Source organism: Ranitomeya imitator, chromosome 2 (genome assembly GCF_032444005.1).
Source record: "Ranitomeya imitator isolate aRanImi1 chromosome 2, aRanImi1.pri, whole genome shotgun sequence".
In the NCBI taxonomy this organism is placed as follows: Eukaryota; Metazoa; Chordata; class Amphibia; order Anura; family Dendrobatidae; genus Ranitomeya; species Ranitomeya imitator.
Genome location: NC_091283.1, coordinates 446,963,115 through 447,107,293, shown reverse-complemented (window position 1 = coordinate 447,107,293; position 144,179 = coordinate 446,963,115). Strand labels below are relative to the sequence as shown.

The following is a 144,179-nucleotide window of genomic DNA, read 5'->3' as shown; positions in this document are numbered from 1 at the left end:
TATATAACCTGTGTGAACAGGGTTCAGAGAGGAAAAAATCCATGTGTGCATACAGGGTAGAACAGCTTTTGTGCAGATAGCCCAAGAGGAGTGGTGGAACTCCCCAGTCTTGTAGACACAAGAGAACAATTATGGAAACAGGAACACATGGGCTACTTGCACAGTGAACAAGTCTGTATGATCATGTTCACACACCACCAAGAAACCTGAAGACACAAAAGAGAATAGTAAAACCAAAAACACTCAGTTTGAAAAAATGTTGCAGTAATCCGCAAGTGCTAGTAAAAGATGTAAAAAACAGGGTATTTGGTTGATACGTTTTTTGCAAAAAATGTATACTAAGCTGCTCTACCAATCTTCACGGTATACCCTTATCAGAGCAGTCCTAACTAATGTATGCAATCCCTATCTGATGTATTTAAAAACCTGATCATCTGTATATAACCTGTGTGAACAGGGTTCAGAGAGGAAAAAATCCATGTGTGCATACAGGGTAGAACAGCTTTTGTGCAGATAGCCCAAGAGGAGTGGTGGAACTCCCCAGTCTTGTAGACACAAGAGAACAATTATGGAAACAGGAACACATGGGCTACTTGCACAGTGAACAAGTCTGTATGATCATGTTCACACACCACCAAGAAACCTGAAGACACAAAAGAGAATAGTAAAACCAAAAACACTCAGTTTGAAAAAATGTTGCAGTAATCCGCAAGTGCTAGTAAAAGATGTAAAAAACAGGGTATTTGGTTGATACGTTTTTTGCAAAAAATGTATACTAAGCTGCTCTACCAATCTTCACGGTATACCCTTATCAGAGCAGTCCTAACTAATGTATGCAATCCCTATCTGATGTATTTAAAAACCTGATCATCTGTATATAACCTGTGTGAACAGGGTTCAGAGAGGAAAAAATCCATGTGTGCATACAGGGTAGAACAGCTTTTGTGCAGATAGCCCAAGAGGAGTGGTGGAACTCCCCAGTCTTGTAGACACAAGAGAACAATTATGGAAACAGGAACACATGGGCTACTTGCACAGTGAACAAGTCTGTATGATCATGTTCACACACCACCAAGAAACCTGAAGACACAAAAGAGAATAGTAAAACCAAAAACACTCAGTTTGAAAAAATGTTGCAGTAATCCGCAAGTGCTAGTAAAAGATGTAAAAAACAGGGTATTTGGTTGATACGTTTTTTGCAAAAAATGTATACTAAGCTGCTCTACCAATCTTCACGGTATACCCTTATCAGAGCAGTCCTAACTAATGTATGCAATCCCTATCTGATGTATTTAAAAACCTGATCATCTGTATATAACCTGTGTGAACAGGGTTCAGAGAGGAAAAAATCCATGTGTGCATACAGGGTAGAACAGCTTTTGTGCAGATAGCCCAAGAGGAGTGGTGGAACTCCCCAGTCTTGTAGACACAAGAGAACAATTATGGAAACAGGAACACATGGGCTACTTGCACAGTGAACAAGTCTGTATGATCATGTTCACACACCACCAAGAAACCTGAAGACACAAAAGAGAATAGTAAAACCAAAAACACTCAGTTTGAAAAAATGTTGCAGTAATCTGCAAGTGCTAGTAAAAGATGTAAAAAACAGGGTATTTGGTTGATACGTTTTTTGCAAAAAATGTATACTAAGCTGCTCTACCAATCTTCACGGTATACCCTTATCAGAGCAGTCCTAACTAATGTATGCAATCCCTATCTGATGTATTTAAAAACCTGATCATCTGTATATAACCTGTGTGAACAGGGTTCAGAGAGGAAAAAATCCATGTGTGCATACAGGGTAGAACAGCTTTTGTGCAGATAGCCCAAGAGGAGTGGTGGAACTCCCCAGTCTTGTAGACACAAGAGAACAATTATGGAAACAGGAACACATGGGCTACTTGCACAGTGAACAAGTCTGTATGATCATGTTCACACACCACCAAGAAACCTGAAGACACAAAAGAGAATAGTAAAACCAAAAACACTCAGTTTGAAAAAATGTTGCAGTAATCCGCAAGTGCTAGTAAAAGATGTAAAAAACAGGGTATTTGGTTGATACGTTTTTTGCTAAAAATGTATACTAAGCTGCTCTACCAATCTTCACGGTATACCCTTATCAGAGCAGTCCTAACTAATGTATGCAATCCCTATCTGATGTATTTAAAAACCTGATCATCTGTATATAACCTGTGTGAACAGGGTTCAGAGAGGAAAAAATCCATGTGTGCATACAGGGTAGAACAGCTTTTGTGCAGATAGCCCAAGAGGAGTGGTGGAACTCCCCAGTCTTGTAGACACAAGAGAACAATTATGGAAACAGGAACACATGGGCTACTTGCACAGTGAACAAGTCTTGTAGCCCATGTGTTCCTGTTTCCATAATTGTTCTCTTGTGTCTACAAGACTGGGGAGTTCCACCACTCCTCTTGGGCTATCTGCACAAAAGCTGTTCTACCCTGTATGCACACATGGATTTTTTCCTCTCTGAACCCTGTTCACACAGGTTATATACAGATGATCAGGTTTTTAAATACATCAGATAGGGATTGCATACATTAGTTAGGACTGCTCTGATAAGGGTATACCGTGAAGATTGGTAGAGCAGCTTAGTATACATTTTTTGCAAAAAACGTATCAACCAAATACCCTGTTTTTTACATCTTTTACTAGCACTTGCGGATTACTGCAACATTTTTTCAAACTGAGTGTTTTTGGTTTTACTATTCTCTTTTGTGTCTTCAGGTTTCTTGGTGGTGTGTGAACATGATCATACAGACTTGTTCACTGTGCAAGTAGCCCATGTGTTCCTGTTTCCATATGTGATGTATATATAGCAGTCTCAATGTCACCTATGTGATGTATATACAGGAGTCACATTGTCTTCTATGTCATGTATGCAGCAGTCTCAATGTCTCCTATTGATGTAATCAGCAGTCTCAGTGTCTTCGATTTCATGTATGCAGCAGTTGCAGTGTCTCCTATGTGATGTATATGCAGCAGTCACAGTGTCTTCTATGTCATGTATGCAGCAATCTCAATGTCTCCTATGTGATTAAATCAGCAGTCTCGGTGTCTTCTATGTGATGTATACAGCATTCTTAGTGTCTCCTTTGTGATGCATACAGCAGTCTCAGTGTCTCCTATGTGATATATACACAGCAGTCTCTGTATCTCCTATGTGATGTATATATAGCAGTTACAATGTCTTCTATTATTATTATTATTATTACTATTATTTATATAACACCATTAATTCCATGGTGCTGTACATGTGAAAAGGGGTTACATACAGGGTTATAGATATCATTAACCGTAAACAAATTTACAGTGACAGACTGGTACAGAGGGGAGAGGACCCTGTCATTGCAGACTTACATTCTTCGGGATAATGTGAAAGAGACAGGAGGTCGGTGTGCTGTAGCACTGGTGGTGGAGAGGCGGCAGCTCAGGTGGTTGGTGAGGCGGCAGCTCGGGTGGTTGGTGAGGTGGCGGCAGCTCGGGTGGTTGGTGAGACGGCAGCTCGGGTGGTTGGTGAGGCGGCAGCTCGGGTGGTTGGTGAGGCGGCAGAAGGGTTATTGCAGGCTGTAGGCTTTCCTGAAGAGATGGGTTTTCAGGTTCCATCTGAAGGATCCAAGGGTGGTGGATAATCGGACGTGTTGAGGCGTGGAATTCCAGAGGATGGGGGATATTTGGGAGAAATCTTGGAGGCGGTTGTGTGAGGAACATATAAGTGTGAGGAGAGTAAGAGGTCTTGGGAGGATCGAAGATTATGTGATGGAAGATAGTGGGAGATTAGTTCAGAGATATAGTGAGGGGACAGGTTGTGGATGGCTTTGTAGATTAGTGTTTGTAGTTTGAACTGGATTCGTTGGGGAATTGGGAGCTAGTGGAGGGATTTGCAGAGGGGTGAAGCAGGGGATTAGCGAGGAGAGAGGTGGATTAGCCGAGCAGCAGAGTTGAAGACAGACTGGAGTGGTGCAAGAGAGTTAGCGGGAAGGCCACATAGGAGGGTGTTGTAGTAATCGAGGCGGGAGATGATGAGGGCATGCACAAGAGTTTTAGTAGATTGTGGGCTGAGGAAGGGATGGATTCTGGCAATATTTTTGAGTTGGAGGCGACAGGAGGTGGCAAGAGTTTGGACGTGCGGTTTGAAGGACAGGGCAGAATCGAGATTTACTTCGAGGCAGCGGATTTCAGGTGTGGGAGAGCGAGTGATGCCATTTACCGTAATAGATCAGGTAGGGGGGATACGTGAGATAGGGGAAAGATGATGAGTTAGGTTTTGTCTAAATTGAGTTTTACGAAGCGAGAGTTAAAGAAGGAGGATTTGTCTGACAGACACTCGGGGATTCTGGACAGAAGAGAGGCGACATCTGAGCCAGAGAGGTAGATCTGAGTGTCATCCGCATATAGGTGGTACTGGAAGCCATGGGACTTTATGAGTTGTCCTAGGCCAAGGGTATAGATGGAAAAAAGTAGAGACCCTAGGACAGAGCCTTGAGGGACTCCAACAGAGAGGGGGCGGGGTGAGGAGGTAGTGTGAGAGTGGGAATTGCTAAATGTGCGGTCGGAAAGGTATGAGGCAATCCAGGACAGGGGAAGGCCTTTGATGCTGAGGGAAGAAAGAATCTGTAGCAGTAGGCAGTGGTCGACTGTGTCGAAAGCAGAGGACAGGTCAAGAAGGAGGAGGATGGAGAACTGTCTGTTAGCTTTGGCTGTGAGTAAGTCATTAGTAATTTTGGTCAGAGCAGTGTCATGTATGCAGCAGTCTCAATGTCTCCTATGTGATGTAATCAGCAGTGTTAGTGTCTTCTATGCCATGTATGCAGCAGTTGCAGTGTCTCCTATGTGATGTATACAGCATTCTCAGTCTCTTTTGTGATGTATACAGCAGTCTCAGTGTCTCATATGTGATTTGTATACAGCAGTCTGTGACTACAATATGATGTATATATGGTAGTCTCAGTCATATTTGATGTGATGTATATACAGCAGTCTATGTGTCTCCTATGTGATGTACATATAGCTGTCTCCTATGTCATGTCTCCTATGTCATGTTTATAAAGCAGTCTCCATGTCTACTATGTGATGTACACAGCAGACCTCTCACTCAATCCCACCTAACATCATACACCTCTCCAAAAAGTAGCAGTTCCAGCAGAGGCGTAGCTAGGGTTTTGGTGACACGTCCTAATACTGGAGGAGAACCTCAGTTGATGACCACGCTGTTACTGAAGATAAACTCTATATAAAGACCAACATAGATATTACCGCCATATGGTCAGTGGTAGATACCAGTCCAACAGAACATATAAGAGATTACTGCACAGTTACAGTTAATGACTTAACGCTGACGATCTTTCTGATGGAATCCTTCACTTTCCCGTCTTTTCCATTTGGCCCAGACCGACATGACAACTTCTTCCAGCCACGACTCGTCTGCAGAGAATACAACAGACACATTTCACTTCTCATATTCCAGGCATCACCAACTATTCCCAACCTGCACAAACTCCTCATCCTGCTGATACCCCAATACTAAGCCGCTGCTGCGGTATGTGTCCCTATTACTGCCCCTGATACCCCAATACTGAGTCGCTGCTGCCGTATGTGTCCCTATTACTACACCTGATACCCCAATACTGAGCCTCTGCTGCTATATGTGTCCCTATTACTTCCCCTGATACCCCAATACTGAGCTGCTTCTGCCATATGTGTCCCTATTACTACACCTGATACCCCAATACTGAGCCTCTGCTGCTATATGTGTCCCTATTACTGCCCCTGATACCCCAATACTGAGCTGCTTCTGCCATATGTGTCCCTATTACTGCACCTGATACCCCAATACTGAGCCACTGCTGCTGTATGTGTCTCTATTACTTCACCTGATACCCCAATACTCAGCTGCTACTGCCGTATGTGTCCCTATTACTCCACCTGATACCCCAATACTGAGCCGCTGCTGCCATATGTGTCCCTATTACTGCCCCTGATACCCCAATACTGAGCAGCTGCTGCCGTATATGTCCCTATTACTGCACCTGATATCCCAATACTGAGCCGCTGCTGCCGTATGTGTCCCTATTACTGCACCTGCTGTGTAAATTCTAAAGCACCCCTTTATAATATAGTAACGCCGGGAGCAAGTGCCCTAGAAAACAGTTCCCATATTTTGCCCACTAGAAAGTAAGATTGCCCTGTGTGCCCCTTTGATAGTCACAGTAACCCGAGTTCCCCTATAACAAGAAGTGCCCACTTTACAATTAATAATGTCCCGAGTCTCCCCCTGTACAGCTCCTCTATACACATACACAGTATGATGCCCCTTCACTGTATAGTACCACCCACACAGTATACTGACCCCTTAGTAGACTCCAAACTGTTTGATGGCTCCAACACTGTATGATGGCCCCTTCACTGTAATCCCCACTCTGTATGATGACCCCAAAGATAACCTCCATATAGTATAATGTGCCAAATAGTCCTCAATATAGTCCAATACAGTACCCCTATAGATAAACCCTGTAGTATTAAGCAGCACCCCTATAGGCAGACTCTGTAGTATAAGGCAGCACCCCCCATAGGCAGAACCTGTAGTATAAGACAGCATCCCCCCATAGGCAGATCCTGTAGTGTATAAGGCAGCATCCCCCCACATAGGCAGATCCTGTAGTATATAAGACGGCACCCCCCCATAGCAAGATCCTGTAGTGTAATAAGACAGCACCCCCCCATAGGCAGATCCTGTAGTGTAAAAAGGCAGCACTCCCCCCATAGGCAGATCCTGCAGTGTATAAGGCAGCACCCCCCATAGGAAGATCCTGCAGTGTAATAAGGCAGCACTCCCCCATAGGCAGATCCTGTAGTGTAATAAGGCAGCACCCCCCATAGGCAGATACTGCAGTGTAATAAGGCAGCACCCCCTCATAGGCAGATCCTGCAGTGTAATAAGGCAGCACTCCCCCCATAGGCAGATCCTGCAGTGTAATAAGGAAGCACCCCACCATAGGCAGATCCTGCAGTGTAATAAGGAAGCACCCCCCCATAGGCAGATCCTGCAGTTTAATAAGGCAGCCCCATAAAAATAAAAAAAATAAATACTCACCTCTCTTCCTCCTTGTTCCAGCAGTGCTCCCTGCTCCTGCTCTTTTCTTGACAGCGGGTGCCCGGCGGTGACGTCATCGCGCCTGCTGTCAGTGTCGGCATCTGCGACGTCAGACGCTGACAGGGGAATGATGGGAGAAGGAGCGCAGCACTCCTTCCCTCACCATGCGATGACGGGCGGGGGGCCCACTGCTGGCACCGGGCCCCCCGCCTGCTCAGGGGCCCCATAGCGGAAGAGCAGGGAGATTGATTCTCCCTGCTCTTCCGCAGAATGTAACTGCATTGGCGCGCTGCACGTGCCGATGCAGTTACAGTACCGTAGCTCCGGGTGGGCCCCCTCAGAGCACCAGGCCCGGGGCGCCCGCCCCTTCTGCCCCCCCAGTAGCTACGCTACTGAGTTCCAGCCATCACATACGGGTGAGTCAATTAAATGTTTGAAAAATTATAGCAGGATAATTTTTAAGTTGATAATTTTGTACAGCCCACCAATGAAGTTATAAGTAGATTGTGAGCCCTCACGGGCAGGTGACTCGTTTTTCTCAAAATTATTGTACTTGAGTTTTTTATATATACACCGTTTCACAAGTAAAGTGCCATGGAATAAATGGCGCTATAAAAATAATAATAAGTATCCAAATTACCCTTTGAAAAACAGGTTCACAGCCCATATACTAAGACAATGTCAATTTATATAATAGAGACTAGACTGTTAGGACTGCCCCTTCAGGCCCTTTAGAAAGAACTTTCCTTATAGATAGCCAAAACTGAGACTCCAGTTATTTCTTGACTATGTCCTAAGCTATTGGTTTTTCTCAGAGCTACATTCTATCATGGATCTAAATGAGCAACTTAAGCTAATTGTAAACGAAATGCAGAGTCGTCTACACGTCACTAATAACATATATGTGTCTGCACCCTTAAAGGGGTTTTCCATTTTTGTAAAAAATCCCTATCCTCTGACTACAGAGCACAATGATTGGCTGCAGCACTGTTGAAGAGGCGGCAGCTCTGCAGACAATAACAGGGAAATAATTTATTATAACTCATAATTTTAAATTAATGGAAAAAAAATTTGCACTGTGAATGTACACCTAAAAAAAGTGATGGTATTACTCAATTCCTATATTTAGTGGCTGACAAGAAAAATCTAAACTCAATATTTGATTTCAGTAATTGTTAAATATATGGGTTCCACTTTTTCAAACTGATCAGTTTTAATAAATCTCTTTCATTGCATAACACAAAATACAATTTCCATAGGACACTGAAGCTTTAAAGGGACACTGTCACCTGAATTTGGAGGGAACAATCTTTAGTCATGGAGGCGGGGTTTTTGGATGTTTGATTCACCCTTTCCTTACCCGCTGGCTGCATGCTGGCTGCAATATTGGATTGAAGTTCATTCTCTGTCCTCCGTAGTACACACCTGCGCAAGACAAGATTGCCTGGTGCAGGCGTGTACTATGGAGGACAGAAAATGAACTTCAATCCAATATTGCAGCCAGCATGCAGCCAGCGGGTAAGGAAAGGGTGAATCAAAAACCCCAAAACCCCGCCTCCATGGCTGAAGATTGTTCCCTCCAAATTCAGGTGACAGTGTCCCTTTAACAGCAAGGTTGTTGGTCGAGGATTAAGCTTTGTCCAAGGGTGTGCCAAGATTAACTCAAATGGGAATTCTCCCTAAGGCTATGTTCACACGTTGCGTTTTTGATGCATTTTTTTCCACAGGCAAAACCTGCTCTCTTGGCAGTAAATAAGCTGCTTATAGAAAAGGAGCTTTTGCTGCGTTTTTGCACTTACCCATTGTTTCCTATGGGTGAAAAACCACAGCAAATACACTGAAAAAAAAAACGGTGAAAGAAGTAACATGCTGAAATTTGCAAAAACGCAGCAGTTTTCCAAATATGTCAGATATGTGGGGGTAAACAACTGTTTGGGTGCACGGCAGCGCTCGGAAGGGAAGGAGCACCGTTAGACTTTTTCAGCGCAGATTTGGCTGGAATTGAGATTGGACGCCATGTCGCGTTTGGAGAGCCCCGATGTGCTTAAACAGAGGAAACCCCCACAAGTGACACCATTTTGGAAACTAGATCCCCAAAGGAACTTATCTAGGTGAGTGGTGAGCATTTTGAACCCACAAGTGCTTCACAGACAATTATAACATAGAGCCGTGAAAATAAAAAATCTAATTTTTTCCACAAAAATGATATTTTCACCCCCTAATTTTTTCCCCCAAAGGTAACAGGAGAAATTAGACCACTAAAATTGCTGTGCAATTTGTCCTGAGTATGCTGATAACCCATATGTGGGGGTAAACCACTGTTTGGGTACATGGCAGGGCTCAGAAGAGAAGGCGCACCGTTTGACTTTTTGAACGCAAAATTGGCTAGAATCAATGGTAGCGCTATGTCACATTTGGAGACCCCCTGACAATTACCAAACTGGGGTCGGTAAAAGCTGACCCCAATCATGTTCTCTGGGGTCTCAGCTACCCCCGGTAGCCGAGACCCCAGAGAAATCCCGACACTGGGGGGGCTATAACCTTAAACCTCAGTGCTGTTAAAAAGCGGCGCTGTGGTTTAAGTACCTTTAACTGCCGCCGTTAAAAGGCGTATCAGCAGTTGTTAAGGGGTTATACAGGGTAACAGTTATTCAGAGAAGCAGTCTATCAGTTTCACTTATCATGATTCGGTCGTCCATTTCTCTCTCAGAGTCCGATGGATGTTTGGCTGCCGGCTGAGGTCGGTGCTGAGTCTTCAGGCTTCCTCGCCTGACAAATGTTCCTACTTCGGGCGGCAGTGGGTGGTCACCGGTTTTGCCCGCTGAGTCCCTAGTCCATTAAACTGCAGAGCCAAAAGTGTGAAGCTCTGCACAAATTTCTACTCTGCGTGTGCTCCCCTGCGCATCCGCCGATAACTGAATGCATGCACCACGAGGTTTCACTTGGCGCTCATCCCTCGGTATCCCTGCTGTTTCCTGGATACCCGCACCATGCTGCTTCACTTGGTGCCCATCTTTCTGTGCGCCCACGGTACTTATGAGTCTTTACTGTGCCCATACTGGATCTGTGATCTGCGGTCGGGAGCCTTTCCCAACAAACTCCCGCTTGGCGTGCTCTGACCTGCACGCTCAGCGGCGCTCCCCGGGTCCTTACTGCACCCGACCCTTAGCACTGCCACATGCTCTATAGCTGTTCGTTGCATGGCGCAGGTCCTCTCTCACTCAGCCCTCCGGCGGGATACCCTCTCTTTTCCTGCGCAAACCTCCTTATACTCCCCTGACTCACCACGCCCCCTTTCTGCAGGTCATGGGTCTCCTCCATCCTCAATTTCCTTCCCCCTGCAACAGGAGGCTTGGCCCCAGCAGTTCCGGACCTGGCACTTCAGCAGCACTTGCAACCTGGTTTACTTCTCTATATGCACACTGAGTTTTTAAGGTATTTTTGGAACGGAAATTAAGCAGAAACTCCCCAAATCATTCTTTAAAAAAAATTCAAAACTCCTCAAAAACTTGTAGATTCCGCTCATTATCCGCTGTAATAATATGTCAAAAAGAGTTTAGGCTCGATTCATCATTTGAAAGTTATCAAACTCACTTTTATTTTATTTTTGTCTTTCAATATTTGCTGACTTTTTTGCTAAAGGGTTTTTTTTTTAAATGGCGCTCTCGGTTCATGAATTTGACGCAAAATCAAAAATGGTATTTTTTTTTTATTTAATTGTTTTTTACAACTTTTCAGCGCCAAACGTTGCAAGTCCTTTAAAAAAAAGTTGGAAAAATTAGTCAAATTGAGAACGCCTTCATAAACTTTATTCCAAGGGAAAACTGGAGTGAGGTACTCCAAAAAAATGTGACATTTGGTAAAAGTTGCATTTCATCTAAGAGATTAGCAAAGTTTTCAGGAAAGATAGATAAAAAAGAAACACAAGTGAAAAAGTGGTTCAAAACATATAGAAAATAAGGTGCAAATAATGAAGTCACTAAAGAGTAGAATGTAAGTCCGCAAGGACAGGGTCCTCTCCCCTCTGTACCAGTCTGTCATTGTAAATTTTTTTACTGTTAACGATCTCTATAACTCTGTTCGTAACCCCTTTCTCATGTAAAACACCATGGAATTAATGGTGATATATAAATAATAATAATAATAATAAAGAGCAAATTACTGCCAAAAAGTGGAAAAACAGCAATGATGAATCAGGTTCTTTGTGTGCGCATAGCCTAACACTATTCTGTCTGCTTACAGCCATCGTTTCCCTTTTCTCACATTTCCTTCAACCAATTCCATTTTGCTAGAATATTATTATTTTTTGTCTTTTCTTCTTCCTCCCTGTTCAGGATGATTTATGCTGCCAGTGGCTCTGCACAGCTGCACTTGTGTCCCAGTCTGGGTCTGGGTGGGGGATAAAAAAGGGATGGTGAGTTCTTACCGTAGCTAATGTTTTACAGACCCCCAATAAACAGCCGTGAGATTTTCAAAACATTTGACAGAAACCCTGTGTGATCTTTTGACCTCATTCGAGCCCCCAGAAAAGCAGGGATGGGCCATGTCTTTCCCTCTTTCATTCATTCATTTGAGGAGGTGACTTTGTGAATGAGGCGTGCAGGATATTGCTGGTCTGCGAAACTAGAAAAAAAGAAAAGAAAAAAAAAACACAGCGTGTTTTCTTCAATATATCCCTACATTGGCAGCTCAGAAATAACCAGAGTTTTCTGTTTAAAAAAGGAGAATGGGAGGAGGTGAGAGGTAGTCTGAAGAAAAATACCATAAAATGGTAAAAAAAATAATTAAAAAAAAAAGATTAAAAAAAAGGAGAATGGGCTAAGTCATATAGGAAATAAGACTGGTGAGTAAGAACGAAGACCGTCATACCATTGAGCAGTATGGGATTCCATGATGTTTATGGTGGTGCTTGTCAGACAGGCAGAAAACCGTTAGAATGGGAGGATTATTATACTAATAAGATATCACTTCTCCATGAGATAGGTGATAATGTCCAGGTTAGTGGGTGTCGGACCCCCACCAATTTCCAGAACAGCAGCACTTTCTCTGTTAGTCCCATAGAGAATGAGGACTGCAGAGTTTGGTTAATCAAAATGCATTTTGTGTTTCATCTTAGATTGTAATGTAGCATCTTTTCACAGGGTTTTTAGTAGTACCATTAATAGCGGCAGACCACATGGTCGCTATTGGGCCTGTGAGTCAGGGGGACCCAGTGCCAGCATCAGAACAGGGGATCCCCCAGCCGGCATCACACTTTCAGTTGAGCATAATGATGGAACAGTAAGCCCTCAGCTCCCTCCTCCGTCATTCTCCTTGTTAGGCTGCCGTCACACTAGCAGTATTTGGTCAGTATTTTACATCAGTATTTGTAATCCAAAAGCAGGAGTGGAACAAATAGAGGAAAAGTATAATAGAAACATATGCACCACTTCTGTATTTATCACCCACTCCTGGTTTTGGCTTACAAATACTGATGTAAAATACTGACCAAATACTGATAGTGTGACGGCAGCCTTAGACTGACGTCTCAGCACAGCGGGTGCATTGACATTACTGCATCACACCAGCTGTGCAGAGCTTCACACCACATTCTGCAGACTGGAACAGTGAGGGGATAGTTGAGTGTTTTCTTTTGTGGGGCGATTATACTACTTATGGGCTGTATGGGGGTCATCATTCTATTTGGAGGGTTCAGTAGGGGCCATTATACAATTGTAGGGCTATGTGGTGATTATTATACTATTTGGAGGGCTATGTCAGGCCATCTTGCTATTTGGAGGGCTATGTGGGGTCATCATACTATTTGGAAGGATTGTGGGGACCATTATACTATTTGGAGGGCTATGTGGGGATTATTATACTATTTGTAGGGTTATGTGGGGGCCAGTTTACTATTTGGAGGGCTATGTGGGGCATCATACTATTTGGAGGGATTGTGGGGACCATTATACTATTTGCATGGCTATGTGGGGACCATTATAATATTTAGGGGGCTATGTGAGGACCATCAAACTATTTGGAAGGCTATGTATTCTGTGTTATGTTCAGAATATCAGTACACTGTAAAGTAACCAAAAAACCAAAACGCAACAAGGATCCTTAAAATATAACTTTTAATATTTAAAGCTAAAAAAGTTTGTTCCAATATATGCAACAAAGGTATTACAAGTTATAACCCATGAAAGTCAGATACAAACTACCTTACCCTGTCTGGTAGCCTATTCTCAACCACTACCTGACAGCGGAGGTTGGCACCCTAAGTTTCTGCGGTAGGCGCCCCCGCTCCTCGACGACTGGCCCTAATAGCCCTAAATAGACCCTATATTCCCTAAAAAAGACGTGCCAAATCTATCCACCCCAGAAAAAATGAAAGAAATATAAAAAATCAAAACACTACACAAATGAAAATAGAAAAAAATAAAAAAAAATAAACATAGCAGAAAAACAGAAAAACATTTTTTTCTTGATCCGTTGAATCAGAGAGTCCCTTAAATAGGGATATTTGGAAATGTCACTGCCAAAGGGGTAGAAATAACACCCATGTCTCTTTAATCCAGAAAGATATCAGCGGGCCACTCCATCCCATATATATACTTCAGGGTGATCATGTGCTTCTGTACATTCAATGATGTTTCCCAAAAAGGGACATATCCAGTATAAATACCCCCCAAAAAATGAAAGAAATATAAAAAATCAAAAAAACTACAAAAATAAAAATAAAAAATGAAAAAAATAAACACAGCAAAAAAACTCAAAATTGTTGTCTGCCAGAGAAAAAAAGTCCCTTAAAGGGAAATAGTCCAAAATCACATCCCAATAAGTACAAATACCAATGTCTCGTTTATCCATAAAATATCAGCGAGCCACTCCATCCCGTATATTTTTACTTGCAAGAAAAAAATAATAATAAGTATAGTCCAGAAAATAAATCCAAAATCAGTCCAATGACTCCCAAATAAATGGATTTCACAAGAGGACAGTGGCCCACCTCATACCAGAGACATCCCAGCAAAAAGAAAAAACAGAGGACCATCAAAACTGGTTGAAAAAGTTGTCCCAAAGACACCCCATAGTTCAATACTGTATCCAACGCTTCTACTCATCTGCGTCCCAGAGGCGTTGTGGGTGGTGATGCGATCATCCAGCTCCGTTAAGACTCCTGCCGGGATGTCCTCCCTATTCTGCCCGACGCGTTTCCCCCCCGTGAAAATCCTGGGGGTTCATCAGGGGACATGGATCAATGCCACAGAGATATCAAGATGCATGAGCAATGTACATACCGTTGCCGTCTTATATCCTCATCTGAATGCTCCACGTGGAGAGCGAACAGGCCCCCTAGCCACGCACCCGGAAGTACGTAGGTGGAGCGCACCAGCTTTGTAAACGCCCAAAAATGACGTTCTAAACACAGCGGTGTATATTGAAAACACATACCGCGCATGCGTGCCCATCCGATGCCCGCCACACGAAAAATCCAGGGCGGCGCGCACACTACATGAATCGCATTTTGGTACTACGCATGCGTACATACTCTCAGCACAGCGCTCATAGAGGTGTGAAACCAGAACGCCTAAGCGCTCCAAACTAGCGATATAAATACTCAAAATAGCGGTGCACTTATCAAAAGACATACCACACCTGCGTCCAAATCCAACGCTCGCCCAGTCCAAATCCAAGGGCGATACGCACACGAGTAACACTATACATACTGCGCATGCGTCAGTTAACGCACCTACAAGAAACGCTGAAAAGGAAGGCAACATACATTGACAACGTTTTTTTAAAACTGGCGAAATATGTAATACACCAATGAATTTTCAGGTACCCAACAAAATGGCATGTACAGAATACTCCAAAAAATTCTAATAAACTGAACAAACAAAAAAGGAACAAACTAATACAAAATATAAACAAGAATAAATATTCCCATTTATTCTAAGGGTACAGATCTACCCAAGCAGGTTAGATACAAATCAAAACCCCTTGATGGTTTTAGATGAAGCTAACGAAGGACATCTGTTCGTTGAGGCCCAAGGGACTCACCGATCTCAGCAGATAGATCCATCTCGTTTCCCGCTGTAATATTCTTCTGTCCCAATCACCCAGTCTCACTGAGGGGGAGATAACCTCAATAACCCTAAAGACCAGGGAAGCGGGATCACCCCCGTGTATTTCATTTACGTGTCGAGCCACCGGGGTATCCCTCTTGTGTCTAATATCCCCCATGTGTTCTCCCACGCGTACACGGAGTTCCCGCTTGGTCTTACCCACATAGTCTTTTGGGCAGGAGCAAGTGCACACATACACCACTCCCATGGTCCTGCAATTTGCAAAATGTCTCATCTGAAAAGATCTACCTGTAGCAGAACTAATAAAAGTCTTAGATGGTAGTACATGCTTACAGGATGAGCAGTGTCCACATCTGAACGTCCCAAGGGACCTATTTTCCAACCAGGTACCAGGTTTCTTTGGAGGTGTGTAATGACTGTGAACAACCATATCCTTTATTGATTTGCCCCTCCTATACGTAACCGAGGGATATGGGGATATGTGCTCGCCAATGTCCGGATCCGATTTTAAAATCTGCCAGTACCTTCTCAGGATTTGGCAAACCTTTGTCGACTGGTCGTCGTAGGTGCCAATAAAGCGTGTAACAGAAACACCGTCCTCTTTTCTTTTTGGAATCAGCAAAGAGGACCGGTTAGCCTTGTATGCAGCATGATATGCAGAGTCAATAACATCCCTCGGGTATCCCCTATCTTCAAACCGTTGTTTTAGGTCCACAGACTTTCTTTCAAAATCGCCCAACCTGGAACAATTTCTCCGCAGTCTACAAAATTGTCCCTTGGGGATACCCCTCTTTAGAGGACATGGATGGTAGCTTTCCCACCTCAGCAAACCATTTGTGGCCGTAGGCTTCCGATAAATAGTAGTGCTGAGGAAGCCATCACTTTGTCTCGAGATGAGGACGTCCAAGAAAGTGATATTGTCCTCTCCAATCTCGTATGTAAATTTAAGGCCCTCAATATTGCTATTGAGGTACCGCATAAATTCAACAAAGGACTCTGTCCCACCTTTCCAGAACACCAGAATGTCATCTATATATCTGCCCCAGAAAATAATCCTGGGGCACCAGACATCGTCCTCATCCCGAAAAACAAAAATGTCCTCCCACCAGCCCAGGAGCAAATTAGCATATGTGGGGGCACAAGGGCTCCCCATTGCTGTGCCCCTGAGCTGGTGGTAGAATTTCCCATTAAAAAGAAAAAAATTATGCTGCAAAACAAAACCCAATAGCTCAATCAAGAACTCATTGTGTGGTCTCAAATGAACCCCCCTACTGCTCAAAAAGAACTTGACAGCCCTCAGGCCATCCTGGTGTCTAATGCTGCTATACAGCGCTTCGACATCAATTGAGGCAATGATCGTATCTGACTCAATTGTAATGCCCTCTAATTTAGTCAGGAGGTCCCCCGTATCCCTGATGTACGAGGGTAGAGCCAACACAAAAGGACGAAGCAGTTTGTCCAAGTAAATGCTACAGTTCTGTGCAAGAGCACCCACACCCGACACAATAGGGCGTCCCCTAAGAGGGGAAATCCCCTTATGCACCTTCGGTAATGCATAAAATGTCGCTATAGTTGGGGACTTAGGCAAAAGGAAATCAAACTCACTTTTGGAAATCAGCCTATGTTGTAATGCTGATGTTAAAATACCTGAGAGTTCCTGTAGAAATTCCTTAGTTGGATCACGTCTAAGAACCTCATAGGAATTAACATCCGAAACTATAGCAGAGCACATATCCACATATCCACAACAGTCCATCACAACGATATTGCCGCCCTTGTCCGAGGGCTTAATCACAATAGAGTGATTGTTCTTCAGACCTTCAAGAGCCCTCCTCTCCACAAGAGACAAATTAGGGTAGGCAGAATCAAGGGAAGGATCAATCTTATTCAACTCCTCGGTTACCAATTTTTGAAAAATTTCAATGCTACCATAGTCACCTGGAGGGGGCATCCTTTTACTAATTGGCTTCAATTCCGAAAAAGGGCCTTCACCCAGCTGTCTAGACCCCTCCTCGGCCACGCCCTCCAAAATCTCCAAATCAGCGAGGTCATCATATGAAATGCCCAACTGTTGGCATTTCAAAGCATCGTTTCTCTGAAAAAAACGTCTCCACTTCAGTTTAGATGGTTTGATGATGCAAGGGAGGCTTTCTCGGATGTTGAAGGCTCAGGGGGTACGGTGGCTACCCCTACTTTGAAAAATTTGTTTTCAGACCTACTTAATGCGTATAAAAACAATATAAGATCCTGGTGGGAGGTACAATCTCTTGAAAACTATATAAAAAACAAGATTATACCTATTGGGTTGAGGATACATCTGGTACCAGCGCCCAGGTGTGCATCCCCCACACTATTAAAAAGGTGGGAGGAGGAATCTATCTCGTCATCTTTAAGGTTCATGCAAATCCTAGTTGATGAGGAGAAGAAGACCTTTGAAAAAACGGCTACGTTATTGAAGGAATTGATTGAAAAAACTCTTAAGTTTAAAACTGACCCTGATTTTGTGACTAGAGAGGAATCCTTAAAGAGTTCAGTGGATAGGTTCCATCTTGAGATCAAGGATAGAAAACACAAACGTTTTCTAAAAGATAGTGCTGAGTTTAAAGAAAAACGGGCTTATCCTGCTTTGCAAGTAACATCGACAACTAATACTGAAATATCATCCTCAGACATTGAATCCTCTGACGTGGATTCGGGTCGGAGATGGCAGACCCGCAGTATAGAACGGGGTTACCCCTCTGCTTCTTCCTCATCCTCTTTTTTAGAGGATCGAGGGACTCTCCCCTATTATTTGAGAAACCGGACTCCTCTAAGTTAACCAAAATAGAGACTACTGTGGATAAATACCACATCATGAACCTCTCCTCGTATACCTTGTCACCTATGGAAAATAGGGTTTTGTCACTAGGTCTTAGTTTTGTTCCGACTACGAGATTTGACCCTTTCAATTGGATTAAGGATCTGAATTTGTTTACCAGGAAACTGAAGTGGAGACGTTTTTTTCAGAGAAACGATGCTTTGAAATGCCAACAGTTGGGCATTTCATATGATGACCTCGCTGATTTGGAGATTTTGGAGGGCTTGGCCGAGGAGGGGTCTAGACAGCTGGGTGAAGGCCCTTTTTCGGAATTGAAGCCAATTAGTAAAAGGATGCCCCCTCCAGGTGACTATGGTAGCATTGAAATTTTTCAAAAATTGGTAACCGAGGAGTTGAATAAGATTGATCCTTCCCTTGATTCTGCCTACCCTAATTTGTCTCTTGTGGAGAGGAGGGCTCTTGAAGGTCTGAAGAACAATCACTCTATTGTGATTAAGCCCTCGGACAAGGGCGGCAATATCGTTGTGATGGACTGTTGTGGATATGTGGATATGTGCTCTGCTATAGTTTCGGATGTTAATTCCTATGAGGTTCTTAGACGTGATCCAACTAAGGAATTTCTACAGGAACTCTCAGGTATTTTAACATCAGCATTACAACATAGGCTGATTTCCAAAAGTGAGTTTGATTTCCTTTTGCCTAAGTCCCCAACTATAGCGACATTTTATGCATTACCGAAGGTGCATAAGGGGATTTCCCCTCTTAGGGGACGCCCTATTGTGTCGGGTGTGGGTGCTCTTGCACAGAACTGTAGCATTTACTTGGACAAACTGCTTCGTCCTTTTGTGTTGGCTCTACCCTCGTACATCAGGGATACGGGGGACCTCCTGACTAAATTAGAGGGCATTACAATTGAGTCAGATACGATCATTGCCTCAATTGATGTCGAAGCGCTGTATAGCAGCATTAGACACCAGGATGGCCTGAGGGCTGTCAAGTTCTTTTTGAGCAGTAGGGGGGTTCATTTGAGACCACACAATGAGTTCTTGATTGAGCTATTGGGTTTTGTTTTGCAGCATAATTTTTTTCTTTTTAATGGGAAATTCTACCACCAGCTCAGGGGCACAGCAATGGGGAGCCCTTGTGCCCCCACATATGCTAATTTGCTCCTGGGCTGGTGGGAGGACATTTTTGTTTTTCGGGATGAGGACGATGTCTGGTGCCCCAGGATTATTTTCTGGGGCAGATATATAGATGACATTCTGGTGTTCTGGAAAGGTGGGACAGAGTCCTTTGTTGAATTTATGCGGTACCTCAATAGCAATATTGAGGGCCTTAAATTTACATACGAGATTGGAGAGGACAATATCACTTTCTTGGACGTCCTCATCTCGAGACAAAGTGATGGCTTCCTCAGCACTACTATTTATCGGAAGCCTACGGCCACAAATGGTTTGCTGAGGTGGGAAAGCTACCATCCATGTCCTCTAAAAAGGGGTATCCCCAAGGGACAATTTTGTAGACTGCGGAGAAATTGTTCCAGGTTGGGCGATTTTGAAAGAAAGTCTGTGGACCTAAAACAACGGTTTGAAGATAGGGGATACCCGAGGGATGTTATTGACTCTGCATATCATGCTGCATACAAGGCTAACCGGTCCTCTTTGCTGATTCCAAAAAGAAAAGAGGACGGTGTTTCTGTTACACGCTTTATTGGCACCTACGACGACCAGTCGACAAAGGTTTGCCAAATCCTGAGAAGGTACTGGCAGATTTTAAAATCGGATCCGGACATTGGCGAGCACATATCCCCATATCCCTCGGTTACGTATAGGAGGGGCAAATCAATAAAGGATATGGTTGTTCACAGTCATTACACACCTCCAAAGAAACCTGGTACCTGGTTGGAAAATAGGTCCCTTGGGACGTTCAGATGTGGACACTGCTCATCCTGTAAGCATGTACTACCATCTAAGACTTTTATTAGTTCTGCTACAGGTAGATCTTTTCAGATGAGACATTTTGCAAATTGCAGGACCATGGGAGTGGTGTATGTGTGCACTTGCTCCTGCCCAAAAGACTATGTGGGTAAGACCAAGCGGGAACTCCGTGTACGCGTGGGAGAACACATGGGGGATATTAGACACAAGAGGGATACCCCGGTGGCTCGACACGTAAATGAAATACACGGGGGTGATCCCGCTTCCCTGGTCTTTAGGGTTATTGAGGTTATCTCCCCCTCAGTGAGACTGGGTGATTGGGACAGAAGAATATTACAGCGGGAAACGAGATGGATCTATCTGCTGAGATCGGTGAGTCCCTTGGGCCTCAACGAACAGATGTCCTTCGTTAGCTTCATCTAAAACCATCAAGGGGTTATGATTTGTATCTAACCTGCTTGGGTAGATCTGTACCCTTAGAATAAATGGGAATATTTATTCTTGTTTATATTTTGTATTAGTTTGTTCTTTTTTTGTTTCTTCAGTTTATTAGAATTTTTTGGAGTATTCTGTACATGCCGTTTTGTTGGGTACCTGAAAATTCATTGGTGTATTACATATTTCGCCAGTTTTAAAAAAACGTTGTCAATGTATGTTGCCTTCCTTTTCAGCGTTTCTTGTAGGTGCGTTAACTGACGCATGCGCAGTATGTATAGTGTTACTCGTGTGCGCATCGCCCTTGGATTTGGACTGGGCGAGCGTCGGATTTGGACGCAGGTGTGGTATGTCTTTTGATAAGTGCACCGCTATTTTGAGTATTTATATCGCTAGTTTGGAGCGCTTAGGCGTTCTGGTTTCGCACCTCTATGAGCGCTGTGCTGAGAGTATGTACGCATGCGTAGTACCAAAATGCGATTCATGTAGTGTGCGCGCCGCCCTGGATTTTTCGTGTGGCGGGCATCGGATGGGCACACATGCGCGGTATGTGTTTTCAATATACACCGCTGTGTTTAGAACGTCATTTTTGGGCGTTTACAAAGCTGGTGCGCTCCACCTACGTACTTCCGGGTGCGTGGCTAGGGGGCCTGGCCGCTCTCCACGTGGAGCATTCAGATGAGGATATAAGACGGCAACGGTATGTACATTGCTCATGCATCTTGATATCTCTGTGGCATTGATCCATGTCCCCTGATGAACCCCCAGGATTTTCACGGGGGGGAAACGCGTCGGGCAGAATAGGGATGACCTCCCGGCAGAAGTCTTAACGGAGCTGGATGATCGCATCACCACCCACAACGCCTCTGGGACGCAGATGAGTAGAAGCGTTGGATACAGTATTGAACTATGGGGTGTCTTTGGGACAACTTTTTCAACCAGTTTTGATGGTCCTCTGTTTTTTCTTTTTGCTGGGATGTCTCTGGTATGAGGTGGGCCACTGTCCTCTTGTGAAATCCATTTATTTGGGAGTCATTGGACTGATTTTGGATTTATTTTCTGGACTATACTTATTATTATTTTTTTCTTGCAAGTAAAAATATACGGGATGGAGTGGCTCGCTGATATTTTATGGATAAACGAGACATTGGTATTTGTACTTATTGGGATGTGATTTTGGACTATTTCCCTTTAAGGGACTTTTTTTCTCTGGCAGACAACAATTTTGTGTTTTTTTGCTGTGTTTATTTTTTTCATTTTTTATTTTTATTTTTGTAGTTTTTTTGATTTTTTATATTTCTTTCATTTTTGGGGGGGTATTTATACTGGATATGTCCCTTTTTGGGAAACATCATTGAATGTACAGAAGCACATGATCACCCTGAAGTATATATATGGGATGGAGTGGCCCGCTGATATCTTTCTGGATTAAAGAGACATGGGTGTTATTTCTACCCCTTTGGCAGTGACATTTCCAAATATCCCTATTTAAGGGACTCTCTGATTCGGCGGATCAAGAAAAAAAATTTTTTTCTGTTTTTCTGCTATGTTTATTTATTTTTTTTTTTTTCTATTTTCATTTGTGTAGTGTTTTGATTTTTTATATTTCCTTCATTTTTTCTGGGGTGGATAGATTTGGCACGTCTTTTTTAGGGAATATAGGGTCTATTTAGGGCTATTAGGGCCAGTCGTCGAGGAGCGGGGCGCCTACCGCAGAAACTTAGGGTGCCAACCTCCGCTGTCAGGTAGTGGTTGAGAATAGGCTACCAGACAGGGTAAGGTAGTTTGTATCTGACTTTCATGGGTTATAACTTGTAATACCTTTGTTGCATATATTGGAACAAACTTTTTTAGCTTTAAATATTAAAAGTTATATTTTAAGGATCCTTGTTGCGTTTTGGTTTTTTGGTTGTTCTCTAGGATCCTGATACTATTTGCTTTGAGTGGTTCTTTTGTTACACTGTAAAGTAGCAAGATCTGTTTTACTGAATTTACTTGTTTTAATTTTTCAACTTCAAAACTAATCTATTTAGGCTGTAATACTCTTATCCCTTCAGTCCATAAGACTATTTGCACATGGCATCTTTTTAGGCAGATTCCGCACAAAATCCATGTGAAAAAGCACAGCCATAAATTATTGAGCATAGCACACAGCAATGTCAAAAAGACATTGCAGTGTACATGTTTGGTTTTATGTCACTTGGTCGCTGCCCTGGAGTCTCAATGACACAGTGCATGCATACCCTTAGAGGAAAAGCAGTTCCATATGTGGGTGGAAACTTATTGTAATATTGTGCATTCACATGCCTGAAAAACAAAAGAAAAATCAAACACCTCAATGAAGAGTGGGCTGGAGTAAGAGGCATAAAATTCATTTAGAGATGTGTTCTTGGTAAGGAATTTAGTTAATCTTTTAACTGCCTTCAGAGCTTCTTTTAAATGAAAGGGGGAGTTACCTGTGCGTGTCATGTAATGACTGACAGCCTGCTTTCTTGATCTCACGGCAGAGTTGAGGGTGATCACAGCTAACACAGTACAGCAGAGTTGAACATTGTCTTTTTACAAACATGTCTACAGCTGTCCTATCATAGTGCTTCGGCCTCTATATCACAAGGACAACGAGAAGAGCACCCCAGTAGAAGATGTGTTTGTAATAAGGTAAAGTTCAATTCTGCTTTACTGTGTTAGTTATAATCAGACCCAGCTCTGCCAGCTCTATGACAGGAGAGCTACAACTGCAGATGTGTTTGTAATGAGCCAAATCTTAGCTCTACTGAACTGTATTAGTTATAATTGGACACAGCTCTGCCGTGAGATCAGTAGATCTGACAGTCACTACATGTCTCACACTAATAATGACCCCTTTCATTTAAAATAAGTTCTATAGGCAGATTCTTGGTTAGATCTATGTCCGACTCACAGATCTTAACAGCTCATTTACATATTAAGAAAAACCTGGATTTCTCTGGAATAAGAAATATGGTTGCAGGTATCAATGTATCAATCTCCTTAGAGAGGGAAAAGTATCCACTCCTTATTTAGTTACAGAAAGATGCATCAAAAACTGCATGAAAGTTGATGACAGTCTAAAGAAGGCCGTTTATTGTATGTAGCAATGTTCAGGCTATATGATGTATAACTATTGTATGTCTAGTTACCTTATTAGCATTAATTTATTTTATTTATGTTTTATCTTTTATAATTTATATAGTTCCAACATATTCAGCAGCACTGAGCAGAGATGTCCACATTACAGGCTAGCGCTGTAGGAAGCCAATTAACCGATTAGGATGTTTTTGGAGTGTAGGAGGAAACTGGATAACCCAGAGCAAACTCACACAAGCATAGGGAAAACATATGAAACCCCATACAGATGTTTCTGTGACCAGAATAGAATTTAAGAGCCCTGATTTACAAGACAACTGTGCCAACTATTCAGCCGCTGTGAGCTACCAAAGAACTGGGTACCAAATAATGATATCAGAACCAAGGTCTTTAGACATTAGTGCACTAATAGCCATTGACAAATTATTTTCCATGCAAAGTCAAATTGGGCATTCAATTTTTTTATATGACTTTTCAGAATATCGGGTGCTACAAAATATCAGACTTGGGTAAATGCTTTATATAAACAGCAGTATAAATGCAAAATGATTCACAGTTGATGAATTGGGCTGATTTATAGAAAATTGACACAGACTATTTTTTACGATAGAACTAAATTAGAAAATAACAAGTACATATGTTCCATAATTACGTATGGTGCCAGTGTCATGAATCATTTGGGGATTTGTGGCAGCTCTGGGTCTGCTTGAATTTAAATGTCGTTTTTTCTTTAGTCCAGCAAGAGTTGATGTCAGACTCTTGCTGGCAGCTTTTTTTAGGCAGGTCAGCTGATGTTGGATTGTAACCTACCTTTAAATAGTCACATGACCAGCAGCTGATAGTTGGTTATAGAGTTACTACTATGCAGACCAGCTAGGTGTGTGGAGCTTTCCTGTGACGGTGGTATTGCCGCTGCTGCAGTCCTGTTTACCTGTTGTCATTTTCTATGCAGATGGGGGCTGGAACAAAGCGCAGCTGGGAGGAGGCCCCCCATGACTGCTTTGAGCCGGGCGGGCTTTTTAAATGATGCTCCGGCTGGGGATAGGAGAATGGAAAGGGGGGAGGGGTTTAGAAGGGGGAGGTAGTAGGGAAAGTGCGGGAAAACCGCCATTCCCTACCTTAATCCAGAAGAAGGAAGAAGCGCAGGATGGCGTCGGCGGCGGAGTCCATGCTGGCCCAGCTCCAAGAGATGGCCAGATCCAGAAGAGGGGGTTGGCTTGAGGCCCAGCTGGCCTCCATCATTGGTGCCGCAGGAGGATCCGGGCAGAGCTCACGGGGCAGGAGGACCAGGCCCCCAGAGAGACTATCTCCGGATCTCCCGGCGCGTGGCAGGCGCAGGCTCCGGAGCCCCTCCAGGGACCCTGCGGGCGGTGAGTCCAGCGGCGCTGCCTCCCCCGGCCGCTCCCGCTCCGGCAGGAATCCAGGCACCCAGCCTGCACGCGCCGGGCGTCAGACTCAGGACACCGCCGCTGCTGCCGGGAGCGCCGGACCGGAAGTGCGGCCTGCGCGATCCAGGCAGAGCGCAGCCGCAGCTTCCTCCGCTCCTGGCAGGTCCCCAGCTAGCAGCGGGAGTGCAGCCGCCGCTCCACCAGCTCCATCCGGTGTCCCGGCGTCCAGGGGCAGAGCGGCTGCCGCTTCCCCTGCCCCCACCAGATCCACAGCGCCCAGGGGGCACGCGGCGGCAGGAAGAGGGAGAACAACGCTGCCAGGAAGAGCAGCCCAGCCAGGCAGAGCGACACAGCCAGGAGGAGCAGCAAGAGGAGCAGCAAGTCCAGGAGGAGCAGCACGGCCAGGACGAGCAGCGGCAGCAACAACCAGGAATCCGGCCCCTTTACCTGCGGCAGGCACCCACAGCCCATCACCTTCCAGGGTGCCTGCTGGGATGAACACAAGGAGTACACAGGCGGCGGACGGTCAGCGGTCAGGAGATCTTCTACGTCCCGCCTGTACGGAACGGCGCAGCGGAGGGAGAGATGCAGGCAGCAGTGTCGAGCTGCCTGCTATGGAGCGAAGATCGTTACACGACCAGGCGGGCTCGCCCGGGTTGGAACGCGGAGACCGATCGCGGTCGCCCAGGAGATCTCCGGAACATAGAGCAGCGTTTACCCGTTACCCATCGGACGGTGAGGTGGCGGGGGATACTGACGGCGGACGGAGGAGTGGATTGGTACGGCAGCTACAGTACGCTCGGGTCCCCCCTGGTGACGAGGAGGCCAGGGGCGCGGGCCTGGGGCAGAGAGGGCTAGCAGCGCAGCAGTTCCAGCACGCTCGGGTCCCCCCTGGTGACGAGGAGGCCAGGGGCGCGGGCCCAGGGCATCGACGCGGTGAGGAGGTGTCGGAGTCCAGCGGTGATCGTCAAGGGAGGTCGGAGCGACAGGGATCCGGAGGTCCGGCTGGTGGGGACACAGCACCCGCGCAGCGTTGTGAGTATGAGTCTACGTCTGGTTTGTCGCCCGCAGGGGCCGGGTTGCAGGAAGCTAGGGGAGGTCGGGTGGCGGTGTGTGAGGAACGGCAGAGGAGTGGGCCGATTGTGGCAGAGGTGCCAGGTATGCAGGATTTATTGCAGGGTATGTCGCAAATTTTGCGTAGATTGGAGGGGGGGTCGGCAACTGGGGTTGCCGCATCGCCGGTGGAGGCGTGGTTGGCTGGGCGAGGGGTGGTACCCCCGTCGGGAAGTGGGTTGGTAAGCCCTAGTCGGGTATTGGAGGTGGCATCGGCAGGTGTATCAGTTTCGGTTCAGACAGAGAAGGAGAAAGGCGATACGGTCAAATTAGATGACAGAGCGAAAGGGGAAGTTTATGTGTGCTTTGAAGGGCCGTTGGGAGCGCATTTAAAAAAGGAGGTGAAGGAGAAGATTTGGAGAGACGAGTATGTGGAAATTTTTTCCTTGCTCCCGTTGGAGAAGTTTAACTTGGATAAAGGGAAAAAAGACGATAGCAAAAAGGAGGAGGAAGAAAAGCGGAGGTGGCGGTTAATCCCGCAGACATTTGTGAATTGGTTACAGGCATTCGCAATATTGGCGAGCGTAGTGGGGGAGAAGGCGCCCGAGAATTGCTCGGGTTTGTTTTGCTATCTAGACTCGATTGGGGAGGCGCATTGTACATACGGCGGTCAGACGTGGCTGCGGTATGATGAGCAGTTTAGGCAGAGAAAAGCGGTGAGGCCGGAAATTAGGTGGGACCAGAAGGATATAGGCCTTTGGCTGAAGGTTATGGCCCCAGCTAGACATGGGCAGTCCTTTCATGGGTCCGGGGGTGGTGGCAGCCAGCAGGCGGGACACGGAAGCAGTAGTCAGGGTGCACAGGGAGCAAAGGAAAAATCTGGAACCTGCTGGCAGTTTAATGACGGGCAGTGTAAATACGGTAACACCTGTAAATTTAAGCATGTGTGTTCGCACTGTAACGGAAGTTCACACGGGGCTTCAAAGTGTTTCAGGAAGGGAAAAGGAAAGCCAGTTGTGGGTGCCGGTCAAGGGGGAGAGCCCGGTGAGGCTTCACGAGATGGCCCCCTATCTAAATAGGTACCCTGATCAGGTGAAGGCAGGTATTATTTTTAATGGTTTTGCAGATGGTTTTAGGATTCCTCCCCCGAGTCACGAGGTTCCTTTTTCAATTAAGAATTTGCGGTCGGCAATGTTGCATGCCGAAGTCGTTGATGTTAAACTCAAGAAAGAAGTGGAGTTGGGAAGGATGTCTGGGCCGTTTTTGAACCCGCCGATGGAGGGTATGGTGGTTTCCCCCTTGGGGGTGGTGCCTAAGAAAGAGCCGAATAATTTTCGGTTGATTCAACACTTGTCGTATCCAAAGGGTCGGTCGGTAAATGATGGTATCGCCCAAGAGCTGTGTTCTGTTGAATATACATCATTCGATGCAGCGGTGCAGTGGGTGAGAAGGCATGGCCCGGGGGTGCTGTTGGCAAAGACGGATATTGAATCGGCCTTCCGTTTGCTTCCGGTGCATCCGGACAGTGTTCCGTTATTAGGTTGTTTTTGGAATGGTGGTTACTATTTGGACAGATGTTTGCCAATGGGCTGCGCCATTTCTTGTTCGTTGTTTGAGACATTTAGTACGTTTCTGGAGTGGGTGATTAGGGACGTGGCGGGAGTTCAGTCGGTTATCCATTATTTGGATGATTTTTTGTTTATTGGGCCGCCTGATTCCGCAGTGTGTCGTAATACGTTAACGTCTATGTTTTGGGTCGCAGAGCTTTTTGGAGTTCCATTAGCGGCGGATAAGACAGAAGGTCCCAGCACGGCGTTGAGTTTTTTGGGAATTTTAATTGACTCCGAAAAAATGGAGTGTCGGTTGCCGGAGGATAAGTTGGCCATGCTGCAGCAGGAGGTTGAAAGAGCTAGAAGAAAGCGGAAGTTGACTTTGAAAGAGTTGCAGTCTCTTTTGGGTAGATTGAATTTTGCATGTCGGATCATACCCATGGGCAGGATATTTTGTCGCAGGTTGTCGGTTGCGACGGCAGGCGTGAAGGAGCCGCACCATTTTATTCGCCTGAGCAAAGAACACAAAGATGACTTGCTAGTGTGGCAACGTTTCCTGTGCAATTACAACGGGCGGTCATTGATTCAGCAGGAGGTCTTGACAAACTTTGATTGCGAGATATTCACGGATGCAGCCGGTTCGGCTGGTTACGGGGCCTATTGTGGTGGTCGTTGGTGTGCTGGACGGTGGCCAAACCAGTGGAGAGACTTGGGCCTTACAAAAAACCTGGTCCTGTTGGAATTGTTTCCTATTGTGGTAGCGGTTTCCATTTGGGGTGAAATGTTTGCTAACAGAAGGATTCGTTTTCATTGCGATAACATGAGCGTTGTGTCGGTAATTAACAGTTTGTCGGCCTCATCTCCCCCGGTGATTAAGTTGGTGAGGGAGTTGGTTTTTCGGTGCTTGGAGCTGAACGCTTGTATTTCGGCGGTGCATGTGCCAGGTGTGCAGAACTCAATAGCAGATGCATTGTCTCGTTTCCAGTGGGACCGTTTTCGGGAATTGGCGCCGGACGCGGAGATCTCGGGAGAGGAATGCCCTTTGCATCTCTGGAACGTGATTATGGACGAGCGGGCCGGTTGATTCAGGAGTCTGTTACGAGCCAAACATGGGCATCATATGAAGCATCTTGGCGGGTATGGCAAAGTTGGGTGTCGGTGTGGGGCCAGTTGGTGTCTGAAGAAGACAGGATGTTGGCAGTATTATTCTTGATCGGGAAGGCGGCTGAAGAAGGTTGGTCAGTTTCGAAGGTTAATAAATTTGTTGCTGGATTGGCTTTTGCTTTTAAGTTGCAGGGGTTGGTGGACGCGACAAAACATTTTTTGGTCAGACAGGCACTTAGGGGTTTTAGGAGAGGTAATCAGACGATTGACCGCCGCCGCCCCATTTCGTTTAGCCTTTTAGAACGGTTGGGTGGAGTCTTGGAGATTATTTGTGGTTCGGGTTTTGAGTTGGCGTTGTTCCGCCTTGCCTTTTCATTAGCATTTTTTGGGGCCATGCGCGTTGGGGAACTGGTGTCTGCGTCCAAAGTTAGAGCTGGGGGTTTGTTGGCGGAGGATGTGGAAGTTTGGACGGGGGGTATCGTTTTTTGGATTCGGCGTTCAAAGACTGACCAAATTGGGAGAGGGAGACGTGTCGTGCTGGGGAGGGTTAACGGGTCTCTGATGTGTCCTAGAGGTTGTCTGGAAGCATACTGGCAGTTATGGTCAGGCAGATCTGGCCCTTTGTTGTGTCACGCAGAGGGGTCATTTTTGTCAGGCATTCAGTTCATTGCAGTGTTAAGAAGGGGCTTGCAGGAGTTGGGCCTTTCTCCGGATATGTTTGGGTCGCATTCATTTCGTATCGGGGCGGCATCAGAAGCTGATAGTTTGGGTTTGGGCGCGGAAGATATTTGTAGAATTGGCAGGTGGACTTCCAATCGTTACTTAAGTTACGTCCGTCATTAATTCAGTGGTGTGATTATGATTTTGTATTTGACCCCAGTGTTTTTTCTTCATGCATCTTGTTGCAGGTATGTCCCCTTACTTAGCCTGGATCTTCGGACATTCGTTCGTTCATTGGGGGGCGCTGCGGGCCGAGGTCAGGCCGGACGGTAGGCAACTGGGCTTTAGTAGGCGTCAAGCTGCCATTCGGTGGTTGGGATATAGGGGGATGGTGTGGGGCAGGGCCCTTCCTGAATTTTCTAAGGCGGTTCGGTTAGATAGACAACCTGACATTTTAATTGTGCATTTGGGGGGTAATGACTTGGGTGTGCGGCCTGTTAGGGAATTGATTAGGGACGATTTGTTGAGGTTGCAGGTATCATTTCCTGGGGTGTTGATTGTGTGGTCAGATATTGTGCCTAGAAAACGGTGGAGGGGGGCTAGATCTTTGAAGGGTATTAATAGGGCTAGGGTCAAGTTGAACAGGGCAATAGCGGGTTTTGTTTCTAGGAACGGGGGGATTAGTGTTAGACATTTTGAATTGGAGTCAGGGCTTGGTAACTACTGGTTGGAAGACGGAGTCCACTTAAACGCGATTGGGATTGATTTGTGGACTTTAGCATTGCAAGAAGGAGTTGAACGGGCGTTGGTGGCGTTGGGGCACTCACGAGCCTGAGGTGGTCAGGGCTGTTCGTGTGTGGTGGGGGTTCTTGGAGTTGACGCTGATTGGTTGGGGGAAGGAATTGGAGCATAATTACAGGCAATTTAAAATGTGGTGGGGTTGGATCTGGCATTTTGGTATGGGCTCTGGACGGGGTTTTACCCTGGGAGCTGTTGGTGGTTTTTTCTCTTCCCGGAACGGGATGTACGGTGCCCTCGAGCTGGTTTTCACGGCTGAGGGTAATATGGTGGTCGATCTTATCTTGTGGGTTTTGCCAGATCTTTTTAGCTCCAAGAACCCTCCCCTCGAATTTATACTGTTGTATTTATGTTATGTTAATTTTGTTAATAAAAGTTGGCCGCTGTGGCCAAAATATCCAAAAGAATAATTGGTTATGTTTTATTTAACGAAAGGTTGGGTCGGTGGGCAGTTTTTGGTGGTTAGGTTACATACGTAGGAAAAGACCGTACTCGGCATACGCGGTCATGCTGAATCAGAGCTGAGTTGTATTCTTTCTGTCAGTCCCTTGCTTGTCTCTTTCCTTGTGTTATATTACTTGCAGTGGCAAGGCAGCGTACCTGCCGGGGTTAGCAGAGATGACAGCCTTGGACTAGGCACATGACAGCTGCGAGGTGGGAAGACCCACATAGGGCATTAGGGGGAGCTTAGGTACAGACAGAGGTTGGTGTCAGGATGTGTTCCATCCCTTGCTCCCTACAGTTGGGGCCTTCCTCTCCCTTTATCTTCCCGTTGTACCTATATGTTGTGCCATATGCCGGACATATCCGTGTGTGGACGTGACAGCTAGGCTTTGCATGGTCTCCTCATAAATGGCTGTCGGGTGATGCCAAACATAAACGTTATTTATTTTGCAACATTTTTGTTTCTCGAAAAATTGCACTTGCTCAAAAATAGTGATGAGCGAACGTGCTCAGATAAGGTGTTATGGGAGCATGCTCGGGTGCTAACATATTTTTCGAGGACGGCGAAGACACTCTGTAGGCACACAAACATGCTCGGATAACCGCTTACCCAAGCATATTCGCTCATCACTACTCAAAAAACAAGATTATGTAATATTTCGCTGCCTTTTTTTGTAGTTAGTGAGATTTGATAGATGTGGTCCCGTCTGGTCAGTACACGGCCATTGTGACTGAGGCCAGGGCAAAATTTTATCTTTCCATTGAACGCTCAAATTCCTTCATCAGAAGCGGAATGTTATTTGGCAGCACAATGACTGACACACCTCTATATAACAAAATTAGAAAACACCCCTTCCTGGAGCATGGCCCTTCAGGGAAGGTGAGGTGCTTATATACCAAATCTTTTCTCATAGTTAGGAGTCTTCTTCTCGCTGGACAGCGTCCACATTGAGGCTTCTGCTGCTGCTGGCAATGTGGCTTCTTCAATCTGTGCCAGCTCTTGTTTGCTCTCCTCAGTTAGTGCCCCCCTTGGACCAGCCCATGGATTTATTTTCTCTTCATGCCTGGGACAGGAAGGTGTCTGACAGTCTCAGGAAGGAAACACACAGATCACTGACCCCAGTGAGACCCTCTCTGAGGGGCCGTTCTGGCTGTTCTCCAGAATTCCTCTCACCTGGGACTCTCACAGCTGCAGCTCCCCGCTCCCTGCAAGGGATCGTTGTTTTTTAGGTTTTTTTATTTCTGTTTTTACATATTCTTATTTTAGCTGCTATGTTCCCAGCTCCCCTCCCAGATATTACAGCTGCTTGTAAATATTGGTACCCAGAACGACAGACCCATCGGCAAATATTAAATCTTGGGCTTTTTTCTTGGCAGAAATGTTGTCCTTATAGAAAGTTTCCAGCTTTAGTAAAAATGCCCACGCTTCATAACAGTTAAATTCTCACTTGTAAGGTGTTTTAGTTATCACAGATTATGAGACATCTAACTGACAAATATTATGACTTACATTTCAGTTCCCAGCTTTTCGAAACTCCTGAAAAGCGAATCCATTCAGTTTAGCGGTGTCACATCCTTTGCTCCCACTTAAACATATGCGACATCCAGGTGTGTAACTACGGTGGTGGTGACAGTGCGTGTAACACCTACTATAAGGTATTCCAGCTGCACACATGTATCACCTAACCCTGGGATACGTGATAAATATTAGGATCTGTTCACACCACGTTTTGAAGAACGTTAATTTCTCTATCTGGGTCTTCTCCTGAATCCATAATAACCTGTCCCAAAATGCCCCTGATGGAGCCATTAATTTTGGGCTTCCTTTATTCACGTAGACTACGTTCTTGTGCACGTCTGAAAAGACTACCAACTCCGGAAAGGTTACACCACTGCAAACTGAGCCCAAACTTTCATACTTTATACTCCATTTACCTTATTTAGGGCTCATTCTCACATGCGAGAAACTCGGATGAGTCTCGCACGTCAATACCCGGCACTCAGGAGTGGAGTGTGCGGCCGCATACCAAGGCATGCGCTGAACGCTCCGCTCCTGAGTGCCGGCGGCAGTGCCGGGTATTGATGTGCGAGACTCATCCGAGTTTCTTGCATGTGAGTATGAGCCCTTAACACAACAGCCTCTTCAGGGATATTTCTGAATCCCATTTATTTGGGATTCACATGGAAGCTCCAGAGGAGAACATAAAAGCACTGCTAACGTATTGTGAACAGACCCATGGTTTGTGATCACGGGGGTCATATGTTCTAATGCATCAGCACCACAAGGAGATATTGTATATGAATGGAGTATCAGTTAAACATAGATGCTGTCAGTGTATTCAAACCCTGTGGTATTGCCGGGCCTAGTAATCTGTGAGGACAACATCTGCAAGGAGTTTGTATGTTCTCTTCGTGTTTCCTTGGGTTTCTTACCACATTCCAAAGACTCTGGTAGGGAGCTTAGATTGTGAGCCCCAATGGGGAAAGCAATTAAAATGTCTGTAGAGCGCTGCAGAGAGGCATTCATGAGGGAATGTGAAGATGTTCCAAAAGCTGTTTTTCAACACAGCAATGCCAGACCACTTGTTAATTGTGGCACTGTGAGCAGCCTGTGTGGCCTAAACATGATACCGTGTCCAGAAGTGTCTCTGGACTTTTCTCTCATCAAGAACATCTGGGACTTCATTGTCGGCAATTGCACAGGGAGCTGCCAGCAGCGGATCTTGATGATTTGCCCAAGTGCATTCAGCGCAGCAGAACGTTCCTTCGAGGACCATGAATAACCTTATTGATAGCAACCAAGGCTGTAACTGTAGTGGGGGAGGGGGCATTCTTCATGTAGTGATCATACTTGATACTGAATAAATCAATATGTTTAGAAAATTGTATCATGGTAATTGTTGTTTGGTAAGGCTACGTTCACACTAGCGTTGTGCGCCGCTGCGTCGGCGATGCAACGCACAACGCACGCAAAAACGCGGCAAAACGCACGCAAAAATGCTGCGTTTTACGACGCATGCGTCGTTTTTTGCCGAAAATCGGACGCAAGAAAAATGCAACTTGTTGCGTTTTCTTGGTCCGACGCTTGCGGCAAAAAAGACGCATGCGTCGCACAACGCAACAAACAAAAACGCATGCGTCCCCCATGTTAAATATAGGGGCGCATGACGCGTGCGTCGCCGCTGCGTCGCCCGACGCTAACCCGACGCACACTAGCATAACGCTAGTGTGAACGTTACCTTAAACTTTTGCACCATTTGACTTCTGTACCTTGCATGTAGAACAATACCTAGCGAGCTGCAGAATGCTGCTTACAGCAGCAGTGACTTATCTTCTGCAGAAACAAATTATTTTCTACCATGTACATTAAATAGTCTGCCTATCTTGAAATTTGGGATGTATCACCCAACTTATCCTAGGTGTAAGAGTGGAACAACTATGTGAATTCTATATGAATGCGAGAGAATAACCTTCCATATGCATTTGTATAAAATGGTAGGCATACGTAGGTCGAGTAGGGCACATAGACCTAATTTATTATTGCATTTGTGCCTTTTTTGTCTAGTTTTTGTTGAATTTTCCAGTTGCCTCTAATCAATAAGTCTGCAGAGACTTTGTGTGACTGCAGACATATGAATCCCCCCAGCACATGCACTGTGCGCTGCAGGGATTAGAGGGTATGTATGTGTAATAGATACTGCCCACCAGTGGATGTGGCATTGCTTCAATACACTTTTATGGAGTGAGGCCACGCCCTCTAGTCAGATACACCCACTGGTCGACCACTTCACTAGATGGGTGTGGCTTCGGCTCAATACAAGCGTATGGAGTGCGGCCCCGCCCACTGGCCAGGAATATGTATAACTCATACATACCCTCCTTTAAGTCTCAAATTTTTATTTTTTTTCCAAAATGTCCTCTGGTTTATATCTTGGAGTAATTTTATGTTCTGTACAGCTGAAATTTTTGCTCAAACTTCGCGACATTTTAGTAGAGCACGCAACTTTTTGCTCTAAAAAGGTGCAAGAAAAAGTAGCTTATAAAAATGTAGAACATTTTCAATGCACAGTTTTGAAGAATTTGTCACACAAAATGTCAATGAATACCACAAGACAAAAATAAAAGCGACTGAAAAAATTGCAAATGCTGAATTTGGCCCTTAGATTTAACACATTTATGTTCCATTTTAGCAGTGAACCCCTATGAGAAAACAGAAAGATAATTTATTTTGGTAAATTCTGAGTTCATTCGCTGCATCTGATCACGTATCATTCCGTGTCCATCTGTATTCTCCAGAAATGCCCCCCTTTTTGTATTTCCCTGTTTTGCGCATTCTCTCTCCTCCCACACTTATTATACCCCCCTGAAATTCTCGATAGAAACAGGGCGTGAGGCTATTAGCAGAGGGTGAACACCAGGTTAATTCCAGTCTGCAGCTTCCCTCTACAAACAATGAGACAATCACAGACCGGGAGTGTGCGTAATTCTGCGCTCTCGCAGGGGAAGCACTGCGCTCTTAGGCCTAGCTGCAAGGAGTAGGAGGCTGGAATGTGCTCAGCAGTCAGGGTGAGTCACATCTTCCAGAGCTGTGCGGGACGGTCCCCAGAGAACCAGGCAAACCCTCAACATGGAGGTCAGCAAAGCCAGAGCAGTCCTGAGAAGGATGAGTAACACCAGGCTATCAGCACGACTACTGGACACATGCGATTTACCGAAATTCATACTTCTAACCAACTATTCATCATCAGGTGTTGCGAAGGACAAATAGAAACCTTAAAAATTGTCCAAAAGTGGCTGAAGAACAGACAGAACCATGTCAGCACTTGTACCCCTCAACTAAATTTCTCACCAATGAATTTTGTTGGTTTGGTTGGGACACTTAACCGATTTGTTTTAAGATTTGTCCTGACCACTTATTGTAACCGTGTTTTTATGTTGTAGAAATAAAATTTTCAAAAGGAATTGCTTCACCAAAAACATTGATAATGTGCAGTTGAAATAAAAAATTGTTAACCTCCATCAAAAATGTGTTTTTTTACTAAATTTTACAAACTTTTCAATTTTTTTTAAAACAACCAATCGTACAAGAATTGTTGAAATAGTTCAACACAACTAATTTGCAAAATGTAATGAAAAATTGAATGTGAGAGCTCTGTTTCTAGCTATATCTCTAGGAACATTTATACACATTGAGGTAGAAAGCAAGGCCCTGACTGCAACCCAAAGGGTCTAAAAGGGAGAGACCCATGACTGGGATGTATGCCAGAGAACTCAGATGGTAGTTAATTCTAAGATGGCGTTTTTTAAGTGATCTAGGGGGCAGGGATTAGTTTAAGTGAGGGGAAGAGTCACACATTAGGGGTGTAGTTTAGGGGACATGGCCATACCTGATTGGTCACTGTACTCCGGGTATATAGGGTTCTGTGAGCGGTCCTAGGTCAGTTCTTTGGCAGATCAGCGCCCCACCCTTCCTCCCTTAGCCCTTAGATATATTTGTTTCAACAGTTTGTTCATTTAAATAAGGTGCTTAATTAAGTATGGGACAGTGCAAGAAGTGCCAGGGTCATGTCATGGCAGCTGACTGGATCGAGTCTTTAGAAAGCTAAGTTGTGATATGGTAAAAGGTAGGGAGAGACTCTGTTTTGGGAGAGTCATCTCCCTCCTTTTGCAAATGGGAAGGAATACTCAGGGTCCATACTGGGTGGGGGTCTCAGAGGGAAATTGGACAGGGCACCATTCATCAGAAGGGCCCCCGAATCGGCACGTTGCGGTTGGGGCAAAGAGGATTAGTTGATTGTGACAGGTTTTTTCTATGTGATTGCTTCCAAAAACCCTTTCCTATTATTTAGGTTAATTAATATGTTAATTTATATGTTATTGCAAATATTAATGTTATTTAATAAATGCTGCTGTGGCGGAGGTGGAGGTTATTGGGGTAGTTTAGTTTGGCGGGCAAATGTCAGTCATTTTGCAGTCAAGAATGAGCTGTCACTAACTGTCACCAGATTCCAGAAGGGGGGCTGTAATGGGCGCAGCTGGATGAAAGCCCCCACATGACTGCGTTGCCAAGAAGGGAGTTTTAGAGTTTTGAATAAAAAAAAGGGATCTTATAGGTGATTGGTGGAAATTTTTGAATAAGGGGTGGACCTAGTGGGGAAAGGAGGCAGGGGCTGGAGAAGTGCGGGAAGGATCACTTGTGAGGTGAATCATCAGGAGAGAAGAAGTGTGCAGCTACTCACCATGGCCTCCATAGACAGCCTCGTGGAGCAGCTGCGCAGGGAATCCAGGTCCAGGAGCGATGGATGGCTGGAAGAGCAGCTCACCAGGCTGCTGGGCGACTGCGGGAGCCGGGGCAGCAGGACCAGGAGAACCCGGCCCCCAGAAAGATTGTCCCCCGACATGTCACCGCGCGGCAGGCGCAGGCCGCGGAGCCCCTCCGGGGACCCTGCGGGGGCTGCGGGACGCGGCGCGACCATCCTGCCCGTCCCCCCCTCCGGCAGGAATCCACCCGGCGGCTCTGCCGGCGCGAGGCGGCGACGTGGAGCGGCGACCAGCCAGGCACGGCCCGATGCCAGGGCCGCAGCGGAAGCCAGGGCCGCAACGGAAGTGCGGCCTAGTCCGGGAGCGAGCGGCGGTGCGGCGCCCTCTAGCGGTGCCAGAAGCAGCCGGAGCACAGCGCGGGCAGCGGCGGCAGAGTCAGGAGGAGAAGGGAGCACAGCGACGTCAGCGGTGAGGGCCGCACAGGTAGTGCGGCCTAGTCCGGGATCGAGGGGAAGTGCGGCGCCCCCCAGCGGCGCCAGGAACAGCAGACTTACAGCACAGTTAGCGGCGGCGACAACAGGAGGAGCCAGGAGTCCAGCGACGGCAGCAGTGAGGGGGAGCTATGGAGCAGCGGTGACAGCGGCGGGCTCACCTCCCCTAGGTGGGCCTGGCAGCGGCACGAGACGACAGAGTAGGGCGACGGGCAGGCTGGCATCGGTGGTTCAGCTGGGCCCGGGACGCGTTGGTCGTGGGGCAGGTGCCGGTCGGGCAAGTAGGCCAGGAGGCCGAGGTGGATTGCAAACAGCCGTCAGGTCAAGATCCGCCAGGAGGTCCAGCGACAGGAGTGTATCGCCAGTCTCGGTCCCCCCTGGTGACGTGGAGGCCAGGGGCGCGGGCCTGGGGCAATTCAGCGGCAGCGACGACCCCGGATCTGAGAGCGAACATCCAGAAGATGGCGAACAGCGGGATTCCGGAGACACGGCTGGTGGGGACACAGCACCTGCGCAGCCTCGTGAGTACATGTCTATTCCTATTTCGGTGCCGGGTACGGTGGGGTTAGTGGAGGGGGTAGGGGACGCTGGTTCTGGGCTTCCTGGCGTTAGAGAGCTTTTGGCAGGTATGTCGCATATTTTGAGGCGATTGGACGCGGGGCCAGCAAGTAATATGGGAGGGTCACCTGCTGGGGCTTGGTTGGTGGATCCTGTTAGTACAGCCGGGGGAGGGGGCTCCGGTGAATTAGTGAGGTCTGGGGCGGCCGCGTCGGCCCAGGCAGCTGGGGTGTCAGTGTCGGTTCAAACGGAGACGGGTAAGAAGGATGAGATAAAGTTGGATGATCGGGCAAAAGGGGAGGTCTTTGTGTGCTTTGAGGGTCCCCTCGGTGCCCATTTAAAGAAGGAGGTGAAGGAGAAGATCTGGAAGGATGAATTTGTCGAGATTTTCTCCCTCCTCCCTTTGGAAAAATTTAATCTGGACAAAGGGAAAAAAGATGATAGCAAAAAGGAAGAGGAGGAAAAAAGGCGTTGGCGCCTGATTCCGCAAACGTTTGTTAATTGGCAACAGGCTTTTGCTATCTTGGCCAGTGTGATAGGAGAAAAATTCCCGGAAAATTGCTCGGGTCTTTTCTGTTACTTTGATTCTATTGGTGAGGCACATCGTACGTATGGGGGCCAGGCTTGGCAGCGTTACGATGAACAATTCAGGCAGCGGAAGGCGGTTAGGCCTGAGATAAAATGGGAGCATAAGGACATTGGATTGTGGCTGAAGGTGATGGCCCCTGTGAGGTACGGGCAGTCCTTTCAAGGGGGCGCGGGGAGTAGTAGTCAGCAATCAGGACAAGGGGGAGGAGGAGGACAGGGGTATCAAGGGGCGAAGGAAAAAACGGGAACGTGCTGGCAGTTCAACGACGGCCAGTGCAAGTATGGCAATACCTGCAGGTTTAAGCACGTGTGTTCCCATTGTAGCGGAGCTTCACACGGGGCTTCAAAATGTTTCAGAAAAGCAAGGGGCAAGCCAGCAGGGGGTAGCGGTCATGGGGGTGACGCCGGTGAGGCTTCAAAAGATGGCCCCTTATCTAAGTAGATATCCGGACCGGTTGAAGGCGGTGGTGATTAGGGACGGTTTTGCTGAAGGTTTTAGGATTCCTCACCCGAATCATACGGTCCCCTTTTCTACAAAAAATCTGAGGTCAGCAAGTTTACATGCGGATGTTGTTTCGAGTAAGTTAGCAAAAGAGGTGGAGTTAGGAAGAATGGCGGGCCCGTTTAGTTCGCTGCCTATGGAAGGGGTGATCGTTTCTCCATTGGGGGTGGTGCCCAAGAAGGAGCCAAATAAGTTTCGTTTAATCCAGCACCTATCGTACCCAAAAGGTTGTTCTGTTAACGATGGCATTGCGGAGGAATTATGCTCGGTTGTATACACGTCGTTCGATGCGGCAGTGCAATGGGTTCGTATGTACGGAGCGGGGGCCTTGATGGCGAAGACAGACATCGAGTCTGCCTTTCGGCTTCTGCCGGTACATCCGGAGAGCATTCCGTTACTAGGTTGTTTTTGGAATGGAGAATTTTATTTAGACAGGTGTTTGCCGATGGGCTGTTCCATTTCTTGCTCGTTGTTTGAAACTTTCAGTACTTTTTTGGAATGGGTTGTTAGAGACGTTTCTGATGTTGCTTCGGTCATTCATTATTTGGATGACTTCATGTTTGTGGGCCCCCCGGACTCTGCGGTTTGCGGTAATTTATTGGCCACCATGGAATGGGTGTCCGGGCATTTCGGGGTCCCTTTGGCGCAGGAGAAAACAGAGGGTCCCTGTACGGTCTTAAGTTTTCTCGGGATTCTTATCGATTCTAGAAAGATGGAATGCAGGTTGCCCGACGACAAATTGTTGTTGCTGAAGCAGGAGGTGTCCAGAATCGGAAAATTGAGGAAAGTGACGTTGAAGGAGTTACAGTCGTTGCTAGGGCGCTTAAATTTTGCGTGCCGGATCATGCCTATGGGCCGGATTTTTTGCCGAAGGTTGTCCAGAGCTACGGCGGGAGTCCGTGCAGCTCATCATTTCATACGTTTGAGCCGGGAGCACAAGGACGATCTGTTGGTTTGGCAGCGTTTCTTGGAAAATTATAATGGCAGATCATTGATTCAGCAGGAGGATTTGAACGCCTTTGATTGTGAAATTTATACGGACGCAGCAGGGGGAGCCGGTTATGGCGCCTACTGTGCAGGCAAATGGAGTGTCGGAGTGTGGCCGGAAGAATGGCGGCAAAACGGGCTAACCAAAAATTTGGCATTGTTGGAGTTGTTCCCAATTGTAGTGGCAGCGTTTATTTGGGGCGAGAATTTTAAGGATCGTCGGGTACGATTCCATTGTGATAACTTGAGTGTCGTGTCAGTTATCAACAGTTTATCTTCCTCTTCTCCCCCCGTGATTAGGTTGGTTAGGGAATTGGTGTTGAGGTGTTTGGAATTGAATTCGTGGATTTCGGCGGTGCATGTACCAGGTGTCCAAAACAATATAGCTGATGCTTTATCTCGTTTTCAGTGGGACCGATTCCGGGAACTGGCGCCAGATTCGGAACCTACAGGAGCGGGATGTCCTTCGCATCTGTGGCAGATTGTTGCGGAAGGGGAGGTCGCTTGATACAGGCCTCACTGTCGAGCAGGACATGGTCGGATTATGCAGCGGCGTGGGAGATGTGGGAAGGTTGGTTGGTCCAATGCGGCCCAGTGGAATCCGACGGCGATAAGATTATGGCTCTGCTGGCTTTGATGGGTAAGGCGGCCGAATGGGGATGGTCCGTTTCGAGGTTAAACAAAGTTGTTGCGGGTCTGGCCTTTGGTTTTCGGTTGCAAGGTTCAGCTGATCTGACAAAAGATTTTTTGATAAGGCAGGCTTTGAAGGGTTTTCGGAAGGGCAATGTGTCTTTTGATAAGCGTAGGCCGATTTCTTTTGGTATGCTGGAACGGCTTGGGGAGGCTTTGGGCGGTATTTGTAGTTCGCAGTTTGAGGTTGTATTGTTTAGGTTAGCCTTCTCTTTAGCGTTCTTTGGCGCTTTGCGCCTGGGGGAGCTGGTGTCCCCAAATAAAAATAAGGTGGGTGGTCTGTTAGCGGAAGATGTTGACTTTTGGGCAGGAGGTATTGTATTTTGGATCAGGCGTTCTAAGACTGATCAGCTTGGTAGGGGTAGGCGAGTGGTGCTGGGGAGAGTTGACGGTAGCGGGATGTGCCCGCAGCACTGTTTGGAATCTTATTGGCGTCTGTCGGCACTGAGGGCAGGCCCTTTGTTACGACATCAGAACGGGGAATTTTTGTCGCGCTACCAATTTACGGCGCTGTTGAAGAGGGGTTTGGGATCGTTGGGTGTTGACCCGAAGAATTTCGGGTCGCATTCATTTCGAATTGGTGCTGCGTCCGAGGCGGATCGTCTGGGCCTAGGCGTTGATGTTATCAAAAGAATAGGCAGATGGAGTTCGGATCGATATCTGTCTTATATTAGGAATTAGGTCTGTGGGGGAGAGAGCCTTGTTATGGTGTTAATCATTGTTGTGTTTTTTCAGGTCGAACCTCCCTCCTGGCATGGATTATCGGACATTCATTTGTTCATTGGGGTGCGCTTCGTGCGGATGTCAGGCGAAATGGTAGGCAATTAGGCTTTGTAAGGGATTCGGTGGTTATTAGATGGTTGGGATTTCGGGGTATGTTATGGCGGAGTTTGTTGCCGGCAGTTGCCAACGCCGCTAGATTGGATCGACCCCCGGACATTTTGGTGGTTCACCTTGGAGGAAATGATTTGGGAGTTAGGCCAGTGAGGGAGTTGATCAGAGACATTCGTTTTGATTTTTTACGGTTGTGGGTATCTTTCCCGGGTGTTGTGACGGTGTGGTCGGACATTGTACCAAGGCGGAAGTGGCGTGATGTACGGTCCCATAGAGGGATCAATAGAGCCCGGGTGAAGCTGAATAGGGCGGTGGCAGGATTTGTGTCTCGGAACGGGGGTATTGCCGTTAGACATTTGGAGCTGGAGGATGGGATTGGCAATTATTGGAGGGATGATGGAGTGCATCTTAATGATGTTGGTATGGATTTATGGGCACTCGGGCTACAGGAAGGAGTCGAGAGAGCTTTGGTGGCGGTGGGGCACTCACGAGCCTGAGGTGGTCAGGGCTGTTCGTGTGTGGCGGGGGGTGGGGTTCTTGGAGGTGGTGATGACGTTTTTACGGGGTTGATCTGGCTTTTGTTTACGGGCTCTGGACGGGGAATTTACCTCGGGAGCTTTGGGGTTTTGGTTTGCCCGAAATGGGTTACATGGTGCCCTTGAGCTGGTGGTCACGGCTGAGGGTAAAGAAGTGTTTGGTTTTAAAGTTGGTGGTGGCTTTATGCCTATTTTTGAGCCAGATTTCTTACCCCCAAGAACCCTCCCCTCCAGGTTTTTACATATGGTATATATGTTGTTATTTATGTTATTGTTTGTTTAATAAAATGGCCGCTGTGGCCAAAATTATCCAAAGAAATTTACGTGTTGGTGTTTAATTTAAATTTACAGGAGAAGGGGAGAATGGCCCCCTGGGGATGGGGTGGGGGTCAGGAAGATTGAGTACGGGAAAGACCCTGTTTTGGCGATACGCGGTCAAGAAGGGGGGCTGTAATGGGCGCAGCTGGATGAAAGCCCCCACATGACTGCGTTGCCAAGAAGGGAGTTTTAGAGTTTTGAATAAAAAAAAGGGATCTTATAGGTGATTGGTGGAAATTTTTGAATAAGGGGTGGACCTAGTGGGGAAAGGAGGCAGGGGCTGGAGAAGTGCGGGAAGGATCACTTGTGAGGTGAATCATCAGGAGAGAAGCCCACCCTCCCTCCCTTTATTGTGGATTAGTTTAAGTGAACAGTTTGATGGAGGGGTAGCCGGGGAGTTGGGTTTTTTCTCATCTCGGTTTTTTAATCAGTTATTGCCAGAGGGGAGTTTTCGTTATCATTGTCACAGTGGCAGTTTTGGCGGGGGGTGGGGTTCTTGGAGGTGGTGATGACGTTTTTACGGGGTTGATCTGGCTTTTGTTTACGGGCTCTGGACGGGGAATTTACCTCGGGAGCTTTGGGGTTTTGGTTTGCCCGAAATGGGTTACATGGTGCCCTTGAGCTGGTGGTCACGGCTGAGGGTAAAGAAGTGTTTGGTTTTAAAGTTGGTGGTGGCTTTATGCCTATTTTTGAGCCAGATTTCTTACCCCCAAGAACCCTCCCCTCCAGGTTTTTACATATGGTATATATGTTGTTATTTATGTTATTGTTTGTTTAATAAAATGGCCGCTGTGGCCAAAATTATCCAAAGAAATTTACGTGTTGGTGTTTAATTTAAATTTACAGGAGAAGGGGAGAATGGCCCCCTGGGGATGGGGTGGGGGTCAGGAAGATTGAGTACGGGAAAGACCCTGTTTTGGCGATACGCGGTCATGAGGAGGTACAGTAGGTGGTCAAAAACCCTCAAGTGACCTGCATCACTATTTGGTAGCAACATTGTACTAAAGTTTTAGTTTGTGCCATAAGGCTCATACTAAATGCCGAAGGGCTCCATGCCAAAACTCCAAGACGTCACCTCTACTTACCCAAAAGTACAAGAAATGTAATTTCAGATATACTGAAAATCATAAAGATAAGCCATGGACATTTTGGTTTTTTATTCTATGGAGAAATAAGAAAAAACTGGTACTATAGAGCAACAGTATATCTTTGGGAGGAAGAATAAAGCATAAGTACAAATTAATACCCTGCATAAAGTGAAGCATCGTTGCGGCTTGGTGATGCCTACAGTGAACCATTGTGGTGGGTCGATGAAGCATCCGGGGCAGTTTTGCTTCCTCAGGCAGTAGAAACCTGCAACATTTGGAGGGCAATATGGATTCAATAAAGTATCAGGAAATCCTAGGAGAAAATATCATGCCTTCCGTGAGGAAGCTGAAGGTTGTGTGTCATTAGACCTTCCAAAAGAACCATCATCCCAAGCATAGGTCCTGGACATTTCTGGAGTGCCTTCATAGTCAGCTGACTTGAACCTCATAAAAAATCTTTGGTGGGATTTGAATTCGGGTGCTGCATGCAAGAATATTGGTAAATTGGAGACCACTACCCATGAGGAATGGGCTGAGATTCCCCAGGGATGCTACCAGAAGCTGGCATCTGGCTATGCATTACAAATAAAGTTGTACTCTGTAGTGCTAGAGCATGTAAATATGAAATATGAATAGCATGACTGCTCTAGATAACAAGAAAAAATTTAGATAGTTACACATAATTTGGCCCACTTTATTTGTTTGTTATGTTTAGAGATGGCTACTCTTAATTCACACCTGTGCTCACCAATTTTCTGATTTGGAAGAAGTGTCAGCCAGTTTTTTGTTATTTGTATATCATCTCTCTTACCGAGCACTCCGCCCTTCAGCCTGTGGCCATTTTAATTGCAGCAGGATCCTAACTACCCATAAATTCAGGTTTTAACCTAAGAGAGGATTCACATTAGACAGGTTCCCAGCAAACTGGAGATCGCATTGTCGTTGGCTGCTAGGCATGCTAGGCCAAATTATGTGCTAATCATCTCCATTTTTTCTTATTATCTAGAGCAGCCATACTATTCATATTTCATATATTTCACATTTACATACTATAGCACTACAGAGTGCAATGTTATTTGTTTGTTATGTATAGAGATGGCTACTCTTAGTTTGCACCTGTTCACACCAGTTTTCTGTTTTGGAAGTGCCAGTCAGTTTTTTGTTATTTGGCTATGCATCACATAACAACATCCAAGGGGGGCTTTACTAAAGCAGAGTCGGTTTCAGACAAAGTGGGGCCTCAAATTCTGCAGTGAAATAAGGCACGTGACTAATACCTGGCGATCATGCATCCCACCAGGTATGTGTAGATGTGACATCATTAGCTCATATCACCTCCCAATGCAACGACGAATGATGCCGGACAAGTACTTGAAGTTTAAATCAAAAGATTCACTTAAAGAAGGTGACAAATTACAGATCTGTGGGGGTCCGACCACTGGGACCCACACTGACAAGCAGAACATGGAACGTTTATCCCTATTAGAATATGCAGTGTGAATATGCGACGTGTACTCCATTCATCTATCAGTTTTCCGACCTATGCTCTCAGCTTTATCTGGAAGCCTCATAAACAATGAATTAATAAGTGTTCAGGGGTTCTCCGTTCATATGAGTAGCGCGGGTTTCAGAACTTGGACACCCACCGATCAGTAACTTATCGACTATCCTGTGGTTTTCACTGCACTACTCCTTGAACCTCCTAATACCATGAGTGTTTCAGACCTTAGCACCTCAAAGACACTCGTAGTTTGGGCCTTAAGGGCATAGTAATTGTTTTCATGTTTCTATTACTATGTTTCAACCAGTCGACATAGCCATATGACGGATGTTTTCCCTAGAATGATTTGTAATTTAATAGAAGCATTTTGGTTTACATGTTGGTTGAAAAACTTTTAGTATTTTTTTACAGAGTGGAATGGAAGAAAAACAGCAATTCTGCTGTTTATTGGGTATGGCTTCAAAAGTTATGATGTCATTGTGATCACCAGCGGTCAGGTGACTGGAACAAGCGCGTCATCAGAAAAATATACAATAATGAACAGTGCAAATAACTTGCTGCAGCCAATCATAGGCCCCAGTGGTCCTGTGGCTGGGGAGCATGGTAATATCATCATTTCTGGTGCCAGCGCACATCAAAGACATCCAGGTATTTGCGTGACAGCAGGTATTTTTTATTTTTTTGCATCATTTTATGTTTGTCCTTTTTTTTCTTTTTATTAATTTCTCTTTATTACATTAGCGATTAGTAAGCTGCCTAGTGTGCTGTTTACTGTGTGTGTCTGGCGTTGAGGTGCTGAAATAATCTCACCAGTGACCAGTCCTGGTTTCCGGCTAAGGCCAGATGCAGGTGCTTCTCACTAAATTAGAATATCATCAAAAAGTGAATTTATTTCATTTCTTTGACACAAAAAGTGAAACTCATATATTATATAGAGTCACTACAAGCAGAGTGATTTATTTCAAGTGTTTATTTCTGTTAATGTTGATGATTATGGCTTACAGCCAATGAAACCCAAAAATTATTATCTCAGTAAATTAGAATACTTTAGAACACCAGCTTGAAAAATTATTTTAAAATCCGAAATGTTGGCCTACTGAAATGTATGTTCAGTAAATGCACTCAATACTTGGTCGGGGCTCCTTTTGCATCAATTACTGCATAAATGTGGCATGGCATGGAGGCGATCAGTCTGTGGCATTGCTGAGGTGTTATGGAAGCCCCGGTTGCTTTGATAGCAGCCTTCATCTCGTCGGCATTGTTGGGTCTGGTGTCTCTCATCTTCCTTGTGGTTGGACTAGGGCTCATGTGCCCTGTGCTCAGGGCAATGATAATTTCCTAGGGATAAAGCCTTCAATTTAAGTAAACAACAGCACACAGCCTAATACCGTAAATGACACAGTGTCTCGGCTGTTACCTCATGCTGCCCGCAGATTACATAGCAAAAACCTGCTGACAGATTCCCTTTAATGACTCAGGAGAATCTGACTCCAGCATCTCTGCTCATCAAGCCCAGGCCAAAAACTATAGCAAGAGATCTGAAGGCATTTAGCTCTGATGTCTCTGTGGTTAGGAATAATTTGGAATTGGCCAGACTGCTTTATGGCCCCAAAATTCTTGATGGGATATTTTTTTTTAATCATGGCTTCCAGGTTGAAATATACAAATCCAATTGCAAGAAGCAGAGAAAAACACATAAAAATATGTGGAGAGAGAAAGAAAAAGCTTCTGAAGGAGGTGAGGATTTATGAATGGACTGGGCACGTGGAGGAACTTTTGGTGGGTGCCCTGTACATACACTGTGACCCCATAATTATCTATTGATCGCAGCTGGAGGGGACATACCCGGACCATCATGTCAGAGTCTATATATAGGAGCTTAGGATATGGCCAAAATTATGACAATAGAGGGGAAGAGGACGGGTGTCCCAAGTGTCCCTTCCACCTCGCAAGAACCTGCAGCTTTCCTAAACCCAGAGCTCAGTATGACACAATAGTAGGAAAGCCAAAGGAGGGTCAGTGACCTGTGTATGTGAGATTAATCACACAGTGCATCTGATTACATTACGTCTCTATCCGCATTCTCTCCATATACGCTGCATTCACTCATTGCGACTTATGCAGAAACCCATCCTCATCGAAAACTTGTTATAGTTCCTATGATTTCCACCTATCAATCATAATAATCTGATTATCTATTATACCAAATTATATCAACCAGGCTTAAAAGGTTTAAAAGGTATGTATGCCTCCATGAACATATACTGTATATTGTATATACAGTATATAGAGATTATTAAACCTATAGATCCTATAGTAAATTAACCATATTCGGATCAAGAAGTGTCTCTCAACAACAAAATATAAAACAGATAAATGTATTAAATATCACGGAAATAACACATTACAAATAAAACAGATTGGTGCCTCAAGCCAAGAAAACAGAAGCCTGCTAAAAAGGGGGAAACAAAAATACCTGAATGGTTAATTCTGTCTGCTATATCATATTGGAATCACTTGCTAATATGTCAGATAAGGTAAAATAATATATACCATACCTTATCTGAAATATTAGCAAGTGATTCCAATATGATATACTGTCACAGACAGGATTAACCATTCAGGTATTTTTAGCAGGCTTCTGTTTGCTTGACTTGAGGCACCAATCTTTTTTATATGTAATGTGTTATTTCTGTGATATTTAATAAATTTATCTGTTTTATATATTCTTCTTGAGAGACACTTCTTGATCCGAATATGGTTAATTTACTATAGGATCTATACTGGTTATGGAGTGTTGCCTAACCTTTTATAGGATTAATGGGCATGGGTAGTATGCTTATTAAGTATATAGACATTATATACAAAAGGACTTTACATTAGTGTGAAGAAACCAAATTATATCTTAATTAGCAAGATGACTATGTTAAGCAAACCAAGAAGAATTGACTCTTTTTTCACCTGATGAAGACGGTCGTAGCCGTCGAAACACACTGTGGAATAAAGGAATAATCCCCTGCGATATTTCTCAGGGCTCCTTTGACTGCGTTCCTTAGTACCTGCAAGTTTCTTCCCTCTCAGAGGGCTCACGGCTGAAGCTGCTACGGACTTACCTCTAATTTAATCTATCCAATCCCTCTGGCCTCATCTTCAGCGCTCCCCAGAGACCGAAAATTTGTTCTTTTCCAATTTAAGTACAATATGACACAAAAAACAGTCTCAGAATCAGTGGGATCCACAGAATTAGTAAGTAATAAAAATGCCTTAGAACATCCTCTCTCTCATTTATCTGGCATTTGGCAAATAATAATAATTATGGTAAACCTAATTGACCTAAAATGGGAACGGTTTAACCTGATTTCATGTCAGATATTGAGAAAAACATGCATATGTGTCTTTTTATATAGTGTATGTAAATGTCTGGTTTCAACTGTACATCACAAAGGAAACACCAAGACTTCCGTATATAAATCACATAGGAGATACTGAGTCTGCTATTTGTATATCACATAGAATACACTGGGACTGCTGTATACATCGCATAGGAGACACTGAGAGTACATTATATTCATCATATAGGAGAAATAGAGATTGCTGTATACATTACATACAAAACATTGAGACTGCTGAAAACATCAGATAGGAGGCAACAAGACTCCTGTATACATCACATAGGAGACATCAAGATTGCTGTATACATCATTAAGGATACACTGAGAGTGCTGTATACATCTCATAGAAGATATTGAGACTTCTACATACATCGCATGGAAGAAATCAAGACTGTTGTATACATCACATAGGAGACATTGAGACTGTTGTATACATAACATAGGAGACAGAGACAATTCTATACATGACATAGGAGATAACGAGACTGCTGAATATACATCACATAGTAGACACTGAGACTGCAGTATATATATCCCATAAGGCACACTAAAACTGCTGTGTGTACATCACGTATGAGACAGTGTGACTGCTGTATACATCACTTGAGCCAGAGCGCAGAGTACACCACCAAAAAACAACGTCCTGACCATGGCACTGGCCAGTGTCAGACTTTGTAAAGCATATGTATGCCATGTCGATATTCAGTAGTAAACGCTGCATTCGTGCACTCCACAGAAAAATCAAAGCAAGCTGGAGGTACCCTACACCTTATCTAGGGAATGGACTGTTTTGTCTTAGTTCTCAAGTCAGAATTATTGGCTCATTTATTGTGACAGATGAAAGAAGGAAATCCATGTAGGCTGTTGAAAATGTCTTACTTTAGTCTTATACCGTTAAAAAACATGATGCAGGCGTTGCAAACCATCCCATAAAACAGGCTCCACCGCAGTCATATCTCGGGCCCTTAATCGTAGCATAAGGTACCTGTCTGTATATTAATATCTTGGAACAGAAAACAGAATAGCTTCAGCAATTATACATAATTGATGAATGCACATTAAATCTGAGCAGTGTCAGAGTAAGATATTCTGCATTGTACAAACACGGAAAGAATGTCATCTCTACTAAATAGCAGAACCTTGTGAGCCTGTGTGTAAAACATGAAAAGGGACGCCGATAATTTATCATAGCTCCATAATGTACATGGCACAATAACACTCTGACCTTGCCACAATCCCAATGTCACCATTTATAGCTGAGCAGAGGAAGAGTCCTGAACCTTCTACTGGAGAACAACACTGCCCTCTACTGGTAACTGCAGAATATTGTGGAGCATTCGCAATCCTATATAAGTAATGTACTTGATATAAAACAGGTTAATCATTTGGATTTATTAGGCAAGGGCATAGTTTATTTAGATGGCAGAGCGTCCCTCTCATAATTAGGTCACAGTCTGTGCTCGAATTGCAATACCTGGCCTGACCTGAACTACCTCATAGGCATATACGAGACAGCTTACAGTAGATCAGGAGATCCGCCAGTCGGGCAGGGTATTGTGATTTAACAACAGACCATATATCATGGATGTATGATCCTTACTCGAGATTCATTGTCTGTATTTGTTAGCACCAGGGCCCCCCAAAACAGGTATGATTTTAAGTCCCCAAAATATTAAACAATCCATTTAAACCTTCCATCCTTTTTAAGGGGAAGACCACAAGCAAGCCAAGATTCCTTTCCTACTGTGAAATAAACTAAAACTTGTCTATTGTTGGAAAGAGAACTGAAAATGACCTGGATAGTGGGAGTCAGAGTAAAAGTCACACTAAGGCCTCATTCAGATGTCCATGATTGTGCTCAGAAAAAAAAGTTAAATAAAATATCTTGGTATCTGCAAAATATGTAGATCAGGAGAGCAAACTGCTGGCCATTAAATGTCTCACACTGGTAATGCCATCTTTTATCTACTACAATCTCTGGAGGCAGATTCTCAGGGTAATTTATGTCCCTCCCGTAAAGGGGTTATCCGGTCCAAATTGGTGCACTGTGGGGATTCACCAGTTTCTGACCCAGTACAGAGGGTATGTATGAGTTATACATACTCCAGGCCAGTGGGCGCGGTCTCGCTCCATACACTCGTATTGAGCTGACACCCAACTAATGGTGTGGGCGACTAGAGGGCGCAGCATCACTTCATACAAGTGTATGGAAGCGAGGCTGCACCTACTGGCTGGGAGTATGTATAACGCATACATACCCTCCGGTCAGGCCAGTGGGCGCGGTCTCGCTCCATACACTCGTATTGAGCTGACACCCAACTAATGGTGTGGGCAACTAGAGGGCGCAGCATCGCTTCATACAAGTGTATGGAAGCGAGGCTGCACCTACTGGCTGGGAGTATGTATAACGCATACATACCCTCCGGTACTGGGTCAGAAACCTGCAAATCCCCACAGAGCACAATGTTTGCCGTGGGGATTCATAGGTCTGTAGTCACACAGAGTGACTGCAGGCTTATCAATTTGGACCTGACAAAATTGATCTTATTAAAATAAAACTGGTATCCCCTGATGTGCGTGTGACTGATCCTAGAACCAAGGACGTGGATACAGCGGAGGTCTTAGGCCTACAAGTGAGTGCAAAGCAAACTTCACAGCACAACACATATGAACTGGGACACTGTTTGTTTGTAAAGCGCCAGGGTGTAGCGAGGCATTAGCTCGCCCACTGCTGCCGCCCTGGGTACATTACAAGTTGGTGAAATTGACAGGATAAAATTATACATTGTGAAAATATGAAGGATGCGGGGAAGATTTCAGTAGAAACTAAGATGGCGACTGTTGGGGGACCCAAGGAGGCGTTCAAATGCGCAAAAACTAGAGGAAGCTCCGCCCATCGTGGGCATCTTAGGAGCAAAAAAGGTGCGAAAGCCCACCCGTTCCTAAAGAATTAACCCCACCCAGGGAAGGGCAGAGTCCTGGAAGTGACTGAGGAGAGTGGGCTGGCTCCATTGTGGGGGAGAACAAGTGAGAAGAAGCCGTCAGGATGGAGCAATAACTGATTCAAATACAGTGTGATGTATCACCCTCTGCAGTGGGCCCAGATGGGTCAAGTGGAAACCTAGGCTGGCAAAGACAGACGAGAAGATGCGGCCAGAATATTTAAGGACAGGAGAGACCCCAGTGGCAGTTGAACTTCTGGAAGAGGGCCTCAAGGCAAGGATCCCGCCATAACTTCCGAAAGTGGAGCTTGAGGACTAGGCAGAGGTGGAAGTGCCTTAGTAGTCATGACCTAGCAGCAGTGGAGAGAAGCTGAAGGTGAACATCGTGGTTCAGCCTACCACAGCCCCCTACTCCAAAGCCCCTGCCCGTTATGTTTGAGAAGGTCCTGACATCCACCCCCAAAGACGTGAGCTGGATAGCGGGGGTGGTTGACGAGAAGAAGAAACAGTGGGAGAAATGAGTGCGAGCTGAACTGGGACATCCCGGGGAAGGAGCAGTTGCTGGCCGGATGCCCCACTGTTATGACCTGGTGGTTAAGAGGCCACACTGAAATGACCTGGTGGCTAAAACGCAACATGGAACGAGCTCTGAGAAGGTGGTATCTCTACTGACCGCAGTCCCTAATCCTAACAACACAACTAGAAATAGCCGTGGGATGTTCCTGACACTCCCTAGACACCTCGTCACAGCCTCAGATATAACTACCCCTAAAGAAGGAAATAGAAAGCTATCTTGCCTCAGAGAAACCCCCAAAAGGAAAGACAGCCCCCCACAAATATTGACTGTGAAAGGAGAGGGAAATGAGGAACACAGAAATTAAATTAGATTTCAGCAAAGGGAGGCCAAAACTAAACTAGATAGACAGAGAGCAAAGGATACTGTGCGGTCAGTATTAAAAACTACAAAATCCATGCAGAGTTTACAAAAATGAACTCCACACCGACTCACGGTGTGGAGGGGCAAATCTGCTTTCCCAGAGCTTCCAGCTAGCCTGAATAAGACATAGTGACAAGCTGGACAAAAGAGACAAAAAGCAAATCAATAGAGTCCAAGCAAATGGACAAACAAAACTAGCAAAACTTATCTTTTGCAGACAAGGACTGGCCATATGAGAAATCCAAGGGAAGAATCAAATCCAACCAAGAACATTGACAGCAGGCATGGACTAGAGCCCAGAGCAGGTTTAAATAACAAACCCAGGCAAGGCGATTAGTGAAGGCAGCTGCCACAGCTACCTAACGGAGCAGCAGTTCCACTTGAAACCACCAGAGGGAGCCCAAGGGCAGAACCCGCAAAAATACCATTAGCAACCACAGGAGGGAGCTCCAGATCGGAACTCACAACACCCCACGGCCTCATCCAATTTTTTAATCCCACCAGGGGATATGGCTTCATCCATAAATCTGTAACTGGGGACAGAATGTACATCAATGCGAGTTCCATACTTTTTCTATGACAATGGGACTAGGTGACATAACTTAAAGACGATGAATATAACGGATGATACGCGGTGGCGGTCACCCTGGTCTCTCCTGTGGAGGACCAGGGGGCGGCAGAAGTTCAGGAGGCTGTACAATCGCAGACAGCAGCCGTCCCTCAAGTGAGGGCCACCACTCCCAGGCCACCGAGCCCTGTTTCTGATCAGGCAGTTGTGGTGCTTCAAGCGAGGGCCACCACACCCAAGCCCTGTGCCTCAAGAACTGAATGGTCTAGTGCCATTGACTCTTCCTCGGGCAGTGCCTGGGAATCCAGCCATGGTGAAGCCTGAGGCTCCACCTTCTTTGCTTATCATGGCCTGTGATAGGCCACTTACGTTGAAAAAACAAGGGCCCAGGAAACTTGGATCTGAAAATGGCTGTAGGAGAAAGTTAAAATGGTGGCCAGTGGTTAAAACGTTGCCGTAAGTGCTTGCTGCACATCAAACTGGACTGTTCTGCATCCCTGAGGCCAGGAGACCCTAAGTGTGCTGGAGACTGTCAATGCTGGCCAGAATTGGCCTTACATTTTGTGTTTTTCCCTCATCCTTGTTATTTTGAACACATTTGTGCACTCCTGCTGGATTGCTGGACTGTGAACTCTTAAGGGGTCAGAAACCCTTGTGGTTCTATGGACTGTGGGCAACTGCCCCATGGACTCTGTCCCATTGTTCTCCTGGACTCTGCCCCACACTATCTATGAACGTTCCCCCCTGGGGCTATGAGCCTGACGCGGGGGTAGCACTGCACTTCTTAAAGGGACCATTGTTCAGAAAAGGGTGTAAGAGATGGATGACCCGATGATCGAGTTGGGTCAGGACTCTATGGACTGTGATCCTGGACTGTCTGAGATGTTGCAATGTTGACCAAAGGACCTTTACTTGCAAGAATGTGGACACTCTATGTCGGGGTCCCCGGAGCAGTGGAACCGGGGTCATGTGGACCCATGGTAAAATGGATGACCCGATATACCAGGAATTGTTGGGCTATCATTATGTGAGTGAAAGGGTCAGTGTATTAAAGAACTTGAACTCTATGTTCCAGAGTGCCAACCGAGTGGGACCAAGGTCAAAATTGACCTACAAAAAGTCACTTTTAGTCCCTGGATGGAGGGAGCGTTATATTTTATGTGGATTTAAAGTGAAAGGATATTTTACATGTTTAGGTGTAAATTGTTGTCTTACAGGTACTGTAATGGTCAAGAATTACCGTATTTAAAGAGGGTAGTATGCAAGGGTATGACAGAGATTGTCATAAAACTGCCCTGAAGGCAACAATTTGTGTAGTGTGAATATTGACTTGCGGTTTTATTGTGTTTTTATTGTTTAATGTGAAATGTGTAAAGTGTAATGTGATCAATGTAAAGTATTATAATTCCTCATGCTGCTGTGTGTAACGCCTTGTACTGCAAGGCAAAGCCTAAGGTAATTCTGGTAAACTCAACTCAGGGGTATGGAAAGTATAGAATATAGGCTAGTACTCAGGTAGTGATAGATAGGAACATTAGAATAGTTAGGCAGTGGCATGCCTTATTAGTGTACAGTGATAGGAATACTGTACGATACAGTTAAATATCTGAGACCAGACCAGCATTGGACGGGCTAGGTCAAATAAAAATGGGAATCACTTCCTGGTTTAGTTAGACGTAGTGTGAGGTTTGTGTCAAGTTAAAGTTCAAGCTGCAGTGGGCTCGAGACACACGGAGTACATATCGTTCTGGCAGCATGAGTTTGCACCAAATTTCCAGCAGACCTTCCTGTAATGTCTGGAACGAACTAGCCACTGAGAAGTGTGTCTTAATCCCTTCCATACAAAGAAAGACGAACAGGGAAATGTGAGAGGGCGATGTAACGGATCTCGGGAGTGCTGTGGAGCCAGACGGGAAATCCCTTGGGCTGACACGAGGATCAAGCTTAGGAATAGTCCGTGCTGAATGTAAGCAAAGGCTTGAAATGTAGTGTGTGGATGAAACTGGAGCTGGAGGGAGCTGTGCCCAATACTGATGTACTTGAACTGACCAATAAAATTGATCTTGTTAAAGGGAACCTGTCACCCTGAAAATCGCGGGTGAGGTAAGCCCACCGGCATCAGGGGCTTATCTACAGCACTCTGTAATGCTGTAGATAAGCCCCCGATGTTACCTGAAAGAGGAGAAAAAGACGTTAGATTATACTCACCCAGGGGCGGTCCCGCTGCTGGTCCGGTCGGATGGGTGTCTCTGGTCCGCTGCGGTGCCTCCCATCTTCATTCTATGACGTCATCTTCTGATCTTCAGCCACGGGTCCGGCGCAGGCGTACTTTGTCTGCCCTGTTGAGGGCAGAACAAAGTACTGCAGTGCGCAGGCGCCGGAAAGGTCAGAGAGGGTTTGTGCACACGATCAGCAAACGCTGCGGGTTTGACGCTGTGTACTTATAGAGTGTCAAACCTGCAGCGGACAGATGTTACAGCATAGTGGATGGGATTTCAATGAATCCCATGTCCACTATGCGTTCACAGATGCCCGTGGCTCACCGGCGGAGATGGACATGCGGTGTGTCTCTTGAGATGGCACCATGTCAACTTTTCTTGCGGAGACGCTAGTCTCTGCAAGAGAAATTTCACCCATAGAATGTATTGAACATGTGATTCTGCACGGTTCCGTGACCACGTGCGGTTTCACCTGCGTTCAATAGACAGCAGCCCTTTGGACACAGCGAACATGTGCTGCGTCCAAAGCGCTGCTAGTTCCGGATCGTGTGCACCCTGCCTAAGTCTTCTCCGGTCCTGTGTTGTGCAGGGGAAGGGGCTGTGTGACTGGTTCGGAAAAGGGGACTATTGTGTTTGCCACTGTTATGAAGGCAATTTCTGGATCCTGGTAATCTATCGACAAACAAGCAAAATGCTTGTTCGTCAGGTGAAAGGATTCGAAATTGGACTTGTACTGCAGAGAACAATAGTATTCTATGTGCACAGAGCAAATTTATTAACAATAAATATGGAAAGGTGGCAATGCCAGTGAAATGAAGCTCTTACTAACTCATGCAATGTTTCAGCTCCAATTAGCTTTTCTCAAACATGGTACTAACAGTCCTTCTGTGAGCATGGAAGTGCAGTTGGCCAGTCTACACAGGCCATTAAACAACCACAGATCGGCTTGCATGTAGCCAATTGGTGGGATGTAGTGGCCGCAGTTGGCCTGCCTAAATACACCCAGAAGTATGGTCATATAACCGTTTTTCTGGTGATCATGTCGTTGGTGGGACCAATGAAGGTAGTGAAGGGGCTGCTGCCTCCATTATATATGGGAAAATCAAGAAGGCAGAAGCAATGTATTTATTTATTTTACCAACCTATATAGCCATTAATTTCCACAGCGTTTTACAGACATCAGCATCACTGACCCTATTAAGGCTCACAATCAAAATTCCCTATCAGTAGTATGTCTTTGTAGTGTGGAAAGTACGGCAAGAACACACAAACTCCTTGCAGATCTAATACTACTTTTACCCCATTTGGGGGTTGCCTCGTTGTCATGGCATGTCATCCATGGCTACACAATCTCCTGTATAAACATTATTCATCAGCACTATAGAATAAAAGCTCTTTAGTGACCACCGTAAAGAGACTTATTAGTTGTCATTAAAGAAAACCTTTTACCAGTTTGCACTTGTTAAACTGACAATTTTATGGAATAGTGGCTGCAGAGCGGAGTTATGTATCATTAACAAACTGTTCCTGATCTCATTTCAAAGCGATCAGTGTGTGGGGGAGTGAGAGCTAACCGCATTGTGAGATGAGTGTAACGCTAATGCCGGCATCTCTGCGTGTTTCCCCTTCCCCCTCCATGCAGGGACGTCGACATACTCACTGCCTCGTCTGCTCAGCTGTGTCTCCTTAAAAGGGCAGTGTGGGCACTTTTTAAATGTCCTCAGCCAATAGCTGGGAGGGAGGCATCTAGTATTTAAAGCGCACTGTACAACGTCCTTCTTAGTGTTTGTAGTCAGGTTCCCGAACCGATCCCTCAACCTATTGTGTTACTACCTGAACCTGTTGTAGTTCCTGCTTAGTCTGAACCGAACCTGTGAACCATGTTGTCTAAACCTGAACCTGTTCCCATTGCCTGAAGCCACTCTGGTGGTACTTGAGCCTGACAATGATCCTGCAGTCCCTGAACCTTGAAGCGGCGGTACCTGAGCATGAAGCCGCTCTGGCAGTACCTGAGCCTGACACCGCTCCCGCGGTACCAGAACCCTGACACCGCCACTGCGGTGCCTGAATCCTGAAGCTGCTACTGCGGTACCTGAGTCTGAAGTCGCTCCAACGGTACTGGAGTCTGACACCATTCCTGCAGTACCTGAACACTGAAGCCGCTCCGGCGGTACCTGAGCCTGAAGCCACTCTGGCGGTACTTGAGCTTGATACCGTTCCTGCGGTGCCTGAACCCTGACACCATTCCTGCGGTACCTGAGCCGATTCGGCTTTACCTGAGCCTGAAGCCACACCGCACGCTCCTAAATATCAGATATGTACTGGCAAACTGATAACTTGATTGCAGAGATTTTCACCTTGATAGCAGAAACTAAGATGTGAAAAACACTGACAACAGTTGTGAAAAAATGGCAATCTGAAAATTTGATTGTATCGTAAATTGCTGTGGAAAACACCTAGATGAGCTGTACTGAGCCTAGAAATAAACCCTGATTAGATGGAAAGTCAGGAGTGGCAGATGAGATAATTAGACACCTGACTGGAACTGAATCAAGTACAAGGTTACATAAACTCCTGACAAACATGTTGTGTCTGAAAACTATAAAATTGTAATGGGGTAAGATGAGAAAGGATGGGAATGTGCAATAATTATTAAGATATTACTTGTATCATATTAATATTGTCTGTTTACTAAAATTGGATAAAAAGCCTGACTAGTGGTACTGTAGGGAGAGGAGTCAATTTATTACAGTTAAAATCAGTGGGGCACACTAATGTGAATGGTTATAATAAACCTTAGTATCTGAGAACTGTACTTTCTAAATATTCAGGCACACAGGTGTCTGAAAGTAGACTAGTACACAGGCAGCTGGCCAAAGAAAGAGAGCAAAGCCTGGCACTGGAGCTGAGACAGGTAAAACTTTAGCAGTGATACACATGGGGTTTTATTGTAGCGCTGCACCATGGGATGCTTCTCTCCCCCTGTGATTGCACCTTTCATTTTGGTACCAATATTTTGCCATGCTTTAGCTTAGTTCTCACAAGTAATCTTGAAATTTTCACTCTTAGTCTGGTTCAGATTTCCATTTTTTTCTCTACTCATTTCTGTGTTTCTTTCGTACAGATTATGGTATGTGTATTTCTATGCATTTACCACTTTTATCTTTCTAGTGCATTTGGAATAACTTGACGCTGTTCAGCATTTTTTTCATCCTATCATTTTCCCTTTGAGGAGACATTTCCATGATATATCATTTGCAGCTGATAGATATTATGTTATTATAGGTCAGCACCATTTTTTAGCACCGGTATTTCTGTGAGTTGTTGTTTGTTATTTTGTATGAGCTGTTTTCTTTATGTGATCTAAGCTATGGTAGTACTGTAGTGGTACTATGCAAAGTGGGACCCTGGACAAAAGTTTAAACTGAGGCCCCAAAATGCTCACATATTGCTCCATCACACAGAAGCATTTTGGTTGCATTTACATGCGCTGAGTTCAGACCACTAAACGAGTGTGATCAACAACATTGAAGTCGTTCGATGCTTAGTTCCTGGCCTCTTTACACTGGCTGAGGAACAATGATGGGGACAGAACCATCACTAATAGATCAATCTGTCCCCATACAGTATCAAGTTATTAGCAGCATATCTGCAGTTTTCACCGGTGATGTGCTGCTGAGAACAATGATTTTTGTTCCAGCATAAACAATACAATCACTCGATGAATAGGCAGCATTTTGCTTGTTTAGTATAATATACCCCATAGTCCTCCACATAGCATAATGCACCCCATAGTACAATGCACCCCACAGTCATCCATATAGTATAATGTGCACCACAGTCCTCCATACTGTATAATGCACACCCCATAGTCCTCCGTATAATATAATGTGCCCCATAGTCCTCCATATAGTATATTACACCCCCCATAGTCCTCCATATAGTATAATACACTCCCCATAGTCCTCCATATAGCATAATGCACTCCTCATAGTCATCCATACATTAAAATATACTTACTCCTCAGTCCTGCATATAGTATAATACACTCCTCAGTCTTCCATATATTATAATACACTCGTCATAGTCTTCCATATAGTATAATGAGCTCCCATAGTCCTCCATGTAGTACACTCCCCATAGTATAATGCACCCCATAGTTCTTCATATAGTATAATGCATTCCCCATAGTCCTTGATACAGTTTAATGCAAGTCTCATACAGTATATATAGTAGAATGCACTGCCCATACTCCAATAAAGTACAATACAGACCCCATATTGTATAATGTAGCCCCCATAGAGTATAATGCAGACAACCCATAGAGTATAATGCAACCCCCATATAGTATAATGCAGCCCCCATAGAGTATAATGCAGCCAACACATAGAATATAATGTAGCCCCCTCATAGAGTATAATGCAGCCCCCAATAGGGTCTAATAGAGCATCTTCATAGGGTATAATGCAGCCCTTCATCGAATATAATGTAGCCCCCTCATAGTGTATAACGAAGCCTTCTCATAGGGTATAATGCAGCCCCCTTCATAGGGTATAGTGCAGGACTGCCATAGAAAATAATGTAGCCCCCTCATAGAGTAAAATGCAGCACCCTCATAGGGTATAACACCCCCCCATAGAATATAATGTAGCCACCTCATAGGGTATAATGCAGCCCCCTCATTGGTATAATGCAGTCCAACTCATATAGTATAATGCAGCCCCCTCATTGGTATAATGCAGTCCAACTTATATAGTATAATGCAGCCCCCATAGAATATAATGTAGCCCCTCATATAGAATAATGCAGCCCCCACATAGGGTATAATGCAACCTCCTTTGTTATGGCTGGCAATCAGGCAACACAGCGTGCAGTAATCAGCGCACATACAGAGATCTGGCAATAACCAAAAACAATAGGACAAGCTCTGAGACGTGGAATCTCTGTAGACTGCAGTACCTGATCTATCCTCACACAACTATAAGCAGCAGTGGATTGCGCCTATAACTACCTATGCAACTCGGCACTGCCTGAGGAGCTGACTAGCCTGAAGATAGAAATACAAGCCTGACTTACCTCAGAGAAATACCCCAAAGGAATAGGCAGCCCCCCACATATAATGACTGTTAGCAAGATGAAAAGACAAACGTAGGAATGAAATAGATTCAGCAAAGTGAGGCCCGATATTCTAGACAGAGCGAGGATAGCAAAGAGAACTATGCAGTCTACAAAAAACCCTAAAACGAAAACCACGCAAAGGGGCAAAAAGACCCACCGTGCCGAACTAACAGCACGGCGGTGCACCCCTTTGCTTCTCAGAGCTTCCAGCAAAAGTTAATAGCAAGCTGGACAGAAAAAACAGAAAACAAACTAGAAGCACTTATCTAGCAGCGCAGCAGGCCCAAGGAAAGATGCAGTAGCTCAGATCCAACACTGGAACATTGACAAGGAGCAAGGAAGACAGACTCAGGTGGAGCTAAATAGCAAGGCAGCCAACGAGCTCACCAAAACACCTGAGGGAGGAAGCCCAGAGACTGCAATACCACTTGTGACCACAGAAGTGAACTCAGCCACAGAATTCACAACAGTACCCCCCCCTTGAGGAGGGGTCACCGAACCCTCACCAGAACCCCCAGGCCGACCAGGATGAGCCACATGAAAGGCACGAACAAGATCTGGGGCATGGACATCAGAGGCAAAAACCCAGGAATTATCTTCCTGAGCATAACCCTTCCATTTGACCAGATACTGGAGTTTCCGTCTAGAGACACGAAAATCCAAAATCTTCTCCACAATATACTCCAATTCCCCCTCCACCAAAACAGGGGCAGGAGGCTCCACAGATGGAACCATAGGTGCCACGTATCTCCTCAACAACGACCTATGGAATACATTATGTATGGAAAAGGAGTCTGGGAGGGTCAGACGAAAAGACACCGGATTGAGAATCTCAGAAATCCTATACGGACCAATAAAACGAGGTTTAAATTTAGGAGAGGAAACCTTCATAGGAATATGACGAGAAGATAACCAAACCAGATCCCCAACACGAAGTCGGGGTCCCACACGGCGTCTGCGATTAGCGAAAAGCTGAGCCTTCTCCTGGGACAAGGTCAAATTGTCCACCACCTGAGTCCAGATCTGCTGCAACCTGTCCACCACAGAATCCACACCAGGACAGTCCGAAGACTCAACCTGTCCTGAAGAGAAACGAGGATGGAACCCAGAATTGCAGAAAAATGGAGAGACCAAGGTAGCCGAGCTGGCCCGATTATTAAGGGCGAACTCAGCCAACGGCAAAAATGACACCCAATCATCCTGGTCAGCGGAAACAAAACATCTCAGATATGTTTCCAAGGTCTGATTGGTTCGTTCGGTCTGGCCATTAGTCTGAGGATGGAAGGCCGAGGAGAAAGATAGGTCAATGCCCATCCTACCACAAAAGGCTCGCCAGAACCTCGAGACAAACTGGGAACCTCTGTCAGAAACAATATTCTCAGGAATGCCATGTAAACGAACCACATGCTGGAAGAACAAAGGCACCAAATCAGAGGAGGAAGGCAATTTAACCAAGGGCACCAGATGGACCATTTTAGAAAAGCGATCACAGACCACCCAAATGACCGACATTTTTTGAGAAACGGGAAGGTCAGAAATGAAATCCATCGAAATATGTGTCCAAGGCCTCTTCGGGACCGGCAAGGGCAAAAGCAACCCACTGGCACGTGAACAGCAGGGCTTAGCCCTAGCACAAATTCCACAGGACTGCACAAAAGCACGCACATCCCGTGACAGAGATGGCCACCAGAAGGATCTAGCAACCAACTCCCTGGTACCAAAGATTCCTGGATGACCGGCCAGCACCGAACAATGAAGTTCAGAGATAACTTTACTAGTCCACCTATCAGGGACGAACAGTTTCTCGGCCGGACAACGATCAGGTTTATTAGCCTGAAATTTCTGCAACACTCTCCGCAAATCAGGGGAGATGGCAGACACAATGACTCCTTCCTTGAGGATACTCGCCGGCTCAGATAACCCCGGAGAGTCGGGCACAAAACTCCTAGACAGAGCATCCGCCTTCACATTTTTAGAGCCCGGAAGGTATGAAACCACAAAATCAAAACGAGCAAAAAATAACGACCAACGGGCCTGTCTAGGATTCAAGCGCTTGGCAGACTCAAGATAAGTAAGGTTCTTATGATCAGTCAAAACCACCACGCGATGCTTAGCACCCTCCAGCCAATGACGCCACTCCTCGAATGCCCACTTCATGGCCAGCAACTCTCGGTTGCCCACATCATAATTACGCTCAGCAGCAGAAAATTTCCTGGAAAAGAAAGCACATGGTTTGAACACTGAGCAACCAGAACCTCTCTGTGACAAAACCGCCCCTGCACCAATCTCAGAAGCATCAACCTCGACCTGGAACGGAAGAGAAACATCAGGTTGACACAACACAGGGGCACAGCAAAAACGACGCTTCAACTCCTGAAAAGCTTCCACGGCAGCAGAAGACCAATTAACCAAATCAGCACCCTTCTTGGTCAAATCGGTCAATGGTCTGGCAATGCTAGAAAAATTACAGATGAAGCGACGATAAAAATTAGCAAAGCCCAGGAATTTCTGCAGACTTTTTAGAGATGTCGGCTGAGTCCAATCCTGGATGGCCTGAACCTTAACCGGATCCATCTCGATAGTAGAAGGGGAAAAGATGAACCCCAAAAATGAAACTTTCTGCACACCGAAGAGACACTTTGATCCCTTCACGAACAAGGAATTAGCACGCAGTACCTGGAAAACCATTCTGACTTGCTTCACATGAGACTCCCAATCATCTGAGAAGATCAAAATGTCATCCAAGTAAACAATCAAGAATTTATCCAGATACTCACGGAAAATGTCATGCATAAAAGACTGAAAAACAGATGGAGCATTGGCAAGTCCGAACGGCATCACCAGATACTCAAAATGACCCTCGGGCGTATTAAATGCCGTTTTCCATTCATCTCCTTGCCTGATTCTCACCAGATTATACGCACCACGAAGATCTATCTTGGTGAACCAACTAGCCCCCTTAATCCGAGCAAACAAGTCAGAAATCAATGGCAAGGGATACTGAAACTTAACAGTGATCTTATTAAGAAGGCGGTAATCAATACACGGTCTTAGCGAACCATCCTTCTTGGCTACAAAAAAGAACCCTGCTCCCAATGGTGACGACGATGGGCGAATATGTCCTTTCTCCAGGGACTCCTTCACATAACTGCGCATAGCGGTGTGTTCAGGTACGGACAAATTAAATAAACGACCCTTAGGGAATTTACTACCAGGAATCAAATCGATAGCACAATCACAATTCCTATGCGGAGGTAGGGCATCAGACTTGGACTCTTCAAATACATCCTGAAAGTCCGACAAGAACTCTGGGATGTCAGAAGGAATGGATGACGAAATAGACAAAAATGGAACATCACCATGTACTCCCTGACAACCCCAGCTGGTTACCGAGATAGAGTTCCAATCCAATACTGGATTATGGGTTTGTAGCCATGGCAACCCCAACACGACCACATCATGCAAATTATGCAGTACCAGAAAGCGAATAACTTCCTGATGTGCAGGAGCCATGCACATGGTCAGCTGGGCCCAGTACTGAGGCTTATTCTTGGCCAAAGGTGTAGCATCAATTCCTCTCAACGGAATAGGACACCGCAAAGGCTCCAAGAAAAATCCACAACGTTTAGCATAATCCAAATCCATCAGATTCAGGGCAGCGCCTGAATCCACAAACGCCATGACAGAATACGATGACAAAGAGCACATTAAGGTAATGGACAAAAGGAATTTGGACTGTACAGTACCAATAACGGCAGAGCTATCGAACCGCCTAGTGCGTTTAGGACAATTAGAAATAGCATGAGTAGAATCACCACAATAGAAACACAGTCTGTTCAGACGTCTGTGTTCTTGCCGTTCTACTTTAGTCATAGTCCTGTCGCACTGCATAGGCTCAGGTTTACTCTCAGACAATACCGCCAGATGGTGCACAGATTTACGCTCGCGCAAGCGACGACCGATCTGAATGGCCAAGGACATGGACTCATTCAAACCAGCAGGCATAGGAAATCCCACCATTACATCCTTAAGAGCTTCAGAGAGACCCTTTCTGAACAAAGCCGCTAGTGCAGATTCATTCCACAGAGTGAGTACTGACCACTTTCTAAATTTCTGACAATATACTTCTATATCATCCTGACCCTGGCATAAAGCCAGCAGATTTTTCTCAGCCTAATCCACTGAATTAGGCTCATCGTAAAGCAATCCGAGCGCCAGGAAAAACGCATCGACACTACTCAATGCAGGGTCTCCTGGCGCAAGAGAAAACGCCCAGTCCTGTGGGTCGCCGCGCAAAAAAGAAATAATAATCAAAACCTGTTGAATAGGATTACCAGAAGAATGAGGTTTCAAGGCCAAAAATAGCTTACAATTATTTCTGAAGCTCAGGAACTTAGTTCTGTCACCAAAAAACAAATCAGGAATCGGAATTCTTGGTTCTAGCATCGATTTCTGATCAATAGTATCTTGAATCTTTTGTACATTTACAACGAGATTATCCATTGAGGAGCACAGAGCCTGAATATCCATGTCCACAGCTGTGTCCTGAAGCACTCTAATGTCTAGGGGAAAAAAAAGACTGAAGACAGACCTAAGAAAAAAAAATGATGTCAGGATTTCTTTTTTCCCTCTATTGGGAATCATTGGTGTGGCTCCTTGTACTGTTATGGCTGGCAATCAGGCAACACAGCGTGCAGTAATCAGCGCACATACAGAGATCTGGCAATAACCAAAAACAATAGGACAAGCTCTGAGACGTGGAATCTCTGTAGACTGCAGTACCTGATCTATCCTCACACAACTATAAGCAGCAGTGGATTGCGCCTATAACTACCTATGCAACTCGGCACTGCCTGAGGAGCTGACTAGCCTGAAGATAGAAATACAAGCCTGACTTACCTCAGAGAAATACCCCAAAGGAATAGGCAGCCCCCCACATATAATGACTGTTAGCAAGATGAAAAGACAAACGTAGGAATGAAATAGATTCAGCAAAGTGAGGCCCGATATTCTAGACAGAGCGAGGATAGCAAAGAGAACTATGCAGTCTACAAAAAACCCTAAAACGAAAACCACGCAAAGGGGCAAAAAGACCCACCGTGCCGAACTAACAGCACGGCGGTGCACCCCTTTGCTTCTCAGAGCTTCCAGCAAAAGTTAATAGCAAGCTGGACAGAAAAAACAGAAAACAAACTAGAAGCACTTATCTAGCAGCGCAGCAGGCCCAAGGAAAGATGCAGTAGCTCAGATCCAACACTGGAACATTGACAAGGAGCAAGGAAGACAGACTCAGGTGGAGCTAAATAGCAAGGCAGCCAACGAGCTCACCAAAACACCTGAGGGAGGAAGCCCAGAGACTGCAATACCACTTGTGACCACAGAAGTGAACTCAGCCACAGAATTCACAACACTCCTTATAGAATATAATGCATCCCTCACATATAGTATAATGCAGCCATCCCATAGAATATAATGTAGCCCCCTCATAGAGTATACTGAAACCCCCCATGTAGTATAATGCAACCCCCAAGAATATAATGTAGCCCCCTGATAGAATATAATGCCTGAAACATAGCATGGTACGCGATAAAGTAACGTTATCACACACCCACTGTGTTAGAGGCAGAGGGGAATGATGGGGGAGGGAGCATTATATGATACTCTTTCCTCCATTATTGCTTTCAACTGTATGATGTCAATACAGTTGAGTACAGAGCACGCATGGGGGGGGCAGCACTGGTTTCGGGCGTTCCCCCCTGACTCATGGGCCCCATAACGGCCACTTGGTTTGCCGCTATTATTGGCACACCACTGGCCGGGGGAGCCAGGTCCCTAGGCAGCTGCCTAGTCTGCCTGCCCCTAACGCCGGCCCTGCTTGTAGTAATCAACCAGTGCCTGTTTCTGAAAGACCTTCAACTGTCCTGCAAGCCAGGTGTCCACTAACCTTACATTATGAAAAAAACAAAAATTGGAGTACTATACAATATATAAAATATGTAAGAAAATCATTATTAAACAATTATCAATACATATTTGAAAAAAATCACTATTCACAAAAAGTAACAAGGACAAATGACCCTAGTAAAAAGCATGGGTCCAAGGCATAAATAGTGGCACATATGCAGTCATAGTAAAAACATTATGGTAATAATCATGAAAAAAGGCTGATCACCGAGACACGTGTCCCATGGCAGTAATATGTAAATCATCAAAGTACCAAAGCAAGTGCAGTTAAAATATAACATATACAGTACTGTCATTATGCACATAGTATCAGAGACCAGACCATATAAAACCGTACAGAGTATCATCTCAAAGTATCATAGTGATGTGGTAGGTCAGATAAACTAATACAATTATGCACATAAGTGCTTACCCATGATGTGAACGTGAGTATGCCAAGGAACCAGGCACAATCTCGACGCGCATTTCGCTTTTGCTTTTTCAAGAAGAGAATTATGGCAAGGGTGGGGAAATTTTTTTCTGCCAAGAGCCATTTAGCCATTTAGATGTTTCTATTATTCTTCTGGGCCACACAAAATTTTCAACTATCAACATAAAACTTGTCCTGCTATATTTGGTCAAAGAATTAATTTCACTCACCCCCAATGTGATGTGGAACTTCTTCAATTTGGTGCGGCTGTGATCACGTTGCTTCTCACAACTGCTTTTCCAGATTTGCCTCTGTCTGTAGTGCAGTTAACTTTGTGATAAGTATTGTAGATCACACGCAGCAGTAAGTTGTACTCAATGCAGTACATATTAGGCCTTCATCACACGTCTGTTTTTTGCATTCATATGCGGTCCATTTTTTAAGGGCCACGAATACAAACACACGCACACCCATTATATTAAATGGTGGTGCCCACATGTCAGGTTTTTCACATGGACCGTGTGTCCATGTCCAAAACCCGCAGTCAACCCGCAGTCATGTCAGGTTTTTTTGTGTAGCACGGACAAAATACGTGCTGCACACGGGCGTACTCGACACATGAATAAGTCTCACACGTATCGGTGCCTGGAAAGAAGCAGTACAGTTTGTGTTGTTCCCAGGTGTCGGCTGGCTGCTGAAGGCATCTTTCATCATTGTCTCCTGCTCGCGCAGAGATCCAGGCGACAATGATGGGAGTTGTATTCAGCACACGCTGTGTCACTCCTGTGCAAAATAAAGAATTAAATTTGAAAAAAGGAGTGGGCTAGCGCACACATATTAACCCCTTCATGACCTTGGGATTTTTCGTTTTTCCGTGTTCGTTTTTCACTCCTCTCCTTCCCAGAGCCATAACTTTTTTATTTTTCCGTCAATTTGGCCATGTGAGGGCTTATTTTTTGCGGGACGAGTTGTACTTTTGAACGACATCATTGGTTTTAGCATGTCGTGTACTAGAAAAAGGGAAAAAAATTCCAAGTGTGGTGAAATTGCAAAAAAAGTGCAATCCCACACTTGTTTTTTGTTTGGCTTTTTTGCTAGGTTCACTAAATGCTAAAACTGACCTGCTATTATGATTCTCCAGGTCAGTACGAGCTCATAGACACCTAACATGACTAGGTTATTTTTTACCTAAGTGGTGAAAAAAAATTCCAAACTTTGCTAAAAGAAAAAAAAAATGCACCATTTTCCGATACCCGTAGCGTCTCCATTTTTCATGATCTGGGGTCGGTTAAGGGCTTATTTTTTGCGTGCCGAGATGACGTTTTTAATGATAGCATTTTGGTGCAGATACGTTCTTTTGATCGCCCGTTATTGCATTTTAATGCAATGTCGCGGCGACCAAAAAAATGTAATTCTGGCGTTTCTAATTTTTTTGTCGCTACCCTGTTTAGCGATCAGGTTAATGCTTTTTTTTAGTTGATAGATCAGGCGATTCTGAGCGCGGCGATACCAAATATGCGTAGATTTGATATTTTTTTATTGATTTATTTTGATTGGGGCGAAAGGGGGGTGATTTAAACTTTTATATTTTTTTTATTTTTTTTCACTTTTTTTTTTTTTACTTTTGCCATGCTTCAATAGCCTCCATGGGGGGCTAGAAGCAGGCACAGCACGATCGCCTCTGCTACATAGCAGCGATCTGCTGTTCGCTGCTATGTAGCTGAAAATCAGGTGTGCTGTGAGCGCCGACCACAGGGTGGCGTTCACAGCTGCCGGCGATCAGTAACCATAGAGGTCTCAAGGACTTCTATGGTTACAATTCTGAAGCATCGCCGACCCCGATCATGTGACGGGGGTCGGCGATGACGTCATTTCTGGCCGCCCGGCCGGATGCGGTAGTTAAATGCTGCTGTCTGCGTTTGACAGCGGCATTTAACTAGTTAATAGGCGTGGGCAGATCGTGATTCTGCTCGCGCCTATTGCGGGCACATGTCAGCTGTTCAAAACAGCTGACATGTCCCGGCTTTGATGCGGGCTCACCACCGGAGCCCGCATCAAAGCAGGGGATCTGACCTCGGACGTACTATCCCGTCCGAAGTCAGAAAGGGGTTAATAGCCTAGGAGGGGGTCAAAGATATTGCCCCCCCAGACTATCAACATCAGCCCTCTGTCGCCCCAGAAATGGCACATTCATAAGATGCGCCAAATCTGACACTTAGCCTGGGAGGGGATCTCAATAGGTTACTTCTAAGCACGGAAGGTAGATGGATTCTACGTGTAAACGCAATGGGCCCGTTAGGCTTAAATGATAAAGTTGACATGGCAGTATTTTTATAACTAATGTTTTTATAACTAATATGCTTTTTGAATTCTGTATGTGTTATGTGCTCTTTAGTTTTGTATGTTATTGGTTTGTTGTTTCATTCACATCACACATTGTGGTGGGTGGGATTTCACGCTCATTGGTTTGCTACAGGCTTGAGGGAGTTCCCTGTCGCTTGTGACGACTTAAGGGTGCCTCCCCAGTTCCTGTCAGCATTCGGACCCGTAGAAGTGCAGTCGCACGAAATGGCCGTCGTCCGTTTTTTTTTCATTTTCCCGTAAGTCACCTGTATATGCAATGAATAAAGGATGATAATTCAGAAGGACCGGTGAGTGCACTTTCATTTATTTTTTCCTTTGGATTTATACATTTTACTGATTCTGAGTGCAACCGGTTGTCCTCTTGGCGTCTGCAGACCCAGCAGCGGCACATAGCAGTGGCCCTTTTGGTTTTGAGTGGTTACAAGTGGGAGCAGTGCCGTGTCTCTTTTCTTGTATTTAGTACACATCACACTTGGACACCTCATTCAGCTCCCTAAAATCAATAGAAAAGTGCCATTCTACATCAGGCTTTGGCACAAAAACAGTAGGGCTGTACCAGCCACTCTTTGACTCCTCAATGACGCCCAGGCTCGACTTCCTCCTCACCTCCTTCAAAATCACTTCTCGGCAAGCTTTTGGAATTCGATATGACTTTAGGTTTACCTGCACATGTGATTCTGTCAGGATTTTGTGCTTGATGACCTGCGTACATCCTGGCAACTCCAAAACCAGATCTCGGTTCCGCTGAAGCAGTTCTTGGCACTGTTGTTTCTAGGTCGGTGACCGTGTCTCTGCCACTGTGACATCCTCGACCTTTGCTACGGGATTGGCCCCCAGGCACGTAGCTTCCACTGGTTCCGTGTCTCACAACGGCTTAAGCAGGTTGATGTGGTATACCTGATACAGTTTTCTTTATCCACGACACACTTCTACAGTGTTCCCTGGGAAACCTTCTCGCATTCCCCACCAACTGTGGTAGATCGGCTCACTTAGCTGCTCAAAGAGGTAGTTACAGAAACACTTTCCGTTTACATTTTCAAGTGGTTTATTAAAAACTAGATGGCAGCCCGATTCTAAAGAATCGGGAGTCTAGAATCCATATATACTTTATTTATTCAAATGTAAGAATAATACAATTAATAAATAATAGTAAGAAAGAACAAAAATAATAGGCAGTATATGGAGAAAACACCAAACAAAAGTTCAAAATTGGTGTGAAAATGTCACTGAACCACTTCACAACTAAATATATATAGTTTTGGTAAATGGTATTATCATTTTTTTGACGAAATTCGGCAGGAGCTTGAAGAGCAACGTCACTGGGCCCGCCTCCACGCAGTAGAAACTTGCTGTGAGGTAAAAATTCAAAAATCACACCAAAATGGCGGGCGGAGTGTGTCACAGTACGGCACGTTTCTGATTGGTCGCTCGCAGCAGGCGGCAACCAATCAGACACTGGACACTGTTGACGTCACTTATCTCCGGACATTAGCTCCGGACATTAGCTCCGGACATTAGCTCCGGACATTATCTCCGCACATTAGCTCCGGACATTAGCTCCGGACATTAGCTCCGGACAAAGCCACGGGGGGTTGGCAGAAATTGCAGGAAGTAGTATTCTAGGCAATTAATCTCCGGACATTAGCTCCGGACATTAGCTCCGGACATTAGCTCCGGACAAAGCCACGGAAGTTGGCACAAATTGCAGGAAGTAGTATTCTAGGCAATTATATATTAGACTAGATGGCAGCCCGATTCTAAAGAATCGGGAGTCTAGAATCCATATATACTTTATTTATTCAAATGTAAGAATAATACAATTAATAAATAATAGTAAGAAAGAACAAAAATAATAGGCAGTATATGGAGAAAACACCAAACAAAAGTTCAAAATTGGTGTGAAAATGTCACTGAACCACTTCACAACTAAATATATATAGTTTTGGTAAATGGTATTATCATTTTTTTGACGAAATTCGGCAGGAGCTTGAAGAGCAACGTCACTGGGCCCGCCTCCACGCAGTAGAAACTTGCTGTGAGGTAAAAATTCAAAAATCACACCAAAATGGCGGGCGGAGTGTGTCACAGTACGGCACGTTTCTGATTGGTCGCTCGCAGCAGGCGGCAACCAATCAGACACTGGACACTGTTGACGTCACTTATCTCCGGACATTAGCTCCGGACATTAGCTCCGGACATTATCTCCGGACATTAGCTCCGGACATTAGCTCCGGACATTAGCTCCGGACAAAGCCACGGAGGTTGGCAGAAATTGCAGGAAGTAGTATTCTAGGCAATTAATCTCCGGACATTAGCTCCGGACATTAGCTCCGGACATTAGCTCCGGACAAAGCCACGGAAGTTGGCACAAATTGCAGGAAGTAGTATTCTAGGCAATTATATATTAGATGTGCTGCATAAACCAGTGAAAAATTAGATAAACAAACACGGCCCTTCTGGCATAACAGGAAAACGAAATAGCACTCAGTACAGACTATGTGGCAGCCGGGATCCATCCACTCGGGAAAAAAACAAGGTTCCGCTCTCTTTAACACAAGCTCAGCTCTGGAGATCTCATCTCCAGAAATACTGAATACGGAAAGAATCCAAAAGCTCCACATTTAGCTTGTAGACCACACTCTGGGGTGGAGGTACTGTATGGTGAACCTCACACCCACTCTTCAGCTGTTTACAAAAAACAAGCCCTTAATATGGCTATTTAACCCCTCTCAGCACTTAGTATGCTGGAGCATTTTCACTGAGGATAACATCCTGAGTGACACACATCTCCCCTTCAGTATTTTACCAATGACCTTCTCACAATGCGTAAATGAGGTGTTAAGATCTATGGGCTGGACATAGATTTCCCTGAGAATCTGCTTCTAGAGCTTATTATAAATGAAACAGGGTGTTAACAGTGTGAGACTTCAGGAGAGCAGACTGTCTCACACTGGTAAATGCCCCCTTTCATGTAAATTAAGCTCTGGAGGCAGATTCTCGGGATGATATATGTCCAGCCCATAGATCTTAACAGCTCATTTACTTATTTAAAAAATGTGAATTTCTCTGGAATAAAAGATCAGATCGCAGATATCAATGTATAATTTTATTCAGCTATTATCTACATGCTCAGTGTTGATTCAACTGACAGATTCACTTTAAAACAAAGGCATGCTATGACTCAGATTTTCTGATCATGGTAAGATCCTCACTGTTTTCTCTGCTCCATATTTTCCTTCTGACCTCACATTATACCTCTGACCTGTGCTGGAAAAAAGTACTGGGCTATTGTGCTTTCTGGATTATACATTTTGGCACAGGTTGTATTATACAAAGGATTAAACAGAAGATCCATGTAGGAAAATTTATGCAGCACCACTCACCAAAAAGCTACAAATAGCCGCAGCAGATTGCATTAGCATTTTGTTATGATTTACAGGTTCCTGAAATAAAACCACCTAATTCCTCATCTAACTGGAATGAAACGATGCTCCCATGATCCAGCAGCTCTCGCAGCCTGGAGGGAACTTGTGATCCGATGCAAATCAAGCTTGCATGACTTATCCCAGAAACTGAGTAAACAAGTGTTTTCTGCAGCATTGTGTGCAGGCACCATCGGCTGTGTGTCTGCAGAAGAGAGATGGATGGATCTGGTGCATAAAATGGTGCCAGAGATATACGGAAAACCAGCTCTCCGTGGATAACGTCCTGCTGAGTGTGGACATACACACAACTACCAGTTATTGTGGTGTAAAGCATGGGGGTCAGAGCAGCAGCCTAACGAATGCCCTAATGATTAAGGCTGCGTTCCCACAATGAGCTTTTGCTGCGTTTTTATGCTACATATTGTTGAATAAATGCGGTTCCCTGAAAAATCCCCACAGGACAATTGCCCACAGGAAAAATGCCCACAGGAAAACTGCCAATGGCAGCATCACAAAGTTTGAGATCTATGATATTTGAGGTGCAAGGTAAGGATGTTCACATGATATGTGATCAACTTGTGATTTACAGTTGACCTATTTCAAAACTGCAAAAATGCTGAAGATCTGTGGTTTGCAGCAGTCTGTCATTCTCAGCAATAGATAGATCTAGTCTGCTCTCATCTCTCACTGACTCTGCCTTACTCCTCCCACCAGCCCAGAACAGCAGCACATGCAGAACCAGCATCAGTGTGATCCTGAGGAGCCATCACTGCTATCAGGACTCACAAAAGAATCACTGTATTATGTGTGAAGTTACATGGGACTGCAGGTCACATCTAATACATTAATATCATTAGTGGTGAGCGAGTGTACTCGTTGCTCGGGTTTTCCCGAGCACACTCGGGTGACCTCCGAGTTTTTTTTAGTGCTCGGAGATTTCGTTTTCATCGCCGCAGCTGAATGATTTACAGCTACTAGCCAGCTTGAATACATGTGGGGATTCCCTAGCAACCAGGCAACCCCCACATGTAAGAAATAAGGGTGTCTAGGCCCATACACACCACACTGAGAGTGGAATAAGGGTCTCTAGGCCCAGACACACCACACTGAGAGTGGCATAAGGGTGTTATAGTAGGATCCATTTTATCTTGCTTGCCTCCATTTTGTGTAAGTGTTACTAAAGTTGAGAAAAACAAGTTGTTATTCACTATTCTTCATGCAGCTGTTATTGTTCAAGAACTGATTGTAGCAGGGCATGGGCGATGAAATGTCCTTGGTAGATAACGAATAATGTTCTGTGCAAAAATATGATTGCGAAACCACAGGGAGACAAATGGTAAACTCTCCGATGCTTAGCCCATATATGGTGAATCCGCTTCCGACATAAGTATGAATAAAAAGTCCGTATGCTCAATAAACTAGAGATACTTCAGATACATACCTAGTGTACTGTGTCTTGTCTCTCCGGCGCCGTGACGTCATCTCTAAGGTGGATTCATCAGAGAATAGGTCGAGACCTGCGACAACAAGGGTCTCTAGGCCCAAACACACCACACTGACAGTGGAATAAGGGTCTCTAGGCCCACACACACTGCAATGAGAGTGAAATAAGGGTCTCTAGGCCCACACACACCACACTGAGAGTGAAATAAGGGCCTCTAGGCCCATACACACCACACTGAGAGTGGAATAAGGGTCTCTAGGCCCAGACACACCACATTGAGAGTGGCATAAGGGTCTCTAGGCTCAGACACACCACACTGAGAGTGGAATAAGGGTCTCTAGGCCCACACACACCACAATGAGAGTGAAATAAGGGTCTCTAGGCCCACACACACCACAATGAGAGTGAAATAAGGGTCTCTAGGCCCATACACACCACACTGAGAGTGGAATAACGGTCTCTAGGCCCAGACACACCACACTGAGAGTGGAATAACGGTCTCTAGGCCCAGACACACCACACTGAGAGTGGAATAAGGGTCTCTAGGCCCAGACACACCACACAGAGAGTGGAATAATGGTCTCTAGGCCCATACACACTACAGTGAGAGTGGAATAAGGGTCTCTAGGCCCATACACACCACAGTGAGAGTGGAATAAGAGTTTCTAGGCCCATACACACCACAGTGAGAATGGAATAAGGGTCTCTCTAGGCCCATACACACCACAATGAGAGTGGAATTATTGTTAGCACAATGGAATGACAACTCGTAAGAACAAAATCTGTACTCTGTAACTAGGGATGAGTGAACCGAACCTGTAGAACCTGGAGAAGTAAACTGAGCCCAGAGGCCTTTGTTGAAATCCATTCTTCATTTTCTTTGCTGCCTGTGCTGTGCTGTATTGCATTTCAATAGAGCCCATAGAAGTCAAGGACTATCACCCGGTGGCTAATTATTTGCTGGTTTGCAAGTTATTGTTGTTATTAGACCTCCTTAATAAACTGTTCTTAAGAAACTTGTGGGTAGTTTTCTGTATGGGCAATTTTCGCTGACATTCTTCTGTGCTGCCGAGCATCCCACCTATAGCTCTATATTATTCTCCTGCCCTGCAGAGCATCTCACGTATACCTGCATGCTATCCCCGTCCTGCAGAGCATTTAACTTATAATTCTATACTATTCTCTGTCCTGCAGAGCATCTCACCTATAATTCTATACTATTCTGTCCTCTATGGCATCTCACCTATAATTCTATATTATCCTTCTGCCCTGCACAACATCTCACGTATATCTACATACTATCCCCCTGTCCTGCAGAGCATTTAACCTATAGATCTTTGCTATTCTCTGTCCTGCAGAGCATCTCGCCTATAATTCTAAGCTGTTCTGTTCTGCAGAGCATCTCGCCTATTATTCTATGCTATCCCCCTGTCCTGCAGAGCATCTCACCTATAATTCTATACTATTCTCTGTTGCAGAGCATCTCACCTATAATTCCATATTATCCTTTTGCCCTGCAGAGTATCTCACGTATACCTGAATACTATCCCCCTGTCCTGCAGAGCATTTAACCTATAGATCTTTGCTGTTCTCTATCCTGCAGAGCATCTCACCTATAATTGTCAATTTTCTGTGTGGGCAATTTTCCGTGTGGGCAAATTTCCATGTGGTCAATTTTCGTGTGGGCAATTTTCCTGTGGGCATTTTTCCTGTGGGCATTTTTCTGGTCACCGACAAACGTTACTCAATTGGGCTGTTCAGATCAGCATTTTTTGTTTATTTTTTACAGACCAAATCTGCATGTAAAGAAGTCTCACCATGCCCTAGTTTATTCTGTAATGGTCAGTATCACCCATTAAATCTTGCAAACAAACAACAAAACATTCCATATGGAACACCCATATACAACCATTTTTTATGAAAACATTGCAATTCTGAAACATAGGAAACTGTAAATGGTCTTGTAAAGTATTAGTATCTGCTGCAGTAAAAAACACGGATTGTACATGGATGACAAGTGAGAAAAAAATTGTCCGAGTTTTTGTCAATTATTTTTTATACGCTCATGTGAACCCAGCCTTATAGGCAAGAATAGGGCAAAAGATGGAGCCTCAGATGAGGCAGGGGATGGATATAAAGAGATATTCAACCTTGGGAGGATTTCTATTAGGCTGGAGTGAGACTACAGCGAGATACGGCCGAGTCTCGCAGGTTAAAAACAAGCTCTGGCATCGGCACTCCGGAGCGGAGCGTGCGGCTCCATGTATTGCTGTGCGGCTGCACGCTCCGCTCTGGAGTGCCAGTGCCAGAGGTTGGTTTTAACCTGCGAGACTCGGGCCGTATCTCGCTGTGTGTGATCCTGGCCTTATGTAGACTTCCTTAGCTTTGGTGCATTCCCCTTCAGTACTATTAAAAAAAGGTTTTATGACTTCAGGATTAACATATACAAATGTCAGACACCAAGAGAGGAAGAGGAGGTGGCCGACCAAATACCAGCTCTCCATAGCACCTACAGAAAAGCTGGCCTTCCTGACCTCTCATACTGAAGGAAGAGCAGCTCTGGAGAACAAACTGCAGCTCTATCAATAGAAGAGGCCAGGCAGATAATTTAAAAGGAAATTTAGCTAATCGTGACCCCAAGGGGTTGTCCATTTGGGGGGAAAAGTACATTTAAAATATCAATACATACAACTTGGTCTACGTGCAGATAACATGGTTTAGGTTAGATGGAACCTGCCAAAATTGACTTTACCCCCCTCTGCAGCGTTCTGGTATCAGTCACAGGGGTGGCATTGGTTCAGTCATGGCTGAGTAAATAGAGCAGGTTCTCACGGTTACAGCTGCCATACAGAGCGGTGACTGAACCCGTGTCGGCACTGCCCACGACTCAACCCGGATCGTTGCCGGGGGAATAAAGTTAATTTTCACCCCATACCGTTTAGCAAAGTCTGGGTGCCGGGCAGGTTCGTAACACTATTAACCTGCAGATTAACCCCATATCTGCAGGTTAAAAGTGTTTTTTTTCTGGTGACAGGTTCCCTTTAAGTTCTCGCAAAATGTATAAAAAATTATTTCATCCAGAAAAAAAGATGATTTCTCATCTGTACTGTATATATACATCAGCATTGAAGAAAATTTACAAGATCAAAAAACAGTTCCTTATGTTAAGAATTATAACGTATCCATAAATATCCGATTCTATATGGTTGATCCGTATAGGATCCAAAATCTTTTTGTGCACCCGTAGACTTGAAAGGGCGAGTCTCATCTGAAATACTGAAGTGATTAGGGTACGCTGCATTTTTTTTTCATGAGAACATTTGATCCATGTTAAGAAAAAAAACTGTCATCTGAACAGTCTTATTGAATAACAGCGGTCCGAGGGCCATCAGTTTTTTTCTGTGGATATTGGAGAAAAAAATACTGTTGGGAGAATGCTGCGTTAGGTTTTTTTTATTGCAGTGCTGGTGGTGCCACTAATCTAAGCTCCCTGACCCTAGTATTACAGTTACCAGCCGCTGACTTCAGCTCTTAGGCTACATTCACATTTGCGTCGTTTGGTGCAGCGTCGTCGACGCAACGCACGACGCATGGGAAACGCATACACAACGCAGCGTTTTTTGACGCATGCGTTGTCCTATACAATTGAAGATCCAAAACGCCCCCAAAAAATACTTTTAATCAAAAGACGCATGCGTCAAAAAACGTGGCTCAACGCAGGCACCTGCGCCCTATGAGTTTTTCATAGACACTAATGTGTTTTTTTGGCGCATTTATGACGCAGGTGCGTTGCATGCGTTTTTCTTTGGAAATGTTGACGCATCAAAACTGCAACCTGTAGCGTCGTCCGCGTCCTGTCTGGCGCACAAAAAAACGCATGCGTCATAAAACGCATGACAACGCATACGGCACATGTCCATGCGCCCCCCATGTTAAAGATAGGGGCGCATGACGCATGCGTCGGTATGCGTCGACGACGCTGCGCCCTACGTTGCAAATGTGAACGTAGCCTTTCCAAGTCCCGCGTCGCCATCTTGTAAACACAACTTTTGATTGACCGGAAGTCAGAAGCAGCGGTCACAAGCTATCAGTGTAAGTCTGTATGTTCCTCGTTCTGGTCTCGTTCCTGCTCCCATAGACGTACAGTACAGACCAAAAGTTTGGACACACCTTCTTATTTAAAGATTTTTCTGTATTTTCATGACTATGAAAATTGTACATTCACATTGAAGACATCAAAACTATAAATTAACACATGTGGAATTATATACTTAACAAAAAAGTGTGAAACAACTGAAAATGTGTCTTATATTCTAGGTTCTTCAAAGTAGCCACCTTTTGCTTTAATGACTGCTTTGCACACTCTTGGCATTCTCTTGATGAGCTTCAAGGGGAGCTTTTCCGCATGCAAAAATATGAAAACGTTGTAAATATTTATAATTTAAAAATAAACCCCTTTAAGCGCTTGGATGTGTAAATTTATTTTTTGGTTTATTCACACATTGTGGTTGTTGCAAAAACTGCGTGTAGTGTACTGCTAATTGTCACAGATTCACTAATTGTAGTGGCAATTGTTAAAAATAGTGACAGCTTAAATGTCTGTGGGCTCAGCGCATTGTCGCTCAGAACCGAAAACTAGGGCTACTAGTGAGGTTTTATTATTGGGCTATTTTTGTAGGTAGCGTATAGACTGCGGAATTAGCCATCCAAACCAGTAATGCTTACAGTAGTAGCAAAATGGACGAGACTACCCAACCTCATCCGTACTCTTAAGAAACTCTCAAGGTTTGCCCATGAATTTTTTTCTTTACTATGGCCTTAACAACTACCTGCCGGTTTGTTTTTAAAGGGACACTGTCACCTGAATTTGGAGGGAACAATCTTCAGCCATGGAGGCGGGGTTTTGGGGTTTTTGATTCACCCTTTCCTTACCCGCTGGCTGCATGCTGGCTGCAATATTGGATTGAAGTTCATTCTTTGTCCTCCGTAGTACATGCCTGCACAAGGCAATCTTGTCTTGTGCAGGCATGTACTATGGAGGACAGAGAATGAACTTCAATCCAATATTGCAGCCAGCATGCAGCCAGCGGGTAAGGAAAGGGTGAATCAAAAACCCCAAAACCCCGCCTCCATGACTGAAGATTGTTCCCTCCAAATTCAGGTGACAGTGTCCCTTTAAGTACCTGCCTGCCTGTTATATCTAGCGCCGGCACAGAGCGGTCACTGAGGGACCCTAAAGGTGATTCGGCTGCTCCACGTCAAGAGAGCAGCTCATCCTCTTCCTCTCTGTTGACAGGGAGTGACTGCCGTCATGCTGATTGACAGCTGTCTCTTCACTGTTAGATAGCACATCAATCAGCATGATGTCGGCAGTCACGCCCTGTCGACAGAGTGGATATCACGCCTTGTCACTGTGATATCAGAGGAAATCGTTGAATCTCCGGCAGAGATCGGCGCCGGGCACAACAGGCAGGTAGTTAGCGCCTACCTGCCTGTTAGTTTTAGGCACATAGTAAAAAAAATAGTCTTGGACAAACTGTTTAAATCCGCAACATGTCAACTATTTCAATGAATTTCCACCACGGATTTCACGGGCAGATTTTACCAACAATTTGGGCAAAATTTGCCGGTAGAGTTGCATATGGTTAAACCCTTAAAGGGATTGACCTCTACTTTTTTCTATTGCTGGGGCTTATCATTAGGATAGGATCAATATCTGATAAGTGAGGCTGCAACATTCGGCATCCCCGCCAATCAGCTGTTACCGATCCCAGCGGGAAGTTCTCAGATGCGCCATCATAAGTGTAGTGGCCGCAACTGGGTACTACAGATCCACACTTCCTCCCCCCCTATTCAAATGAATGGGGGGAGGGGATCTGAATTACCCAGCCACTATAGTAATGATAAAGTTGCTACTTCCTGCTGCTTCTAATAACAGCTGATCGGTCAACCCCTTTAAGTTGCGCTAACATGCAGTGGATTTTGTTCAGTTTTGTGAGTAGAAAATCTGCAGTGGATTTACAGTGGCAGCAAAGTGGATGTGATTTTAATAAATATCCAAACACTGCAAAAAAAATGTCTATGCATAAATTAACCTGCAGCGCAAATTAAATATACATTTTTTCTGCACAGTTTCACGTCAAATTTCTCCTTTTGCACTGTATAGCGGGACATGCGGTATCAAGATCTTTATTTTTTCTTTATTTTTTTTATATAGCGCTAACATATTCCGCAGCGCTTTACAGGTTGCGCACATTATCATCGCTGTCCCCATTGGGGCTCACAATCTAAATTCCCTATCAGAATGTCTTTGATCCTCCGGTAATGCGTGCGGATTTGATGTAGGTAAGGCCACACTGGTTGGAACAGTAACATTTGCAATGTATCGGGCTAAGTTCACACTTCTGTTTTAGGAACAGACATGCAGAATTTGTGACCAATAGAAGACCCTTGTGTAACGGAAGCAGAGGGCTCCCATTGAGTATTACAGGGTCCGTTATTTATTTGCTGTTCTCTTTAAAGGGAACCTGTCACCTGAATTTGGCGGGACCAGTTTTGGGTCATATGGGCGGAGTTTTCAGGTGTTTGATTCACCCTTTCCTTACCCGCTGGCTGCATGCTGGCCGCAATATTGGATTGAAGTTCATTCTCTGTCCTCCGTAGTACACGCCTGCGCAAAGCAAGATTACCTTGCACAGGCGTGTACTACGGAGGACAGAGAATGAACTTCAATCCAATATTGCGGCCAGCATGCAGCCAGCGAGTAAGGAAAGGGTGAATCAAACACCTGAAAACTCCGCCCATATGACCCAAAACTGGTCCCGCCAAATTCAGGTGACAGGTTCCCTTTAAGACATAGAATTGTCCCCAAAAGTGGACGACCCATTTAAAAACATTCTGCAGGTTTGGTCCGTGCAGTTGGGATTATGAAAACCTCCTCCGCTGGTGACTGTAGTGTGATTTCTGCAATGTATGGATCCGACCTCGCGGCATCAGACGGAGCGGGTTAGTGACAACCGTACTGGGTGCCATTTTGCAAATTTGAGAAGTTGTCAGAAATGTTGAACGTGAGGGCGATCGTGTTCCATGGTAAAAGCTGTGATGTAGGGGACGGGAGGGCGACAGTCGCCACGTGTCGGATGTTACGTGGACGCGGATGAAGCCAAGTGACCAGACGGATGCATGCTGGGGGTTATGGTGCAGTATGTGGTAATGGCATCCCCCATTCCTACACTCATCCCTCAGGTGTGGGCACATCTCATATTCGTGTGACAGAACCTGATACCCCCGCTCACTGCAGGCAGCTTTACTACAAGGACCCTGCTGAGTGATCCCAGCCTTGACCCTACAACTCAGGTCCAGGCCAACCCCACCCCCGTATCCGTCCACCACCAGGCGCCATCATCACACGTCTATATTTATTGTATTATGTCATAGACTCATAGCTTCACATTGGAAAACAGGAAAAAAAATATCAATTTCTAGAACTACAATTCCCACAATGCCCTTACTACCGCTCGGACGCTGTGCGCATGCGTACACCAGCCTACAAACGCCACTGGACGCCATCTTGCGACTGGCAAGAATTTTTTTCTGCTTAGTCAGGTGAGGTAAACTTAACGAGCGCGGCCCTGCGGAAGCTTTTACTCCCCCGTTACCCGCTCTCCCACCCCCTACATAGACGTCTACTAGTCCCCTCACTGCCGTTAAATTTCGGTTCTAAGTCATCTAAGCACGGTTTAGTTTCCACTCACAAGATGGCAGCCGGAATTACCCGCCCTTTTCGGCTGCCTTCAGAGTGTATTTCCGCTTCCGGTCAGCCTCGCTGTGGTCCCTGCGGCTGGCGGCCGTGTGTCTCCGCCATATTGTCTGTGTGATCCCGGCGGGAGCGGCGGCCGCGGGGAGCGGGAACAGCAGGTGCGGGGACTGAGAGCCGGGTCTGGGGTGAGGGGGGAACTGGGCGCGGTGGCAGCACTCAGAGAGGAGCCCCCCGCGGGGCGGAGCCTGGCGTTACCTGGACGCCCGCCATCTCCGGGTGTGAAGAGGAGGGGGCGGGGTATCCTTTCCGGGGAGATCCAGGGTAACGTGAGGTGGCCGAGGCCTGAGTGATGGCGGCGCCGGGGGCCTCCTAAGGCCTCAGGTGTTAGGTGAGGCGGGGGATGGGGGCCTCCGGGTGTGGTGCCGGGATGGAGGAGGCCTTGCAGGGACAGTCCGGGGGGTGAGGGGATGTGGATGATGTCTCGTTTGGTTATTAGCTGTGGAGGATGGGTGCTCTCCTGGGGGAGGATGGGGGTTGTCTGTGTCTTGTGATGTCCCATTATGAGATATAGAACTTTTCTTGCATTTCTAACCTCAGAGACTAATTTGTCACACTAGTCCTGACTTTATAGTGCCTGTCACATGACTGCGTCTGTGCGTTACCACGAAGAACTGTTTATTGTGCAATTGTATCTCTCCCCCGGGGACGTGATGCGGAGGATGTAAATATGAAGCGGGTTCATCTCCGATCAGAACTGATTCCATGATGCCGTTACGGTGTGACCACGTCAGGTGTGTGCCCTCCGGCCTGACGCTACTGTCAGATCTGTCACCCTCGATACCTCGCTGAGGTCGCACCCATGTGCAACGTATACCTGTATAGGTAACATTTACATGAAAGCCACCTCTCCCCAAAAAAATGATTTTCCGCTTTATGATCTAAATGATAAAGGTGTTGTCGACTACTGTGCGACACCTTACTAATCGGCTCAGGGAGGAAAAAGCTTCCCTCCCAGACCGGTGTCAATGCTGACATTGATCATTGGCTGCAGCAATCACGTAACCTTCCTCCCCTGCCCGCTGGATGTTAGTACAGTACTGGGTACCAAGGAGCGCCACCTGGGCCAGAAGAAAGTAAAAAAAAGTGTATTAATTTATCTTTCCCCCCATTTTTAAGGTAGTGGTCAGAGGTAGATCAGTGATACTTACTATATGACATAATGCCCTGCTGTAGTTATTGGAAGCACGATCATGTGCTGTTACTATGGATGCAAAGTCCCTGCCGCCTGGTAAACCTAAGTGACAACATGGGACTGACTGTCAGGGGTGAGTATGGTAAATATTTTTGTAGACTGAAAGCGCAGAAACTCTGTTATTGCCCGGTGAGGGTATGTATACACCAGAGCTGTGGAGTCGGTGGAAATCTTCGTTTTAAAGTTAATATTGGTTAAATTATTAACTTTCATAGGGATTTTGAGAAGTTTAGATCTGGCAATATCAATGTTCCTATCAATCAGAGTCGCCACTGATGGTCTTATTACTGTTCTACTATATTATAGCGAATTATGGGCAGTTTATGAAGGAGTCAAGGTCTGAACCTTTGCATACGGCCCACTGCCCTGGTATACCTACCACACGGCATCCATTCATATAATTCGGGGTCATGATGAAATCACCAAAGTAGTTAGTTGCCCTTTTTTTTTTTTTTGCTCCCCTCATGGTTGAGCATGAGTAGTGTCATGTGGACTACAATTTTGCATGGAAACCCCTTCTTGATTAAAAGGAGAGGGGCTATGGTAAAGTTAAAAATACGGGTGGAGATGCTAGTGCGAATGTGCAGTGGTCTCCAGATCAGTACGGGCACCCCGAGTGGTCAGGAACCAGTAGGGGAAAAATAAGTTCTGTAGGGATTAGTATTTGCCCATGGTCACAATAGCAATATGCAATAGCAGTGCCCACTGCGTCATTCATATTTGCTCCATCGTAGAAACCACCATTTTGAAAACCACGCTGCAGCATCACGTGGTGAAGAATAGATTTGTTTGGATTTATTCATGATGGCGATCCTCCTTGGGGGAGGGGAGTTCCTCTGTCTGACAGCTCTGGCTTTTAGGGTATGTGCACACGTTGCAGATTTCCTGCAGAACTGCAGCGTTTTTTTGCGCGCAGAAATGCAGATCGGCAAGTGATTTACAGTACAATGTAAATCAATGGCAAAAGAAAATCCTGTGCTGATGGTGCAGAAAATTCTGCACGGAAAACGCAGCAAATTCGAAAAAGGACCATGTCAATTCTTTCTGCAGATCTCCTGCGTTTCTGCACCTATTCTATAATAGGAATCTGCAGGGGGAAAAAAGGAAGAAATCCAAACAAAAATCTGCAACGTGTGCACATACCAAAAAAAAGGCGCAGATTCTGACCTGTTTTATGCAAAGAAATGCAGAATCTGCACTGAAAATTCCACAGTCAAATCTGCCACGTGTGCACATAGCCTTATAGGCAGAAGCCTACTTAAACCCCCCCCCCCCCCCCCCCCCCTGCATTCAATGTTGTGTACAACTGATCATGAGGGGGGCACTATAGGAGCTTCGATTCAGGAGGTTCATGTTGGCTGTCCGCCCTAGGGTTGCCATTGGTGTCCTGATTTCAGGTGTCGGCATATAACTAGAGGTAAAGTCTGTGCTTAGGCTGTAAATCCGTTTGTGATAAGTGGCTAAATGTGGCACTGATCTTATTACTCGTTTATCGTGTATTTTAGTCTCGCCTGCTGGGTACAAGATCTGATCACCTGTCATCTGTGCAGACAGCTGCATGGGTGTGCACAGGTGAATGGACGAGGAAGGTGCAATACCAATGTACAGTATATTCTATGCATTGGGTATGTTCACCTCTGCAATAACTTGGGCTCAGACACAGTTATATTTTTTTCTGAAATGCAGGTTATTGGCTGAAAATAATTTTTGTAATTACAGTTTTTGCATCTTCTACATCCTCTGTCTTACTAGGTATTACAGGCTGCAGAATGGGCTTAATGACTGTCAGCATTCACATCTTATCCACTGGGCGAGCATTTAACTTTTCTTAACTGCTGCAGCCAAAACACTGAGACCAACTGGAGCAGTGAGGTGGTGCTGGACCTGGGGAGGGCCAGTATCCACTGTGCTTGTTGTAGGTGTTTTTCAATACAAACATTCCCCTTTATGCTGCACAGTGCATTTCTTATTCTTCCCCCGAATCTTAAAAAATATCTTAATCCAATTTCCAGATCTATGAAGTTGTCCTGGTCCTTAGCTCATTACATATCACAGGGTTTCAGATTGGTTAGGTTTTTGGAACCTGGTGGGTGCGTAGTTTGTTCCTCTCTGGTGTACAGATCTCATGATGCGGGATACTTGTATGATTGCACGTCCTCCATGCAGATGATTACATGACTAATAGTCAAGGAGTTTCTAAAGTTATCTAAAACTTTACCAAATAACAAATTATTACATAACTTAAAAAAATCTATATACGGTATCTATTCTCGCACATTTAATCCCTATGGCTAAGGCTATGTGCACACGTATAATGGTCCTCTGTGGATTTTTCCGCAGCGGAATTGATAAATCTGCAGGGCAAAAACGCTGCGTTTTTGCTGCAGACTTACTGTGGATTAACCGCGGTTTCTATGCGGATTTCACTGCGGTTTTACACCTGCGGTTTTCTATTGGAGCAGGTGTAAAGCCGCTGTGGAATCCGCAGAAAGAGGTGACATGCTGCGTTTCCGCACATTTTTTTTTTTCGCAGCATGGGCACAGCGTTTTCTGTTTCCCATAGATTTACATTGTAATGTAAACTCATGGGAAACTGCTGCGGACCCGCGGCTGTGGATCCGCAGCAAAATCCGCAGTGTGCGCTTATACCCTAAAGGTCTGCCCTTGGCCCTCCTTGATGGTCTTCTGTTATACCCCATATACGTCAGATGACCGATGCAGGCAACCACTAGCTTCATTAGTATACAGGATGTTACCACTGGGACATGGCACAGGAATTAGATGAGCAACTTCAGATGTTTTTTTGCTTGGGTTTGTATTTGTAGCTTTGAGCAAAGTTTTAAAGCAGTTTTCTATTAAATACTTATGCATTTAGAAAATAGACTAATTTTATAGGGGTCTTCTGCAGTTCCCATTTGAAAAGCTGCCAGCAGAGGGTCTTGCATTGTTATTCTCCTTTCCCTGCTGGAGAAAAACACATGCAAACTCTGTTTTGGTGGGCTTTACTAGTCTTATTTTCTTTTGGTCACTTTTATCCTCTCCCCATGCCTGACTCCTCTTTGAACATCTGTAGGATCTGTGTATGAAAGAAAATATTTTCCAAAATTGTACTTCCGTTATATTGACACCATAACCACTCAGTATCATTTTTTTTTCTTCTTCTTCTTCTTCTTCCCTTGACAGTGGGAGAAAAAAACTCATCACTGGGCAAACAATGGTGCTCTGGAAAGTGCTGCTGCTTACGTGGAAGAGTTTATAAAAGCCTGATATTGGCTTTTGAGCTACTAAGTGTAAAAACTAGGCACACCCTTGTGGACATGGACATTAACATATTGTTTTGGAAGGCCTAAGGCACCATGTTGCACAGCAAGGGAGATGACCCACCTTGTAGCAGGCCAAGGACCCTCAAGGTAGATGGGGTCTGTGTGTGGCCGACCAGTTCGCCCCCAGACAGGATGAAGATGCATCAGGAATCGATGGGGGGGTGGCTTGGATAAATCTTGCTTGTTTTGATGCTCTGAACACAAAGTAGAACATGCGCTATTTTTAGTGTCATGTGCGCCAAGATGTGAAAAGCGTTATGTTTGTCGTGGAGAATAACGATCCTGTGACTGCTCTACTTTACATCTCGCCTAAAGATCTCTGCTCCCTGGATGTTTTTTTTTTGTTTTTTTTTCCTTCCCAATTTTATGTAATGAAACCCTAATAAGTTTGTGATTACAAGTTTTGCAACTTTTTAATACATTTAATGTTCTTGATAATTTTCAAAATCTCTGCTTGCTTTCAGTGAATGACAGCCATCATTAATATTTGAGAGAAAACACCGTGTGCCCAGCTATACTGTGGTGCTTGGACTAGGTTCCCAGACCTTCAATATAAATATAAAGAAGTCTAGCACTCAACTTAAGCGGCGATAGACTTGATTTACAAGTGCTACAAATAAATCAAATCTATCGCCGCTTAAGTTGAGTGCTAGACTTCTTTATGGCCATCATTAATAGGCTGTAAATCCAGCCCGATCATGTCCCCTTAATACATCTGCAGGTCCTGAGGTCAAACGGTATGATCAATGATTATCTGACCTTTCACACCTCCACCAATCCAGGGAATGAGGGGACCACAGTGATAGTTTACCATTGTGTCCACTGTTTCCCTGCACAATGGCACCCTAACCTGCTGTAGGGGGGGGGGGGGGAAGAGATTCGATGCAGCCCCATTCAAATGAAGCAGGAAAGTCAGGAGACAAGATTCAACATTAGTATGGCACCTTTAATTCTCTGGATTGGAGTGGTCCCAGAGTGACCTCCACCAATCTGTATTAAAGGAAATCTGTCACCCCAAAAATCTTATATGAGCTAAGGCCACTGGTAAAAGGGGCTTATCAACAGCATTCAGTAACGCTGTAGATAAGCCCCCGATGTAACCTGAAAGGTAAGAAAAACAGATTACATTATACTCACCCAGGGGTGGTCCCGGTTCTTTTTGGGTCTGATGGGTGTTGCGGTCTGGTCCGGCTCCTCCCATCTTCATACGATGAAGTATTCTTGTATTCACGCAGCGGCTCCGGCGCAGGCGTACTTTGTCTGCCCTGTTGAGGGCAGAGCAAAGTACTGCGGTGCACAGGCATCGGGCCTCTCTGACCTTTCCCGGCGCCTGCACGCTGCAGGTTTCCACAAGGGATAGGCCTTGTCTGTGCTGTTTTATGGCACTTTGGTCTCAAAGGGGTTGCCCTTTCTGTGACCTTTTTTTTTTTTTTTTTCGTCATTAATGTCACTTTATTGTGTTTAGTGTATCGGTGCCCTTGGAACTTTTCAAATACAACAAACTGCTCTGACATTAGCTTGAACACCCTGGTTTAAGAATGTGTCTGTAATCTGTGGTTTCTGCTGACCTGTTTTATTACATCTATATAGGTTGTTACATGTGGGGTAGGGATGAGTGAATGTAATCAAGTGTAATTGAATTCTCACATTTAAAAAAAAAAAAAATTGTATCCACGGGAATGCATGTTTTTTTTTTTGTTTTTTTTTCCTTTTTGCAATTCCATATAATGGTGGCTTCTATAGGGCCAGACAAATAGTAAAGCTCTCCATGCCTCCTCTATTCCCAATCGTGTGCATCTTCAGTCCAGGCCGTGGCTTCTGGCTTTAAGCCTCAGACATCAGTGAGGGATGTGCATTGCGGCACGTAACGTCAAGTTCCGGCATGATGGCCGTGGAAGAGGATGCCCATGACTGTAGAAGGTGGCGCTTGTTGTGAGAAGCTGACTTTCTGATCGGTTTTGAATACCCACCTATACGAGTGCTCGCTTCAGTTATCTAATGGCTATAGCCAGCTCTCTTGCCTCGATATGTTGCAGCGCTTGTGTGCCCAATCAGTGTGCAATGTGTGCACTTCCGATGTGTCCCTGGCTTAGCATCTACTGGTAGGTTGGCAGTGACGTCTATTACACTATGGTCGAGTCCACAGAAAGTAGGAGGGGTGGCTCTAATTGGATTTTACTGCTCCCACCTACATTTTATAATTATATACAGCTGCTGCTTGTTCTCACATAAGCGGCACCATGGAAAACTTCTCTCCTGCTGGCTCCTGTTGAGTTTCCTGTTGAGATCCGCAGTCTTCATGCTTATGAGCCCCCTCCAGTAGGACCCCAGGAAACCTCGGCAGTGCCTCTTAGGCTACGTTCACATTAGCGTTTTGCGTATTTGCATCGGGCGACGCATGCGTCATGCGCCCCTATATTTAACATGGGGGACGCATGGACATGCGTTGTGCGACGCATGCGTTTTTTTTGCCGCAAGCGTCGGGCGCAGAAAACGCAACAAGTTGCATTTTTCTTGCGTCCAAATTTCGGCAAAAAAACGACGCATGCGTCGCAAAACGCAGCGTTTTCGCGTGCGTTTTTATTTGCGTTGTGCGTTGCGTCGCCGACGCAGCGGCGCACAACGCAAATGTGAACGTAGCCTTATACTACATACATAGGTTTATCTCCCATCCATTCATTGGCAAAGCTTAGGAAAAGACATTGTGCAGGAGTGTCGTAGTTAACTACTGGTGTACAAGCAATACTGTAACTGGGACCCCAAGGGTACTAACCTTTTAAAACAAAGCTAATGTGGCCTTCCTAGCTAAGATTTTGTAGAGTGGACTTTTCCATTAAGCCTACATTTATATTGTGGATTTAGATTATTTTTTATTTTTTTCCAATATTTCGGTGGGCGGCAAGTCTATATGCATTTTTCCGTTTGTTTAATTGCATATAGTTCTCTGAATTTTGGCTGCACTCCCAGCTGAGTGTTTTGTATCCATTCTTTTCTTAGAGCCGCAGATGGAGTGGACCAGGCATATGCAATGGTTACTCGATCGCTCTGTTATAGGGTGTTGTTGTGCCATTTTTACTAATGGTAATAGGTATTGCCCACCATTAATGCTACAGTGGAGGGTTTTTTCTTGTAGCTGTACTTTAGTGTCGGTGCAGTGAGCAGGCATTGATCTGTTTTGCACTGCAGGCTTTGGCCGTGTCAAGTTACTGTTTAATTGGTGGATAATGCTGCATGAAGCAGTGTGTGGCGGCATGGTGTACCATAGTGTACGAGGGGGAGAGGAGCCAAAATTTCCTGCAGAACATGGCCTGGAACTTTCAGGACATAACTGTGGTTCCAGATGTTCACACGGTGAATGGTGGTATTGGCTGAAAACATTGCCACCTCTATCTTATTGACTACAATATTTCACAGGGAAATGGCGAGATGATGTAATTGGCCCAGCTGGGCCGAGTGATAAAGTTTCGGTACTGCTTTTCTGCTATTAACACAGAGCTAAGTGTAGTCAGTAGAGCTCTCTATGGACGATTGCTTTTAGCATGAGGTCTGTGGGATTTCATGTACGTTGGGGTAAGTTTTAAGTTCTTGCTAAAACCATTTTCTCTTTTCTTTGCAGTGAGACTCCTCCGTCGAACAACTACTTTCATTGGGCCTGTAACGTCGCTGTCCATCTCTGGCCGCCAATCAGACCGCCATGTCGGGTCCTGTGCCAAGCCGGGCCCGTGTCTACACGGATGTGAACACACACAGACCCCGGGAGTATTGGGATTACGAGTCTCATGTTGTAGAATGGGGGTGAGTCTCTTATTATTGCAGCAGTGCCTCATACAAGTAATATCACGTTTTATCCTGGGTTAATGATGGGCAATATGAAAGAGCAAGCTGAAAGAATGTGTGCAGCTTCTATATTCCCTTCATCCACTGCGTCTTTATCTAATACACTAGTTAGCAGTGCAGTCAGATTGGTGGGTCTGACACCCGGCACCCCCCACAGTGCTTGCTCCGGCACCAGACAGATTTATACATTGACTGGAGCCAAAAAAGCACTACTTAATATATGTAGTGGCCATTGGCAAGAACTGTAGCTCAGATCCTATGGAACAGAGGTTTACTTCATGGCAATGGCCACTGATCAGAGTACAGAGCTGAGCTTTTTCTCCTTTGGTCAATGTCTGGGAGCCTTGTGATAATACCCTGCATTGATCTGATATTGATAACTCATCCTAAGTTTTGGTAATTAATATGAAAGTAATGGACAACCCCCCCCCCCCCTTTAACGTGACTCTCCAGTTTTAAGTCAGTAGCTGTGAAACGCTTACCATTTGTGTTGGTGACTTGCTTTTAAGTTTCTGCCATTTCACAGCACCCCCTGATCACCTTAGATAACTGATACACAATGCATTGGTATCACACTTCCTTGCTTTTGGCACCAGGTAAACAAAGTAAGAAAATTACAGCTATTCTGGATGGCTCTTGTATTGGATTCTGCGTTGAAAATGATTTCTAGTAATTCGAATACCACAGTATCAGTCATTTGATAAACACCCTTCTTTCTCTTGGGGGTGAGCAGTCGGTCCTTATGCTATACAGAAGTACCATAAATCAGCCTCGTGCTTGATAGGCCTTTCTGTGCACGTCACCTGAGCATTTTTCTGGCTGTGGATCAGTGCTTGCAGTAATTGCATATATTCTCTCCCTTGTTCCTGGCTCCTCCCAAGTGACGAGGGTCATAAGTGCAGATGGCTAAATCTTTCCTGACATTAAGCAGGGTTCATAGTCCTACACCTGATAATGTCATAGCTCTGACCCTCCCTTCTAGATGGAGAGCTTTCCTCTACCCAGAAGAAAGGTCCAATCTGAGCTGGTGTCTGGTGATAAATGACTGATTTATGTCTGCAAGGTTCTAATGTGAATCTGCTGAAAAATGTTTTCCTGTTACAGAAACCAGGATGACTACCAACTGGTAAGGAAACTTGGCCGGGGCAAGTACAGTGAAGTCTTCGAAGCCATTAACATCACCAATAATGAAAAGGTCGTCGTAAAAATTCTGAAGGTGGGTGTAGTCCTATTTATGTTGTCTGAATGCAGACTTGATGCTCATTTGCAATTTTTTTTTTCAATAAATTGTTTAGGGATATCGACCGTATTTTTTTTTTTTTTTTTTAACTATTATGGTGGTCCCACCTCTCACCAGTACCGAGAAAGCGCCTGAAGAAAAGCAACAAGGTTTACCTAATACACTTTTTTTAAAGTGCCTATAAAAAAAAAAAATATGAAAGTGAGAGTCATAGAATGATTTAAATGAACCTGATCATTTCATGTTGAGAAATGTCATATTCTTTCCATTTGCTAATGATTTTTTCAAAGGCTTCGGGGCGTGCGGTGCCTGGAAGAAATCTCTGCCTTCATTGTAATACTACGCCTTTCCCATGCACGTCAGTTATGGTTCCAGAATCCTGCACCTGTTCTCTGCACACCCTCAAAAATCCGTACCTCTTCCTCCCTTCCATGGGCACTGCATTCAGGGATCTTCTGCGCAGGCGAGTCACACTGACCTCTGGCATGCGTTCCGATAAGGTGCTCTCCCCACTTCTTCCATTCACAGTCATCACTAGGAACCATGTGTACATAGTGATGACTATGCAGGGAGGAAGTGGGGAGAGAACCATATTGATGCACATGCTGGAGTTCACTAGAGTGGAAGTCACCTGCTCAGAAGATCCCTGAATGCAGTGCCCACAGAAGGTAGGAAGAGGTACGTAATTTGGAGAGAGCGCATGCCACAACCACGGGATTCCGGGGCCATAAATGACGTGCATGGGAGAGGGGTAGGATTGTATTAAGGAGAGGAGGCAGGGATTTCACTGCTCCGGAACCTGGAAGAAATCATTAACATAAAGACAGAATATAACATTTATCAACAAGACCATTTATATGAGACACAGGTTATATACGTCCAGCAGGGTAAAGATTCCCTTTAAAGGGAATGTCACCCCCAAAATCGTATATGAGCTGCGGCCACTGGCATCAGGGGCTTATCTACAGCATTCTGTAATGCAGTAGATAAGCCCCAGATGTAACCTGAAAGATGAGAAATAAAGGTTGATTATACTCACCCAGGTGCGGTCCTGCTGCGGTCCGGGTCTGATGGGCATCTGCGGTCCGGTCCAGCGCCTCCTATCTTCATCAGATGACGTCCTCTCCTTGCTTCGGCACAGGCGTACTTTGCTCTGTTGAGGGCAGAGCAAAGTACTGCAGTGCGCAGGCACCAGGCCTCTGAGATATATGTATATATATATATGTATGTATATATTGCATCTGGTATACATTAATTCATAAAAATAAATCATTGATATCTAAGGAACTATAACAGCAAGCACATTCTTGCTGTTATAGTTCGTTACATATCAGCGTGGTATATGAGTTTAGTGTATTGAAGTGCTTTCTGGTCTATTGTAATTTAGGACTGAGAATCATAAAAATAAATCAGTCTGAAAATGGTGCTTGCGCCACCTGCCTGCAGAAGGTGATTTTTCTTATAGCTAGTTAGAGGCACCTGGAGCACAAGCATATCATTAACTGAAAACAAAGATTAAACAACCACAAGATGGATTTAATCAACCAAGGTATCATTTTAATCAGTATAACAACGCCATCCTGTCACTGTAGGTTACTGTGCACAATCCTACTGACAGGTTATTCTCCAAAAATTAAGAATTTTTAACATTTGTGAGGCATTAATCTAGGAGAAAAGTAAACCACAAATACGGCAAGCAGAATGCGTACAATGGTGAGTCATGACTGTTCTAGTATTGAAAAGGTTGCTTTCTTGCACCTCTTGCCATCACTTTTTTTATTTTTAGCCTGTGAAGAAGAAGAAAATTAAGCGTGAAATTAAGATTCTGGAGAACTTGCGAGGCGGACCCAACATCATCACACTGGCTGACATAGTGAAAGATCCTGTGGTGAGCGGCCAACACCTCCCAGTATTAGATAACGTGATATCTGTGCTGGGCCTAGGCATTTATAATCTGATTTATTGTTTCTCTTACAGTCCAGGACACCAGCGCTGGTTTTTGAACATGTCAATAATACAGATTTTAAGGTGAGTATCAAGAAATGGCTTGTTCTGCCAGAAATGTTTTTCCCTTTCCTTCCTCCTTTCATTTTAATAATTTTCTTCCTCTCCGCAGCAGTTATATCAGACTTTAACAGATTACGACATTAGGTTCTACATGTATGAAATATTAAAGGTACTGCATGGCTTTCTTTTCTACATTAGTATTGGGTGTGTGTTTGTCACAAACTAGTTTATAGCCGCATTATTTTCTTCCTCCTGCAGGCCCTGGACTATTGCCACAGTATGGGTATAATGCACAGAGACGTCAAGCCACATAATGTTATGATTGACCATGAGCACAGAAAGGTAAGTGCGGGGATGGGTGTGTTGCGCTCAGTCCCTCTCACCGGGGTTGTCCTCCGCTTCATAATTACATTTCATGTCTCTTTTCAGCTCCGACTAATAGATTGGGGCCTGGCAGAGTTCTATCATCCTGGGCAGGAATACAATGTGAGAGTCGCCTCCAGATACTTCAAGGGTCCTGAGCTGCTTGTTGATTATCAGGTATAACTGCTGCTTACTACATTGTGGTGGGGGGGGGAGGGGGCAACTATTTGCTGACAACTAACTTATAGGTGGAGGAGAGCATGGTGCTAATTTCAATACACAAGACATACTTTTTTTTTTTACTCACTTTTATGTAGCGCCATTAATTCCGCAGAGCTTTACATGCATATATCATCATTGTCCCCATTGGGGCTCACAATCTAGATTCCCTATCAGTATGTCTTTGGAGAGTGGGAGGAAACTGGAGACCCCAGAGGAAACCCACGCAAACACAGGGAGAACATGCAAACACCTTGCTGATTTTGTCCTAGGTTGAATTTGAAGCTGGGGCCCCTGCGCTGTAAGGCTGTGCAGTGCTAACCACTGAGCCACTGTGCTGCTCATCCTTCCCGCTGTCATCATGTAGATCTGTGAGCGTCAAATTTTTACTTTCGTTGCTGTTTTTAGAAAAAAGTAAAAGTAATAATAATCTTTATTCTTATATAGCGCTAACATGTTCCGCAGCACTTTACAGTTTGCACACATTATCATCGCTGTCCCCGATGGGGCTCACAATCTAAATTCCATATCAGTATGTTTTTGGAAAACCTGAGCTCTATTTTGTGCTGACGCTGTAACTTTTGAGTCTTGAGCGAGGGAGCCAGTCCAATTGTCAAAGTCCTCATTACAACGTTAAGTACAGTATTGTGCCATATTTTACTTTTGTATTTCACAGATGTACGACTACAGTCTAGACATGTGGAGCTTGGGCTGTATGCTGGCCAGCATGATCTTCAGAAAGGAGCCATTTTTCCATGGCCATGATAACTACGATCAGGTGAAATACTGTGACACGTCTTGTTGGGGACGAGAGGAGTTCATAATATAGATAGAACAGTTTTTCACATTGGCCGATGAATGTGCCAGGTTTTTTTTTTTTATTTGCTTGTTTACGTTTCATTGATCAATAGATACCTTATTTTTCGGACTATGAGATGCACGGGGCCATATGACATTTAGGTTTTATAGGAGGAAATTTAGAGAAGTAAAAAATGTGGTCAATTCTATTCTTACTATCCCTATCGTGGTATGCATGGCCCCCATCTCTGTCCTGGTATGCATGGCCCCCTCATCACCATCCTGGTATGTAGGGACCCCATCCGTATCCTGGTATGATTGGCCCCCATCCGTATCCTGGTATGATTGGCCCCCATCCGTATCCTGGTATGCACGGACCCCATCTGTATCATGGTATGCATGGACCCCATCTGTATCCTGGTATGCAGGGACCCCATCTGTATCCTGGTATGCAGGGACCCCATCTGTATCCTGGTATGCAGGGACCCCATCTGTATCCTGGTATGCAGGGACCCCATCTGTATCCTGGTATGCAGGGACCCCCAGCAAAGGGGAAAAAAAAATTCTTACCTACCCGGCATGCCCACGCAGCCTCCTGCTCCTCTGCCAGCAGCTGCTTTATGCTTGTAAGCAGGGCATAGCAGTGACGTTGTGCGCTGCTTATAAGCTGCCGAGGACAACTGCCGGAAAACTCTGTTCTCCACGCCAGGACTGTGTGGAGCGCAGTGAGTATTCATTGCTCTTTAGCGAGCACAGTGTCAGCCGCTGGGTTCCTGCAGCTTACGCGGCTTTCACTTGTGCCCTACTAAAGGGAAGGAATGTTTATTGAATCTCACGCCTGTGCGAGTGGAATGCAGTGGATATTCATTGCCTTAAGTAGCCGGCACACGCAAATGCTGGGCATCTGCGAGAAGGCGGCTGCTGCGGCGAACACTGTGCTCGCTATTAAAGAGAGATGAATATTCAGTCCTTTTGGAATGGAGTGAATATTCATTTCTCTTTAGTAGCGGGTACAGGAGTTAGCCGCAGCAACAAGCTCCTACCTTCAGTGACCTGCTGCTCCTCACTCACCTCCCCACCAAAGCCAGATTAGTGACATCCAGACTATAAAACACGCACCCTTCATTTTCCTCCACATTTTTGGAGTCTGAAAAATACAGGACATATACCTACACTTTTCCTTGTGGAGCTCCATTTTTTTTTTTGTGTGTGATAGATATATGTACATGTTTGTATATAATTTGGTTTGCAGGTACATACATGTGTCAATCTGATAATTAAACAATGATTATTTCTATAGCGCCAACACATTCCGCAGCACTTTACATTTTAGAGGGGATTTGTACAGACAATAAAGAAATTATAGTATAACAATCACGTAAACAGATACAGGAGGAGCGAGGGCCTGCTAGCAAGCTTTCCTTCCATGAGGAACCAGGGAGACAGGAAAGGTGCATGGTAACAATAACTTTCATTATATGGTCCAGCCATCAATTTAATAGGATATTCATGTAATGCTGCATGAACTGGTAACCAACCAGTATGTGTAAAAGTAAATGCACAGAGGGCTATTAATTGCTTGAAGGGTGTGAGAACAGAAGATACGAGGGTCCTGGTTTTGAAGAAAATTTTGTAAGGGAAAAACACGGATCGTTAACAAGTATGTTGAAGTGGTAGGTCAGTCTGAAGAAATGCGTTTTTTAGGCCACGCTTAAAACTCTGGATATTGGTGATTGATACTAACTTTTAAACCCCCCATTATATGACTGGTAGACTCACTGCCCATTTAGCCTAAGAAAAAAATGTTCGTTCCCCAAAGTGAAGCACTTTGCCTATAAAATGTTTAAACCATTTGGAACTTCAAGTAGCTAGTGCAATAAGTTAAAGGGTTTGTTTAGTCACATATCATTGATCTTTACATAAGTCATTAATGTCACACTCACCCATCTGCTTTTATTTGCTCCAGCAGCCGACTGTTGTAAGCACTTTGAATGCATCTGCAAAATGCAACTTCATTAATTACGCACGTTGCTCTGATCTGCAGTACCTGCCAGCGGCTGCTACCCGTCCGATAAAGCTGCACTTTGCCACTCCTTTTTAACCCCTTACGCCCTGAGGGTGGTTTGCACGTTAATGACCGGGACAATTTTAACAATTCTGACCACTGTCCCTTTATGAGGTTATAACTCTGGAACGCTTCAACGGACATATTGTACTTCATGATAGTGGTAAAATTTCTTCGATAAGACTTGCGTTTATTTGTGAAAAAAATAAAAATTTGGCGAAAATTTTGAAAATTTCGCAATTTTCCGACTTTGAATTTTTATGTCCCTAAATCACAGAGATCTGTCACACAAAATACTTAATAAGTAACATTTCCCACATGTCTACTTTACATCTGCACAATTTTGGAACCAAAAATTTTTTGTTAGGGAGTTATAAGGGTTTAAAGTTGACCAGCAATTTCTCATTTTTACAACACCGTTTGTTTTTTTTTTTTTTGGGACCACATCACATTTGAAGTCATTTTGAGGGGTCTATATGATAGAAAATACCCAAGTGTGACACATTCTAAAAACTGCACCCCTCAAGGTGCTCAAAACCACATTCAAGAAGTTTATTAACCCTTCAGGTGTTTTACAGGAATTTTTGGAATGTTTAAATAAAAATGAACATTTAACTTTTTTTCACAAAAAATTTACTTCAGCTCCAATTTGTTTTATTTTACCAAGGGTAACAGGAGAAAATGGACCCCAAAAGTTGTTGTGGGTAAACCACTGCTTGGGCGCATGGCAGAGCTAGGAAGGGAAGGAGCGCCATTTGACTTTTCAATGCAAAATTGACTGGAATTGAGATGGGATGCCATTTTGCGTTTGGAGAGCCCCTGATGTGCCTAAACATTAAAACCCCCCACAAGTGACCCCATTTTGTAGAAAGTAGACCCCGTAAGGAACTTGTCTAGATGTGTTTTGAGAGCTTTGAACCCCCAAGTGTTTCACTACAGTTTATAACGCAGAGCCGTGAAAATAAAACTTTTTTTTTTCACAAAAATGATTTTTTTAGCCCCCAGTTTTGTATTTTCACAAGGGTAACAGGATAAATTGGACCCCAAAAGTTGTTTTCCAATTTGTGCTGAGTACGCTGACACCCCATATGGGGGGGGGGGGGGGAACCACTGCTTGGGCGCATGGCAGAGCTCGGAAGGGAAGGAGCACCATTTGGAATGCAGACTTGGATGGATTGGTCTGCAGGCGTCACGTTGCATTTGCAGAGCCCCTGATGTACCTAAACAGTAGAAACCCCCCACAAGTGACCCCATATTGGAACCTAGACCCCCCCAAGGAACTTATCTAGATGTGTTGTAAGAACTTTGAACCCCCAAGTGTTTCACTACAGTTTATAACGCAGAGCCGTGAAAATAAAACTTTTTTTTTTTTCACAAAAATGATTTTTTTAGCCCCCAGTTTTGTATTTTCACAAGGGTAACAGGATAAATTGGACCCCAAAAGTTGTTTTCCAATTTGTGCTGAGTACGCTGACACCCCATATGGGGGGGGGGGGGGGGGAACCACTGCTTGGGCGCATGGCAGAGCTCGGAAGGGAAGGAGCACCATTTGGAATGCAGACTTGGATGGATTGGTCTGCAGGCGTCACGTTGCATTTGCAGAGCCCCTGATGTACCTAAACAGTAGAAACCCCCCACAAGTGACCCCATATTGGAACCTAGACCCCCCAAGGAACTTATCTAGATGTGTTGTAAGAACTTTGAACCCCCAAGTGTTTCACTACAGTTTATAACGCAGAGCCGTGAAAATAAAAAAACTTTTTTTCCCACAAAAATGATTTTTAGCCCCCCAAATTTTTATTTCTCCTTCGCCTCATTGGGGGACACAGGACCATGGGTTATGCTGCTGTCACTAGGAGGCTGAGACAAAAAAAGGTTAGCTCCTCCCCTGCAGTATACACCCTCGTACTGGCTTCCAGACACCCAGTTCAAGCTTAGTGTCCGTAGGAGGCACACTAATTTTTAATCTCTCGGATTTTTTCTTTTTAATCTATTCCGGACGAAGGGGGCGACGGATTCTTTCAAGGTCCGATCTCCCCCGAACCAACAACAGGCGAGCACGGGAGTTTCACCTCACCGTATCCTCTCCTGCGACGTGGGAGCCACTGCCTGAGCTGACCTTTTTTTGGGCGACGGTTTTTTTCCCTAAAAGGGCGCTGATCTCCCCGCTCTATACAGACGAGCACTGGTGTTTTCCTCCAGTATCCTCCTCTGCAGCCAGGCCTTTTTATTGCCGGACATCTGCCCTGTCCACCAGGTTCTACCCTCGGCTGTACAGTGGCCCTATCCCCGTGGCGTCCGTGCAGACCACACTGCATCACCAATGTTCTGTGTGACTCAGGTGGTGGACGGTTCCTCTCCACCCCCCTGTCTGGGGCTGGTGGATGGAGGCTTCCCAACCCCTGCACCGTCCCAGCCATCCTAAGGCTCCTCTCACCTCCTCGGGGTAAGTGTCTCGTGGGGGATTGGGGGGGGGGGGGGGGTCGCCGGCGGTCCGGAGGGCTCCTCCTAACATGGCACATTGGGGGCTGTAGCGCAGTATCGGTGGGCTGAAGCGTCGGCACTTTGCGGCCGCGCGCCGGGCCGAGGCCGCAAATTTAGCCCCCGGCTTCGGCCTAGCCGCTGGTCGCTGCCGATAGGCTCCGCCCACTCATGCGCGTCATCGGCGGCGCCGCCCCCGGTCCCTGGCGCTTCTCGCAGCCGCCGAGATCTCTCTCCTGATCTCGGCGGCCATCTTGGTCCTCACTACACGCCGCAGCTCCAGCTCTGCCGCATCTCAGTGTCACAGCACCCACGTGCAGCCAGTTTCCTATCTCAGGCTTCACACTCCGGCTTCCCAGGACAGCGGGACACAGGACCGGGGTAAGGAGACATCGTCAGCTTCTCCTCTGCAGCGTCGCCCTCTGCTTCCCAGGCCAGTTTATAGCCCCTGTGGGTTTTTTTGCATTAGAATCATGTCGCAGTCTAGGTCTAAAAAAATCCTCTAAGGTGCATACAACCTTTTTTTCTGCGTGTACCACCTGCCAGGCCCCACTTCCTAGGCCTCAAAGTTCTCCCCTCTGCTCTGCCTGCGATGCTCCATGTGCCCAGGAGCCCTCCACCGCTACCGACTCTGGCGTACCTAGTCCCCCCCGTGGGTCGCTTCACTCTCGCAGTCCGTGGATTTTTTAGCCAACGCCATCAAATCCATTCAAAATCCTCCCGGGGAACGGGGTAATCCGTTACAGGCGTTAAGAGATCCCTCCATAGCAGGGGAATCGTCGGTCAGCAGGGGCCGCTCTCTCCATAAAGAGGCTCGGTCATCCCGAAAACGGATCCGCACTACCTCTCCTGAGCGCTCTCCTCGCCGCTCAGACTCTGGCGGCTCCACCTCTCGCTCACCCTCTTTGGGGGCTCACAGCGTTCACGACTCTGATCATGAGTCCGAGGTATCATTGGACCCGGAGGCCCCGGAGTTCAGAGCTACGGTCGACTCCCTCATTGTTGCAGTCAATCACGCACTTAAGGTGGATGATGACGCTAATTCCGCTCCGGAACACGCGGTCTCTTTTACCAGATCCAAACGTTCCCACAAATCTTTTGCCTCTCATCCAGCCTTTCTGGATATAGTCAGGCGTCACAGGGAGCATCCAGATAAGCGTTTCACGGGTAAGAAGGACCTGGTATCAAAGTATCCCTTCTCAGCGGATCTCGTGAAAGACTGGACGATCCGCCGGTCTCACGCCTAGCTTCTAAAACGCTTTCAGTTCCGGAGGGCGCTTCAATTAAGAGTCCCACTGAACGCCAGCTAGACTTTCTAGCTCGTTCAGTGTATGAAGCCTCTGGCTCTTCCCTGTCCCCCTCCTTCGCCGCGGCTTGGGTGACCAAGGCTATGGTTTCCTGGGCGGATGCTCTAGCGAAATCCATTAATGAACAGGACCTCCCGTCTGAGATGGCAGACCTAGCCAAGCAGTTAGCCATGGCTAGCGATTACGTGATGTTCGCATCCCTTGACGCGGCGAATTGAACAGCATCGGCGGCTTCCAACGCCATCGCTATCAGAAGGGCTCTTTGGCTCAGGGAGTGGCGCGCAGATTCCTCCTCTAAGAAATCTCTGATCTCCCTCCCTTTTCAAAGCGGGCGACTTTTCGGCGAAAAGCTTGACCAGCTTATTTCCGACGCCACAGGGGGAAAGAGCAAGTTCCTTCCCCAACAGAGGCCCAAGGCGGCTTTCCAGCGCCAGCCTTACTTTCGCTTTCGGCCTTTTCGTACCAGCCCAGCCTGGTCCAACCCCTCCGGTCTTCCCAGATCAGACCGTTCCGCCCGCACAGACAGAGACGCTCGTCCCTCCTTCAGGCCGAATCCTTCCTGGCGCGGGAAACCGAGGCAGCCCAGAACCCGAGGTTCCAGACCTCCCAGATTCCTGTCTCAATGACTCGGGAACGGTGCCAGTCGATACCATCAGAGTAGGCGGACACCTACTCCTTTTTCAGCAAACCTGGCTCTCCGTTGTGCACGACGAATGGGTCAGGGATCTGGTATCGTCTGGCTACAAGATAGAGTTCTCCTCTCCTCCTCCAACTCGGTTTTTCCCCTCTCGTCTTCCCAGTTCGGCAGCTCAGTCTCGCGCTCTTCTTTGCGCCATTCACGCTCTCCGCCAGAGCGGGGTCATTGTTCCGGTCCCGGAACACGAGAGGTTCAAAGGTTTCTACTCAAACCTCTTCGTCGTGCCAAAGAAGGACGGAAAGGTGCGACCCATTTTGGATCTCAAACTCCTGAACAAGTGCGTAAGAGTCCGGCACTTCAGGATGGAATCCCTCAGATCGGTCATCTCTTCGATGGAAAGAGGGGAATTCTTGACCTCGATAGACATCAAGGATGCCTATCTTCACATCCCGATTTTCCCACCTCATCAAAGGTTCCTCCGCTTTGCCGTTATGGAGGACCACTTCCAGTTCACGGCTTTACCCTTCGGTCTTGCCACGGCGCCCAGGGTATTCACCAAGGTCATGGCGGCTGTCATGGCCATCCTTCATTCTCGAGGAGTCGTCGTGTTACCTTACTTAAACGATCTCCTCATAAAGGGCCCATCTTTCCAAGCCTGCGAGTCAAGCGTCCACATTACCCTGGATTCTCTTTCGCGCCTGGGCTGGCTGATCAACTGGGACAAGTCCTCTCCCGTTGCTGCCCGTCGGATCTCCTTTCTGGGAATGATCCTGGACACTTCAAGGGGGCTGGTCTTGCTTCCCCGGTCCAAGGCCCAAGCGCTTCATCAGGGAGCCCGAGCGCTATGCCATCCTCGTCCGCGAACCATTTGTTTCGCCATGAAGATCATGGGGAAGATGGTTGCAGCAATCGAAGCGGTTCCCTTTGCTCAACTCCATCTCCGTCCCTTGCAACAGGCTCTGCTGGACAACTGGGACAGGAGTCTCTCATCTCTCGACCGTCCTTGCCCCCTGTCCCCGCGGGTCAGACAATCTCTCGTATGGTGGACCCTGGGCTCGTCTCTTCTCCAGGGGAAGTCATTCCTCCCGATCCGCTGGTTAGTGGTAACTACCGACGCCAGTCTTCTTGGCTGGGGGGCGGTGTTTCTTCACCACTCTGCCCAGGGCCGTTGGACAGTTCGGGAATCCAGACTCCCCATCAACATCCTGGAGATTCGCGCTATCAGACTTGCTCTGAGTCGCTTTCACGCCCTGCTCGCGGGTCACCCAGTACAAGTCCAATCGGACAACGTCACGGCGGTGGCTTACATCAACCACCAGGGGGGTACCCGCAGCAGGGCGGCGATGCAGGAAGTCTCCCTCATCCTTCGTTGGGCCGAAACCAACCATTCCATCATCTCTGCGGTGCACATTCCGGGAGTCGAGAACTGGGCGGCGGACTTCCTGAGCCGCCAGGGCCTTGCCTCGCGGGAGTGGGAACTCCACCCAGAGGTTTTTCACCAGATCTGTCTTCGCTGGGGGACCCCGGACGTGGATCTGATGGCGTCCAGATTGAACACCAAAGTCCACAACTTCATTGCTCGATCTCGGGATCCCCAGGCCATAGGAGTGGACGCGCTGATTTCTCCGTGGCATCAATTTCAGCTCCCATACGTGTTCCCTCCCCTTCCCTTACTGCCGAAGGTGATCCGAAAGATCAAGACGGAGGGAGTTCCAGTCATCCTGGTCGCCCCAGACTGGCCTCGTCGCGCTTGGTACGCGGAGCTCGTTCAGCTCGTAGCCGACGTTCCCTTCCGGTTGCCAGACCGCCCAGACCTGCTTCGCCAAGGACCGATCTACCATCAGAGCTCAGGGGCCCTACGTTTAACGGCGTGGCTGTTGAAACCTGGATTCTAACTCGTGCCGGTTTCTCTCAGCAGGTCATCCCCACCATGTTAAGCGCTCGCAAGGCGTCTTCCGCCTCCATCTACCACCGCGTCTGGAAATCCTTCTTCTCATGGTGCAGGCTCCGGGGTCACCCTCCGCTCGTTTTCTCTATCCCTTGCATCTTGAATTTCCTTCAGGCTGGTCTGGATTCCGGTTTGGCCCTGAGTTCCCTCAAAGGTCAGATCTCAGCGTTATCCGTGCTTTTCCAGCGTAGGATCGCCACCAACCTTCAGGTCAAGACCTTCATTCAGGGAGTCTCCCATGTGGTTTCCCCCTACAGGATGCCGTTAGAGACCTGGGATCTCAACTTGGTCCTGGGGGTTCTTCAGGAACCTCCGTTCGAACCCCTTCAGGACGTCCCGCTCTCTGTTCTCTCTTGGAAGGTTGCCTTCCTGGTAGCGGTGACGTCCATCAGAAGGGTTTCAGAGCTCGCCGCTTTATCCTGCCGGGCTCCTTTCCTTGTCTTTCATCAGGACAAGGTAGTCCTACGTCCTTCTCCGGCGTTTCTTCCGAAGGTGGTCTCTTCTTTCCACCTCAATGAGGACATCATTCTTCCCTCCTTTTGCCCGCAGCCCAAACATAGGGTCGAGAAGGCTCTCCATACTCTGGACGTGGTAAGGGCCCTCAGGAGGTACATTTCCAGAACGGCTCACTTCAGAAAATCGGACGCCCTTTTCGTGCTCCCGGAGGGTCACAGAAAGGGTTTGGCTGCGTCTAAATCCACGATAGCCAGATGGATCCGATCTGCTATCTAGGAATCCTATCGGGTCAGGAGCAGTCCTATCCCGGCGGGGATTAGAGCTCACTCCACTCGGTCGATGGGTGCTTCCTTGGCCATCCGGCACCAGGCAACAGCGGAGCAGGTTTGCAAGGCCGCAACGTGGTCCAGCCTGCATACTTTCACAAAGCATTACAATGTTCACATTCACTCCTCTGCGGACACGGCCCTTGGCAGACGTATCCTGCAAGCGGCCGTGGCGCATTTGTAGTCAGATGGTACACGGAGTTATTTGGTTGTATTGTTTCCCTCCCAGGGACTGCTTTGGGACGTCCCATGGTCCTGTGTCCCCCAATGAGGCGAAGGAGAAATAGGGATTTTTGTGTGTACTCACCGTAAAATCCTTTTCTCCGAGCCACTCATTGGGGGACACAGCACCCACCCTGGTAGCCTTTCGGCTCGTGATCTTGTTTTTTGATCTTGACTGTTTGTTTGACATGTTATATTCTAATGTTAATTGTTATATTGTTACTATCCTACTGCTTTTGCACTGAACTGGGTGTCTGGAAGCCAGTACGAGGGTGTATACTGCAGGGGAGGAGCTAACCTTTTTTTGTCTCAGCTTAGTGTCAGCCTCCTAGTGATAGCAGCATAACCCATGGTCCTGTGTCCCCCAATGAGTGGCTCGGAGAAAAGGATTTTACGGTGAGTACACACAAAAATCCCTATTTTCCCAAGGGTAACAAGAGAACTTGGAACCAAAAACTTGTTGTCCAATTTGTCCCGAGTTCGCTGATACCCCATATGTTGGGGTAAACCCCTGTTTGGGCACACGGGAGAGCTCGGAAGGGAAGTAGCACTGTTCTACTTTTTCAACGCAGAATTGGCTGGATGGCTGGAATTGAGATTGGACGCCATGTCGCGTTTTGAGAGCCCCTGATGTGCCTAAACAATGGAAACCCCCAATTCTAACTGAAACCCTAATCCAAACACACCCCTAACCCTAATCCCAACAGTAACCCTAACCACACCCCTAATCCTGACACACCCCCAACTCTAATCCAAACCCTAATCCCAACCGTAAATGTAATCCAAACCCTAACTTTAGCCCCAACCCTAACCCTAACTTTAGCCCCAACCCTAACCTTAGCCCTAGCCCTAACGGGAAAATGGAAATACTTTTTTTTTTTTTAATTTTATTATTTTTCCCTAACTAAGGGGGTGATGAAGGGGGGGTTTGATTTACTTTCATAGCGTTTTTTTATAGCGGATTTTTATGATTGACAGCTGTCACACTAAAAGATGCTTTTTATAGCAAAAAAGTTTATGCGTCTCCACATTTTGAGACCTATAATTTTTCCATATTTTGGTCGAGTCATGTGAGGTTTTGTTTTTTTGCAGGACGAGTTGACGTTTTTATTGGTAACATTTTCTGACACGTGACAGTTTTTGATCGCTTTTTATTCCGATTTTTGTGAGGCAGAATGACAAACAGCTATTCATGAATTTCTTTTGGGGGAGGCGTTTATACCGTTCCGCATTTGGAAAAAAGGGATAAAGCCGTTTTATTCTTCGGGTCAGAACGATTACAGCGACACCTCATTTATATCATTTTTTTATGTTTTGGCGCTTTCATACGATAAAAACTATTTTATAGAAAAAATAATTATTTTGGCATCACTTTATTCTCAGGACTATAACTTTTTATTTTTTTTGCTGATGATGCTGTATGGCAGCTCTTTTTTTTTTTTGCAGGACAAGATGACGTTTTCAGCGGTACCATGGTTATTTATATCCGTCTTTTTGATCGCGTGTTATTCCACTTTTTGTTCGGCGGTATGATAATAAAGTTGTTTTTTGCCTCGTTATTTTTTTTTTTTTTCTTACGGTGTTTACTGAAGGTGTTAACTAGTGGGACCGTTTTATAGGTGGGGTCGTTACAGACGCGGCCATACTAAATGTGTACTTGTTTTTTTATTTAGGAATTTTTTTTTTTTTTTTTTTACACGTGGAATTTTTTTTTTTTTTTTACTTTGTCCTGGGGGGGACATCACAGATCGCTGATCTGACAGTTTGCACAGCATTCTGTCAGATCAGCGATCTGACTTGCAGTGCTGCAGGCTTACCAAGCGCCTGCTCTGAGCAGGCACTTGGTAAGCCACCTCCCTCCCTGGAGGACCTGGATGCTGTGGCCATTTTGGATCCGGGACTTGCTGCAGGGAGGAAGGTAGGAGACCCTCGCAGCAACGCGATCATATCGCGTTGTTGTGGGGGTCTCAAAAAAGCCTGCAGGGAGCCCCCTCCCTGCGCGATGCTTCCCTGCACCGCCGGCACACCGCGATCATGTTTGTCCGTGACCGCTCCTGGCACATAGTGCCGGATGTCAGCTGCGATAGGCAGCTGACACCCAGCCGCGCTCCCCCCGTGAGCGCGGCCGATCGCATGTGACGTACTATCCCATCACTGGGAATTAAGTCCCAGGGCACCTTGACGGGATAGTACGTCATATGGGATTAAAGGGTTAAAAAGAAATAAACATTTAATTTTTTTTTCACAAAAAATTTACCTCCGCTCCATTTTTTTTTTTTTTTTTTTTTACAAAGGGTAACAAAAGAAAGTGCGCCTCAAAAGTTGTACAATTTGTCCTGAGTACCCCGATACCCCATATGTGGGGGTAAACCACTGTTTGGGCGCATGGCAGAGCTCGGAAGGGAAGGAGCGCCATTTGACTTTTAAATACAAAATTGACTGGAATTGAGATGGGACACCATGTTGCTTTTGGAGAGTTACTAATGTGCCTAAATATTGAAACCCCCGACAAGTGACACCATTTTGGAAAGTAGACCCCCTAAGGAACTTATCTAGATGTGTGGTGAGCACTTTGACCCATTAAGTGATTCACAGAAGTTTATAATGTAGAGCCATAAAAATAAAATATATTTTTTCACAAAAATGAATTTTCACCCCCAATTTATTTTCCCAAGGGAACCAGAAGAAATTGTTTGGGCGCATGGCAGAGCTCGGAAGGGAAGGAGCGCTGTTTGACTTTTCAATGCAAAATTGCCTGGAATTGAGATAAAACGCCATGTTGCGTTGGGGAGCCCCTGATGTGCCTAAACATTGAAACCCCCCAAAAGCGACACCATTCTGGAAAGTAGACCCCCTAAGGATCTTATTTAGATGTGTTGTGAGAGCTTTGAACCCCCAAGTGTTTCACTACAGTTTGACGTAGAGCCGTGCAAATAAAAAAAAAAAAAATTCCACACTATTTTTTAGCCCCCAGTTTTGTATTTTCCCAAGGGTAACAGGAGAAATTGTACCCCAAACGTTGTTGTGCAATTTGTCCTGAGTACGCTGATACCCCATATGTGGGGGGAACCCTTCCGGCGCATGGCAGAGCTCGGAAGGGAAGGAACGTTATTTGGAATGCAGACTTAGATGGATTTGTCTGCAGGCGTCACGTTGCATTTGCAGAGCCCCTGATGTACCTAAACAGTAGAACCCCCCCCCCCCACAAGTGACCCCATATTGGAACCTAGACCCCCCAAGGAACTTATCTAGATGTGTTGTGAGAACTTTGAACCCCCAAGTGTTTCACTACAGTTTATAACGCAGAGCCGTGAAAATAATAAAAAAAATTTGTCCCACAAAAATGTTTTTTAGCCCCCCTAAATTTTTATTTTCCCAAGGGTAACAAGAGAAATTGGACCCCAGAAGTTTGTCCGGAATACGCTGATACCCCATATGTTGGGGTAAACCCGTTTGGGCGCACAGGAGCGCTCGGAAGGGAAGGAGCACTGTTTGACTCTTTCAACGCAGAATTGGCTGGAATTGAGATCAGGCGCCATGTCGCGTTTGGAAAGCTCCTGATGTGCCTAAACAGTGGAAACCCCCAATTCTAACTGAAACCCAAACACACCCCTAACCGTAATCCCAACCGTAAATGTAATCCTAACCCTAATGGGATAATGGAAATAAATACATTTTAAACATTTTTTTTTTCCTTAAGAGGGTGATGAAGGGGGGTTTGATTTACTTTTATAGTGGGTTTTTTAGCGGATTTTTATGATTGGCAGCCGTCACACACTAAAAGACGCTTTTTATTGGTAACATTTTCGGGCACGTGACATTTTTTGATCGCTTTTTATTCCGATTTTTGTGAGGCAGTATGACAAAAAAAACAGCAATTCATGAATTTCTCTTGGGGGGAGGGGGGTCGTTTATACTGTTCCGCGTTTGGTAAAATTGATAAAGCGGTTTTATTCTTCGGGTCAGTATGATTACAGGGATGCCTCATTTAGATTATTTTTTTATGTTTTGGTGCTTTTACGCGATAAAAAATGTTTATAGAAAAAATAATAATTTTTGCATCGCTTTATTCTGAGGACTAACTTTTTTTTTATTTTTTCACTGACACTGTATGGGGGGTTGTTTTTTGCAGGACAAGATGACGTTTTCAGCGGTACCATGGTTATTTATATCTGTCTTTTTGATCGCGTGCTATTCCACTTTTTGTTCGGCGGTATGATAATAAAGGGTTGTTTTTTTTGCCTCGTTTTTTTTTGTTTTTATTATTTTTTTTACGGTGTTCACTGAAGGGGTTAAAGGGAACCTGTCACCCCGAAAATCGCGGGTGAGGTAAGCCCACCGGCATCAGGGGCTTATCTACAGCATTCTGTAATGCTGTAGATAAGCCCCCCGATGTTACCTGAAAGAGGAGAAAAAGACGTTATATTATACTCACCCAGGGGCGGTCCCGCTGCTGGGGCGGTCCCGCTGCTGGTCCGGTCGGATGGGCGTCTCTGGTCCGCTGCGGTGCCTCCCATCTTCATTCCATCCTCTGATTTTCAGCTCTGGCGCAGGCGTACTTTGTCTGCCCTGTTGAGGGCAGAACAAAGTACTGCAGTGCGCAGGCGCCAGAAAGGTCAGAGAGGCCCGGCGCCTGTGCACTGCCGTACTTTGCTCTGCCCTCAACAGGGCAGACAAAGTACGCCTGCGCTGAAGCCGTGGCTGAAGATCAGAAGAGGACGCCTTGGAATGAAGATGGGAGGCGCCGCAGCGGACCAGAGACACCCATCGGAGCAGGACCGCCCCTGGGTGAGTATAATCTAACGTCTTTTTCTCTTTCAGGTAACATCAGGGGCTTATCTACAGCATTACAGAATGCTGTAGATAAGCCCCCAATGCCGGTGGGCTTACCTCACCCGCGATTTTCGGGGTGACAGGTTCCCTTTAACTAGTGGGACAGTTTTATAGGTCTGGTCGTTACGGACGCGGCGATACTAAATATGTGTACTTTTATTTTTTTTTTTATGTAGATAATGGAATGTATTTATTGGAACAATAAATATTTATTTTATGAATTTTTTTTTTTTTTACACAAGTAAAAAAAAATTTTTTTTTTTACTTTGCCACGGGGGTGGGGGGGTGGGGGGGGTGGGTGTTGGGAGGCATCATATTTCAGATCAGCGATCACACAGGCACAGCAGGGAGGCTTACCAGCGCTTGCTCTGAGCAGGCGCTGGTAAGCCACCTCCCTGCAGTACCCGGATGCAGCCCCGCAGCCATTTTGGATCCGGGCCTGCAGGGAGGAGGAGGTAAGAGACCCTCGGTGCAACACGATCACATCACGTTGCTCCGATGGTCTGAGGGAAGCCCGCAGGGAGCCCCCTCGCTGCGCGATGCTTCCCTATACCGCCGAAACACTGCGATCATGTTTGATCACAGTGTGCCGGGGGCAGTCCGTGACCGCTCCTGGCACATAGTGCCGGATGTCAGCTGCGATAGTCAGCTGACACCCGGCCGCACTCCCCCCGTGAGCACAGCTGATCGCACTGGACGTACTATCCCGTCACTGGGAATTAAGTCCCAGGTCACCTTGACGGAATAGTACGTCCAATGGGATTAAGGGGTTAAAGGCTATACATCCGCGAGAGTAAATCACAGCTGATCAGTGGGGGTGCCTGATGTTAAACCCCCTTTTACTGAATGAATTTTGATAACCTGTTATATGCACAGTTCATCAATATATTGCGATTGGACAACATTTTTAGTGAGTTAATCACTGTTCTTGTTACTAAGGGTTCATGCATACAAACATACTGAGGATTTGTAACATCTCTTCCATTAACTTCTAGGAACCGACATTGTACATTTGTTCCTTCAGTTTCATCAGGTGCCCTGTTATGGGGAGTCAAAAAGCGTTACCATACAAGATACTTGTGTGTAGCAAATGCCTCATACGTGCACAAACCTCAATGCTGCGGACATCAACAAACACTTTGCTTAGATATTCGGCATTAACCTTGCTACATAGCTGTAATGTTCATTACGTCGTGCTGCAGGTTTCATAATGTGTGTCTTTCCACAATTAGTTGGTGAGGATAGCCAAAGTACTGGGGACTGAAGATTTGTACGACTACATTGACAAGTATAATATTGAACTGGATCCACGCTTCAATGATATCTTGGGCAGGTGAGCTATAAAGTAATGCCTCCTGGCACTCCTCATCACTACACATCTGTAGTGGTCTTTGCCATTTGTTCTCCTTATACTCTGACTTTTGTGTACTCAGACATTCCCGCAAGCGATGGGAGCGCTTTGTGCACAGCGAGAATCAGCACTTGGTCAGTCCAGAGGCTTTGGATTTCCTGGATAAGCTGCTTCGATATGACCACCAGACACGACTGACTGCTCGTGAAGCCATGGACCACCCTTACTTCTGTGGGTGCTCAAAAGTTTGCTCCCCCTCCCCTGCATTTTCTGCTTTTGTTGTCTCATAAGTCTTTTGTTCCACAGACCCTATTGTGAAGGACCAGTCTCGGATGGGCTCCTCAAACATGCCCAGCGGCAGCACCCCAGTCAGTAGCGCCAGTATGATGTCAGGTCAGTCCCAGCCCAAGTCCAGTAACCGTGATAAGCCAGGTCAGTCATTGGTAAATGTTCTAGGACTCCCTCTGGTGGTGGCGTTTTGGGCAGAATCTGTATGTAAATGGGCTGTAATCAATCACATGTCACGATTTATTTCCTTGGTGTACCTGTCAATCAACTGCCACATTCCCATGTATAGTGCTTTAAATGGCTACAAACCTACAAGACAAGCTTAAAAAAAATATATATATTCCTATATATATTCCTAGTAAGATCCACACTATCAAATGTTTTTTTGACATTTTGTCATGCCAATCTGAGCATGTTGTGCCGGTGGGGAAGTTAATGGCCAATTGTGCTGTTGGCTGTGTTTGGCGTGGCCCAGACACAAGCGCTCCTGTGAGATAACAAGACCCCTACTATTACTTATTGGATCTGTTCTACATTACCTGCGGATTTAATCATTCTTTAAATAAAAAGTTATTGCTCTAGTCTTTTTAATTTACATGTTATGTGGATATTACTACCAAAAGCTATTGTCTTTAGGTTCTTGGTCATTTTGCAAAATTTTGAATTGCTACTTTAAAAAAAAAAAAAAATCTACCCCTTAATTCTTTATTTTATTTTTTTACATTTGATTCTGGTAAAATTTTAATAAAAGTAAATTTTTTCACCATATGTATATTCATAGATCAAGGGGTATTCTCAAGTTTCGAAGCTATCCATTATCACTTGGGGTCTGACCACTTGACCCCCTCCCACACAGCGGTGGTCATTCATGCACAGCACTGCTTTTATTAGTGGGACCATCGGAGATAGGGGAGCTTATCGCTTGGCTCCTCTCTGGCGCGATCATAAAAATGAATGAAGTGTTAGTGTGCACTTCATTCATTAGTTCTCAGGACTGGTGGAGGTTGTCCTATTTAATGCAGGACTGGTGGCGGTTATCCCCCAATGTAATGCATAGGGGATAACTTCAAAACTTAAAGGGGTTTTCACACAAAAAAAAGGTTTTAAAGAGGTTGTCTGACCCCAAAATCACAAGTGTTTTGTTGTTTAAGCTAATCTGTGCTGTACCATAATATATTCAACACCCCAATACATTTATTTTTTTTGTTTGTTTCTACCTTTCGTTCCTCCTGAATTTGTTTTCTCCCTGCACAGAGTTTACTTACATCTGGCTCTACCAGACAAGGCAGCTTTGTGGGCTTTTTTCCCCCCTACGCTCACAGCCAAAGGTATCACCGCCCCTGTTCTCAGTGTCCAGTACCACCCACTGCACACTCATCAGCTGTTAGTATCTGACCTCTGACATTCATTCCAGCATTGGAAGTGACAGATGAGTGATTTTGTGTCCTCATTTGTAGTGAAGTAATCACATCCAACTTCACATCCACAGTGGTGAAAGAGCTGTCACAAGTACCCCACATCACCCCTGGCATAGGAATACTATGAGGTGAAGATTCCATAGTCATGTATTTCCACATGGACCATTACATAGTGATCTGTCAATAGCAGTACATGATATACACTGCTCATAGAAATAAAGGGAACACTAAAATGCCACATCCTAGATACCAATGAATTAAATATTCCAGTTGCAAATCTTAATTACGTAGTGGAGTTCATTGAGAACAATAAAACACAAAAATGATCAATGTAAATCAAAATTAATATCCCATGGAGGTTTAGATTTGAAATGATACCCAAAATCAAAGTGGAAAATCAAATTACAGACTGATCCAACTTCAATGGAAATGCCTCCAGACAAGGAAAGATGCTCAGTATTTTACGTGCCTGTATGACCTCCCTACAACACATGGCATGGTCCTGATGAGGCCGCAGATGTTCTCCTGAGGAATCTCCTCCCAGACCTGGATGAAGGCATCAGTCGACTCCATGTCTCGTTCCATCCACCAACGCCACGTTGCACCACAGACGGTCCAGATGTGATCAGTTGGATTCAGGTATGAGGAACGGGCAGGCCAGTCCATAGCATCAATGACTTCATCCTGCAGAAACTGCTGACACACTTCTGCCACATGTGGCCTAGCACTGTCATGCATCAGAAAACAACAAGGGCCCACTGCACCTGCATAATGGAACTCAAAATATCATCCTGGTACCTAATGGCAGTCAGGGTAACTCTGGATAGCACGTAGAGGGCTGTGTGGCCCTCCAAAAAGTGCCTCCCCATACCATTACTGACCCACTGCCAAACTGCTCATTCTGGAGAATGTTGCAGGCAGCAGAACGTTCTCCACAGCATCTCCAGCCTGTCATATGTGCTCAGTGTGAACCTGTTCTCATCCGTGAAGTGCACAGGGTGCCAATGTTGAATCTGGCAAACGCCAATCATGCTCCATGTTGCTGAGCTGTAACACAACACCCACTTGTGGACGCAGTTACTCATGTAGTCTTTTTCTGAGGGTTTGAGCAGACACATGGATGTTGGTGGTCGGCTGGAGGTCATATTGCAGGGCTCTGGCTTTACTCCTCCTGTTCCTCCTTGCACAAATGAGGTAGCTGTCCTGCTTCTGAGTTGTTGCCCTCCTATGGCCCCCTGCATGTCTCCTGGTGTACTGGCCTGTCTCCTGGTATCTGCTCCATGCTCTGGACATTGTGCTGACCATTACCCTTCTTGCTACAGCTCACATTGATGTGCCATCCTGAATGAGCTGAACTACCTGAGCAACTTCTGTGGGTTGTGTACACCGCCTCATGTCACTGTACAGTACCTCTAGGGGTGAGAGCAATGACAACATGCAAAAGTAATCAAAATGACAAAAAAAGGATGAGAACTGAGAAATGGTCTATGGTCACCCCCTGCAGAACCACTCCTTTACTTTATTGGGGTTTTCTTGCTAATTGCCTATCATTTCTACCTGTTGTCTTCCATTTGCACATCAGCAGGAGAAATTGATTCACAATTCGTGTTGCTTCATAACTGGACAGGTTGACTTCACAGAAGTGTGATTGACTTGGAGTTACATTGTGGTGTTTAAGTGTTCACTTTATTTTTTGAGCAGTATTTTAATAGACAGGAGATCAATAGATGGGTAGTAGATAAAAAATATATATATTATACAGATACATAGACACACACTCACAGCACATTATAGTCGCCTATGTATAAACTTTTGTACGTTGAGGTTCTACAGTTACTTTATTTCTTTTAGTCATATGAGGCTGTCATGTGACCCTAAGGTTCTTACAGGATCTTCAGTCTTTGTGTAGATTGAACTGTGATGGAAGGAGCTTTCAGCCTGTTCTGCTTTCTATTTCTCTGTCCCTGCTATCAGCTGAGTAGTGCCTCTGCTGGCTTACTGTGTGCCACCATAGGGAGGGGGATGTATCTGGCAGAGACTGAGTGGTGTTACCAGGTCCAGGCTCTGCCAAACAGGAAAACTGTAGCCGGAGTGTAACCAGCTCCTCCAGAATTAGGAGAGAGCTGGTTACATCCCCAAGTGTGGTATCTAGGCAACAGTGCAGAATGCTGACAGGCAGTATATTTCAAACTGTCAGCATTCTGCAGCCTTGGTACATACACAGAATAAGAAAAAAGCCTGGCCAACCCCTTTGACGGTGATATATATTTTCAGAAGTACTGAATTATTAACCCTTTTCTGACAACTTGATTCTGCGTGTTTATTCTCATTTCTCTTCAAAGAGCCATCATTTTCTTACTTTTCCAGAGATAGACGTATAAGGGCTTATATTTAGTGGGACATGCTTCAGTTTTGAATAACACCATTCATTTCACCATAGCATGTGTTGGAATACTTTATCTGCTTTTGGGGATATTACTGTATTTTTGATTCCTGGTTAATGTAGTCAAAATAACAATCTCCTATGACTCTGAGCTGCATCTGCCGGGTATGGTGCACACCCAGCTCTTGAGCCCACAATATAAACATCAATTTTGTAACTGGAGGGGGTATTATTTGGTCTCATTTTGTTGACCTTCATCCATATTGGGTTTTTAGATCCAGTAGTACGGATTTATTTTATATTGCTTTTCACATTTTTAAATACAAGTCTTAATGAGCCTGGTATAGACAGGATTTGTAAATTGAGACCTTTGTATTAATGTCAATCCATTACATCTTTCTTGCTTCCATTTCAGGGATTTCCACGGTGCCAACTCCCTCAGCTTTGGGTTCTTTAGCCGGATCACCCGTCATCTCTGCAACCAACACCCTTGGGACGCCCGTAGCAGCCACTGCTGGAGCCCCCCAGTAGGGAATCATTGTCCTGGCGCTTGGTCAGGAGAGGGCAGCAGATCTGGGAAGGAGAACCCTGATCCTCAGCCTCTTGTCCTGACTTCAACACCCACCAAATGTGGAGGGTGGGGGCTGCCCAAAAGAGCAAGAAAGGCCCCTGGACGCGCCGTGTCTGAGCAGTTGCTTGTGGATTTATAGTAGTTCCGTCATTATATATAAAAAAAAAAAAAATATTATAGGCTGAATAATTTTTTTTGTTTCAATTTTTTTTTTTTTTTTTTTTTTACTTTTGTTATGGCTCCTGGTCCACAGGCTGCCCTCATGTCTCTGGGATGTGGCTCCTGGACTTGGCCCACCTTGTTTCCTCAGCTGTTTCCTGGATAGATTTTTTATATATATATATTTTGATCACTCCCCTTTTCATCATGACCCGTCTGTGTCCCCCACCTGCAGAGGGAGGGGTGAGGGGACAGTCTTGAATATGTACCTAACCTGTTCCCAGGCTTTTCCGGGTGCAATTCCACTAATGACAGATGCCAGGTATATGGGTGGATGAATGAGACCATTACTCTGGCCCCGCATGGTCCTTCTGTTAAAACTAATAATGGCAAAAGCAAAGCCTCGACTTCTAGTTTTACTTGATTCCACATTGCTTTATCGTTCCCTGTAAGAGACTTGGGGTAAATCCTCAAAAAACAATCTAATTTTGACCTGAAGTCTTTCCAGATATCATTCCCTTTTTTTTTTTACACAGCTGAAAAAAAAATAAAGATGCAGGAGCCGTGCCAGTTTTTAGGTGGATTATGAAATGCCACCAGGTGGCGCTCACAGTAACCTATTTTCTTGAATTGTACCCCATTAGTGCATGCTTGGAAAGGAAAAACACCCCCACGCACATATTTTCCGGCTCGTACTGCTTTCTTTCCAAAGAAAAGCTGTTCCACAGAAACGGGAATGTTCTCTGGAGAGACCCGGCTATTCACAACACTGAATGACTTCTCCCATTGCCCTGGAAGTTGCTTCCTGCAGACAGTATCCTCACGTCTCCCCGCATCCTAAATAACCTCACACTTTGCCTAATTTAGGGACTGTAGTGACAACCACTCAATAGCTCCCAGGATGCCGGTGACACTCCCTCCCATGAAAATGTACCTCATAGCTTTCATCTACTGTGGGGACCTGTCTCTTGGGACACCCTCTCTTTTCCACCTTGTTTACTCAGCAGGAATCTGTTGAAAATTTCCATATTTTTTTTTTCCCCTTTCTTTCCTCCCCTCCCTTGCACCCATCCCCTTCCCCTGTGTCCAGCAAGAGATATCCCAGTGACACAGACAATGCTTTTTCCTTCACATGTGACAGATCTAATGTTGGAACTATTTGGTGTAAATAAACATGGTTTTATTTATCAAGGTTAGATTCTGTCCGCTGTGTAAGACGCTTTCTTGGGTTGGGTTGTGGTGTGGAGGGTTGGATGGGGGAGGGTCCGAATGCTCCGTAATGTTAATTTCGATTTTGTTCCAATTTTTTTTTTCTTTCTAGTGTCTGATATGAGCACAGATATAGGATGTGATCCCAGACCACCTGTGCCCACCCACTATGAATCCTGCAGTTATATGAAATGTTTGTAATATACTGTATGCCTGCTGCGTAAGGCTGTTCTATGGAAGTTCACAGAATCCGTGACTACATGTTGTAGGTTTCAGGCTGTGGTCACATCACTTCCGTGGCTCCGTTATGGGCTTGCATCTGAAGTGCTGGGGGGGAAAAAAACCAAAAACTGGATTTGGGTGTATCTTCCGACTGCACCATTGACTTTAATGAAGCAGGTGCAGTCACTTGTGCTCTGACTTAATTTTTCTCCTTTTTGAGACTGGGTCAAAACACCGTTCACAAACCTTTTGTACACCGACATTGCCAAACTGAGGTCAGAAAGAGCATAAGGTGACTGAGCCACTGATGTGGCAAAAAAAAAAGATTGGGAACATAGCCTTATGCTGTATGGGGAAAGGTCTATATATTGATCATTACCTTAGTGCAGGGAGGGGATTTACTCTAATTTCTCGAGTCCTTAGGCTTCATTTGGTTTAGGTCACTTGAACTGTGAAATGTCAGTCATCGCAACCACAACGCGCTCTAAAATGCCACGTGGATGAGGCGAACAATTGCCCAATTTCCACACTAAGGGTAATGTATTGTATTTTTTAATACCGAGAAGCCTCTAAGACCACCACCCAAAGTTAGACTGAGAAGTGTCATGTAGAGGGCTATTGTTAAATCAGATGGCAGGTATACATCATGTCTGCTGGATCTGAAATTAAGCCACAGGGCATTTGGCCTGGATAAGACTAGTATTGCCAGTACTGCATTAATTCATTTATCCAATGGATGGGTTTTGGCTAGAGTACTCCTTTAACTTTGTATAATTATTGTAAAATATACAGTAAAGGCAGCCTTCTCTACCTGGAAACTATAATCTTTGTATGAGAGCTCTTGTATGCAATATGCACCCGCTTTTAGTCTACATCAGGGGTCTCAAACTGCATTCCTCGAGGGCCGCAAACCATGCGTGTTTTCAAGATTTCCTTAGCATTGCACAAGGTGCTGCAATCATTATGTGTGTAGGTGATTAAATTATCACCTGTGCAGTACAAGGAAATCCTGAAAACATGACCTGGTTGCAGCCCTCGAGGAATGCAGTTTGACACCCCTGGTCTACATGGCCTTGTAGACCCACACAGCAGGTGTCATAGCTCCCCTTCCTGTGTTCTGTAGTGGAGATCCAGTGTCTGACAATGCAGGGATAAACTGAGTCTCCAAAATCGAGTATAGCTCCTCTGCCCTGGAATTCAGTGGTGCCTGATGTCTGTGATATGCACAACACTTAGGGGTTTTACAAACACATTTCATATACCAGTGTCAATGAATTTGTTGAATTGTAACATGTCACGTTTAGAGGTGCAAATACATTTGGTTGCACTTTTGCCAGAAATTGAAATCCAGGCTTGCTATGAGCTGGCGTAAATTAGCACCTCAACCATTAAGAGTCATTTTCTGTTTTATGGTGAGGATAATAATTAAAAAAAAAATGATACTTGTGAAAATAAGAAACTTTAGAATATATCTGAATAGAAATCTGCTTCTTTCTCCAGCACTGATCATTATCAAAATTCTTAGTACCCAGGTAAAATGTGTCCTCAGTGACTACAAACTTTCCCATTACTGAGAGATGACAGTTGGTGCTTATAAAGATCTATGGAGACCTGTTTCAGCAGAACTTGCAGCAGAATGTCTCCTGTCTCTCGCTCTCAACCCCCATAGAATATTAAAAGCACCAACTGTCAACTACATAATATAAGATATATTTGTTTCCTACAGAATAACATGATTTTTTTTTAAAAGATGTTATCCACTTCTAGGACACTCTTGGCCCCAATAAAAAAAAATTTATATATATATATATATATATATATATATATATATATATATATATATATATATATATATATATATATATATATATATATATATATATATACTCGCCTCCTGTGCTGTTCCTGCGGTGTCTACACTTGCTCTCCCCGGGGCTTCTGTGCTGTTGTGACACTTGACCCCAGCGCCCAATCAGTGCTGGCCTCACTGCCTCTTGTTGAATTGAACATGAAGAGGAAGTGAGAGCAGCTGCAGCCTTGACTTCCTCTTCATGTTCGATTTGTCCAAAGGAAGAAAAAGTGATACTGGGCGCTGGGTAGCCGAGACCCCAGAGAACATGGTTCGAGGGTTTTTTTTTTTACTGACCCCTGGGTTGCAATCGCCGGTAAATAAGTTTACCGGCGGCCGCAAAAAAACAATTTCCCATTTAATTTCTCTGTCCTCCGATGTGATCGCACATCAGAGGACAGAGAAATTGGGTCCCCCGATAGCCCCCCCGATACTCACCCGTCTCCCCCGATGCTCTTCGTGGCTCCCGATGGGCTCCGCCTTCTTTCTCCAGGAAAAAAATGGGCGCAGTGTGCTGGCCGGCACCCTGCAGATCTTTAAGGTCTCGGCTGCCAGGAGTAGCCGAGACCCCAAAGAACATGATCTGGGTTGGTTTTTACCGACCCCTGTTATGCGATTGCCGGTAATTAACCGTTTACCGGCGAATGCAAAAAAAAAAAAACGTGTCATTCTGTCCTCTGATGTGATCGCACATCAGAGGACAGAGAAATAGGGGGATTCGGGGACCCTATCATACTTACCGGTGTCCCTGGGTCCTCCTGCGTCCCCTCCTAGCCGCCGTCTTCAGCCGGGAAGAAAATGGTGAGCACATGCGCAGTGCGCCTGCCGTGATGTGCCGGCTGGCAGAGGAAGATTCTTCCCCTCGTTTTATTTTGGTCACTGTGAGATCCTATCACGGTGATCAAAATTTAAAAAAATAGTAAATAACCCCCCCCCCTTTATCAACCCCATAGTTTGGAAAACAAATACATACCTTTTTTTTATTTTATCATTTTTTTCTATTAGGGTTAGGGTTGATGCTAAAGTTAGGGTGAGGGCCAGGGTTGGGGTTAAAGTTAGGGTTGGGGTTAAAGTTTCGGTTGGGGCTAAAGTTAGGGTTGAGGTTAGGGGTGTTTTGGGGTTGCGGTTGGAGTTAGAGTACATCAGGGGGTCTCCAAACGCGACAGCCAATTTTGGGTTCAAAATTAAATTGGTGCTCCCTCCCTTCTGAGCTCTGCTGTGCGCCCAAACAGTGGTTTACCCCCCACATATGGGGTATCAGCGTACTCAGGACTGATAGGACAACAACTTTTGGGGTCCAGTTTCTCCTGTTACCCTTGCGAAAATAAAAAAAAATAGGGGCTAAAAAAATTTATTTTTGTGAGGAAAATTTTTTTTTTATTTTCATGGCTCTGCGTCAAACTTCTGTGAAGCACTTGGGCGTTCAAAATGCTCACTACATATCTAGATAAGTTCCTTGGGGGGTCTAGTTTCCAAAATAGGGTCACTTGTGGGGGGTGTCTACTGTTTAGGTACATCAGGAGCTCTGAAAATGGAACATGACACCCGCAGACCATTCCATCAAAGTGCATTTTAAAACGTCACTACTTCCCTTCCGAGCCCTGATGTGTGCCCGGACAGTGGTCCCCCCACATATGGGGTATCGGCGTACTCCGAACAAATTGGACAATAAATTTTGAGGTCCAATTTCTCCTGTTACCCTTGGGAAAAAAAAAAAAAAATTGGGGGCTAAAAAAATCATTTTTGTGAAAACAAAAATATATATATATTTTCACGACTCTGCATTATAAACTTCTGTGAAGCACTTGGGCGTTCAAAGTGCTCACCATACATCTAGATAAGTTACTTGGGGGTCTAGTTTCCAAAATGAGTAACTTGTGGGGGGTTTCTACAGTTTAGGTATATCGGGGGCTCTGCAAACGCAACATAACGCCCGCAGACCATTCTAAAACGGCACGCCTTCTATTCTGAGTTCTGCCATGCGCCCAAACAGTGGTCCCCCCACATATGAGGTATCGGCGTACTCAGGATAAATTGCACAATACATTTTGGGGTCCAATTTCTCCTGTAAGGCTATGTGCACACGTTCAGGAATTCATGCAGAAAATTCCTGTGAAAAACCGGACATTTTCTGCAAGAAATCCGCAAGAAAACTTCCCAATGCATTTTGTAGTGGGAAATCCGCAAAAAAAAACGCAAAATTAATGATCATGCTGCGGTTTTTTACCGCGATGCGGTTTTTTTCGCGGAAAAAAAAACGCATCATGTGCACAAAACATGCAGAATTCATTCTAAATGATGGGATGCTTATTGTATGCAGTTTTTTTGCGGTTTTATAGCGTTTTTATCGGGAAAAACCGCAACGTGTGCACACAGCCTTACCCTTGTGAAAATAAAAATCTGGGGGTGAAAAGATCATTTTGGTGGAAAAAATGTTTTTTGTTTTTTTTTTATTTTCATGGCTTTACATTATAAACTTCTGTGAAGCGGTTGGGGGTTCATAGTGCACACTATGTTCGTAGCCACTACATGAAACCAAAAGTGGGTGGTACGTGGCTTGAGAGGAAGCCATGTGGCTTCTATCGGTGTGGAGGTTGTCAATTCTGTAGATGGATGGTACCAAATAAATCATTCAGCAGCTCCTCCACAGGGAAGGTCTTTTTCCAACGTGATTTTTCCAACTGCAAATTAACAGGGGTAGTGTATATGGCCTCTTGCCCCTGTCCCAAGGACTATATTGGGAAAACAATAAGGGAGTTCCGCAGACGTGTGTGCGAACACCTGGGAGACATAAGGCACAACAGGGATACTACCCTTGCTAGACACCTGAGATTAGAACATCCGGACGATACCCTGAATATAAAATTCATGGTTGTGGAGGTGGTGAAGCCCAATCCGAGGGGAGGTGATCTAGATAGGACCATCCTGCAGAGAGAATGTGAGTGGACTTTTAGGATGGACACTACAAGTCCAAAAGGGCTTAATGAACAAAAATCATTCACATGTTTTCTGTAGACTGCTTATGATTTTTGTGTACCTGTACTGTATTGTATTGTTTATATATATATATATATATATATATATATATATATATATATATATATATATATATATATATATTTATATATATTAGTGTATATATATATATTCATTCTCCTACAGAGTCTTTTAAAATAAGGGTTTTTTTGGACAATGATGTATCTGGTGCGGTCTTTGACTTAGCCATGACCTTTGACCTACGCCCTGTTTTGTTGGGGTTTTTCCACAGATTAGTGTGTGCAATAACTTAAATAGAAATCATCAGTTCTAGGACCCATGCACGGGAATAAGGGATGCAGGTGTCAAGTATGGCTCATAATTGCAGTATGCTTGCTTGGCTTTCTAGGGTATCTGTAAGGCTACGTTCACATTTGCGTTCTGCCGGGCTGTGTCCGGCGCAGCTGCGGCGACGCATGCGCCCCTATATTTAACATGGGGGCGCATGGACATGCGTTTGCATGCGTTTTGCGATGCATGCGTCTTTTTTGCCGCAAGCGTTAGGACGCAGCAAGATGCATTTTTTTGCGTCCAAAATCCGGCAAAAAAAGGACGCATGCGTCGCAAAATTATGTGTCTTGCATGCGTTCTTGTGTGCGTTGCGTCGCTGACGCAGCCCCGCAAAATGCAAATGTGAACGTAGCATAAGGTATCAAACTCCACTAGGAGTAACGCTAGATGTATTTAATGTATGGGCTAGGTGGCTTCGAGCGTAACTGCCGATATAGTCGACATTGTTGCTAAACTGCCTCCTAATTTGGCATGTGATACTATCTTGGTGAGACCCGGAGGGATCATCTATTCATTAGGGCTTTATAAATTCTGTGCGGATAGTGGCACACCCCTACATGTGGACTTATCCAAGTTTGGGGTTTATTTTACTATTTTCCTCCAAGTGAGACGCATATATAGCGGAGGGTGCATATGCAGCCCATTTTTGAGAGGTATAAGTGGGACGAGATAGAAGAAAAATCCCTTAACGCATGTGCAGAACCATTGCATACACATTCTATGACCTAGGGGTAGGCATATAATTCAGCGATTCCGGGTGGCGTTTGACGTACACAGCACTAGAGCTGCCCACTTGTGTTGGTGCATGCTGGAGGGTTAACTTGCCGCATAGTTGGTGGGCGGTGGTAAGCGATCATGCGGTTTACCAGGCGCAATCGCAGTATCAGGCTGCGTGGCGTATAAAGGAGTATTAGAGTTTTCAGCCATACCGATACATACGAGATACCCTGTGCATGCGCCGCCTAAAACTTTTCCCCATTGATAAGGGGTGACACACAGTTGTAGGAGGCGGGGAGAGACTATGCGCTCCAAAGGGGCGCAGCCGCAGTAGATCTGTTGGAATGTTCCTCGGCTCAACATACGCCCACCTCCTCAAGCGAGGCCGTGCGACACGCAGATTCAGAGTGCGTTCCACTGTGCGCAGCCGCGAGGAAAGCATGCGGATCTACCAGTCAGAGATGAGCGCCTATTCTGCTTCCGGTTGCCACACAGGAAGTACATCCTGGCGTCCTTTTCCGGCGGGCTCTGATTTAAACCGAAGTAAATTACATCGCGATTCTTATATATCCTGCACCATCGAGACACATGACTATTAATCTAGCCTCCTGATGAGCTAGAGAGGCGAAACTCGTTGAGGCTACTTAGGAACAGTAGGCGGACGGCACCTCACTACACGAGTACCGACCTACATATATGCCTTTATCTGTGAAATGCATTCCGGTTGGAATTTGACATGGCTGTATGAGACACAGGTTTATTACATACATTGAATGTGGTATGGTGGACATCTGTGGGTGTGTGCCCCCCACAGTGCTGATAGAGGCAATTTCAGCATCATCTGCTTAAGTGAGGTTTTACTAGAATAGTCGCGTATCATATGTGAAAATGGTAATTCTTGGCCGTCAAATAGCCTTCTGCATGTTCTCTTATTGTTTTTAATACACAGGTGTGGGGTTTGAGGTTTCCCTAGGTTTAGGTTGCTATATGTTTAGCTTATAGGGGTACCTTTAGTACACCATTGTGTGGGTAGAGGGACCCTTTGGGATTACTAGGGTCCTTCTAGGGACCCCAGGGACAGCCGCCGTGGAGCGAGGGCGCCACAACGTTCCCCCTAGGGCGCCAACCCCTGTTGTCAGGCAGCTTTAAGCCTAGTTATCATATAGGGAATGTCGTCCTCCCCACCCTAGCTTTTTCATGGTGTGTTTGTTTTTTTTTGTTTGTTCTTGTTTTGGTGCAGCCACAGGTTGGTGGCATGTTAATCATAATTATTAAAATTTATTCTGGGTTTATATGATTTTATATTAATTAGGATCCCATTCTCATTTTTCAAAAAGACTTTGGGGTTCATAGTGCACACCACACACCTAGATAAGTTCCTTGGGGGGTCTAGTTTCCAAAATGGGGTCACTTGTAGGGGGTTTCTACTGTTTAGGTACATCAGGAGCTCTGCAAATGCAACATGATGCCCGCAGACCATTACATCAAAGTCTGCATTTTAAAACGTCACTACTTCCCTTCTGAGCCCCGATGTGTGCCCAAACAGTGGTGTACCCCCACCCACCCCCACATATGGGGTATAGGCGTACTCAGGACAAAGTGGACAATGAATTTTGGGTCCAATTTCTCCTGTTACCGTTGAGAAAAATAAAAAATTGCGAGCTGAAAAATAATTTTTGAGGAAAAAAAAAAAATGTATTTTCACGGCTCTACGTTATAAACTTCTGTGAAGCACTTGGGGGGTTCAAAGTGCTCACCACATATCTAGACAAGTTTAAGGGGTCTAGTTTCCAAAATGGTGTCACTGGTGGGGTATTTCCACTGTTTAGGCACATCAGGGGCTCTCCAAATGCGACATGGCGTCCGATCTCAATTCTGCATTGAAAAAGTCAAACGGCGCTCCTTCTCTTCCAAGCCCTGCCGTGCGCCCAAACAGCAGTTTATTCCCACATATGGGGTATCGGCGTATTCAGGAGAAATTGCACAACAAATTTTGTGGTTCATTTTTTCTTTTTACCTTTTGTAAAAAAAAAAAAAAAAAAAATTGGTTCTGAAGTAAAATTTTTACAAAAAAAGTTCAATGTTCATATTTTCCTTTCACATTGTTTCAGTTGCTGTGAAGCATGTCAAGGGTTAATAAACTTCTTGAATGTGGTTTTGAGCACCTTGAGGAGTAGTTTTTAGAATGGTGTCAAGTTTGGGTTTTTTCTGTCATAGACCCCTTAAAGTGACTTTAAATGTGAGATGGTCCCTAAAAAAAAATGGTTTTGTAAATTTTGTTGTAAAAAAATGAGAAATCGCTGGTCAACTTTTAACACTTATAACTTCCTAACAAAAAAAATTGTTTCCAAAATTGTGCTGATGTAAAGTAGACATGTAGGAAATGTTATTTATTAACTATTTTATGTGACATACAGTACAGACCAAAAGTTTGGACACACCTCAAAGATTTTTCTGTATTTTCATGACTTGTCAAAATTGTACACTTACACTCAAGGCATCAAAACTATGAATTAACACATGTGGAATTATAGACTTAACAAAAAAGTGTGAAACAACTGAAAATATGTCTTATATTCTAGGTTCTTCAAAGTAGCCACCTTTTTCTTTGACTGCTTTGCACACTCTTGGCATTCTCTTGAAGAGCTTCAAGAGGTAGACACCGGGAATGGTTTTCAATTCACAGGTGTGCCCTGTCAGGTTTAAACCCTTTCTACCATTGGATGTACTATTCCATCCATGTGGGGTGGGCCCTACTTCCCAAGGAACGGAATAGTACGTCTAGAGGGATCAGCCGTGCTCACGGGGAAAGCGCGGCTGGGTGTCACGGACAACCCCCCCCCCCCGGCACATTAACCCCCGACACACTGCGATCAAACATGATCGCAGTGTTTCGGCGGTATAGGGAAGCATTGCGCAGGGAGGGGGCTCCCTGCGGGCTTCCCTGAGACCATCGGAGCAACGCAATGTGATCGCGTTGCTGCGAGGGTCTCTTACCTCCTCCTCCCTGCAGGCCCCGATCCAAAATGGCCACAGGGCTGCATCTGGTTCCTGCAGGGAGGTGGCTTACCAGCGCCTGCTCAGAGCAGGCGCCCGGGAAGCCTCCCTGCTGTGCATGTCAGATCGCTGATCTGACACCGTGCACAGCAAAGTGTCAGATCAGCGATCTGTCACTTTACTGTGATGTCCCCCCCTGGGGCAAAGTAAAAAAAAAAAATTACATGTGTGAAAAAAAGAGAAAAATTACTAAATAAACGATAAAAAAAAATTGTTCCAATAAATGCATTCCTTTATCTAAATTAAAAAATCAATAAAAGTACATATTTAGTATCGCCGCGTCCATAACGACCCAACTTATAAAACTGTCCCACTAGTTAACCCCTTCAGTGAACACCGTAAAAAAAGGCAAAAAATGTTTTCTTATACAGCCAAACAAAAAGTGGAATAACACGCGAAAAGACGGATATAAATAACCATAATTCCACTGGAAACGTCATCTTTTCCTGCAAAAAAACGAGCCGCCATACAGCATCATCAGCGAAAAAATAGTTATAGTCCTCAGAATAAAGCGATGCAAAAATTATTTTTTCTATAAAATAGTTTTTATCATATAAAAGCGCCAAAACATAAAAAAAGATATGAATGAGGTATCGCTGTAATCATACTGACCCGAAGAATAAAACTGCTTTATCCATTTTACCAAACGCGGAACAGTATAAATGCCCCGCCCCCACTCATTCTCCCCCCCCCCCCCCCCCCCCCAAAAAAAAAAAAAAAAGAAATTCATGAATAGCTGGTTTTTGGTCATTCTGCCTCAAAAAAATCGGAATAAAAAGCTATCAAAAAATGTCACGTGCCCGAAAATGTTACCAATAAAAACGTCAACTCGTCCCGCAAAAAACAAGACCTCGCATGACTCTGTGGACCAAAATATGGAAAAATTATAGCTCTCAAAATGTGGTAACGCAAAAAAGATATTTTTTGCAATAAAAAGCGTCTTTTAGTGTGTGACGGCTGCCAATCAGGGGCTCTCCAAACGCGACATGGCGTGCGAGCTCAATTCCAGCCAATTCTGCGTTGAAAAAGTAAAACTGTGCTCCTTCCCTTCCGAGCTCTCCCGTGCGCCCAAACATGGGTTTACCCCAACATATGGGGTATTAGCATACTCAGGACAAATAGGACAACAACTTTTGGGGTCCAATTTCTCCTGTTACCCTTGGGAAAATACAAAGCTGGGGGCTTAAATAAAATTTTGTGGAAAAAAAAAAAAAGATTTATTTTCAAGGCACTGCGTTATAAACTGTAGTGAAACACTTGGGGGTTCAAAGTTCTCAACACATCTAGATAAGTTCCTTGGGGGGGGGGGGGGGGGGTCTTGTTTCCAATATGGGGTCACTTGTGGGGGGTTTCTACTGTTTAGGTACATCAGGGGCTCTGCAAATGCAACGTGACGCCTGCAGACCAATCCATCTAAGGCTGCCGTCACACTAGCAGTATTTGGTCAGTATTTTACATCAGTATTTGTAAGCCAAAAACAGGAGTGGAACAAATAGAGGAAAAGTATAATAGAAACATATGCACCACTTCTGCATTTATCACCCACTCCTGGTTTTGGTTTACAAATACTGATGTAAAATACTGACCAAATACTGTTAGTGTGACGGCAGCCTTAGTCTGCATTCCAAATGGCGCTCCTTCCCTTCCGAGCTCTGCCATGTGCCAAAACGGTGGTCCCCCCCGTACATATGGGTATCAGCGTACTCAGAACAAATTGTGCAACAACTTTGGGGTCCAATTTCTTCTCTTACCCTTGGGAAAATGAAAAATTGGGGGCGAAAAGATCATTTTTGTGGAAAAAACTCATTTTCACGGCTCTGCGTTATAAACTGTAGTGAAACACTTGGGGGTTCAAAGCTCTAACAACACATCTAGATGAGTTCCTTAGGGGGTCTACTTTCCAAAATGGTGTTCCTTGTGGGGGGTTTCAATGTTTAGGCACATCAGTGGCTCTCCAAACGCAACATGGCGTTCCATCTCAATCCCTGTCAATTTTGCATTGAAAAGTCATACGGCGCTCCTTTCCTTCTGAGCTCTCCCTTGCGCCCAGTGGTTTACCCCCACATATGGGGTAACAACGCACTCAGGACAAATTGTACAACAACTTTTGGAGCCCAATTTCTTCTCTTGCCCTTGAGAAAATAAAAAATTGGGGGCGAAAAGATCATTTTTGTGAAAAAATATTTATTTTTATGGCTCTGCATTATAAACTTCTGTGAAGCACTTAATGGGTCAAAGTGCTCACCACACATCTAGATAAGTTCCTTAGGGGGTCTACTTTCCAAAATGGTGTCACTTGTGGGGGGTTTCAAAGTTTAGGCACATCAAGGGCTCGCCAAACGCAACATGGCGTCCCCATCTCAATTCAAGTCAATTTTGCATTGAAAAGTCAAATGGCTCTCCTTCCCTTCCGAGCTCTGCCATGCGCCCAAACAGTGGTTTACTACCACATATGGGGTATCGGCGTTCTCAGGACAAATTGTACAACAACTTTTGAGGTCCATTTTTTCCTGTTACCCTTGGTAAAAATAAAACAAATTGGAGCTGAAGTAAATTTTTGTGAAACAAAAGTTAAATGTTCATTTTTATTTAAACATTCCAAAATTTCCTGTGAAACACCTGAAGGGATAATAAACTTCTTGAATGTGGTTTTGAGCGCCTTGAGGGGTGCAGTTTTTAGAATGGTGTCACACTTGGTTATTTTCTATCATATAGACCCCTCACAATGACTTCAAATGAGATGTGGTCCCTAAAAAAAAAAATGTAAAAATGAGAAATTGCTGGTCAACTTTTAACCCTTATAAATCCTTACAAAAAAAAGAAAATGTTGGTTCAAAAATTGTGCTGATGTAAAGTAGACATGTGGGAAATGTTACTTAAGTATTTTGTGTGATGTATTTCTGTGATTTAATTAATCACCGGGATCCATTGAAGCGTTCAGAGTTATTACCTCATAAATGGACAGTGGTCAGAATTGTAAAAAATTGGCCCGGTCATTAATGGGCAAACCACCCTTGGGGGTAAAGGGGTTAATAAGTGGGATTTCTTGCCTTATAAATGGAGTTGGGACCATTAGTTATGTGCAGAAGTCTGGTGGATACACAGCTGATAGTCCTACTGAATAGACTGTTAGAAAAACTAGTGGCCATCGTTACTTTAAGAAATTAAGGTCAGTCAGTCTGAAAAATTCGGAAAACTTTGAAAGTGTCCCCAAGTGCAGTTGCAAAAACCATCGAGCGCTACAAAGAAACTGGCTCACATGAGGACCGCCCCCAGGAAAGGAAGACCGAGCGTCACCTCTGCTTCTGAGGATGTTTATCAGTCACCAGCCTCAGAAATCGCAGGTTAACAGCAGCTCAGATTAGAGACCAGGTCAATGCCACACAGAGTTCTAGCAGCAGACACATCTCTACAACAACTGTTAGGGCTCTTTTTCACTTGCGAGAAATACATGTGAGTCTCGCATGTTAAAACCAAGCTCTGGCACCGGCACTCCAGAGCTGAGCGTGCAGCTCCATGTATTGCTATGCAGCTGCACGCGCCGCTCCAGAGTGCCAGAGCTTGGTTTTAACATGCGAGACTCGCACGTATTTCTCGCAAGTGAGAAGGAGCCCTTAAGAGGAGAGTTTGTGCCGCAGGCCTTCATGGTAAAATAGCTGCTAGGAAACCATTACTAAGGACAGGCAACAAGCAGAAGAGACTTGTTTGGGCTAAAGAACACAGGAATGGACATTAGACCAGTGGAAATCTGTGCTTTGGTCTGATGAGTCCAAATTTGAGTTCTTTGGTTCCAAACACTGTCTTTGTGCGACGCAGAAAAGGTGAACGGATGGACTCTACATGCCTGGTTCCCACCGTGAAGCATGGAGGAGGAGGTGTGATGGTGTGGGGGTGCTTTGCTGGTGACACTGTTGGGGATTTATTCAAAATTGAAGGCATACTGAACCAGCATGGCTACCACAGCATCTTGCAGCGGCATGCTGTTCCATCCAGTTTGCGTTTAGTTGGACCATAATTTTTTATTTTTCAACAGGACAATGACCCCAAACACACCTCCAGGCTGTGTAAGGGCTATTTAACCAAGAAGGAGAGTGATGGGGTGCTACACCAGATGACCTGGCCTCCACAGTCACCAGACCTGAACCCAATCGAGATGGTTTGGGGGTGAGCTAGACTGCAGAGTGAAGGCAAAAGGGCCAACAAGTGCTAAGCATCTTTGGGAACTCCTTCAAGATTATTGGAAGACCATTCCCGGTGACTACCTCTTGAAGCTCATAAAGAGAATGCCAAGACTGTGCAAAGCAGTCATCAAAGCAAAAGGTGGCTACTTAGAATATAAGACATAATTTCAGTTGTTTCACACTTTTTTGCTAAGTATATAATTCCACGTGTTAATTCATAGTTTTGATGCCTTCAGTGTGAATGTACAATTTTCATAGTCCTGAAAATACAGAAAAATCTTTAAATGAGGTGTGTCCAAACTTTTGGTCTGTACTGTATATAAAATATATATTTTATAATTTTTATATATATATTTGTGCTTGTATATGTGTGGTCACGTGCCATCTAGTGGTTCTTGGCCTTGCCCAAATGATTTGAGTGAGACTGGACACATCAAGTTGGAATGTGGCCAGAAGTATGCAAATCACATACTTGAGATCACTTGACAGCCTGTTTTTGCTGGCAACACCAGAGAATCCTGACTGTGTAAGGTGCATGCTGCAAGGTAAGGTTTCAGAAGTCTGTGGTCACATACAGTGACTGCAGACTTCATCAGAAGACCAGATCTATGTCCTGTTGTGAGCATTGTTAATGGATCTGACCTGTTTTTCCAGTTCATCTTGACACTCAATCATTTTGACATCTGTGGAATTTGAAGACAAGTTGTCAAATTGAACTCTAATTTGTGTTGAAAATCCAGGCCTCGCACAATTCTTCCTTTGCCTCATTGCTGGTCACCTCGAAAGGAACATGACCATGGGTATAGGGCCACCATGACTTTGAGACTACTGCATTAAGTACAGCAGAACGGCCTAGATTTTGTATTTATTTATTTTTTAGAAAGGTTGGAGTGATCCCAGATGTATAAAAGGTGCTGATCTTGTCGTTGGGTGATTGATTCTAAGCTAGACATACCAGCCAGCTCCGCACCATCAGATGAGAGAAGTATAAAATAATCTGAGTCTTACTAACATCTATAGAATCCATCACTTGTCTAGTTGGCAAATATTCTGCGACTGGAGCAACATTTCTGGCATTAGAAACACCGGCACTTTTGCTGAACTTAAAGGGGTTGTCCACTACTTTCAATTAACCCCCCAATGTATCCCCCCGGGCCCCTAATGAATTGTGCAAATACCTTATGTTGCCGTTTTCACCTGTGAGCAGCGCTATTCCGGCGGATGAGTCTGGGTCACGTGACCCCCAGGCTGCAGCCACCACTTATTTCCTCCTTCGTCACGTCAATTTCCAGACTCTGGAAATTGACGTGACGTCAGGAGCAGGCGTGACCAGCCTCACAGTTAGCTGTCACTCATCAAGAGTGACTGGGCTGGGGGCAGACTGGGCGGTGCTGAGGGCGGGTGGGGCTGTGCTGGGATGATCGTTGTGCGGACGCCGGGGGGTCTGCGGGCCGGCGCCGGGGGTCTGCGCGCCGGTATGTGCGTGCCGGCACCGGGGGTCTGCTGCGGGGGATTGTCATTGGGGGGGTGTGTGTGTGTGTGTGTGTGCAGGCATCGTCCGATGGGACTACAAGTCCCATCGGGCTCTGCCTGCTACACTGACAGTGAGTGACACATTAGCCAATGATGGGACAGTGGTAGTCCCATCATCCGGCTAATGTGTTGAATGTAAAAAAAGAAAAACACATACATACAACACACACCATGCGACATGTAACATGTGACAACATGCAACGAGACATGCACCATGCGACAACATGGGACATGCGACATACATACATACAGTACATACAGGGGCGAACCTAGCCTCTCTGCTGCCTGAGGCCAATGGAAAAATGGTGCCCCCCACACACATACACAGTTCCTGCAGGAGGGGGGCAGGAAGGAGGGAGGGGGGGCGGGCACTTGACCCCGGAGTTTTATAAAAAAAAAAAACAAAAACCTAGCAGCGCAAATCCATTTACCGTATATACTCGAGTATAAGCCGACCCGAGTAGTATAAGCCGACCCCCCTAATTTTGCCACAAAAAACTGGGAAAACTTAATTACTCGAGTATAAGCCTAGGGTGGAAAATGCAGCAGCTACCGGTAAATTTCAAAAGTAAAAATAGATACCAATAAAAGTAAAATTAATTGAGACATCAGTAGGTTAAGTGTTTTTGAATATCCATATTGAATCAGGAGCCTCATATAATGCTCCATAAAGTTTGATGGGCCCCATTAGATGCTCCATATTAAAATATGCCCAATATAATCCTGCATAAAGGGTAATAAGGGCCCCATAAGATGCTCCATAGAGATATTTGCCCTATATAGTGCTGCACAAGCGTTATGGCCCCATAAGATGCTCCGTGCAGCCACTTGCCCCATATAGTGCTGCACAAGTGTTATGGCCCCATAAGATGCTCCGTACAGTCACTTGCCCCATATGCTTTTGCTGTGATTAAAAAAAAATAAAAATCACATACTCACCTCTCTTCGCTCAGGACCCCTGGCACTGGCAATATTTACCTGCTCCTCGTGCGGCTCCGTCCTCAGCACTGACGTTCAGCAGAGGGCTCGCACTGACTACATCACCGCGCCCTCTGACCTGAGCATCACAGCCAGAGGACGCTGAAGACGGAGCCGCACTGGAACGAGGAGAGGTAAATATCGCGCAGCGCTCCCCCTCCCCGTATACTCACCTACTGCTGGCGCTGCGTCCTTGCTTCCACTGCTGCATCATCTTCCTGTATTGAGCGGTCCCAGTTACCGCTCAATACAGTAATGAATATGCGGCTCCACCTCTATGGGAGGTGGAGCCGCATATTCATTTCTGTAATGAGCGGTACCATGTGACCGCTCAGTGCAGGAAGAATTTGCAGCGTTGGAAGCAGGGACGTCCAGGGACCGCGCCGGGAGTAGGTAAGTATAATACTACAGAATCTCTTCTGCCACCTGAGCCAAAGAGCTCAAATCGCCTCATGGGAGCAGCGTCACTGAGTACATATAACAGAGTACATACTCACCATCACTTGTCACTTTGTTCCCCAAAGCCAGTGTCACCTGTAAAAAATATTATAATAATAAACAAACACTATACTCCCTGATCCGCAGAAATTCAATTAAAACAAGTGTCCCACGATGATCTCCCGTGGAGAGCAGGAGCATCAGCTGATGTGACTGCTCTCCAGGGGCTCCAGGAATACAATGATGGAAGGTATCCTTCCACGTTCGTATTCCTCACAATGTATTCCTACGCCCCTGTGAGAAAATAGTCCCTAGTCTCACTTTATGCCATTGCTGTGTGAGAAATTTTCCCACGCAGCAATTGCCATGAAGTGAGACCAGTGAACTAGAATAACTTCAGTGATGCACTGCAGGAGCCATTGTCTCCTGTCAGCGTGACACTGAGCACCCTATAGAGCAGTGACATCACCCGTGTCACTGTTCTATAGGGGAGATCGTCGTGGGACACTCGTTATTAATTGGACTACGGCGGACAGGTAGTATACGGTTTATTATTTTACGTTTTTTGCAGGCACTAAAGTATGGTAAGTATGGTGAAATTAATAATAATAAAATACTTTTTTCTGGCTGTGTCTTTATTTTGTTTTTAACTCTTTCACTACTGTAGGATTAATAATGGATAGGTGTTTTATTGACGCCACTCCACTATTAACCTGGCTTAATGTCACCTTACAATAGCAAGGTGACATTAACCCCTTATTGCCCCATATCCCACCGCTACACGGGAGTGGGAAGAGAGGGGCTAAGTGCCGGAATTGGCGCATCATTTGCACCATTTCTGGGGTGGCTGCGCACTGGTATTTGTAGCCGGAGGAGGGGGGGGGCAATATCCATGGCCCCTCTCTAGGCTATGAATATCAGCCTGCAGCTGTCTGCGTAGCCTTTCTGGCTATAAAATATAGGGGGACCCCACGTCATTTTTTTTTTGGGGGGGGGGGGTCCCCTATTTTAATTGCCAGTAAAGGCTACGCAGACAGCTGCGGGCTGATATTCATAGCAGGCTACAAATATTGGCCCCCGGCCGTCGGCTTTCCCCCTCTGGCGCAGAAAATGGCACGGGAGCCCACGCAGTTTTTCCGTTTTTGTTTTTTTTTTTAAATTCAACGCTCATTAAGGCCTCTTTCTTGCGTTGGTACGGGTCCATCGGGCCGACGCACGTTGTGAAATTTTTGCACGACGTGGGCAGCGGATGCAGTTTTCCAACACATCGACTGCCCATTCTGAAGTCCAGGGAGGAGGGGGCAGAGTTTCTGCCGCGCATGTGCGTTAAAAAATGGTGGGCGCGACGGCCAAAAAAAGTTCACTTTAAACGTTTTTTTCATGCCGAAAAAAAAAGCGGAAAAAATTGGCGTGGGGTCCCGTGCCATTTTCTGCGCCAGAGGGGGAAAGCCAACGGCCGGGGTCCAATATATGTAGCCTGCTATGAATACCAGCCCGCAGCTGTCTGCGTAGCCTTCACTGGCTATTAAAATAGGGGGACCCCCTAAAAAAATGACGTGGGGTCCCCCTATATTTTACAGCCAGAAAGGCTACGCAGACAGCTGCGGGCTGATATTCATAGCCCAGAGAGGGGCCATGGATATTGCCCTCCCCCCCCCCCCCCCCGGCTACAAATACCAGTGCGCAGCCACCCCAGAAATGGCGCAAATGATGCGCTAATTCCGGCACTTAGCCCCTCTCTTCCCACTCCCGTGTAGCAGTGGGATATGGAGTAATAACGGGTTAATGTCACCTTGCTATTGTAAGGTGACATTAAGCCGGGTTAATAACGGAGAGGCGTCAATAAGACGCCTATCCATTATTAATCCAATAGTAAGAAAGGGTTAATAAAACACGCACACATTTGGAAAAAAGTATTTTAATATTCTTCATTTAACCATACTTACGCGCCTGCAAAAAACGTAAAATAATAAACCGTATACTACCTGTCCGCCATAGTCCAATTAATAACGAGTGTCCCACGACGATCTTCCCTATAGAACAGTGACATCGGGTGATGTCACTGCTCTATAGGACCCTCAGTGACACACTGACAGGAGAGAATGGCTCCTGCAGTGCATCACTGAGGTAACTAAAGTTCAAAGTCTTACTTTATGGCAATTGCCGCGTGGGAAAATTTCTCATGCAGCAATGCCATAAGTGAGGCTAGGGACTATTTTTTTTACAGCGGCGGAGTTATCCCTTCCTCCCGTCATTGTGTTTCTGGGGCCCCTGGTGAGCTGTCGCAACAGCTGTTGCTGCCGTTCTCCACGGGAGATCGTCGTGGGACACTCGTGGATTTCTGCGGACAGGGAGTATATTGGTTGTTTGTTTTTTTCCACTTTTTTTTACAGATGACACTGGCTTCGGGGATCAAAATGACAAGTAATGGGGAGTATGAACTCTATGTTTAATGTATTGTATGTCTATATGTATGTTATGCATGGAGTATTTTATTTTTTTTTTTTCATTCAACACATTAGCCGGATGATGGGACTACTACTGTCCCATCATTGGCTAATGCCGATCACTGTCAGTGTAGTAGGCATCGTCCGATGGGACTTGTAGTCCCATCGGACGATGCCCGCACTGAGACACGCCGCAGACACCCCGCACGCCCCGCCCGCTGCACAGACCCCGCCTGCCGCACAGAGACCACGCCCGCCGCAGACACCCCACACAGAGCCCCGCAGAGACCCCGCCCGCTACACAGAGATCACGCCCGCCACAGACACCCCGCAAGCCACACAGAGACCCCGCACGCCGCATAGAGCCCCGGCACACACGCAGAGAGCCCCACGGTCATGCACACACACCCAGTCTCCGCCCACGCACCGCCCACACTTCATTATACTGCAATGCATCATGGAACTTGTAGTATTAGACCACAGTAACTCAGGAGAAAGGAAGTTGTCGATTAACCCCATGAGAGCTGGATCCAGCACTAAAGATGTGCTGCTACAGCGTGATAACAGGTAATATTGCTAAAATAAACACAGTAGATGTTTTCATTGGCACATAATAGCAAGATTTATGGAAAAAAAAACTTTATAGTAGTGGACAACTTCTTTAACCCTAGCTGCTCCCCAGCTCCGCTCACTTTGGCAATGCTGGTTCAAACTCTCGTGAAAACACCAAAAGTTCCCAATTTCTTGCGCAGCTCCACACTGCAAACATTTTGTACCCATTTTCTGACTTCGAGCCAGATTAATCAAAGCTTTTGTGTCTTCAATTACTAGTCCAAGAAAATAGTTCCCCCGTGGCTTCTCCTCAACCAGCTCGTTTAGAGTGATAGGTATCGCCCTTCTCACATAAGGAGAGACCTTTGAGTCTAGGGGAAACTGTCTCGGTCTAGCCATTGACGCACATAGTCCCTGGCCGACTTTTAAAAGTATGTTCTTTCTGAAATGCCGCAGCATCTCATACTAAAACATATACTGCTGCAATCATGTATCTAATGTCTGATTCAGGGAGCATCTGTCAAGCTTCTTTCAGAGGCCACATTCAAACTTTTAGTATTTTACATTAGTGTTTGTAAGCCAAAACCAGAAGTGAAACAATTGGAGGAAAAGTCTTACTAGAAACAAGTCACCACTTCTGTATTTCTCACCCAATCCTAATTTTGGCTACAGATACTAAGGTAAAATACTGACCAAAGGCTCATGCTTATTGCACGAGGAGACAAATTTACAATATTGGTTGCCACCTAGAAGCAGAAATGGTTGAGTATAATATTTATGGGTGATAACCAATATGCCTCATCAGTATCTATAATGTAAAGACCTTCTTGAGAAACTAGTAGAGTCTCTTGTAGAGAAGGATCTGGGTGTCCTTGTAGATCACAGACCTCTGAGACCAGCAGGATACTGTCATGTATTAAGAGGCCTGGACTTGTAGGACTGGAACGTAATCCTACTACCACTTTACAAAGCGTCAGTGCAACCTCATCTGAAATATTCCGTTCAGTTCTGGACAAGTTCCTGGAAAGGATGTCCTGGAGTTTGAAAAGGTTCAAAGAAGAGCCACAAAACTGATAAGAGGCAAGGAGGATCTTGAATATGAGGAAAGATTAATAACATTTATTTAGTCTCGGGAAGAAATGTTTAAGGAACATGATCGATTTGTCCTGTCAACTGCTGCCTATCACCCTGTAACAATTCCTTTAATGTGCCTGCTGAATGTTTTCTAAATTCATTTGTTGTATTGTATTACTTACTGCTGCACATCCATGCTGGGGTCACAAGAGATATTATCTTGTGCAAGGAGGTGTTAAGGTACCGTCACACATAACAATATCGTTGCAACGTCACGCTTTTGGTGACGTAGCAACGATCCCGCTAACGATTTCGTTATGTGTGACAGCAACCAACGATCAGACCCCTGTTGGGAGATCGTTGGGGAATGATCAGGACCTTTTTTCGGTCGCTGATCACCCGCTGTCATCGGTGGATCGGCGTGTGTGAAGCCGATCCAGCGATGTGTGCACTTGTAACCAGGGTAAATATCGGGTTACTAAGCGCAGGGCCGCGCTTAGTAACCTGATATTTACCCTGGTTACCACTGTAAAAGTTAAAAAAAACACTACATACTCACATTCCGATGTCTGTCACGTCCCCCGCCGTCAGCTTCCCTGGACTGACTGACTGTCGGCCGTAAAGCAGAGCACAGCGGCGACGTCACCGCTGTGCTCTGCTTTACGGCCGGCACTGAAGCTGACGGCGGGGGACGTGACAGACATCAGAATGTGAGTATGTAGTGTTTTTGTTTTTTTTTACTTTTACAATGGTAACCAGGATAAATATTGGGTTACTAAGCGCGGCCCTGCACTTAGTAACCCGATGTTTACCCTGGTTACCCGGGGACTTCGGCTGTTGTGAATTCTGTTTTCGAACTCCCTCCTGTGGTCATGAATGGTACTTCGGCGAGTTCTGTCCATGGACTCCCTCTGGTGGCTGTGAGTGGAGCTGCTGCTTCTGAGGTTCCTTCCACAGATGACGTAGTTTATTCGTTGGCTGGCTGTTCTATTTAACTCCACTCAGATCGTTACTCCATGCCAGCTGTCAATGTTCTTGTACTGGTTCAGTTTGCTCCTGGATCTTTCTGGTGACCTGTCTACTCCAGCAGAAGCTAAGTCCCTGCTAGTTATTTATTTGTTCATTGTTTCCTTGTCCAGTTGGCTATCATGATTTTGTCTTGCTAGCTGGAAGCTCTGGGATGCAGAGTGGCACCTCCGCACCGTGAGTCGGTGCGAAGGTCTTTTTGCACACTCTGCGTGGTCTTTTGTAGTTTTTTGTGCTGACCGCAAAGATACCTTTCCTATCCTCAGTCTGTTTAGTAAGTCTGGCCTCCCTTTGCTGAAACGTGTTTCATTTCTGTGTTTGTGACTTCATCTTAACTCACAGTTTGGGGAATTTCTCTGAGGCAAGGTAGGCTTTATTTTCTATCTTTAGGGCTAGTTAGCTCTTAGGCTGTGAAGAGGCGTCTGGGTCGTGTTAGGTACGCTCCACGGCTATTTCTAGTTGTGTGATAGGATTAGGGGTTGCGGTCAGCAGAGTTCCCACTTCCCAGAGCTTGTCCTGTGGGAGTTTAACCATCAGGTCGTTTCGGGTGCTCCTAACCACCAGGTCCATAACATTCGGCATCGTTGAAATGGTCTTCAACGATGCCGAAGTCTTTGCCCTGATCGTTGGTCGCTGGAGAGAGCTGTTTGTGTGACAGCTCCCCAGCGACCACACAACGACTTACCAACGATCACGGCCAGGTCGTATCGCTGATCGTGATCGTTGGTAAATCGTTTAGTGTAACGGTACCTTTAGAGCATATGGTTGTAGCCAGGCTCAGTGCCTTTGATCATGTAAACCCACCCCCCGGGGTGTTGGCCAATTGCTAATTTATCCCCAATCAGGTCCCACAATCCCTCTCACCTGATCCTTTACTCAGTCCTATAAATTTAGTAGCATCTTAAGGGGTGCACGCGTGTGGGGTCAGGCACGTGCATCCCTGCAGCAAAGCATCACGCACCTAAGCATAGAGACGCGACAGTTATTTCAATGGCAGGAGTCAGAACCCCACTCTATGTATGTCTCTTTTGGGTATGTCTGCTGAATAAGCACTTCTTATTACTTGGATCTTGCTTTTGTATTAACCCCTCTTACTCCATCGTGTTTACATATGCCCTTACAGTGTTTGCTCCACTAATCCTCTCTCTCCTTCGCTATCCACAAACCCCAGCACCCTGTAACCAAATAACCATCTCCCCTTCCTTCTTACCTACCATCCTGTCCTCTTCTGCTGACCTGCTCCTCAACCTCACATCTGTCCTAATAAAACATAACGCCCACTCTCCTTCTCCCACCTGCTCTCCCTTTCTCTGCTGGCGACATATCTCCCAACCCTCGACCCCTACAGCTCATACCTCCCATGACTACCCCTCGTATCTCTCCCTATCTAATACGAACTACTGCAATCTTTCCAACATAAAACCTGTGCCTCTGACTCCCACCCCCCTGCTCCTTCTCTCTGGAGCACTCTGGAATACCCGCTCAATCTACAATAAGCTTCATGTGATTCATGACCTTTTTCTCTCTCACAATCTTGCCTTCCTTGGCCTCACAGAAACATGGCTAACACCCTCTGACACCGCCTCCCCTGCTGCGATGTGTTACAGCGGCCTCCACTTCACCCACACCCCTCGTCCTGGCAACAGACGTGGTGGAGTGGGTCTTCTTTCTATTAACTGCACCTTTAACCCAATCCCACCTCTACCCTCCCTTATCCTCCCCTCTTTTGATGTCCACTCTGTCCGCATCTACTCTCCCTCCAACCTCCAAGTGGCCATCATATACCGACCTTCGGGCCCGGCCACTGCCTTTTATTGACTAATTCTCCACCTGGCTTCTTCACTTTTTCTCTGTTGACATTCCCACCATCATCATGGGTGACTTCAACATCCCCACTGATACCCCTCAGTCAAGAGCCTCCAAACTTCTGTCCCTTACTTCATCTTTTGGACTTACTCAGTGGTCCTCCGCAGCCACCCACACAGACGGACATACACTAGACCTGGTCTTCACCCGTCTCTGCTCTCTATCTAACTTCACCACCTCCCCTCTCCCTCTATCCGACCACCATCTGCTCACTTTCTCATCCCTGTTCTCCTCACCGGTCACCCATGTCCAGTAACATGCGCACCCCCGCAGAAACCTTGCACACCTAGACTCTCACACTCTGACTCTATCCTACCACTGGCATCCATATCCTCACTCCACGACACACAGTGCCACTGCTTTCTACAATGCCACTCTCGCATCAGCTATTGACACGGTCGCCCCTCTCGTTCATGGCAGAGTGCGACGCATCAATAGACAACCCTGGCACAATAACACCACTAAAAAGCTCTGGCAACTGTCCAGGGTTGCAGAGCGGCACTGGAAGAAAACACATTCGCAAGACGACTTCACTGCATTCAAACAGGCAACACTCGCTTTTAAATCTGCTCTCACCTCTGCTAAACAGGCCTACTTCACAACCCTTATATCTTCCCTATCCTACAACCCCAAACAGTTATTCAAAACCTTTACCTCCCTCCTCCACCCCCCACTGACCCCTCCGACCTCCCTCATCTCTGCTGAAGACTTTGCCACACACTTTAAAAATAAGATCAATCAAACAAGGCAAGTCTTCATTGTTCAACCACCACAACCCCTTTGTATACCAGACCAATGCCCTAACCCCATAACCTCCCTCTCAAAGATCACTGAAGGGTGGCTTAATTGTCTCCTCTCCAGATCGCACCTCACCACCTGTGCGCTTGACCCCATCCCATCTTCTCACCACACTTATCCCATCCCTAACCCACCTCTTCAACCTATCACTAACTTCTGGCATCTTCCCTTCTGCTTTCAAACATGCCACAATCACGCCTATCGTTAAAAAGCCAACCCTCAACCCAACAGCTATGTCCAGCTATCGCCCAATATCGCTGCTTCCATTCGCTTTCAAAATCCTGGAGCAGCACGTCCACGCTGAACTTTCCTCCCATCTCTCATCTAACTTGCTCTTTGACAATCTGCAATCTGGTTTCTGCCCCTTCACTCAACTGAGACAGCCCTGACCAAAATCACTAATGACCTACTTACAGCCAAAGCGAACGGACAATATTCTGTACTCATTCTAGATCTGTCCTTTGCTTTTGACACAGTTGACCATTGCCTCTTACTACAGATCCTCTCCTCTTTTGGCATCAAAGACCTCGCCCTAGCCTGGATCACCTTGTACCTTTCCATCCGCACATTCAGCGTCTCCCACTCAAACACTACCTCCTCATCCCACCCTCTCTGTTGGAGTCCCCCAAGTCTCTGTTCTAGGACCCCCTACTCTTCTCAATCTATACACTTGGCCTGGGACAACTCAAAGTCCCATGGATTCCAGTACCATCTTAATGCTGATGACACTCAGATCTACCTTTCTGTACCAGACGTCACCTCTCTGCTGTCCAGAATCCCGGAGTGTCTATCAGCCATATCCTCCTTGTTCTGCTCTCGCTTCCTCAAACTCAATGTGGATAAATCTAAATTCATCATCTTTCCTCCATCTCATAGATCTTCCATACCTGACCTATCTATCGCAATTAACGACATCATGCTTTCCCCAGTACCGGAAGTCCATCCGCAGCGTCGGAGTAACCCTTGACTCTGCCCTGTCCTTCAAACCGCACATCCAAGCTCTTTCCACCTTCTGTCGCCTCCAGCTCAAAAATCCATCCTTTCCTCAACTGTCAATCTACTAAAATGCTTGTGCATGCCCTCATCATCTCCCGCCTTGACTACTGCAACATCCTGTTACTGCAACATCCCTGCTAACACCCTTGCACCTCTCCAGTCCATTCTTAATTCTGCTGCCCGACTAATTTATCTCTCTCCTCGCTACTCCTCTGCTTCCCCCCTCTGCAAAACTCTTCACTGGCTCCCATTCCCTCAGCGTATCCAGTTCAAATTACTAATACTGACCCCCAAAGCCATCCATAACCTGTGTCCTCCATATCTCTCTGAACTAATCTCCCGATATCTTCCCTCACGTAATCTCCGCTCCTCTCAAGACCTCCTTCTCTCCTACACACTTATCTGCTCCTCACCCAACTGCCTCCAAGACTTCTCCAGAATATCCCCCATCCTCTGGAATTCTTTGCCCCAACACATTCGACTATCAACCACATTCGGATCCTTCAGACGGTAACTGAAAACTCACCTCTTCAGGAAAGCAGCCTGCACTGACCCAGTTGCCTCTTCACCACTTCCGAAGCTACCGCCTCACCAACAACGGAGCTCCTGCAAACCTCAATCTATTGTCTCCATCCCCACCATCCTGTAGAATGTAAGCCCGCAAGGGCAGTATAGTCACCCCTCACCCCTCTGTTTGTCTGGAATTGTTAGTTTGCTTAGTGTAAGTGATATAATGATGTAATTTGTATGTAACCCCTTCTCGTGTACAGCACCATGGAATCAATGGTGCTATATAAATAAATAATAATTTGAAACAAGTACATAAATGTCCCATACAAAATGTGTTGTCAAAAGCTGCTTCATGTAAAACCCCACTAAAAGACAAGGGGGCACTCCCTCCATATGGAGGAAAAAGGATCAATCTCCATAGGAGGCATGGATTCTTTACCATGAGAACTATTAGGACACGTTCAGAATTTGGTTAGTATTTTACCTCCATATTTGTAAGCCAAAACCAGTAGAGGAACAATCCGAGGAACAGAATAATAGAAACGCTGGAGTTTGGCCGTTGCAGCTGAAAGGAGGACATCGGTAAACCTGCCGGCGTGCGAATTTTGACACGTTTTTCACAGCTTTAATATCTCTTTTACAGTATGAACATGGAAGAGGCCAGGAGCCATTTGGTGAGCTGCATTTCTTGCTACATGTTCACAGACTTACACACAGACAGACATAGATTAGACCTGATCTTCACCCAAAAAAAAGTTGCAAAATCTAGAAGAGAGGTTAGCTACATTGAAAACCATTAAAGAAGGTGAAGAGTTCTTAGACAGAGCAGAATTATCCCTTCATGTTGCAGAAAGGAGAAATTCGAAGTGCACCTGAAGAAACAGAGAAATGGAAGCATGTGACACAGAGAAGCAGGAAGATCGGGAGGCAGTCAGCACCCATACTGCTCAGGAACCAGTACCAGGCTCTCACGCAGAAGAACGATGAAGAAATACATCAAGATAAGAGTTTACTCAAAGAACAAACTTGTACGCCCTCAGAGTCCTCCTGGATGGAGAAAGAAAAATGTTGTGAAGAAGAAACGGAAAGTTGTCATGGGGGATTCCCTGTTGAGAGGAACAGAGGCCGCTGTCTGCAGACCAGATATAACCTCAAGAAATATGTGCAGTCTTCCAGGTGCAAAAACTAAAGATGTCTGACAGGATATCAGGACTCCTTCAGACGACCACTCATTCCTGCTAATACATGTGGGGACAAATGACACGCAAGAATGGACCTGGAAACCATCTGCAGTGACTTTGAAAATTTAGGTAAGAAAGTGAAAGAACTAGGAGCGCTGGTGGTCTTCTCTTCCATCCTCCCAGTGGATGGCCATGGAACAACAAGGTGGAATAAGATTCTGCAGGTGAACAACTGGCCCCGTCGATGGTGACATCAGCGAGGATTTGGATTTCTGAATCACGGAGTGAATTACCTATACGATGGACTGCTTGCTAGAGATGGGGTGCACCTTACGAAGACTGGAAAACATGTATTTGGAAGTTGCCTTGCTACACTCATCAGGAGAGCTTTAAACTAGAACAATGTGGGAAGGGAAGCAAAAGGCCAGAAAAAGCCATACACATGACAAATACTATTGAGAACTCTGCTATTAGAAGTGGAAAGGAAGAACAAAGACAAAAAAAATCGAAATAATAAAAATATTGTCGGAAGAGAAACCAGCCTAAAATGTTTCTATACAAATGCACAAAGCATGGGCAACAAGCAAGGAGAATTGGAACTACTAACACAGGAGAAGAAATATGATGTCATTGGAATCACTGAAACTTGGTGGGTTGATACACATGATTGGAATACAAGGCTAGAAGGACACAACTAATTTGCAAGAAACAGACTTGATAAGTGAGGAGGAGGTGCTGCATTGAAGTTAGAACAGTATACAGGTCCTTCTCAAAAAATTAGCATATAGTGTTAAATTTCATTATTTACCATAATGTAATGATTACAATTAAACTTTCATATATTATAGATTCATTATCCACCAACTGAAATTTGTCAGGTCTTTTATTGTTTTAATACTGATGATTTTGGCATACAACTCCTGATAACCCAAAAAACCTGTCTCAATAAATTAGCATATTTCACCCATCCAATCAAATAAAAGTGTTTTTTAATAACAAACAAAAAAACCAACAAATAATAATGTTCAGTTATGCACTCAATACTTGGTCGGGAATCCTTTGGCAGAAATGACTGCTTCAATGCGGCGTGGCATGGAGGCAATCAGCCTGTGACACTGCTGAGATGTTATGGAGGCCCAGGATGCTTCAATAGCGGCCTTAAGCTCATCCAGAGTGTTGGGTCTTGCGTCTCTCAACTTTCTCTTCACAATATCCCACAGACAGTGGTTTTGGCACTGTGAGCAGGTGCCAGGTCGTGCTGAAAAATGAAATCTTCATCTCCATAAAGCATTTCAGCCGATGGAAGCATGAAGTGCTCCAAAATCTCCTGATAGCTAGCTGCATTGACCCTGCCCTTGATGAAA

The 144,179-nt window shown here is 45.4% G+C and overlaps 1 protein-coding gene across 6 annotated transcripts; it reads left to right on the top strand.

The window, feature by feature from the left end:
* The first annotated feature begins 81,409 nt into the window (after positions 1-81,409).
* On the top strand, positions 81,410-116,045 carry CSNK2A1 (casein kinase 2 alpha 1). Of its 6 annotated transcripts, none has more exons than XM_069751031.1 (13): positions 81,410-81,528; positions 89,562-89,740; positions 90,887-90,998; positions 92,809-92,910; positions 93,000-93,050; positions 93,142-93,198; positions 93,288-93,371; positions 93,459-93,569; positions 94,288-94,389; positions 109,917-110,017; positions 110,118-110,266; positions 110,342-110,428; positions 114,540-116,045. In XM_069751031.1, the coding sequence occupies exons 2-13, from the start codon at positions 89,640-89,642 to the stop codon at positions 114,653-114,655; spliced, it is 1,173 nt and encodes a 390-aa protein (XP_069607132.1). In that variant the 5' UTR covers positions 81,410-81,528; positions 89,562-89,639; the 3' UTR covers positions 114,656-116,045. The 6 variants fall into 6 exon arrangements, with proteins under 6 accessions (XP_069607132.1, XP_069607129.1, XP_069607130.1 ...); XM_069751028.1 differs by having other exon boundaries at positions 110,342-110,467; XM_069751029.1 differs by having other exon boundaries at positions 93,139-93,198.
* The last annotated feature ends 28,134 nt before the right edge of the window (positions 116,046-144,179 follow it).

Bases quoted from the DNA above. Each gene is read 5' to 3' on its own strand.
- CSNK2A1 (XM_069751026.1), top strand. From the start codon at position 89,640: ATGTCGGGTCCTGTGCCAAGCCGGGCCCGTGTCTACACGGATGTGAAC. The intron at 90,999-92,808 runs GTGGGTGTAGTC...TTTTATTTTTAG, and splicing joins TCGTCGTAAAAATTCTGAAG to CCTGTGAAGAAGAAGAAAAT. The intron at 94,390-109,916 runs GTGAAATACTGT...TTCCACAATTAG, and splicing joins GCCATGATAACTACGATCAG to TTGGTGAGGATAGCCAAAGT.